Source organism: Bombina bombina, chromosome 3 (assembly GCF_027579735.1).
Source record: "Bombina bombina isolate aBomBom1 chromosome 3, aBomBom1.pri, whole genome shotgun sequence".
NCBI lineage: Eukaryota > Metazoa > Chordata > Amphibia > Anura > Bombinatoridae > Bombina > Bombina bombina.
Window position 1 is genome coordinate 736,365,881 of NC_069501.1, and position 144,179 is coordinate 736,510,059.

General features: G+C 38.9%; 2 protein-coding genes across 5 annotated transcripts; one reads left to right on the forward strand and one right to left on the reverse strand.

Annotated features, from left to right (window-relative positions):
* Nucleotides 1-18,366: 18,366 nt before the first annotated feature.
* Nucleotides 18,367-35,472, reverse strand: TRMT10C (tRNA methyltransferase 10C, mitochondrial RNase P subunit). Of its 2 annotated transcripts, none has more exons than XM_053707561.1 (2): nucleotides 35,359-35,472; nucleotides 18,367-20,030 (listed from the first exon to the last, which is right to left on the reverse strand). In XM_053707561.1, exon 2 carries the CDS (start codon nucleotides 20,005-20,007, stop codon nucleotides 18,736-18,738), a length of 1,272 nt encoding a protein of 423 aa, XP_053563536.1. In that variant the 5' UTR covers nucleotides 20,008-20,030; nucleotides 35,359-35,472; the 3' UTR covers nucleotides 18,367-18,735. The 2 variants fall into 2 exon arrangements, with proteins under 2 accessions (XP_053563536.1, XP_053563537.1); XM_053707562.1 differs by lacking the exon at nucleotides 35,359-35,472 and adding an exon at nucleotides 33,979-34,088.
* Nucleotides 35,473-35,486: 14 nt separating this feature from the next.
* TXNL4B (thioredoxin like 4B) lies at nucleotides 35,487-109,067 on the forward strand. Of its 3 annotated transcripts, XM_053707563.1 has the most exons (5): nucleotides 35,527-35,594; nucleotides 36,927-37,024; nucleotides 73,665-73,828; nucleotides 75,219-75,370; nucleotides 108,190-109,067. In XM_053707563.1, the coding sequence occupies exons 1-5, from the start codon at nucleotides 35,587-35,589 to the stop codon at nucleotides 108,353-108,355; spliced, it is 588 nt and encodes a 195-aa protein (XP_053563538.1). In that variant the 5' UTR covers nucleotides 35,527-35,586; the 3' UTR covers nucleotides 108,356-109,067. The 3 variants fall into 3 exon arrangements, with proteins under 3 accessions (XP_053563539.1, XP_053563538.1, XP_053563540.1); XM_053707564.1 differs by lacking the exon at nucleotides 36,927-37,024 and having other exon boundaries at nucleotides 35,487-35,594; XM_053707565.1 differs by lacking the exons at nucleotides 35,527-35,594; nucleotides 36,927-37,024 and adding an exon at nucleotides 40,139-40,174.
* The last annotated feature ends 35,112 nt before the right edge of the window (nucleotides 109,068-144,179 follow it).

Consider the following 144,179-nt stretch of genomic DNA (forward strand, 5'->3'; position numbering starts at 1 on the left):
ACACAATTTTGCTCATGAATGACTAGTTTTTTCAACTCCAGAGCAATATTGTATTGCTGGTCTGGAGCTCACTATAAGTATGTGCCTTAAACACATAGGTATAGGCAAGCAATAGCACAAGAACGTGCTCTAAATTCCTATTTCAGTTTATTTTATCATCAATATTACTTTGTTTTCTTGATAGCCTCTGTTGAAAAACTTACCTAGGTAGGCCCAGGAGCAGAAATGCACTTCAAGGAGCTAGCTGCTCATTAGTGGCTACACAAATATTGTCATTGGCTTACTAGATGTATTCAATACACTGCTGATCTGGAGATGATTTTAAAGGGACATTGTACACTAGATTTCACTTTGCATAAATGTTTTGTAGCTGATCTATTTGTATAGCCTATCTGGGAGTGTTTTTGTAACAATGTATAGTTTTGCTTATTTTTAAATTCCATTGTGCTGATTTTCAGACTCCTAACCAAGCCCCAACGTTTTAGATATATACTGATGTTTACAGACTCTTGCTTGCTCCTGTTTGTGTAATGGGTCTTTTCATATGCAGGGGAGGGTCTGCTCTTTCTGCTTTCTCAGCCCATTTCAGTGGGTGTCCCAGCCTAACCTCATCAACACTGCTAAATTGGGAGCTTCTAAGTACGTTTTTAAAAGTTGCATATCTTTATCTGTGCATATTCTTTATAGTAGTGTCTATTACATGCAGTTATATGAAAATTGGTGTATGCTGTCCCTTTAAGTATGGTCTAGTTTCTATTGCTGTTGTAGACTGTGTAAACCGGTGGTAACAAGTATCTTCATTAAAGTCTATGAATATAATTTATGTTCACAGCGGTTTACACAGCTTACAACAGCAATAGAAACTAAGCCTATGGGGACGATTTATCATTGTCTGGCAGACATGATCTGCTGTAGCGATTTTATGCTGTCTGCATTTATCATTGGACAAGCATTTCTTGTGAAATGCTTGTGCAATGCCGCCCCTTCAGATTCACAGCTAATCGGCCACTAGCAGGGGTGTCAATCAACCTCAGAGGTAGGCTTCTTAACTCCTGAGGCATTGGGGCCGATACGGGCCTTGGTAAATCGGCCCCTATGTGTTTATGCAAGAAAAAGTGCTATAGTACCAAATAAATGAACATAAAATAAGAATGCCATTTTGAAATGTAATTGATAAACTATTACTTCCATTTAAATTTAATTAATGTTGTTTAAAAATGAATTGTCTATCTGTGGACACAGCTGAACTTGTGCTTTTGTGGCTGTGAGAAAGTAGTAGTACTAGCCCCATAGAAATATCTGGCAAAGCAACACCATTGAAGAACTATTGGGAAAAAAAAAAAAAAGCTTTTGAAAAGGACACAACTTAAAGTGATTGTAAACTTTAATGAATTTAAGCCCAGTTTCAAATAATTTTAAAAACAGGGTCACTTTAATTCATTAAAGTTTAAAGACGCTTATTTTTTAAAATACTTACCTTTGGGTAATGGTAAACATAACGCTGCTCCTCCACCCGCAGCTCCTACTTTCTTTAGCAGATCGATGACGAATCCGGTTTCCTCGAATCGCTGTGTGCCCCCTTTGGCGTCCAGCTCATGGGGAATGCAACAATTGGAGGAAGCCAGATTTGTTATCCATATGCTAAAGAAAGCAGGAGATGGGGGCAGAGGATGTTTACCATAACGCAAAAGGTATTTTAAAAAAAAATAAGCATCTTTGTAAACTTTAATGAATTAAAGTGCTATTTTTGATACTGGGCTTTAATTCATTAACGTTTACAATCACTACTCGCCATGCTATTTTTTCCCTCCTGTGCTTGTAGCTTTCTTCAGCTGTTCTCTCTCTTTTTCTTTTTTTATTTATTGAGGGAAGGTATCATACATAAGTCATGAACAAGTACCCACGAGACAAAGCTTTGTATCTTGTCCTCCACGCAGTGGAACGCAAAGAGTATGGCTACTGTCCTTATGCTAGGCCCGGAGACTACTATTAGAATGCTAACTATCACATCTATGACAAAATTTGATATGGTCTAAGCGCTAAGAGCATTCCGCCCCAGTGCGTTAAGGAGGCAAGAAATTAGGAGATAAAAAAGGAGAAAGGGAAAAGGAGGGAGGAGGAGGGTGGTCTGTCCACTATGATATTCTTATATAACTGTTCAGTCAGTCAAGTTAGTTTATGTGTTGTAGGGTATGGAGGGAATCCTCCCACAGAAATTTGATCTCCGTGAAAGAGATATGGGAATTGTACTTCAAATGGCCATGTTCTTCTAGCTCTAGGAGTTCATTTACTCTAACATCTAACCAGGTTGTAATGGTGAGCCTTGTGGAGCTGTTCTCTTATTTTAACCTTTTATGGTGACAGCTGGTGAAACTGCATTTTTAGGGCGGGTGCTGCCATTTTTGAACTTGCATATTTTTGCACCCTGTGACAGAGGTGGTGAGCATTCAAAAGTTTAAGCTGTTTTATAGTTACACATTTATAAAAAGGCCACACAGCAATACTGCAGCCACTGCAAAAACGTACGGCTCCTGCTTTGTTTCATGCACAAAAGGCCAGCAGCATGCCTGATATGTAAATGCGCACCACTTCTGTCACAGGGTCCAAGAAGGCATTATTATATTGGGTTTGACCAGGGTGGATTTGATTTAAATCAGGATTTATATCTCTAGTCAGTAAGACCAATTTAAATTGATCAGCTTTTCTGCTGTACTTTATTGGGAGTTGAAAAAACAGAATTTATGTTTACCTAATAAATTACTTTCTCCAACGGTGTGTCCGGTCCACGGCGTCATCCTTACTTGTGGGATATTCTCTTCCCCAACAGGAAATGGCAAAGAGCCCAGCAAAGCTGGTCACATGATCCCTCCTAGGCTCCGCCTACCCCAGTCATTCGACCGACGTTAAGGAGGAATATTTGCATAGGAGAAACCATATGATACCGTGGTGACTGTAGTTAAAGAAAATAAAATATCAGACCTGATTAAAAAACCAGGGCGGGCCGTGGACCGGACACACCGTTGGAGAAAGTAATTTATCAGGTAAACATAAATTCTGTTTTCTCCAACATAGGTGTGTCCGGTCCACGGCGTCATCCTTACTTGTGGGAACCAATACCAAAGCTTTAGGACACGGATGAAGGGAGGGAGCAAATCAGGTCACCTATAAATGGAAGGCACCACGGCTTGCAAAACCTTTCTCCCAAAAATAGCCTCCGAAGAAGCAAAAGTATCAAACTTGTAAAATTTGGTAAAAGTGTGCAGTGAAGACCAAGTCGCTGCCCTACATATCTGATCAACAGAAGCCTCGTTCTTGAAGGCCCATGTGGAAGCCACAGCCCTAGTGGAATGAGCTGTGATTCTTTCAGGAGGCTGCCGTCCGGCAGTCTCGTAAGCCAATCTGATGATGCTTTTAATCCAAAAAGAGAGAGAGGTAGAAGTTGCTTTTTGACCTCTCCTTTTACCGGAATAAACAACAAACAAGGAAGATGTTTGTCTAAAATCCTTTGTAGCATCTAAATAGAATTTTAGAGCGCGAACAACATCCAAATTGTGCAACAAATGTTCCTTCTTCGAAACTGGTTTCGGACACAGAGAAGGTACGATAATCTCCTGGTTAATGTTTTTGTTAGAAACAACTTTTGGAAGAAAACCAGGTTTAGTACGTAAAACCACCTTATCTGCATGGAACACCAGATAAGGAGGAGAACACTGCAGAGCAGATAATTCTGAAACTCTTCGAGCAGAAGAAATTGCAACCAAAAACAAAACTTTCCAAGATAATAACTTAATATCAACGGAATGTAAGGGTTCAAACGGAACCCCCTGAAGAACTGAAAGAACTAAGTTGAGACTCCAAGGAGGAGTCAAAGGTTTGTAAACAGGCTTGATTCTGACCAGAGCCTGAACAAAGGCTTGAACATCTGGCACAGCTGCCAGCTTTTTGTGAAGTAACACAGACAAGGCAGAAATCTGTCCCTTCAGGGAACTTGCAGATAATCCTTTTTCCAATCCTTCTTGAAGGAAGGATAGAATCTTAGGAATTTTAACCTTGTCCCAAGGGAATCCTTTAGATTCACACCAACAGATATATTTTTTCCAAATTTTGTGGTAAATCTTTCTAGTTACAGGCTTTCTGGCCTGAACAAGAGTATCGATAACAGAATCTGAGAACCCTCGCTTCGATAAGATCAAGCGTTCAATCTCCAAGCAGTCAGCTGGAGTGAGACCAGATTCGGATGTTCGAACGGACCCTGAACAAGAAGGTCTCGTCTCAAAGGTAGCTTCCATGGTGGAGCCGATGACATATTCACCAGATCTGCATACCAAGTCCTGCGTGGCCACGCAGGAGCTATCAAGATCACCGACGCCCTCTCCTGATTGATCCTGGCTACCAGCCTGGGGATGAGAGGAAACGGCGGGAACACATAAGCTAGTTTGAAGGTCCAAGGTGCTACTAGTGCATCCACTAGAGCCGCCTTGGGATCCCTGGATCTGGACCCGTAGCAAGGAACCTTGAAGTTCTGACGAGAGGCCATCAGATCCATGTCTGGAATGCCCCACAGTTGAGTGACTTGGGCAAAGATTTCCGGATGGAGTTCCCACTCCCCCGGATGCAATGTCTGACGACTCAGAAAATCCGCTTCCCAATTTTCCACTCCTGGGATGTGGATAGCAGACAGGTGGCAGGAGTGAGACTCCGCCCATAGAATGATTTTGGTCACTTCTTCCATCGCTAGGGAACTCCTTGTTCCCCCCTGATGGTTGATGTACGCAACAGTTGTCATGTTGTCTGATTGAAACCGTATGAACTTGGCCCTCGCTAGCTGAGGCCAAGCTTTGAGAGCATTGAATATCGCTCTCAGTTCCAGAATATTTATCGGTAGAAGAGATTCTTCCCGAGACCAAAGACCCTGAGCTTTCAGGGATCCCCAGACCGCGCCCCAGCCCATCAGACTGGCGTCGGTCGTGACAATGACCCACTCTGGTCTGCGGAAGGTCATCCCTTGTGACAGGTTGTCCAGGGACAGCCACCAACGGAGTGAGTCTCTGGTCCTCTGATTTACTTGTATCTTCGGAGACAAGTCTGTATAGTCCCCATTCCACTGACTGAGCATGCACAGTTGTAATGGTCTTAGATGAATGCGCGCAAAAGGAACTATGTCCATTGCCGCTACCATCAAACCTATCACTTCCATGCACTGCGCTATGGAAGGAAGAGGAACGGAATGAAGTATCCGACAAGAGTCTAGAAGCTTTGTTTTTCTGGCTTCTGTCAGAAAAATCCTCATTTCTAAGGAGTCTATTATTGTTCCCAAGAAGGGAACCCTTGTTGACGGAGATAGAGAACTCTTTTCCACGTTCACTTTCCATCCGTGAGATCTGAGAAAGGCCAGGACAATGTCCGTGTGAGCCTTTGCTTGAGGAAGGGACGACGCTTGAATCAGAATGTCGTCCAAGTAAGGTACTACGGCAATGCCCCTTGGTCTTAGCACAGCTAGAAGGGACCCTAGTACCTTTGTGAAAATCCTTGGAGCAGTGGCTAATCCGAAAGGAAGCGCCACGAACTGGTAATGCTTGTCCAGGAATGCGAACCTTAGGAACCGATGATGTTCCTTGTGGATAGGAATATGTAGATACGCATCCTTTAAATCCACCGTGGTCATGAATTGACCTTCCTGGATGGAAGGAAGAATTGTTCGAATGGTTTCCATCTTGAACGATGGAACCTTGAGAAACTTGTTTAAGATCTTGAGATCTAAGATTGGTCTGAACGTTCCCTCTTTTTTGGGAACTATGAACAGATTGGAGTAGAACCCCATCCCTTGTTCTCCTAATGGAACAGGATGAATCACTCCCATTTTTAACAGGTCTTCTACACAATGTAAGAATGCCTGTCTTTTTATGTGGTCTGAAGACAACTGAGACCTGTGGAACCTCCCCCTTGGGGGAAGCCCCTTGAACTCCAGAAAATAACCTTGGGAGACTATTTCTAGCGCCCAAGGATCCAGAACATCTCTTGCCCAAGCCTGAGCGAAGAGAGAGAGTCTGCCCCCCACCAGATCCGGTCCCGGATCGGGGGCCAACATTTCATGCTGTCTTGGTAGCAGTGGCAGGTTTCTTGGCCTGCTTTCCCTTGTTCCAGCCTTGCATTGGTCTCCAAGCTGGCTTGGCTTGAGAAGAATTACCCTCTTGCTTAGAGGACGTAGCACTTTGGGCTGGTCCGTTTCTACGAAAGGGACGAAAATTAGGTTTATTTTTGGCCTTGAAAGGCCGATCCTGAGGAAGGGCGTGGCCCTTACCCCCAGTGATATCAGAGATAATCTCTTTCAAGTCAGGGCCAAACAGCGTTTTCCCCTTGAAAGGAATGTTAAGTAGCTTGTTCTTGGAAGACGCATCAGCTGACCAAGATTTCAACCAAAGCGCTCTGCGCGCCCACAATAGCAAACCCAGAGTTCTTAGCCGCTAACCTAGTCAATTGCAAAGTGGCGTCTAAGGTGAAAGAATTAGCCAATTTGAGAGCATTGATTCTGTCCATAATCTCCTCATAAGGAGGAGAATCACTATCGACCGCCTTTACCAGCTCATCGAACCAGAAACACGCGGCTGTAGCGACAGGGACAATGCATGAAATTGGTTGTAGAAGGTAACCCTGCTGAACAAACATCTTTTTAAGTAAACCTTCTAATTTTTTATCCATAGGATCTTTGAAAGCACAACTATCTTCTATGGGTATAGTGGTGCGTTTGTTTAAGGTGGAAACCGCTCCCTCGACCTTGGGGACTGTCTGCCATAAGTCCTTTCTGGGGTCGACCATAGGAAACAACTTTTTTAAATATGGGGGGAGGGACGAAAGGAATACCGGGCCTTTCCCATTCTTTATTTACAATGTCCGCCACCCGCTTGGGTATAGGAAAAGCTTCTGGGAGCCCCGGGACCTCTAGGAACTTGTCCATTTTACATAGTTTCTCTGGGATGACCAACTTGTCACAATCATCCAGAGTGGATAATACCTCCTTAAGCAGAATGCGGAGATGTTCCAACTTAAATTTAAACGTAATCACATCAGGTTCAGCTTGTTGAGAAATGTTCCCTGAATCAGTAATTTCTCCCTCAGACAAAACCTCCCTGGCCCCATCAGACTGGTTTAGGGGCCCTTCAGAACCATTATTATCAGCGTCGTCATGCTCTTCAGTATCTAAAACAGAGCAGTCGCGCTTACGCTGATAAGTGTTCATTTTGGCTAAAATGTTTTTGACAGAATTATCCATTACAGACGTTAATTGTTGCATAGTAAGGAGTATTGGCGCGCTAGATGTACTAGGGGCCTCCTGAGTGGGCAAGACTCGTGTAGACGAAGGAGGGAATGATGCAGTACCATGCTTACTCCCCTCACTTGAGGAATCATCTTGGGCATCATTGTCATTGTCACATAAATCACATTTATTTAAATGAGAAGGAATTCTGGCTTCCCCACATTCAGAACACAGTCTATCTGGTAGTTCAGACATGTTAAACAGGCATAAACTTGATAACAAAGTACAAAAAACGTTTTAAAATAAAACCGTTACTGTCACTTTAAATTTTAAACTGAACACACTTTATTACTGCAATTGCGAAAAAATATGAAGGAATTGTTCACCACAGTGTCTTAAAGCCTTAAAAGTATTGCACACCAAATTTGGAAGCTTTAACCCTTAAAATAACGGAACCGGAGCCGTTTTTAACTTTAACCCCTTTACAGTCCCTGGTATCTGCTTTGCTGAGACCCAACCAAGCCCAAAGGGGAATACGATACCAAATGACGCCTTCAGAAAGTCTTTTCTAAGTATCAGAGCTCCTCACACATGCGACTGCATGTCATGCCTCTCAAAAACAAGTGCGCAACACCGGCGCGAAAATGAGGCTCTGCCTATGATTTGGGAAAGCCCCTAAAGAATAAGGTGTCTAAAACAGTGCCTGCCGATATAATCTTATCAAAATACCCAGATTAAATGATTCCTCAAGGCTAAATATGTGTTAATAATGAATCGATTTAGCCCAGAAAAAGTCTACAGTCTTAATAAGCCCTTATTTACTATCTTAATAAACATGGCTTACCGGATCCCATAGGGAAAATGACAGCTTCCAGCATTACATCGTCTTGTTAGAATGTGTCATACCTCAAGCAGCAAGAGACTGCTCACTGTTCCCCCAACTGAAGTTAATTGCTCTCAACAGTCCTGTGTGGAACAGCCATGGATTTTAGTAACGGTTGCTAAAATCATTTTCCTCATACAAACAGAAATCTTCATCTCTTTTCTGTTTCTGAGTAAATAGTACATACCAGCACTATTTTAAAATAACAAACTCTTGATTGAATAATAAAAACTACAGTTAAACACTAAAAAACTCTAAGCCATCTCCGTGGAGATGTTGCCTGTACAACGGCAAAGAGAATGACTGGGGTAGGCGGAGCCTAGGAGGGATCATGTGACCAGCTTTGCTGGGCTCTTTGCCATTTCCTGTTGGGGAAGAGAATATCCCACAAGTAAGGATGACGCCGTGGACCGGACACACCTATGTTGGAGAAATAATGGTTACCTTAATAATAACAATTTAAATAGTTTTGACTAAAAAAGCAGAAATGCCAAAAATGGCCTGGCTACTAAGCTTACATTCCTGTTTTTCAAATAAAGATACTAAGAGAACGAATACAAATTGATAATAGGTAAATTAGAAAGTTGCTTAAAATTGCATGCTCTATGAATCATAAATGAAAAAAAATGCGTTTTATATCCCTTTAGTAATAATTTAAAGTTTTATTTAACTAAAACATATTTCATTTTTAATGCTTACCCCTCCCTCCTCACACTTAAGTCCTTGTGCAGATCTATTCCACTCCAAACAATCATCTATTTAATAGAGTTCTTAGTATGGGTTGATTCTGTGTACTTAGATTTGCAGGGGAGCACTGGCATTAAAACAATTCAACTTTCATGATTTTGAAAGAATTGCAGTTTTTAACAATGTTCTAATTTACTTCTCTTATCTAATTTACTTAGTACTCTTGGTATCCATTGTTAAAAATCATACATAATGCGCTACTGTGAGCTAGCTGCGCGTTACTGTCTCACGCAATGTGTTTAGCTAGGCCCTAGTAGAGCATTGCTCTCCATCAACAAAAAATACCAAGAAAATGAAGCAAATTTGAAATCAGAAGGAAATTGGAAAATTGTGTGTTCTATCTAAAACCCAACGTTTTTTTTCATGATTATGTCACTTTAAAGGGACATTATACACTAATTTTTTCTTTGCATAAATGTTTTGTAGATGATCTATTTATATAGCCCAGAGTTTGTTTTTTTTTTTTAAATAACATTGCTCTGATTTTCAGACGCCTAACTAAGCCCCAACGTTTTATGAGAATACTGACGTATACCTACTCCAGCTTGCTCCTGTTTGTGTAAAGGGTCTTTTCATATGCAAAAGAAGGGGGAGGGGGGTGTCTTATTTACCAATTGCAGTGGGCTATCCAGCTACCTTTTCAACAGAGCTAAACTGAGAGCTTCTAAGTAAGTTTTTAAACAGTTTTATACTGGATTTTTAGATCAGTATCTGTGCATCTTATTCTTTATAGCAGTGTCTATTACATGCAGTTACATGAAACTGAGTGTATACTGTCCCTTTAAGGTCTATTTCTCAACTCTGTGTGCTTATTTTATAACATTTTTATATGTGAACAAGGGGCATGTTATTGTTACAAACACACAATCACTGTGTTGAGAACTACAAAACCAAGAATATGTGAAAATATCTTCAAGATAGAAAAATTGCCCAAAATAATATGAAAGAAACCTATGGGAGAGTATGACATTGTGAATGGATTAATATACTATAATTAATTTACCAAAAAAAAAAAAAAAAAAATATGCTTGCCAGATAAATTCCTTTCTTTCCTGGATATTGAGTTTTATATCCCTTTATTAATAAAAATTTTAAGTTTTATTTAACTAAAACATTTCATTTTTAATGCTTGCCCCTCCCTCCTCACACTTAGGTCCTTGTGCAGATTTATTCCACTCCAAACAATCTTCTATTTAGTAGAGTTCTTAGTATAGGTTGATTCTGTGTACTTAGATTTGCAGGGGAGCACTGGCATTAAAACAATTCAACTTTCATGATTTAGAAAGAATTGCAGTTTTTAACAAATGTTCTAATTTACTTGTACTCTTGGTATCCACAGACGCTGTGCCTTCCTGGCACCCCAAACGGCTCCGCAGCCGGATAGACTTGCGTCCGTAATCACAATCTCCCAGGGCGGTCTCAGGAAACACGTGCTTTGGGACAGGTGATCTTGACAGAGCCACCAAGAGAGTGACTCTCTCAACAGGCTGTCCAGTATTCACTGTTGGGACAGGTCTGAATGGTCGACGTTCCATTGTCTCAGCATGTATAGTTGTAAGGGTCTGAGATGGAATCTGGCAAAGGAAATTATGCAAAACAGAATGAGAAGCAGTCTGCCAGGAACGAACAGCAGCATCAATAGCTTGTTCTATGGCCCGGTTGCCACCTGGTAGTAGCTTCATTCTGCCCAATTGTGCTTTTCACAGAGGAAAACTTTCCTGTAGTATATCAGTCTGATCCCGCCGACATAGTCAGTCCAGCCCCGAAATACCAGGCAATTCTCCTCTGAACAAGGAACATGACAACCCCAGACGATCGTTTCGGCCTCCTTTGGGCCTCGTCAGTGAGGTGCAGCCATATCCCTCTAAGCACATTGGGCAAGAAGTCCACGTCTGGTTTCCCCCATCACCCTTAGGGAGACTATCCCCAGGGTCATATTTACATATGCAAAACAGAATTAGAAGCAGTCTGCCAGGAACGAACAGCAGCATCAATAGCTTGTTCTATGGCCCGGTTGCCACCTGGTAGTAGGAAATGATGTCCATACAAGACACCATGAGGTCAATCACCTCCATACACTGGGCCACCTAAGGACTTAGGGAGGCCTGGAGGGCAAGGCAAGCTCATGTTAGCTTGCAACGACTCTGATCCGTTCATGGATACCAAGTCTATAACTGTACCCAGGAAATTCACCCTGGTTTGTGGAGTAAGATAACTTTTCTGCAAGTATATCTTCCATCCATGTGACAAAGAAGACTTAGAAGGAATTCCCAGTGCTCCCTTGCTAGACGAAAAGATGGTGCCTCTACCTAGATATCGTCCAAGTAAGGTGCTACTGCGATACCTCGTGTTCTGGCAACTGCTAGGAGAGCTCCCAGAACCTTTGTAAAGATTCTTGTAGCAGTAGCTAAGCCAAATGGAAGTTCTATGAACTGGAAGTGTTGGTCCAGAAATGCAAAACTCAGGAATTTAAAATGTTCCCTGTGTATCGGAATGTGAAAGTATGCATCCTTCGGGTCTATGGTAGTCATAAACTGTTCTTCCTGAACCAGAGGAAGGATTGATCTTATCTCCATCTTGAAGGATGGGACGCTTAGAAATTTGATTAAGCACTTCAAGTCCAGAATTGGACGAAAAGTTCCCTCCTTCTTGGGAACGAAGAGGTATAGCTAGAATCCCAGACCTCTTTCTGATGCAGGTAACAGAACAATTACTCCTAAAGACACTAGATCCCGTATGCAACCTAAAAAGGCAGTCCTCTTCACTGGTCTTGTAGACAGTCTGGAGAGAAGGAATCTTCCCCTGGATGGATGGGACTTGAATCCTATCCAGTACCCCTGAGATACGACCTCCAGAACCCAAGGGTCCTGAACATCCTGAAACCAAGCGTCTGAGAAAAGCGACAATCTGCCCTCTACTCGATCCGATACCGGATCAGAGGACGCCCCTTCATGCCGACTTATCAGGCTTCTTTGTCTATTTGGACTTGTTCCATGACTGAGCAGGCTTCCAAGTACTCTTGGGCTGCTCGGGCTTGGATGAGGATTGAGATCGTTTGGACTTGTCCGAACAAAAATTTGACGACTGTCGTCCCTTAGGTCTGTTCTTCTTATCCTGTGGCAGGATGGCTCCTTTCCCTCCGGTAATCGTGGAAATGATGGAGTCCAGACCTGGTCCGAATAAGATCTTCCCTTTGAAGGGGAGAGAAAGTAACCTGGATTTAGAAGTCATATCCGCAGACCAAGCCTTCAACCAGAGAGCCTAGCGGGCTAGAACCGCAAAGCCTGAAGCCTTTGCGTTCAGGCGAATAATAATGTGTGTTGGAACATTCTCCTCAGGAAAGTTTCCAACTTCTTGTCCATAGGCTCTCTAAATGACAAACTATCCTCTAGGGGGATAGTAGTATGCTTAGCTAGCGTTGAAATGGCGTCATTTACCTTAGGTATGGAACCCCACAATTCTATTTGAGAGTCAGGGACCGGGAACAATTTCTTAAAAGTTGCAGAGGGAGAAAAGGAAGTTCTGATTCTTTTCCATTCATTACTAATAATGTTCGCCATACGAACTGGTACAGGAAAAGTCTGTGGGACCCTCCTGTCTTCGTAGTCCCTGTCTTAGGTTCCTCAGGTAGCTTAGCCTCTGGAACCTCTAGCATAGACAGGACCTCCTTTAGGAAAAAAAACACAAAATGTTCAATTTTGAATCTAAAGGAGGGTTTCTCCGCCGAAGGAGACTTAGTAACGGACGTCTCCAACTCAGAAAGTTCACCCTCTGAATCTACAGAGGTTAACTCATCCTGAGACAGCTGAGACATACAGGCTAGATCCGATAGGAATTTAGAAGACTAACGGCTAGATTTAGAGTTTTGTCGGTAACGCTGGCTTTTTTCTGGCCGCACCTTTTAAATAACTCTGGTATTGAGAGTCCACAGAATGGCTGCGTTAGGCTCCAAAAAGGTAGCGTATAGCATATTTAACGATACCAGAGTTGCTTACGGACGCGGCCAGCCTCAAAAACGTGCTCGTGCACGATTCCCCCATAGAAAACAATGGGGCTGTTTGAGCTGAAAAAAAAACCTAACACCTGCAAAAAAGCCGCGTTCAGCTCCTAACGCAGCCCCATTGTTGTCTATGGGGAAACACTTCCTACGTCTGCACCTAACACCCTAACATGTACCCCGAGTCTAAACACCCCTAACCTTACACTTATTAACCCCTATTCTGCCGCCCCCGCTATCGCTGACCCCTGCATATTATTTAACCCCTAATCTGCCGCTCCGTAAACCGCCGCTACTTACATTATCCCTATGTACCCCTAATCTGCTGCCCCTCACACCGCCGACCCCTATATTATATTTATTAACCCCTAATCTGCCCCCCACAACGTCGCCTCCACTTATTAACCCCTAATCTGCCGAGCGGACCGCACCGCTATTATAATAAAGTTATTAACCCCTAATCCGCCTCACTAACCCTATAATAAATAGTATTAACCCCTAATCTGCCCTCCCTAACATCGCCGACACCTAACTTCAAACATTAACCCCTAATCTGCCGACTGGAGCTCACCGCTATTCTAATAAATGTATTAACCCCTAAAGCTAAGTCTAACCCTAACACTAACACCCCCCTAAGTTAAAAATAATTTAAATCTAACGAAATTAATTAACTCTTATTAAATAAATTATTCCTATTTAAAGCTAAATACTTACCTGTAAAATAAATCCTAATATAGCTACAATATAAATTATATTTATATTATAGCTATTTTAGGATTTATATTTATTTTACAGGTAACTTTGCATTTATTTTAACCAGGTACAATAGCTAAAATAATTACAAAATTACCTGTAAAATAAATCTTAACCTAAGTTACAATTAAACCTAACACTACACTATCAATAAATTAATTAAATAAAATACCTACAATTAAACCTAACACTACACTATCAATAAATTAATTAAATACAATATCTACAAATAAATACAATGAAATAAACTAACTAAAGTACAAAAAATAAAAAAATATTTACAAACATCAGAAAAATATTACAACAATTTTAAACTAATTACACCTACTCTAAGCCCCCTAATAAAATAACAAAGACCCCCAAAATAAAAAAAATGCCCTACCCTATTCTAAATTACTAAAGTTCAAAGCTCTTTTACCTTACCAGCCCTGAACAGGGCTCTTTGCGGGGCATGCCCCAAAGAATTCAGCTCTTTTGCCTGTAAAAAAAACACATACAATACCCCCCCCCCAACATTACAACCCACCACCCACATACCCCTAATCTAACCCAAACCCCCCTTAAATAAACCTAACACTAAGCCCCTGAAGATCTTCCTACCTTATCTTCACCATACCAGGTTCACCGATCGATCCAGAAGAGCTCCTCCGATGTCCTGATCCAAGCCCAAGCGGGGGGCTGAAGATGTCCATGATCCGGCTGAAGTCATCATCCAAGCGGGAGCTGAAGAGGTCCATGATCCGGCTGAAGTCTTCTATCAACGGCATCTTCAATCTTCTTTCTACCGGATCCATCTTGCAGACCTCCGACGCGGAACATCCTGCTGGCCCGACGGACTACCGACGAATGAAGGCTCCTTTAAGGGACGTCAACCAAGATGGCGTCCCTCGAATTCTGATTGGCTGATAGGATTCTATCAGCCAATCGGAATTAAGGTAGGAAAATTCTGATTGGCTGATGGAATCAGCCAATCAGAATCAAGTTCAATCCGATTGGCTGATCCGATCAGCCAATCAGATTGAGCTCGCATTCTATTGGCTGTTCCGATCAGCTGCGAGCTCAATCTGATTGGCTGATCGAATCGGCCAATCGGATTGAACTTGATTCCGATTGGCTGATTCCATCAGCCAATCAGAATTTTCCTACCTTAATTCCGATTGGCTGATAGAATCCTATCAGCCAATCTGAATTCGAGGGACGCCATCTTGGATGACGTCCCTTAAAGGAGCCTTCATTCGTCGGTAGTCCGTCGGGCCAGCAGGATGTTCCGCGTCGGAGGTCTGCAAGATGGATCCGGAAGAAAGAAGATATGATAGAAGACTCAAGCCGGATCATGGACCTCTTCAGCTCCCGCTTGGATGATGACTTCAGCCGGATCATGGACATCTTCAGCCCCCGCTTGGGCTTGGATCAGGACATCGGAGGAGCTCTTCTGGATCGATCGGTGAACCTGGTATGGTGAAGATAAGGTAGGAAGATCTTCAGGGGCTTAGTGTTAGGTTTATTTAAGGGGGGTTTGGGTTAGATTAGGGGTATATGGGTGGTGGGTTGTAATGTTGGGGGGGGGTATTGTATGTGTTTTTTTTACAGGCAAAAGAGCTGAATTCTTTGTTGCATGCCCCGCAAAGGGCCCTGTTCAGGGCTGGTAAGGTAAAAGAGCTTTGAACTTTAGTAATTTAGAATAGGGTAGGGCATTTTTTTTATTTTGGGGATCTTTGTTATTTTATTAGGGGGCTTAGAGTAGGTGTAATTAGTTTAAAATTGTTGTAATATTTTTCTGATGTTTGTAAATATTTTTTTATTTTTTGTAACTTAGTTCTTTTTTTATTTTTTGTACTTTAGTTAGTTTATTTCATTGTATTTATTTGTAGATATTGTATTTAATTTATTGATAGTGTAGTGTTAGGTTTAATTGTAACTTAGGTTAGGATTTATTTTACAGGTAATTTTGTAATTATTTTAACTATTTTAGCTATTGTACCTGGTTAAAATAAATACAAAGTTACCTGTAAAATAAATATAAATCCTAAAATAGCTATAATATAAATATAATTTATATTGTAGCTATATTAGGATTTATTTTACAGGTAAGTATTTAGCTTTAAATAGGAATAATTTATTTAATAAGAGTTAATTAATTTCGTTAGATTTAAATTATATTTAACTTAGGGGGGTGTTAGTGTTAGGGTTAGACTTTAGGGTTAGCTTTAGGGGTTAATACGTTTATTAGAATAGCGGTGAGCTCCAGTCGGCAGATTAGGGGTTAATGTTTGAAGTTAGGTGTCGGCGATGTTAGGGAGGGCAGATTAGGGGTTAATACTATTTATTATAGGGTTAGTGAGGCGGATTAGGGGTTAATAACTTTATTATAATAGCGGTGTGGTCCACTCGGCAGATTAGGGGTTAATAAGTGTAGGTAGGTGGAGGCGACGTTGTGGGGGGCAAATTTGGGGTTAATAAATATAATATAGGGGTCGGCTGTGTTAGGGGCAGCAGATTAGGGGTACATAAGGATAACGTAAATAGCGGCGCTTTGCGGTCGGCAGATTAGGGGTTAATTATTGTAGGTAGCTGGCGGCGACGTTGTGGGGGGCAGGTTAGGGGTTAATAAATATAATACAGGGGTCGGCGGTGTTAGGGGCAGCAGATTAGGGGTACATAAGGATAACGTAGGTGGCGGTCGGCAGATTAGGGGTTAAAAAAATTTAATCGAGTGGCGGCGATGTGGGGGGACCTCGGTTTAGGGGTACATAGGTAGTTTATGGGTGTTAGTGTACTTTAGAGCACAGTAGTTAAGAGCCTTATAAACTGGCGTTAGCCCAGAAAGCTCTTAACTACTGACTTTTTTCTGCGGCTGGAGTTTTGTCGTTAGATTTCTAACGCTCACTTCAGACACGACTCTAAATACCGGAGTTAGAAAGATCCCATTGAAAAGATAGGATACGCAATTGACGTAAGGGGATCTGCGGTAAAAGTTGCGACTGAAAAGTGAGCGTTAGACTCTTTCCTGACTGACTCCAAATACCGGCGGTAGCCTAAAACCAGCGTTAGGAGCCTCTAACGCTGGTTTTCACGGCTACCGCCAAACTCTAAATCTAGGCCTAAGTCAGGAAAACTATGTTTATCCTTTCTCTTCTGTTTCCCAGAGATAGGTAGGACACTCAGGGCAGACACTGCCGATTGTAGCTGCACAGTAAAGTCCGTGGGAAAAAGGCCCCCTCCAGATGGAGAATTAGCTGTGCCACGGGGAACTGCATGTAAAGTGGTTTGAGTAGACAGAGCAGAAATCTCTCGGGTCATTGAATCCTGAGATGGCTCAGAGGGACTAATTGCGCTATGGGTATTGGCAGATTTAGCTCCCTTCTTAGACTTTAAAACAGTGCTTAGGCATTTGGAACAAAATTGGGCAGGCGGGCAAACCACAGCCTCCTCACAATATAAACAGGTATTATAACATAGTATCAAAGTCCTCCATAGCTTTGGTATGTAATTCTACAGATGGGATAAAAAAAAAAGTTACAAAAAAACAAACATTTTTAATATAAACAGGCAACTTTACAATCCCAATGGCTGAGGCACTCACCACCTCCTAGACCAAGACAAATGATCAGTGAAACGCTCTCCTCAGGAGTGCTGTCTGCAGCAGGATCGCAAGGAAGTGAAAGAGGCCGCACCCGGTCACGTGGTGCGCAAGACAGGACTTCCCCTGCTATGCAAAAGAGTGTTAAGCTAAAATGAGCTGTGCGACACTCAAAAATGAAAGTGAAATCTGTCTGTTCCCAAGCCAAAAGTACACAGTCTTATGAGCTCAAAAACGTAAGTGAAACCCGTCTGTTCCCAAGCCAAAAGCACACAGTCTTATGAGCCCAAACCTAAAGCAGAACATAAAAATCCCCATAACTGTTCCCAATAATCTCCCTAAAGGAGATATTAACCCTTGATCCTATTGAGGAATAGAGAGTCCCGGCTATAACAATAAAGCGGACTTACCCTCTAGGATCCATGCTGTGGAACAGATACAGCCTCTCAAGTGTGACAGCCTTGTAGCGACGCTCTGACAGGGACCTGAGTGATTAAAAGCAAGCATTGAAACTAGTCAACACTGATTGCTCAGGAGTTGTTAGCTAACAGCCTGGATGGTTTCGCAGAAAAACTTTCTTTGCATCTCCAGGACTCTAACTTTAATCAATACTCTCACTGAGAGGTTTATATGAATACTTAAAACTCTAGTCCTCTGTTGAAGAGAACAATACCCATTACAGGACTATCCAAATAGTCTGACACTTCTCTGCCACCTCCTCTAGTGACAAAATGCAAAGAATGACTGGGAGGATATGGGAAGTAGGAGGGATATTTAAGCCTTTGGCTGGGGTGTCTTTGCCTCCTCCTGGTGGCTAGGTGTTGTATTTCCCAACAGTAAGGAATGTAGTCATGGACTCTCCCTGCCTAATGGAAAGAAATGAAAACCGTTACAGCCATGAATATACAGCATCTTGCTAGATAATTGAAAACAAATCCATATTTCAGAATGAATAAGCTTTAGATTATAATTTGTCTTAAATAAAAACTATATTTAGACATTTCTTTCCTAAAAAAAAATGCATTTTATTTAAAAAATCCTATTTAAATAATAATAAAAAATTATTTTCATCAACCCTGTGTTTGACAAGTGTCACCAGTAAGGGTTTACAAATAGGAGGGAAAACAATGGCATGGCAAGCAGAGACCATGTTATTATTAGTTGTGCTCAGCAGTTTAATGTTTCTTTAAACACAGAAATCTACAAATGGCAAGTTTAAAATGGCCATGCTTTTACATCTTCCTGAAGTTTCTCACAGAAAAGTTTTCTAGCTCAACGTAACATTTTTGTCAAATTAAATCTTGTTTATTTCAAGTTCAGTACTAGCTGTGGAAGAGACAACTATTACATTTTTAAAATGCTTGTCCCTTAAAATCAGTGTGCCTTATAAATGTTATAATTCATATGTTTACAATGGGTCCATATGTAATGTACATTTCACTTGAACCAAGAAGAAAAAAACAGTACTTAGATTCATGAATTTATTAGAAACTATGCAGTGCTATTCCTTTTCCCACCATCTATTCTGTGTTGTCTGGTGGGGGGGGGTGTTGCACCTTTTCTGAGTGATTTAAGGTTTTACCAAACTCATACATTTTACTGTGTTTGGATGTTCTTTTCTTTTGAGAATGAGATGGTCCAACAAAACCACTGTGTTTTCTGGTTGGGACATATGACAAGGCTTTTTCCCAGTCTCCTGTGTCCTTTATACACGTCAGAATACGTATCATTTGATCAAGAGTGAGATTTTTAGCACCAACATCCCACTTTAGGTATCTGTCTAGTGGTAGCCGTGCAGTGGCAAGTTTTAGACGCTTGGCATTTGCCAACGATACTCCTGTCTGTTGACACTTATCAACTAGGGAACCTACAATGTATACTTTATTGTGGTCAAATGTTTTTAGTTCATTTGGAGAATCTGCTGTTAAGTAGATAAGATGATCTCTTGGAAACAAATCTACATGGGATTTGTCAGTAGCAGTGATTAAAATATTCTCAAAAGCTCCATTGTATCGCTTCACCAGCTCTTTATGGTATGGGCCATCAGCCTGAAGATTACAAAAGTATATGTGAAAAGGATCAGCAGCTCTTCTGTTCCAACCCTCAGACTCCATGAGCTGATTCACAGTATTTTGTAATTCAATACGTGACATATAATTTTCATAAGCCATATCAAAAATTAAAGGTTGCCCAAATAGCATTGCTTGCGCAGCTCTCCAACGCTGAAGGTTATCCATAGATCTCTCCCAGAACTGCAAGAATAAAGTATTCTTAATTTCATTTTTCTCTTCCTTTTCTTCTGAATCATAGAAATCGTTTACAGTGGACTTCCTATTTTCAGATTTTTTCTCTTTCTTTTTTTTCTTTAAAATTTCCTTTAGTGAAAGAAATTTTAAGTACTTTTTCCGTGAACTTTTGGTAGAAAGCTCATTTAGGACTTTTAGCTGCTCTGCAGTTATTACCTCAGGTACAGCTCTGCCTGCCAGTCTCCACATCTCTACCAGCTCCCGCATTCCAGAGAGCGATGAATCCTCTTGGCTTTCTAACTCTTGTTCATTTTTATTGTCTTGTGGACTGGATCTCATAACAGTTTTCCACTCTTCCAGATCTAACTTTTCTTTGGGGTCTATGTTGAGACCTTCTTCTTTCCTTAGATGGTGGGACAGATTTAAAGTCCTACATTGTGAGAATGTTTTAAGATTTTTTAAGAACAATCTGGTGCATCTTTCTTGTGCCAAAGTGTGAAATGCAGGAAATCTTAAAGTTCTCAGGATTGTGTTAAAGAATGCCATTTTTGCAAAAACTTTCCAGGCATCTGTAAAAAACAAAACAAAAACAAATTGCATATCAATCTCACCCAGACTTTTGAAAACTTATAAACAGGTACATTAGGCCTTTCAGTGAATAGTTATCTCCTGCAGGTGGAAAATGGTTTACAACCAGTAGATATCTATTTTCTTTCCTATCAGAAAGACAACCAAAATACATAAAGTTAGCTTTGGACCAACAGCACATTTTGGAAGGACACCATTCCATGTAAGGTGTGCACGTCTTTTTCAAAGAGAGTGCACAGGTTAAGATTAGGAGTATTTTGTTTTTTATTATTGGAATGTTTAATTTTAAATGGTGGCATTCCGGTGGACAGAGCACTACCTGGAGTGGCTATTTAGCTCGGGAGTTAGAGTCAGGAACTTTTTTACTGCACCTGAGAGTACAGAGGGACACAGCAGTAACGTAAGTAGGCTTTTACTTTAGAGCGCAAACACCAGTTACACTTTTCTTTATTAACCAGTTTTGCACATGGTGCTTTGCTCTTACAGCACCTCTGTGTTTAGCATTAGTTCCGGTTTCATGGTTCTATCCCATATCGTTTTCACTGTGTTCTACTGGTGCTCTGAGCTCTCTCCTTAAATCATTACTACACATGTACACTGCTATCCTCTGTAAAAATAGTATAAAGCTGGCTTCCTGGGATCTCTCCACCTTGCCTCATGTCAGCTTAGACATGCAACCACTACCATCACACAAAATAACTAACCAGGGAGGACTTAGTGCAATAAAATAAAGTTGCTGATAAAGTTACGCTGTCTGCCTCCCCTTCTCCCAGTCTGACCAGATAAGACCCCCTTCCTCCTGCTAATTAGGGTCACAGAGCTTTGCAGTAACTTCCGCTGTTCAGTATTATTTTAACCCTTAGCTACCAGAGATATTTGTAACCATATACACCTGAAAAGGAATATTATGTTGTTTTTCTAGAATGATTTTCAAGGGCTGGCAGGATAAAAAATTTTTTGAAGGGGTGCAGGGGGGAGCTTGTATCAGTGTGTGATGTAATTTTTGTTTTCAATATTTAGTGTTTCTCAAGATTGTGTCTTTATAATAAATCACAGTTATTCCTATTTGTTATCATTTATGTTCCAGAACTGACCCATAACCTAGGGATTTGTTATGCTGTGAGAACTCTGTTCTGCTGACAGTTCCACTATTTTTCCTGCTCTACTTATGTTCACCTCAAACTTGACGGACTCTGCTCACTGATAGCTCAGACATGCCACTCAAACTGTGTTTTCTGATGGTCTCGGATATCACAAATTCTCTCAATATAAAGGCACTTTGTACAGTTCCTGATAATTACCCTGCCTACCTTCCTTGCTCTGACCAGAGTTGTTGTATATAATATATATAATATATAAATGTGTGTCTCCCCTCTTAGTATGAAAGGGGAGTTGATGTGAATTGTGAATATGTAAACATTTGGATCCAAGGGCGGCTCACAGAGCAGAAGTAGTAATATGCCACTATACCAGATTAGGAGAATTTAGCTTTCAGAACAAGCCTTGTTGCAACAGCCACCTGCTAATCAGTGGATGTTTTGTGAAATCCATTTACTATTTTACCTGAATGTTGAACCTTGCAACTCTAAAAGATCTTGCTTGATGTTTACAGAAAAAGAGCAGTGATAAAAAGTGAAATAAAGAAATATTAAATAAAAACATATAAAAAAAAATAAAAAAAAGGAAAAAACAAATTATGCTTACCTGATAATTTCCCTTTCTTCTGATGGTCCAAAGCTGCATTCATTACTTTTGTTAATTAAGAACCTGGCCACTAGGAGGAGGCAAAGACACCCCAGCCAAAGGGGTGTCTTTTTTCATTCGTGATTCAGATAGAGTATGCAATTTTAAGCAACTTTCGAATTTACTCCTATTATCAAATTTTCTTCATTCCTCTTGGTATCTTTATTTGAAATGCAAGAATGTAAGTTTAGATGATGGCCCATTTTGAGTTGTTGCCGATTGGTGGATAAATTCATCCACCAATAAAAAAGTGATGACCACAGTTCTGAACCAAAAAAAAAAAAAAAAAAAAAGCTTAGATGCCTTATTTTTCAAATAAAGACAGCAAGAGAATAAAGAAAAATTAATAGGAGTAAATTAGAAAGTTGCTTAAAATTGCACTCTCTATATGAATCACAAAAGAAATAAATTGGGTTCAGTGTCCCTTTAAATACTCCTCCTACTCCCCTCATCCTCCAGTCATTCTGCTGAGGAACAAGGAACAGTAGAAGAAATATCAGTGTGAAAAGGTGCCAGAAGAATATAAAGACGCCCCACATAACATTACGGATGGGGAGAAAAAGGAAATCATCAGGTAAGCATAATTTATGTTTTTCTTCTTAAATGGAGAGAGTCCACAGCTGCATTCATTACTTTTGGGAAACAATACCCAAGCTATAGAGGACACTGAATGCCAAGACGTGAGGGTACAATAGGCGGCCCATACTAAGAGCATCAGGCCTGAACCTCTACCTAAATAAAAAATCCCGCTTCATCCGAAGCAGAGAAAAAAAATTCAAAGGAAAAGCACCAGAGACACTGACTCGCAGCCAGTCCAGAGCCAAACTAGAGACCGCAAAACGGACTCTACTGAGTCAACAGTCCTCCAAGAGACTCCGTCGCCCAAAAGACGCCCCCCACTCACCCCTCACAAATGAAGGGTAAAGCAGCCGAAATCCCCAAGGGGAACAAGGCAAAGGAGGACCGAGGAAACCAAAAGGTCCCTTAATACAAAAACCTCCAAGAAAGGGCCTAGCATACGAGACCCAAATGAACCCAAACAGGGAAGGAGGCCATGCCTATACCAGGTGAAACCCGGGATAAAACTGGGCACGGAGACCAAAAGACGTCTCACCAACATTCTGCAAGCAAGGAACGCAACTAAAGAGGCAAAATCCTTCAAGCGCCTGCCCTAGAATACCAAAGTATTCGACCATAAAAGAGCGTGTAACAGACCCAGGTGAAACCTCAAGTTCAAGAACACAGAGTCCCTAACAGGATGACACACAGGAAGCTTGCAAGGAAGAAAAAGCAGTCATCAAACCGCATAAAACAGCCTCCGACAGAGGGCACGCTCCAGGCAACCTAAGCCGCCAGACCGACACACAGGTCCCTAAAAAGGGGAACACAAAGCCTCCATCAATGCCCCCCGAGGAGAGAATACCCTCAGAACCCAAAGGAAGAGGAAACCGTCTCCTGTCAAAGGAGCAAGGAAAAACCATCTCCTAGCAGACTGAGCTTTCAGAATAGACTCAGCAAGCCCACACATCCCAAAGGATACTGTGACCCATAAACCGCTCGGGCATCCTGACCTGCAGACCAAGCAAGGCCACCAATATAAGGGAACAAAAATCCTGAAACTGGAACAGGAACGAGCGGAAAGATGGCAGAGCCATCCCCCCCAGAGTACAAGTACAACCCTACTCTGAAACCAGACAAGGCCATAGACCTAAGGATCTATCAAACAGGCCCCACAGTCTGACATGGAACCAACAAAGTTCCAGGTGGAACCAAGTCCACCTTCCACTTCCCGACCAGGAGAAGCCTCAAGTAAAGACTCCGTCTCCCTAAGAAGAGAATAACCCCTAAAGAAAAAAGGGAAGAGGCCAGAAGGGCAATAACTGTCTTCAAGGCCCGAAGCCACCAGCTAAACGGGAAGAAAAAATACCCTGCAAATGTCCTAGAGAGGACCCCCTTACAAGTAGCTCGCCCAACAGAGGCACAGCCAACTCATTTGCCTGGAGAGCAGAGAATCCACTGGGACACTGGCAAACTAACAGGGGAATGCAACCCTAAGGCGCACCAGAAACTGGAATCCAGCGCCAGCAGCTGGGTAGAAACCCACATTCTTGAGGCACAAGCCACTCAGCTAACCCCAGATGACATGGGTTACACTGTGGCAAGGAGTAATATATGCTCCGATAAACCGGGCCAACCCTGACATAGGTCCAGTTCCCACCATCGTGGAACATCCCGACCAGCCCTGAGATCCAAAACAACCCATAACTGGGACAGGAGCGAAGCCCCAGAAAGAGGAAGACTCAGGAGAAAAACAGGTCAGAGTACCTAATAGTTCAGGCAACTATACCATAGAACTAAACACCCCGACTTGCCAAAAAAACAGACAAAGGGAATGGAGCATATCCAGAGAATCTGGACAGCGAAGAGAACTCAAAAGCCCCGACCAAAGGAAGGAACTACCCCTAGATAAAGTCCAACTCTCCAAGGAGCAAGGCTAGAAATCAAATGAAGGGACTTCACAAGGCCTTAGGACAACAGAAGGGATACCTCAAGTTCCCAAAACCCTACTAGCAGGGCTAGTCTCCCCATCACCTCCATACAGGCAGAGGACACAGGGGAGAGATAGGTGCTAAATCTTCCCAGCTCCAGGAAACCCTGAGCTAAACAAGTCCCTACAGGGATCAACCAACGTCCGGAACACAGATCCCCAAAAGGAGATCTAACCACCTGAAGACAATGGAAGAAAACCCTGACTCAGAACTCAGACAGATACACTAGAAACGGCTTACACACACCCACTTAAGGTGCCAAATCTGCAACAGGTTTCAAATAGAAAACCTTCCGCATGCTGTACAGCTATCCTACAAGCTGTTGGATCAGGCCCCAATAGGACCACCCAGAAGCCTAAAACTGAAGGCCAAACCACTCAACCAGTGGTACCGGGGCGCCCAAAAGGCTGCGTCATTTCCAAAGGCCTCAAAGTTCCAACCACGAGCCCATAAACATCACACATAAGCAGGTACAAACATGATTATAAACCCCCCTGTTCAATAACCCCCCTCAGGAGATATTAACCCTCGATTTTTAGACCCGCAAGGTGTTGTAGCCTCCCGGAATAAACATTCACATTACATTGACGAAAAAGTAAAAAATGAAACGATCTTACCGGAATCTACGCCGTGGCATAGGAACACAGCCTTTCAAGTGTGACGAATAGTGGCATCGCCTCCGCCATGGACTTGAGAGAAGAAAGCAGGCAGCGGAGCAACGTTAATATGAGTCAGGATGGTTTCGCTAAAAGACTCTCCCTGCATCTCCGGACTCTAACTTTCATCCAAGCCCTCACTGAGAGACTGACAGGACTACTGTCCCATGCCGAAGAGTACTACACTCCATAGGAGACAAAAAACAAAAATTAAAAATTCTGACACGTCTCTGCCAACCTCCTGGGACGAAAGGCAAAGAATGACTGGGGGATGAGGGGAGTGGGTGGAATATTAAAGCCTTTGGCTGGGGTGTCTTTGCCTCCTCCTGGTGGCCAGGTTCTTAATTCCCAAAAGTAATGAATGCAGCTGTGGACTCTTTCCATTTAAGAAGAAAAATTCCAATAAAATACTGCCATTCCTCGGCTGTGTGTGGGAAAAACTGCAGTGTGTTTGAGAGAAAGAAAGAAAGAGTAAGAACGTGTAAGAGAGTTTGTGAGTGAAAGAAAGTGTCAGAGTGAGAGTACCTGGGTATGTGTGAGAAACGTAGTATGTGAGAGTGTGTGTGTGAAAGAGTCTGATAGAGAATGTGTGTGACAAAGTGTATGTGAGTGTGTTTTTGAGTGTGCGTGTGAGAGTCTGATAGAGTGTGTGACAGAGAGAAAGAGTGTAAATCTCTGTGCGAGATTGTTACCTTAAGTGAAAGAAAATTTTTCCTTACCCAAAGACAATTAAAAGGACATGAAACCCAAAAATGTTCTTTCATGATTCAGATAGAGAATACAATTTTAAACAACTTTCTAATTTACTTCTATTATCTAATTAGTTTAATTCTCTTTGTATCATTTGCTGAAGGAGCAGCAATGCACTACTGGTTTCTAACTAAACACATGGGTGAGCCAATGACAATCTGTGTATATATATATATATATATATATATATTATATATATATATATATATATATATATATATACACATCCACCAATCAGCAGCGAGAACCTAGGTTCTTTGCTGCTCCTGAGCTTGCCTAGATAAATCTTTCAGCAAAGAATAACAAGAGAAGGAAGCAAATTAAATAATAAAAGTAAATTGGAAAGTTGTTTAAAATTGTATCATCTATCCGAATCATGGAAAAAAAAATTGTGTTTCATGTCCCTATAAGTATAGTACAACAGGCATCCATTACAGTCGCTAGCTTTATATTTTTCAAACTTGTCAAGAAATAAAATAATTTTATATTGAAAATCGCTGTTTCATCGCTTCCTCTGCCCCCTGCTCTCTTTCTGGTTTCTAACTGATAGATGTAATAGCGGTCCCACCCGCTCAATATGTCATTAGCCGTGCTCGTTCTCCTATTTTTTGGCGCATGCGCATTGATAAGAGATACACTACGATTTCCTGCAGCGGTTCAAATGCGCATGCGTCAATTGTGAACGCGCATCCGATAATGGAGTAAAATTCAAATTTACAAAAAAATCATGAATGAAAGTGCTACTGATTTAATATGGATTTATGTAAACATTGATTGCGGGCTTCTCAACTTTACTTTCACATCATCTTCAAGTTTCAATATATCTTCAAGTTTCGCTACATTAAAGAATAAAAGTGCACACACAATTTACTCACTTGGTAAAAAAAAAAAAAAATATCGCACAGGCAAACATTTGTGCGCACACTGCTCAAAATAATTGGAGGGAAAATTGCTAAACTGTGAAGCCCAAGCTTGGCAATGCATTGTCAATTCAAAGCTGAACTATAGTTATGTTAAAAGGGACAGTCTAGTCAAAATTAAACTTTCATGATTCAGGATAGGGCATGCAATTTTAAACAGCTTTCCAATTTACTTTTTTTCATCAAATTTGCTTTGTTCTCTTGGTATTCTTTGTTAAAAGCTAAACCTAGGTAGGTTCATATGCTAATTCCTAAGCCCTTGATTGCCCCCTTTTATCTAAGTGCATTTTGACAGTTTTTCACATCTAGACAGCGCTAGTTCATGTCTACCATATAGATAGCATTGTGCTCACTCCCATTGAGTTATTTATGAGTCAGCACTGATTGGCTAAATTGTAAGTTTATCAAAAGAAATTAAATAAGGGCCAATCTGCAGAGGCTTAGCTACAAGGTAATCACAGAGGTGAAAATCATATTAATATAACTTTATTGGTTATGCAACACTGGAGAATGGGATTATCTTTCTTTTTAAACAATAACAAGACTGTCATATAAGTTTTTTAAATATTGAAGATACAAGTGCAAATGTTTAGTTTCTACAAAGTCATAGATGCCATGTTTGAACCTCGGGTTTTAACTTCTATCTCTCTTTATCTGGGTACAATTAGAGATAGATATGATCTAAGCAATATAATAGAGTGTGCAAACAAGGCCCTAACAAGTCATCAGTAGGAGATAGACATAAGTGGAAAACCTAGCTTCAAACATGGTGGTACCCATTATTAATAGAAAGTCAGTGGAATTAAGAAAACCAACAATTTTCAAAGTTAAATTACAGGAAATAGGGGACAAAATAAATAATGAAACTATATGGTCAATTTTTGTTTACTAAACAATCATTTTATATTACAAACTATTTATTGACCCTTTAATTATGCATAGTATAACAACTTTGCTATATACTTTAATTAGATATTTTGCCCGCATTTCCTTTAATTTAAGTTGGAAAATTGTGTGTTTTTCACTATCAAGAATTGAAAAAGAGCACATCAGACTTTACAAGCCTAACCCTACTACACATCTGTCCCTAATGGGCCTCAGCAGTGATGATAAGAAACTGCAAAACACGGGAGAGGTTGCTAACAAAGTAACAGTGACATGTCTTGTCTACTCCAGTAATAAGTATGCATTGGGTTCTCTATATAGGACAAGCTGTAGGGGAGTTTGACAACTGAAAAACTGCTGCAAACAAGGTATTAATGCATTTTAAAAAAAATAGCACTCATCTAGTATGTGATTTTAGTTCAAGACTGCAGAACCTTGTAATTACAGTGTTTGCTGTCCATTTGTAGGTATTAAACACTTATTTAGAAAGGGGTAGTAAGGCAAAAAAATGATATGTTTTTAACATATATTCTCACAGACAAAAATTCCTAGATATTTGTGTGGAAGATAAAGCCTAGCATATAATTAGGCAAGGGAGTCATAGCAAACCATTTTTTTTTTTTACTTTTATTTATAACCAACAGAGGGTACAATAATATACAGCGTATCATCAGCACACCTCACAGGGTGTGGCAGGAAATTAAAAAAGTAGAAATTGATAAGACAATAAGAAGATGTAGCAATATACATTGTCTGATATATGAAAAATGTAATGGTTACAAATGTAATGAAAACGTTGGGATTTTTTCCACGGATTGAATAGCAGTCCAGGATACAGTTGTATGTACCACAATGTTGGGATCTTATTATTTAACCCTTTAAGGAGACAGCTTTCTGTTTGCTCAATTGTTTTATGACGGAAAAATTCCGTCTTATGTCCTTAAGAGGTTAATGTACTAACCTAAACCAGGTATAATTAAACTAAACAAATATTACAAATTATAAAAATAAAAACCCAAACAAAAACCCTAAAAGGCAAACAAAATGAAGTGATATATGATAGCCAATTTTATATGAAAATTATTCTGGGGCTGGGCATGTATGGCAGTCTGAGCATATTTTCCAAATCTTCTGTTATAAAGGGATTAGACTTATTGTGGTCATAAGGTATAGGTTAGCCAAGTGAGGTATTGGGGAGTTTTCCTGACGCCGCCAATTCATAAAATACAATGGCATGCTGTGTGTTATCCGTGTGGGTTCACACAATATTAATATTATATGCGGGCTGTACTGGAAGAATGGTTTGTAAGCTGAGGCACCTAAGAAAGTCGTGAATTCAAAAAGGTATCTAGACTAGACCCGTACTAGTACAAAGTGCCTGCTATAGATCTGCCAGGGACCACCAAGTTAGTGGATGCTGAGCGTGTATCCCCGGGAGCTATTAATCGGCCTTGTAGGGTTAAGCAATTGTGGTATGAGGGCAGTACTAAGAAAGTAATTTGTAAAATGAGGCATTTGCTATATGTTCCTTTCAGATGGAGGGCCTAAAGTCTTCTAAGATACTGTGCTACACGAAATTTCCATTAAACATGTATGAGGAGGACATTAGTCTAAAGATATTCAAAATAGCATTTACAAGTACAATGCATAAGTTATAAATCTACCCAGGCTTAAGTTTGATAGGAGTTTACATATTTTAAATAAATATTGAAACATTAGTCTAGCTCGGGGTGCGGCTATGAAAAGACAATAAAATACATGTAATGTCTAAATGAGCAAAAGTTAGAATGTTATATTACATAGACAGCATATATGCTCAGAATTAAATGATCTCTTAGCTAGAAAAGAGAACCAATGGATTTCCGGTTAATAGCATTAATCCAACACAGAAACAAAATGTTATAAATTGATGGCAGAATAATAGATTACCTAGAACATCATTCCCAGCATGAGCTGTTGCAAATAAACAAATGTAATAAACAAACAATGAATAAAAGCCAACAGGGCTAAAAACTAACAGTAAACAGTCTCTAGTATAGATCCTTCCAGATTTCTCAGAATGTCAGCTATAATATTAGATGTTAATCTACCAAGTGGCAAGGGTATTTCAATATGCAGCTCACACACGACCCTAGCAATAGATAAATGACCCGACTTCGACACAGGCTGGAGCCTGACATTTATGTCTCAGAAGAACGCAGCTTGCTTGCAGAGGACGGTAACTGTAGGAGCCTCGCACCATTGTATCATGTTGTTTTCTGTTGGAGTGTGTCTTTTTCATGCTAGGGAGCCTGTCCTTATTAAACTGGTAGAATTCACGTGTAGGCATGGCGTGGATCTGTATGTAAAATAACCATGTTGGTTTACCCTTGCATTGACAGGCAAGTGCTCTGTTTCAAAAAATTCCCACTTGGCCAGTACGAAGCAGTCTGGGTTGTGACTTCTTCTTTGCGACTTAGTCTAAAATCCAGGTCTGGGGCTGTGGACCGACAACCATATTGGCGAGCTCTCCTCTGGTGCTGTAATCGACTCCATGATGGGGTTCAGTGAGGTGATCCTCTGCGGAAACTCTAAAATGTGATCTCCCGATTTAGGCCTTGATCCATTGCATGTAGCTTCAGGGCGAGGTGGAAGTCTGCTTTGGCCTACATCAGGCTGCGTATTAGCTGTCCACGTGGTATCAAGATGGGAATCGTGTTCTGGCAGTTGTCGATATTGAGAGGCTGTTCTAACGGGACACAAGGAGGTTACCAGTAGCTGTATTTTTGTGCTGTGTACAGCATCAAGTCTTGTGGGACACTGTCTCTCAGTTGCCTGAACCGCATCACATAATCTTTCATAACTTATGAACAGCTGCTCAAACGTAGGCAGAAAAATATAGAGTGTATCTGGTTAGCAATGTCCCTTGCTGAGTCCATTACTCAATAATCCCTGGTGGATTTTAGTTTAGTAAATTGACTTTCAGGGAAGAAGAGGTTGAAAGGCTTCTATCCGCTAAAGGTTCCTGGACAGCTTATCTGTCAAGGGAGATGTAGATGGCGTAGAAAAATGGCAAATTTGCAGGTATTAGATGAGGGTTTCTGCAGAGCTAAAACGTTTTGCTGCCATCTTCTAGGTCCGCCCACCGGAAGTCTGCATCCATTTTTTTAAATTATTATTCAACATCTGTTTTTGCACAAACACCCTGAGATAAGCAACAGAGTTTATTGGTCTTAGAGAAAATAAGAATGGCTGCTACCTTTTAGTATGTTTCAAGGATGGCAAGATATTTTGGATTCCTAGAGATTTCTGGTTAAAGGGATATTACACAGTATAAGTAATATAAAATGTTTAATTATGTGTAGTTAAAAAAAACTTTGCAATATACTTTCATTATTTATGTTGTTCCTTTTTCCTGTAATTTCACTCTGAAAATTGTTGGATTTCTTAATTACACTGAGTTTCTATAAAGAAATGTGTGCCATGTTTGAACTTAAGTTGCCCCTTATCTGTTTCCTCTGCTGAAGACTATAAGAAACAGATATAAAACAGACGATAAAAAGAGACTGTCAAAAAAAAGGATTCCACACAGCTTTGTTTGAACAGAGAAATAGAAAATAAGTTCAAACATGGCGGCACCCATTACTTTATAGAATCGAAAAAGTAATTTATAGAAACTATATATACACATGCCCTTGCTTCAGGACACTACAGCAGCCTTGGCTATAAAGGTACAGCCAAGACTAGCTGTCCCTGTCTGTAATGAACATCAGTTTGTACCAGTGGGAGGTTTCAAGAGAGATGAAGGGAGACAGATGGGCAGCACAATAATAGAGGGGGGGGGGGGTCGAGTGGGAGGGAGGGGTAGCACCCTACCTACAGAAAATTAGTATAGAAGAGAGAGGGAGGGGACGTTGCACTACAGAAAAAGCAGCAGATTGGGGAGGGAGACCCCCTACACTACAGAAAAATATATTAATAAATTTTTTAAAAACAAAAAACCTTTCTGAACTGGGTACTGGCAAACAGCTGCCAGTACCTAAAATGGCGGATACCATTAGGAGGGGTAGGGTTAGAGAGCTGTTTGTGAAGGATCAGGGAGGTGGGAGGGTAAGGGGGATACTAAACTGCAAAAAATATATAAAATGAATTTATTAAAAAAAAACAGCACACACAACAAACCCAAAAACTTCATATTGGCAGACTGTCTGCCTGTACTTAAAATGGTGGTCAGGAGTGTGGGAGGTGGGAAGTGTAAGGTGGGAGTGTAATCCATGTATTAAAATACTATTACCCTTGCCAGCTAAGTAACCCCTTCAATGCCGGTATTTTCAGATATGTTGTGCACAGCTGTAATTAGCGGCGTTCTAATTACTAAAAACTAATTGCAAAGCCATGCATGTCTGCTATTTCTAAACAAGAACATTTTACAGCTATTTGTCTTATGACTGCAGTAGTTGTGTGTAAATCATTTCAGTGAGAAACCTAAAGTTTGTGAAAAAGTTAACTTTTTTTTTTTTTTAATTTGATTGCATTTGGTGACAAAACAGCGGCATAAAATATACCAAAATGGGCCTTGTTCAATACCTTGTGTTGTCTACTAAATGTATATATATATAGCAAAAATGCTAGAAATTCTTCTGTATTTTGGGCAAGGAAGGGGTTAAAGTGATGGTAAATCCAAGGATTTACCATAACTAAAAATAAAGTAGACTTTCATTGATCACTTCGTAAAAAGAACGGTGCTAAACTCACCCTTTCTGTGCTGTGGCTCCTCACCGAATTCAGTGTCTCCAGCCGCCCACGGCACATCGCTCTTCTATCAATGAGGTAACATTTTCACCTCTAAACCAATACTACTACTCATCTGACAGTGCTCTGTATGCTAGCACGGCTATTGGTTTAGAGGTGGAAACGTCACCTCAGTGGGAGAGAGCGCTGTGTCATAAGTGATCACTGAAAGTCCACTTTAATTTTTAGTGATGTAAAATGCTTGGATTTACCATCACTTTACAGTGTGTCAGAGTGCAACTCTGATTTTGAGAACCTCTAAGAAATATGAAACAGTGCTCTTTTACAGGCAAAAATATGTTACATCAAAGTAAACATAAAAAGAAAACCTATATTACAAAACAGCAACTTACTTGTATTCTTGCTAAATAACCACTACCAAATTCTCACTGTAGCCACTACTTACAGCTAGATAACAGAGCTTACATGACTTGAGTTCTATTGTCACATGATGTGTTCAGCAAAAGTCCTCTACTAAACATTGGCAATAAACGGATTACAGTTAGATTGGATGTCTCCTAACAACACTACCAATGGAAAAACTGCTACTTTGCCTTCCAGTAGAGACCCAACTTCCCTGTGGGGCTGTCACAGGAAGTAATGGACTCTACACAAATAAAGTATAACAAATAAAAAAAAAAAAAGAGACATAAAAGGTAAAATTCTTTAAAATTATGAATAATATATATTGCAAAGATTTAAGTTAAAGTGATGGTAAATCCTAGCGTTTGTGAAACATTAGGATTTACCAGTGAAACAAATAAAGGAGACTTTCAGTCATTAAGTATAAAATACATGTTGAAAGTTCTGTTATTTGTTTGAAAGGTTTGCTGCACTGAGCTCCTCAGGCAGTCCATGGCAGAATGTTGTGGGCCGGCTGGCGCCAAGCCTGCACGGCTATTTGCTAAGAGGCGGAGACGTCACCTTACAGCAAAATAACGTTCTGCCGTGGGCTACCTGAGGCACTCAGCGAGGCAAACACTTCAGTCAAATAAAGGAGCTTTCAGCATGAAGTATTTTATAGGAAAGTTAAAATTAAACTTGCATGATTCACATAGAACATGTAATTTTAAGACACTTTTAAATTCACTTCTATTTTCAAATGTGCTTCATTCTCTTAGTATCCCTTGTTACTGCTAATTGGTGCCTGCACACATTTGTCTCTTGTGATTGGATAACTAGATGTGTTCAGCTAGCTGCCAGTAATGCAATGCTGCCCCTTCAGCAATGGATACCAAGAGAATGAAGCAAATTTGATAAAAGAAGTAAATTGCTAATTTGTTTAAAATGATATGTTCTATCTGAATCATAAAAGAAAATGTTGTGGTTTACTATCCCTTTAAGTGTAACCCACTGCTTAGTTATTTTTAAAATTACAATAATGAGACAGACTGTTTTGTTTAATTTTAAGATGTTCGTGTGGCTCCAAGTGAGGGATTCCCAGAATAGAAGCAGTGGGACACCTTGTATACAATCCAGGATTTTGATTATGAATCGGAGGTTTGCACCTTGATCTTTCACTCTATTAGAGTTGCAAATGTATACTGAACAATCCATTTTAAAGTGAATGTCAATTTTCAGCAATGAGTGCCCGGTTTTCAGGGGCACTTTCATTGATGAAAATTTTCATTGCACCGGATTTGTAGAAATACTTACCTTTTACTTCTGCAAAGCCAGATCGCCGATCCCAGCCTCATTTCCTCTGTACTGACGTCAGAAATGACAAAACCAGCTTCCTCCAATTATGGCTTGCACCCCAGAGCGTCCATCTCGTGATGCCCGGCTGTGAATGGAGGAAGCCAGTTTAGTCATTGCTGTGGTTGTACAGCAGGAAGAAGGAGGGGGATCATCGATCCGGCTTTGCAGAAGTAAAAGGTAAGTATTTCTACAAATCCGATTCAATGTAAACTTTCATCAATGAAAGTGCCCCTGTTTTTAAAAGTATTTTTAAAAAACGGGCACTCATTGCTGAAAATTGACATTCACTTTAAAGGAAACCATGTTGTAGATATTTTATGAAGGCTTCAGCTTATTATCTATGGGGTGAATGACAGGCCCTGCTCTTGATTGGTTGCACAAGAACAGGGGGGTACAAGAGAGCTCTTGTGCAATCCTAAATTTTGCCGAATGATGCTGCAGCACTGCTGAAAACGTCTGCATGCAGCTTGATACATTTTTCTGTATATGTTTAGAAGTAAATGGATCCAAAAAAGAGGCGTCCTGACATTTACTTTGTCCACCTACATCTCTTTATTTCACTTTATGGTCATGTGGATTTGACTCTGGTTTTTTGTATCAAGCATATATCAAGTCTGAAGTTTATATTTTATAAATGAACACCACGCAATGATTTTTACAAGGAATTTCTCACAATGCACTGCATGTAGTTGCCTAGAGTTGTCAGGGGTAGAGAAAAAAATATAGTACAGTATTACCCAGAGTATTTAAATAAAGTAAATATTATTTTGCAAAAAAAAAAAAACTAATATATATATATATATATATATATATATCTTAGTATGCTGAAAGTTTGAAACTGTATTACTTGTTAGTATTAAAAAGATATCACATGCAAATCTCTTTTGGCAGTTTTTCTAAAGGATTTTTACTTTCTTTTAGTCAGGAATAACATCATATAAACTGTATCTCACGGTCTTTTGTGATCTGCCAATTGCTTATAAAATAAAAATAGTGAACACGCATAAAAGTAGCTACACTACAGGTCGGGGGACATTGCGTGACACGTGTTGTACCTAGGGTAGCAGTTCGGTAAATCTAGGTATCATTTATCATTTGTCGCATCTGAAAACGTAAAATACAGAGGGCAGGTAGCACAAACTACATTAGGATGTGTGTGTGTGTATCTTTTCAAACGCCTGGCTCTTGGAGTGAGCTAATATACAAGGCAGTCATCTTTAGCGGCGAAATTAAATTACAACATTGCAGGTGCCCTATACATGCCCTGCATGATGCCCACCACAGTGCAATGTTACCCTGTAGTCACTGCAGCCCTCCCCGGTACCACTGCGCACTTACACAATATCCAAATCACAAACAGGGTCACTCCTGAATCCGTCACCTAATTTTGTCACCAGAGTGACAACCATAAGCCGAGCCCTGAAACCAACGTGCCAGACCTTGCACTTCCACTTCCGGTGCGTAGTTAATTCTTGTCCCCGGGGGAAATAGGTGGTGTCATACTGCCCGGATGGGATAAGAGTAGGGTAGACATGGTGTGACGGACTGATCGTGGTGCTGCCTTGCATGGAGAGGTAAGTAACTTCCTGTCTGTAAGTAAACAGCATCTTTCTGTTAGACGGTACTATTTTCTACTTGATTGGCCATCCTGCACATTGTGAACTTGATGTTAAAGTTAAAGGGTCACTGAACCCAAAATGTTTTCTTTCGTGATTCAGATAGAGCATGCAATTTTAAGCAACTTTCAAATTTACTCATATTATCATTTTTTTCTTCGTTCTCTTGCTATCTTTATTTGTAAAAGAAGGCATCTAAGCTTTTTTTTTGTTCAGACCCTGGACAGCACTTTATTATTGGTGGATGAATTTGTCCACCAATCAGCAAGGACAACCCAGGTTGTTCAACAAAAATCGGCCGGCATCTAAACTTACATTCTTGCATTTCAAATAAAGGGACCAAGAGAATGAAGAAAATTTGATAATAGGAGTAAATTAAAAAGTTGCTTAAAAGTTCATGCTCTATCTGAATAACAAAAGAAAAAAAAATTGTGTTCAGTGTCCCTTTAACCATGGCATATACTATATTATTATATTTTAATGTTTTAAGTTGTAATTTAATTTAGGCATTAAAGAGTTAATATGTGAACACCTATGACCAGTATAAAAGAAGCCATATGTGATTTAACCTCAGTCTATGAGGAAGCGCCACTAGTGGGCGCGAAATGCATCAGTTGACCTGTCCATGTTTGTATTTTTACCAATATGTTGAAATAAATGTCTCTTCTTTTAGTTTCACTGCTGTGCTGGACTTTTTAACTCAAACACTTGTTTAATGGTGGGTGCATTTAGCCACCAATCAGCAAGCACAACCCAGGTTCTGAACCAAAAAAGGGGCGGCTTCTGAACTTACATTCTTGCTTTTCATAAATATAGCACAAGAATAAAGAAAATTTGATAATAGGAGTAAATTAGAAAGTTGCTTACAATCGCATGCTCTATCTGAATCATGAAAGAAAAAAATTGGGTTCAGTGTCCCTTTAAGATGGGTGTGACCAGTGTGGTGCACAGCTGCATTTTTTCATATAGGTGGCGAGAGTCCATGATTTGTTACTGATGGGATATACATTCCTACCAGGAGGAGGCAAAGTTTCCCAAACTTCAAAGCCCATAAATACCCCACCCACCTCACTCATATCTCAGTTTAAACTTTTGGCTCCTTTGGAGGTGGTTAAAGTATTATGTGCTTCAGTGTATATTGAAGTCTGTTTTTCCTCAGAGTGCAGTGTTTGCTAGATGGAAGTAAGGGGAGTATTGTCTAAGGTTATCATGTTTCTACCTCTGTATACACCTTAATGCGGCTTTTCTTTTAATCGGTCGCAGAGATTCATCTCCTGTCTCCCTTTACAGTTTCTACTTACTCTCATATATATATTCCTCTGCTGATAATCTCCTGCACTCGTTTGCCTGTCCGCGATCAGTGGACGAGTGTCTACCAGCATTATACAGTAAGTATTACTTTTTCTCAGACACTAGCTAAAATGTGGGCACTTTTTTTTTTTAAGTTTAATGAGCGATATATATCTATCTTTGGAAAAAAAGTAGAATGTTGCTGAAGAGTTGCGAATATCTACTTAAAGTATGCACACAAAGCACTCTGTGCCCAGACTAGTGGGCAGTTGTTACTTTTATTAACTTATATACTTAAAATAAGGGTAACACAATTAAATTCGACACACACAGCCCATCCGGGCTTTGTAAAAAAAAAATATGGATGGGCGAAACTAGTTAGGGGACTATCGTGAGTGTTTGGGCGCTCAAATTTTAACTTTCCAGATACAAACTCGTTTGTGATTTAGCCTAATATTTTTCACTCAAAACAGTTAACTTGTTGTAATGTCTGGGTTATGCCAGACTTGGCTAGAGTCACAGAGCAATATAGATTTCTCTAAGAACTAACTGATAGACTTTTTAATATACGCTACATTGTAACTAAGCGACTTGAAATGATTCATGTGACCTAAACTGAACTTGTTGATACAATAATAATATATCACTAACCAAGTTAGGGTAGCGCAGAGGAAATTTGATTCAACTCTGTATAAGTGAAAACATTACACACCACACAGAGAAGTTACTCACAACTACCTATGTTATGGTATTTTCACTTTAAATTCAAAATCCAATAGTTGGCCAATCGATCCTGCATCTATAAATACAGCTTCCAGCTGGTATATATTGCTTATTACACAGGTAGATTAGCAGCCTTATTTTTGGCAATTGTCATGCTTAATACTTTATCACTTGTTTATCTCCATATAGAATGTACAAAGAATGGATTATAACTTATATAGGAATCTAAACAATATACAAGTGAATAATTAAATATTAACGTTATGAGCAAGGAATAGACGAATAAATGCCATAAATATCCGAGTACTATTCAGCATCAGCATTTTATTATTTATTATTGTATTTAGATCAAATAACGTGTACCATCAAATTACAAAGGCCACTATGGTTGTTTTAGGTTACGCATTAGCCGTTTATGCAGCTATATAATATAATGCAGGAGGGAATCTATATGACTCAATAATAATACGCAACCTCACAACATTAGTGTGGGCAATATAACAGATAGTACATACTATGACTCAACGTACATGAGGATGTATTCAAACCCAGACCAGAGCGAATCAAACTGTTTATTTGAACCTAGATGATAATAATACAATATTGTGACAAGCAATTTGTTGAGAAAAATAATAAATAATCTACAATATACAGAACGACATGTCAGTCAAAGTGAGTTGGGGGAATCATATATAAATTCACTGAGAGGCGTAGATATATAATTAATTCCCCAATGACATATATATTGCAATATCACATGAGTCAATGTCTGTGTCGATTTTAATTGTGTGTTACCCTTATTTTAAGTATATAAGTTAATAAAATTTATATTTTAAAAAACCTTGTACCATAACAACTGCCCACTAGTCTGGGCCCAGAGTGCTTTGTGTGCATACTTTCAAGTAGGTATTCGCAGCTCTTCAGCGACATTCTACTTTTTGTACAATTTATTATTTTATGCACTAGCACCATTCCCTTTTGTTAATATGTGTGATTAGTAGATATACCACACAATATTTCACAGTAAAGAACAAAGGGAAAAGCCCTTGTAGTGCCATTGTTTGCGTGTTGTAATATAGATATATATCTATCTATCTGGCCTGGGATAGTAGTTATATTCTTTTTGCTTAAACAGAGCTTGTTTTTTGGGGAACGGTATCGCAGTATCATTAATTTCTTACCTTAAAGGGATAGTAAACCCCAAATTTTTCTTTCATAATTCAGATACAGCATGCAATTTTAAGCATCTTTCTAAGTTACTCCTATTATCAATTTTCTTCGTTATCTTGGTATCTTTATTTGAAAAAGCAGTAATGTTAAAGTGATGGTAAGTTTCAGACTATAAGAATGTTGCAATAAAACATATATTGGTTTGCAAGTAACACCACATAATAATATTTTTTTATTATATATATATATATATATATATATATATATATATATATATATATATATATATATATATATATATATATATATATATATATATATATATATATAATATATTTTATAATAAAAGGTTTATGATCCTAATTGGTTTTGTCTGTTCCTCCGACCCCCTTTATTTCCTCTTTTGGCTGGGCTGTGATGTATAGAGCATTCACAACCACTCTCTACATAGGCTTTAAAGGGGCTGGACTTCAAGATTGTCAACGGACACACATGTTGATTGGATGTTCACTGGAATTGTCATAAAAAAAAAAAAAAAGAGTTCATTCATGTGGGCCGGCATAACATTGTAATAGAAGCATTAATATATGCACTAATTTAACCCTTTCACAGATGGATTAAAAAAAAAAAAGGTACACATGTACTTTTCTAATGGCAAAGATTACATTTATGGCATTTGATTATTTAAAGTTTCCCATCACTTTATTACTGCTAGTCTGTTAAGTTGCTTACCTTGGCGCTTGGTTTTATCTATTGAGCGGTCTGCCGTGTAGCGTCTTATTTAAACCTTCCCCTTATGACGTCATGTTTTTGCTGCTAATTTTGTGCTCCTTTTTTTTTTTTTTTTTTTTTTTTTTTTTTTCCCTTTTGAATCCATTACATCTCTTAGATGCCCTCATTTAGTATAGGGTTTATAATCTATAAAGTGCTCTATATAGTGTTTTTATATACTTATTTTATTCGACAAAGACTTTTTCCAATTCTCAAAGTTCTTTTTAAGCAAGAGAGTTTTTTACAAAATTGTAATTTGTTTTACTTTTTCCTACAAATGTATTTCTATGCCATAATGGAACATTCTGCTCCTGTCCCTGAAATCACCATAGGACCTGAGTCTGTTGAACACATTTCTACCAAAGCTAAGTGTGTTTTTTGCAAAACTTCTGAAGTGCCATCTTCAGCACATTTTTGTGACTCATGTATTATATTTCTATCACGCCCTAATGATGTCTCTATGGTTTCAAATGCTTCTGTTCCAATTTCACAGATGGATGTAGATGGCGTACCCTCTGCAATGAAGAAATTTATTGCTGCTTCAATTGAGAAGGTCGTGACTTAAATTCCGCCTTCAAATAAGCGTAAGAAATCAGCCGTTTTACCTTTATCTAGTAAAGTATGTACTGATCAAACTAATACTGACGTATTTTCTCATGATGATGATTCCTCTAATACTGAGGCTCCCTCATCTGATACTTAAAGTGAAGGTAAAGTTTTCATGTTTTCAAGACATTAATGCATCATTGGCTAACATAATAAGCTGTTCGCTAAATTTATTCCATTTTATATCACTTATTTCTAATTTTTTTTACTATAGTAAGCTGCCTACCGTTAGCGTGTAAACTCCACCCCACCTCAGCTTCTGGATTTTTTAGGCTGTTACGTATAGAGCGGTCCCACCCGCTCTATGCGCATCTCCAAAGCTCGTACACGACGATCGTAAGCATTGCGCATGCGCAAACCTCAGATTTCTATGACCAATGCGCATGGCTGTTCTGAGACTGCGTTTGGTGCGAGCCGTTCAGTGTCCCTGGGGGTGTGTTTGCGATGTCCAATCAGCTCGCTGGAATTGCTGACAGGCTAAGCGAGTGATGTGCAGGATAGCCTGAGACAGAGTCAGCTGAGAGCGGAGTTACTGTTATCGGATGTGGCAACTTGTATTTGATCTTGAACGAATTTGAGCAATGCCTTCCTAGCGAGGTAAGTACTGCAGTGGTACCTCTGGAGCCGGTATGAGACCGGGTGAGTCCTTGGATGATCGCCAGGAAACAGTTATCGTGAGCTGTGCACACAGACGTTAGTTTGTAGAAGTCCGTGTAAGAATTAGTTAGTAAGGCTTCAATCTGAAGGTCTTGTGAGTAGCACAATTTCAGGATAAGTAAGGTGAAATTAAAGTACAGCACCCAACCCTGACAGCAACATAGCGCTGAAGGAACAAATATACAGTGTTCATTCAGTGCTATGTTGTGCGATTGAGGGATCAGCATTTTTTTTTTTTTGACCGGACACGTTTGTAACAATATTTGCTGTAGGTGGTCTGAATTAAAGCTACTACGCATGCGCGAACGGGAGCGCGCGCTGGAGTACAAGATGTAGAATAGGACAGTAGCGCATGCGCTTTTTGAATAGTAGGCGGGTGACGTAGATCCACGGCCGCCTAACGGCCAGAATTTCAGTTGATAGTTTGAAGAACGTGATCAAGAGGGAAAAAAACCAAAAAAAAACGGGTTGATTGTTATCATCTTAAAATATAGCTTTTATACGGCTATAACTTTATTTCTAACATCATTTCATACAGGTTGATGAATGAAACTCATATTTATTTGTGACATATAATTGAATTCTATTTCAATATATAGGTAAGTTTACCTTCACTTTAACCAGATACAAAAAAATTGTTTAAAAGTTAGCATATTTGTTCTCTTTTAAAATAAGTTTTAGTCACTTTAGAAATTGAAGAAGCTAAACCTTCTGAGGATATTCCTTTTTTAAGCCTAACATTGTTATTCCAGAGATATTTCCTGTTCCTAATGCAGTCTCTAATATTATCTCTAAGGAATGGACTAAACCTGGTACTTCTTTTAACCCTTCTTCTAGGTTTAAAAAATTGTATTCTTTACCTGTTGCCAATTTGGAGCTATGGGAAACTATACCTATAGTAGATTGAGCTATTTCTTCTCTAGCTAAACTTACTACGATTCTCTTAGAGGATAGTACTTCTTTCAAAGATCCTTTAGATAGAAAACTTGAACCTTTTTTGAGAAGAGCTATTACTGGAGGTAAGTCACTTTTTCTGCCCCAAGACTATAGATCTAAAGGGAAATTCAAGGCTCCAATATAGTTTTCGTTCTTTTCAAAACAAAGATCAGAAGCCTTCCCCCTCTCCAAAAGCCCCTGGCTCTAACTGGAGACCTTCTTCCAATTGGAATAAATCTAAAAAATTCAAGAAACCTAATCCTGTCCAGAAAAACAGCATGAAGGTGCGGCCACAACCCAGTTCTTCTGGTAGGGGGCAGAGTAAAACTTTTTTAGAAAGTTTGGTCAGAATCTGTCCAAAAATACCCTGGATTCAGAATATTATCCCTCAGGGATATCTAATTGGTTTCAAAATCAAACCCCCAAGAGGACAGTTTTATCTAACTCATGTTCCGAAACATCCGGTAAAAGCTCAGGCTTTTCTAACGTGTCTCAAATCTAGAACTTATAGGAATGATTGTCCCAGTTCCCGTACAGGAACAAGAAAAGGGTTTTTACTAAAATTTATTCATTGTACCAAAGAAGGAAAATTCCTTTAGACCAATATTGGATCTGAAAACCTTAAACAGATTTGTGAGAATTCCAGCTTTCAAGATGGAAACTATAAGGATTATTCTGCCTTTTGTTCAGCAAGGTCATATGTCCACAATAGACCTACAGGATTCTTCTTTTCACATTCCTATTCACCCAGATCATTTTCAATTTCTGAGATTCTCTTTTTTTTCTAGAAAAGCATTTTCAGTTTGTTGCTCTTCCGTTTGGCCTAGCAACAGCACCAAGGATATTTTCAAAGGTTCCCAGTGCCCTTCTATCTGTAATCAAAGAGCAGGGTATTGCAGTTTTTCCTTATTTGGACGATATCTTGGTTCCAGCTCAATCTTTTCATTTAGCAGAATCTCACACAAATCAACTATTGTTGTTTCTTCAAAATCATGGTTGGAGGATCAATTTTCTAAAGAGTTTCTTGATTCCTCAGACAAAAGTCACTTGTTTCGGTTTCCAAATAGACTCAGTGTCCATGACTCTTTCTCTAACAGAAAAGAGACAAATAAAATTAGTTTCAGCTTGTCTGAACCTTCAGTCTCTATCATACCCTTCAGTGGCTATGTGCATGGAGATTTTAGGCCTTTATGATTGCAGCATGGGATGTGATCCCCTTTGCTCATTTTCATATGAGGCCTCTTCAACTTTGCATGCTGCGCCAATGGTGCAAGGATTATAATCAAATATCACAACTGATATTCTTGGATCACAACACTTGTTTTTCTCTGACATGGTGGCTACACCACCAATTTCTTCAAGGGGCTTCCTTTGTTCGTCCTACCTGGTCTGTAATCACAACAGATGCAAGTCTTACAGGTTGGGGAGCAGCATGGGATGCTGTAATGTTAAGGAAACAAAAATTTTGATCAATATCTTAGAACTCCGTGCTCTTTTCAAAGCCCTTCAAGCTTGGCCTCTTTTAAAGAACAAACCTCATCTTTGTTTTCAGATAGACAATATCACAACAGTGGCATATGTCATCAAAGGGGAACTCAAAGTTACCTAGCCATGAAAGAAGTATCTCGGATACTTTCTTGGGCAGATACCAATTCCTGTCTCATCACTGCGATTCACATCCCAGGTGTGGAAAACTGGGAGGCAGATTATCTCAGCTGTCAGTTACTACACCCTGGAGAATGGTCTCTCCCCCAGAATGTATTCTTACAAATTGTTCAAATCTGGGGTCTTCCTCAAATAGATCTCATGGCCTCTCGTTTGAACAAGAAACTTCCCAGATACCATGCAAGGTCACGGGCAGAAATGACGGGTGCTCTAGCAGTCCCTTGGTCATTCCAATATGCTTATATATTTCCTCCACTAGTTCTGCTGTCCACCAAGGCAGAAAATACAGTGATCTGAGATGTCATTGCAGAAAATGCAGCATGTCTGCAGAAAGAACCAGGACACATGCAGGAAATGTTAGCGCTTTAACTTTGTAGTGCTGCTCCACATTAGAAAGTTCTCTTCAAATAGAGCTGTGCTCTGACTGCATTGTGTAAGTTTTCCTTAACACAGTGCATCCAGAGCAAAGTGCTGTTTAGAAGTCAACAGTCAAATATGCCGTAGCGCTGCAAAGCAGCAGCGGCATTGCTCGTTGACTGGCTCTGAGATTTTTTTTCAAACCCGCCCCATAGCCTTTCCCAGTCTTCAAAGCTGTTTATTCTGAATGCAATATGTTCGTATGAGCATTGCATCTTTTTTATTACTACATTTCTATGTTAGACCAAGAGAAAAGGGAAAAAATGTGACATTTTACAATTTCTTATTTCGTATGCAGATACATTTGCAATGCAATTTTCAACTACTACACTATATTATAAAACATTAAAAATAGCTTTTCTTCAGTTAACCAACACATTGCTGTTGATCTGGCACCTTAGTGTAATTTAATTTTATTTAAAAATGTCCTGCAGAAAAATTTTCACTAAAAGAATTATATCGCAGAAAGTGAAGAAAAAAGTTCTGCCTCAGGGTAGTGATTTCAAAAATCAAAATGGAAGTAATCATCTGCGTGGCCTCTCAGGATTTTGTATGCAGATCTAGTTTGGATGTCCAGCTACCCTCCATGGCATCTTCCTCTAAGACCAGACTCTTTGTCTCAAGGTCCTTTTCTTTCATCCAGATCAATCTCCATGTATTTAAGTTCAGAGATTTTAGAACGCCTAGTTCTCAGTCACAGAGATTTTTCAGACTCTGTTAATAATACTATGATTCAAGCAAGAACACCTGTATCCAGCAAAATTTATTATAAGGTTTGGAAAACTTATATTTCCTGGTGTTCCGATCATAATTTTTCTTGGCATTCATTTAGAATTCTTTAGTTTCTTCAAGATGGTTTAGATAAAAATTGTATCTGCCAGTACCTTGAAAGGACAAATATCTGCATTTGCTGTAACGTTTCACCGAAAGATTGCTCATCTTCCAGATATTTACTGTTTTGTTCAGTTCAGGCTTTGTCCAGAATAAAGCCTGTTATTAAAGGGACACTGAACCCAAATTTTTTATTTTGTGATTCAGATAGAGCATGCAATTTTAAGCAACTTTCTAATTTACTCCTATTATCAAATTTTCTTCATTCTCTTGGTATCTTTATTTGAAAAGCAAGAATGTAAGTCTAGATGCCGGCCCATTTTTTTGTGAACAACCTGGGTTGTTATTGCTGATTGGTGGATTAATTTAACTGACCAATAAACAAGTCCTGTCCAGTATTCTGAACCAAAAAATAGCTTAGATGTCTTCTTTTTCAAATAAAGATAGCAAGAGAACGAAGAAAAATTGATAATAGGAGTAAATTAGAAAGTTGTTTAAAATTGCATTATCTATCTGAATCATGAAAGAAAAAAATTGGGTTCAGTGTCCCTTTAAGTCTATTTTTCCTCCATGGAGTCTCAATCTAGTCTAAACAGGAATCTGTGACAATAATCACAAAGAAAGAGGGCGCCTCCTAGTGCAACACTGAGATGGTGATAAAGTGAAGCAGATCTTGCACTGAAATAATACTCACAAGGAGAGCAGCACCAAGTGTGCTAAAGTGAAGCAAGTTGGGAAATCACAGTGACCCAGCGACACTGATCCTGCAATAGGATGTTGGGATCCAGGGATTCCAGGTGATGTGGTAGATAAAACAGGCTCAGGCTTCCATATAATACAACATATATTTATTTAAAAAGATGATAATAACAAAGGGTTTTGAACTTCCCCCAATTCAATTCAAGGATACCTGAGGAAACAGCTAGTTAAGCTGAGAAACAGCTGAGCTGAGAATCTGTTACGGCATTTGTTTTTATATTCAGTTGGGTGAAGTGCAACACCCTTTGTTTTTATTATCTTTTTAAATATATGTTTCATTACCTCTACCTTTTCATTAAAAACATGCACTCAAATGTTTAATAAACAAGATTGGAAAAAAAAGTGTCCCCCCCCCCCCTAAACTCTATATATATAAAAGAAGTGGTTATACTTCTTTTTGGTATATTTATATAACATTGATTTGCACGTAGGGGCTCCCATGAGCCTCTGCTCAAATAAATTAACATTTATTCACACCAGGTGATCGATATTATTACAGTGATCACCTGGTTATTTAAAACTTATATAGGAACTTAATTTTTAAGGGGGTTATGGGCTTTAAAACAAGGGGACATGGCTTCTTTATGCCTTTTTGATCACATGTTATAGGCACATAGAGACCCCCTTCCTAAAAAAAGTGGGGTGTTTTTTTATACATTGTATGCCCCCATACCAGGTGATTACCTTTCCAACATTGTGCCTTGGGGGGATGTTGTAGTTAAAGGGACATTATACACTAGATTTTTCTTTGCATAAATGTTTTGTAGATGATCCATTTATATAGCCCATCTGGGAGTGTTTTTGCAACAATGTATAGTTTTGCTTTTTTTTTATTTTTTTATTTTTTATTTATTATATCTTTATTGAAATTTTTTTACACAGTACATATATAATTTGCGGTACATTGATTTGTTTGACAATTACATATATGTAAGTTCTTGCTGATTACATCTTTGGTTCCACAAAGAAATTGTCTAAAAATGACGGAAATTTCTATTAACCTAAAAAAGAAAACTAAACAAACTCCGAACTGAAATTAAGATAAATAAGAAATAATAATATAACAATAAACAATAAAATGAATTATGTCAGCACTTGTGTTAGTGTTATTGGTTTCTATTTTCCAATGAACAATTCCTGTTATTATTGACCTGTAATATTATTGATAACTCCATTACAAACTGTAGCCTAGGCATATGTAATATTAGTACATCTGGCTCCCTTATACGAGTCCCAAAACAGCATCATATCATAGTATATTTGCAATTTGTTATTTTTGAAAAAGAAGTATCTCTCTAGGGTAAGGAGACTTTGTACCCTCTCTCTCCATTCATCTATAGAGGGAGCTGTTCCAGTTTTCCAATGAGAGGCTATTAAAATTTTTGCAGCATTAAATAGAATCAAAGCTAACTATTTCTTTATTATGCAGTTTATCTCATTAAATGTGCTGAATAAACAAACTTTCGGTGTGTTCGTAAGGTTGCTAGATAGAACCAAATTCACTTCCCTTACAAATCTCTCCCAATAGTCTTGAATAATGTGGCATGACCACCATATGTGACCCATAGATCCCACTTCTAAGTTACATCTCCAGCACCTGTCTGAAGCTCTATTAAATATGTGTTTGAGTCTAGACGGGGTAAGATACCACCTCATCATAATCTTGTAGTTAGTTTCTATCCCTATGGTGGAGTGAGCCGAGTGGGCTATGTTGGTGAAAATAGTTGACCAATCCTTACTGAGGTGAGTATCCCCCAAGTCTCTTTCCCACTCCCTAGTGTATTTGTGTGGCTTTGGGGAGGTGGCCTTTATTACTATTTCATAGATAAGTGAGATAAGACCCCTTGCTGGATATGGAGTGTAACACATTTTTTCAAACTTGGTTAAAGGTCTTAATAGATTGTGCCTATCCCTGTGAGTGTTGATATAGTGATTCACTTGATGATATCTTAACCAGGGAGCAAGTACACCCCCTCCCCATGATTCTAATTCAGATCTAGGTTTTAGTTTGTTTTCGTGAACTAATGCGGCTATTGGCATAATTCTCTCAAGGGATAGAATTGAGTTTATGTTAGATAGATTTTCCAAATGGATTTGCAATAATAGGAGTAAGAGGGGAAAATCTACTCGATATCTCATTACTAAGAGAGCACACTAATTTCCAATCAGAGATCGTGTTATTCACTGTTTGCAACGCCTCCCCCCTCTTAAAATATGAGGTGTTAGGTAACCAACAGGCGCCCCCTAGCTGTAAATTTCCTGATATGTCATGTTCAATATGAATCCAGTGTTTAACGTTATCATTATTGAATCTACACCACTCTACAATCCTTTGCATAGATATTGCTCTTTTATATAGCAGGAGATTTGGAACCCCCAAGCCCCCCTGGCTTTTAGGTGTGTACATAGTTGATTTATTTATCCTAGAGGGTTTGTTTTTCCAAATATATTGATTTATTATTTTTTGTAGTTTAATGATGTGGACTTCAGTGTGAGGTAAAGGGATTGTCTGGAGTATATATAAAATCTTTGGTAGAAGAACCATTTTGGTAGAGTATATCCTACCTAACCATGAAGTCGTTTTGGAATGCCATGAGTCAGTCAGTTTTGCAATGTCTATAGTCAGTTTTTTATAATTTGTATTACGTAGAGAATCTATATTGGGTGTTATGCTTATGCCTAAATATTTGATAGATTTGGATTGGATATTGAAACTGCAGCTATTCCTGATTTGGGATAAAGTGTTATTGGGGATATTAAAGGGTAAAATATCTGATTTCGTCATATTTACTAGGAAATTTGAAACTTTCCCATAATCTGCTAATTCACTCTGTACAGCTACAATGGATTCCACTGGTGATAACAATGACATGAGAATGTCATCAGCAAACATGGATAGTTTATACATTTTGTCTTTAATTGTTACTCCCTGGATGGACTCATTATGTCTTATTTTGGATGCTAAGACCTCGAGTGATAAGACAAAAAGAAGAGGGGACAGCGGGCAGCCCTGTCTGGTTCCATTCCTAATTTCGAATAATTCTGACCGGGTTCCATTTATGTTAATCTGTGCAGATGGGAAAGTGTATAAGGCCATGATCTGTTTTATAAGTAAGGGGGGAAAATTAAATTTATTTAAGGTAAGTTCTAAGAAGGACCAGTCAAGCCTATCGAACGCTTTTTCAGCGTCTGTTGATAGAACTATCATCTGGGAATTATGTTTATTTTAGTGATGCACCGAAATGGAAATTCTGGACCGAATCCGAAAATCCGGGATGCACTTGGCCGAAAACCGAAACTGATACCGAAAATGAATTTTAATTATTTTCAAAAAAAATTTGTTAGCCTTTTTTTTTTTTTGCATAATTAGAGCCAATAAAAGAAAAAAGCCCACACTTTTATTGAAAGTAACACTAAAATTGGACAAAAATATCTTAAAACAATAATATGCTACACAATTTTACCAAGAAAAAAAAAAAAAAAAAAACAGGCTAAAAATACAATTTTCGGCCAAAATGTTTCTGCGACCAAAATTTTGGTGCATCCCTACTTAAAACAATTATAAATATCAATATACTGTATTATTCTTCATTTAGTTCTATGTAACAGAATCATATTTAACTGTTTTTTTTTTTACTAATTATCCAAATAAAGTATAGTCCTAGAAAACTCATATGCAGAACAGTAAGTCAAGTAATAAACTTAAACAGCAGCTCTAGGCTAGCATCAAATTTGAAACATGCTACACAATAATTTTACCGAAAATAACAGGCAAAAAAAACGAAAACCGAAATAGCCAAAAATGCCATTTTCGGCCGAAACTTTCTGCGGCCGAAATTTCGGTGCATCCCTAGTTTATTTACATGGTCTATTATGTCTATGATCTTAATCGTGTTATCTTTAGCTTCCCTTCTAGGTGCGAAGCCTACTTGGTCGGGGGATATTAATTTTGGTAAAAATTTGTTGATCCTAATGGCTAGAATTTTGGCATATATTTTTAAATCTAAGTTGAGAAGAGATATAGGTCTGAAATTTGCAGGTTTGGGTAAAACTGTGATACATGCTTGGAGCATGCTGTCTGGGAAGATACCTGTGTCTTCTATCTGATGGAATACATTTAAGATATGAGGAAGTAATATGTCTTGAAATGATTTGTAGTAGAGGCCGGAGAACCCGTCAGGGCCGGGGGCCTTATCTGTTTTGAGTGTTTTAATTGCCTCCAATACTTCTGACTGTAATATTGTGGAGTTTAGCATTTCTTTCTCTTCCTCTGATAATTGAGTTAACTGGACCTCCTCTAAATATTGGGAGCATTGTGTGAAATGTTGGGTTCGTGTTCTATTGGGATATAAATTATATAGAGAATGGAAGTAGTTTTTAAAAGTCTCCGCTATCTGTTTGCTATCCTCCACTACCCTGCCATTCGGCTGTTTTATTGAATGAATGTAATATTTCGCTTGTTTGATCTTGAGGGATCTTGCCAATAATTTACCCGGTTTGTTTGCCTCAGCATAGTATTTTTGTTTTAATTTGAGGGCAATGGATTGCGCTTTTATGTGTAAGTGAGTCTTTAATTTGTTTCTATAAAACTCTAACTGTTCTCGGATGTTGTTGTCAGTAGGTTGTAACTTATGTAAATAGTCCAACTTGGATATTTCTTTGGCTAAGTGTGTGTATTCTTCTCTGATAAGTTTATTTCTGTGTGCTCTTGCTTTTATCAATACTCCTCTTATATAGCTTTTATGGGTTTCCCAGACCGTAGAGGAAGCCATGCCCTCTTGTACATTAATATGAAAAAAATTCTTTTAACTCATTTGTGACTAGTTTGCTAGTCTCAGGATTTAATAGCAGCGTATTATCCAATCTCCAGTTAAATTCTCTAACTGGAGCAGATGGCCAAGTAATATTGCATTTCATCATGGAGTAGTCTGACCACGCCGTGTGCAAAATATTTACATCTTGAACTAGATAGAGTGTGAGGTGGTCTACTAAGATATAGTCTATTCGTGAGTATGTTTTATTTGGGGCCGAAAAGAATGTGTAATCTCTTTTTTTCTGGGTTAGATAACCTCCATGGGTCGTGTAAACCAAATGTCCTTAAAAGGGACCATACTGCCTTCAGAGATCTTTTGGAAGTGTGTACATTGCGGTTAGAACTATCTAAGTTGGGGGACAGTGGGATGTTAAAATCTCCCAGGAAAATCAACTGACCCACAAGTATATCTTGAATCAATGGGATAATAGATCTAAAGAAACTGGCTTGCTTCTGATTAGGGGCATAAATGTTAATTATGGTGGTTGGTTTGTTGTGGAGCAAACCGCTAATGGCCAGAAATCTCCCTTCCTTGTCTTTACTTTGGTTTATAAGCGTGAAAGGGATAGACCTGTGGATCAAGATGCTTACACCATTGACTTTTTTCTTTGGATGGGCACTAAAGAAGTGATGTGAATATTTATTGTGTAGTTGTCGTGGTAAATTACCTCTTTTAAAATGAGTTTCTTGCAATCCTATAACTTCACCTTTTTTGTGTATAATATCCCTAAATGCCAGGGCCCTTTTGTGAGGGCTGTTAAACCCTTTTACATTTTGTGACAAAAAGCATATTTTGGTATCACTCATAAATAATATAATTGAGCTGTGTGATGTAGAAATCATTCATCAAATAGCACATGCTGACATTTCTTACTACTATAAATAACAAACATTCATAATTAACAAAAAGAACAAATAGAACAGTTAGAGAAACTAGAACTGATCTCAAATAACTTTCTGGGGGGAATAAAACTGATAAGAATCCCATTAGGAACCCTTACCAGCCCAGTCAACGGAGGATAATGAAAAAACAAATGTGTAAAGTATGCATGTTCCGTTAAGATTATATTACAGCTGATAACAATAGCAATAATACGGTCAGTCTTGTTTGTTTACTAAACTAGGCACAATAGCCCAAAAGGATACTCCTAGGAGTCATTGCGGCAACAAACTCCATCACAGATTTAACCATGATAGTGTCTCTGTTAAGGTCTTCTATCATTTTTTCCGCTGCACCTTCTGCCATTCTGGACGTTGAGGTTTAGGGGGTGCTCCCTGTCCCTTCTTCTCTCCTTGTACCGAAGTGTTCTCTGTTTCCAATGCCACAGGAGGGATTTCTAATTTTCGACAACAGTCTAGCATTTCTGATGGGGCAGCACAGATCGCTCTCCTGTTGTTCCATGTTACCATTAATTGGAAAGGGTGGTTCCACCTGTACTTGATGTTCATGGAACGCAGGTGGGATGTCAGTGGAGCCAGTTCCTTCCTCTTTTGCAGGGTTCTGATTGAGAGGTCTGCATACATCTGGATATGGACACCCTCGAATTGTATTGGTTGTTTATTTCTAGCCTCTTTCATGAGTTGCTCCTTCACGGAGTAATTAGTGATCCTGACAATAATGTCTCTTGGTGGGGCCCCCTCTGGAGGAGAAGGACTTAGAGCTCTGTCAATCTCAACAGGTGGAGGTTCATCTTGATTGCTAATAAATGAGAAGAGAGATTGTAAATACATAGGTAAATCTGCTGCTTGGATTTTTTCAGGGACGCCTCTTATTCTTATATTCTGCCTTCTGAATCTATTTTCTAAGTCATCCAGTTTATTTTCTAATTGTTGTATGGTTTCATCTTGCATGTCTAGTTGTGTTTTCATTTCTGCGGTATTAGAATTAAATGAGCTCCAATCATCTTCAAGCTTTTCCACTCTGCTGTTCATATCTGTAATGTCTTTTTTTAAATCTGCAATCTCATCTTTAATGCATTTCTGAACTTGAACTAGTAATGAAGCAAAATCTTCTTTTGAGGGTAGAGAGGTCAATATAGATTTGGGGACACATACGGTTGCATGCTCCTCATCTGAATCAGATTCAGAGGGAGATGAAGCATGTGTGTTCTTGGGAGAAGCAGACAGAGACATGTCAGTTAATTGTGAGTTAGTTGTTTTAAAAAAATGATCCACTGATGGCGTAGATGCAGCGCTGGGTTTGGCGCGCTTTTCTTTATCTTTTGGATGTAGTTTTCTGGGTGGCATGCCTATTCAGTAATGAACCTTATATATATTGTAGGTTTGTCCCCAGGACAGATTTTTATTTATAAATGTGAGGATGATTAGTAGAGGTAGCCCTTATTTCGAGCGTGTGAGTGACCGCTGTGTTATTAATGAAATTTAGAAGTCAAACCGTCATGTTCTGCACTAAGCAATTATAGCAATCTGGTTAGGGCATAAAGTAGTCACAACAGTTCAACTCATGATGACCTCGCTATATTGTGATTAAAGGCTTTTCTCACCCTGAGTAATGTATCTCATTACCCTCTCTGACGGTTCTTTTTACATATCAGTTATGAATGCAGCTTCCCTGCTGTTTTAAGATGGTGTCAGGTATAAGCGTGTTCTGCGTGATCAAAGCCTCGTGTCTGATAATGTGCATCTCTTGGGATGTTTTGCCTATAGCGGAGTTCTGTCCTGCATGCACATGGGTCAAAGGCAGCTACGACTCACCACATATGATTAACTTAATGCTGCTCCGGCTGCTGATTACGCCATTAATGAAGGCCTTGTATTGCTGTGCCGCTTGAATCCTCCAAACTGTCAGTTTTAACGTTAGACCTTGGTCCGCTGTTGCCCTTCTGACCGGACTGTTTCCCAGTGGTCAGGACATCTGTTGTGATGGTTACTGCTGGGCTTTTTAGACCGCTAACTGGGCTGATGATCCGGAGCTCACTCAAAGTGCGGCCATCTCCTGTGAGCGCCGGCTCCGCCCCCCAGTTTTGCTTATTTTTAATAACATTTTCAGACTCCTAACCAAGCCCCAAAGTATCAGATGTAGACTGTCTACAGTCTTATGCTTACTCCTGTTTGTGTAATCTGTCTTTTCATATGCAGCGGAGGGGAGAGTGTCTGGTCTTCTAGCTTTCCCAGACCTTTTTCACTGGGTATTCCAGCCTAACCTCACCAACAGTGCTAAACTGGGAGCTTTTAAGTAATTTTTTATATATAACAGTTTGTACTTTAGAGTAACTAGATTTCTGTCGGAATATAACTATTTTGTGTTTGAGGGGGTTTATTTTCTTCAACTGAGAGGCACTGCAATGGGGCAAAATTTGCCCCCTCATATGCAAACCTCTTTATGGGGTGGCTTGAACGCAGTTTGATTTACTCAAATGACAACCCCTTCAAACAGGAAATATGTTTTTTCAGAAGATTTATAGATGATTTAATCTTCATCTGGAAGTCAGATGAAGCGTCGGCAAACTCCCTTTTTTTGTTGCGTTCCTGAATGATAATCACTTTGGGATTTCCTTCACTGCTGAATGGAAAAAGGAAAATATACATTTTCTTGACATTACTTTGTCTGGAAACTTGATGGCACAACGGATTGACACTACTGTCTATAGAAAACTCATTTCGGGTAATACCTTACTTTGTGCATCAAGTTCTCATCCAAAGCATGTGTTCAGTGGCATTGCCAAGAGTCAATTTATGAGAGCCAAAAGGATCTGTAATGATGAGGAAAAATTTAAGCAGGAGAGTGGCGCTATTGTAAGGAGACTGGAGGAAAGGTTTTAAAAAGAATGTTATAACGAAAGCATTGAACCAGGTAAAACCTTTGCGTAGGGACACTTTCCTGCTTACAAAGAAAAAACAAGAACAGTGCCCTCTTTTCATAACTCAATACTCTAGACAATTTTATACTATTTGTGACATTGTAAAAAAGTATATCCCACTAATACTAGGTGATGACATACTTAAGGGAGAAATAGAAAAGGGATGTAGATTTGTATTTTCAAAAAATATGACTCTAGGGAACATGTTATCCCAGAGTATGCTCCCAGACAAAAAAAGAATGAGCTCTTGGCTTACTTGTAATGGAACCTTCAGGTGTGGAAAAAGCCAGTGTAAAACATGTGACTACCAAAAGAGTGAGGATACCTTCCTCTCATATAGCAATGGGAAACAGTTCCGTACAAAGGGGTGCGTCAATTGCTCCTCAACTTATGTGGTCTATATTGTAGAATGTTAAGAACATAAAAAAACAATATTTAGGCATGACATCCAGAACTGTAAGGAAACACATTAAAGAACATCTGGGGTATATTAAGCATGATATCACATGTTCAGCCCTTGTGGGGCATTTCATTGAGGACCATAAAAAGGATGTAAGATGTTTTAAATGGTCAGTCATAGAACTGATGAGCTTACCTAGAGGAGGTGGTAACAAAATGAACATCCTATCTAAACAAGAAACCTATTGGATACATGGATACCGAATGGGTTTAATTCTGAATTCGACATAAACTTTTACCAATAACTGATTACATAGTCACATACTTTGTTTTACTTTATGAATAATCAGTTAGCCTTGTATTTACTACTCTCACTTTAATAAAAGTAACAAATTTGATACAATAATTGGATGTCCACTTTGCTAACGCCTCTATAGAGCACATATGGGGATAATTATGAATGGAAAAATGTTGTTAATCTCACCCAGTAGATTGGTTTATGTATCTCTCAAAATATTACATGAACATGAAACAGATATTTTCTGTGTTTTTGACAGAGAATTCCATTTCTATCCCTATGTTGCCCACATGTTAAAAACATTGCAAGTAATTTATTGTTGCTAATATTTGAATACTTAATTTGATATGTATAATGAATGTCTTATTGTACAGTTTAAATTCTATAAATTAGCATATTGTTTGTATTATTGCAAGAAGATGTTTCTTAATAACATGTGAGTTTTTTTTTCCAACTATTACTATATCCTGCTTGAGAAAACTTTTGATTCCTAACAGGAATGGGTTAATTTGACACTGAATTGGTAAGGGGTGTGTGTGTTTTGTTTTAGTTTAAACACCAATAGGCTCTTACTGCTAGCTTTTTAAATTGAAGCAGATGTGATGTGTAATTAGGATCTATGACTAAGGCTATATGCAGAAACGCGTAAGTTCTAGCTACTGGTGCACCCCACAACCTGTGTGGCATGTACAGCTGATGCTGCCTTTTAATTTGGATAAATAAAGATGGGACTTTTTATTTTTTGAGCACCACGTCTTACTCTGTACTTTTCTGTTCATATACATACACACACACACACACACACACACACACACACACACACACACACACACACACACACACACACATATACTGGATGTTTAGATAAGTATCTGTGCATATTCTTCTTTATAATAGTGTCTTATTACATGCAGTTCTATGAAAATTGGTGTACGCTGTCCCTTTAAGGGAGCTGGGATTGGGGGGATTTTATAAGCAACCCCCCCCCCCCCCCATACAGCTCCCTTCTACTATTTAGTAAGGCTGATACTGTCTGGACATCCTGGAAGTGACATCACCATGCCCAAACGTGGTGACGTCACTGACATCCCAGGAATTTCACAACTGAGGTCTTACCCGACACCACCTCATAAGCCGCCTAAGACTGCTGAGGGGCTGCTATCGGCTCTGAAAGCGCGGATGAAGACCACATGTCGTCTATGGTTAAAAGTGATATGAAACCCATTTTTTTTTTCATTCATGATTTTAAACAACTTTCCAATTTACTTCTATTGTCTAATTTGCCTCCTTGTATTGGTATGCTTTGTTAAAAAGTATAACTAGGTAGGCTTAGGAGCATCAATGCCCTACCTTGATCAAGTTGCTGATTGGTAGCTGCACATATTTGCCTCTTGTCATTGGTTCACCAGATGTGCTCAGCTAGCTAATATGCCTACCTTAGTATACTTTTAACAAAGGATACTAAGGGAAGGAAGCAAATTAGATAATAGAAGTAAATTGGAATTTTTTAAAAAGTTTGTATGCTCTATCTGAATCATGAAAGAGAAATTGGGTTCCATTTCCCTTTAATGTTGTTCCTAACTATACATAGTAGATCTTTTTATTTTTATTGAAAGACTGTGCAGCTAATAATAAAGGTAGCTCCTGCCCTATTCAAATCTATATCCACTGCTACTGTTCAGTTCAAGGGCATTAGTGCAGTTTGCAGTCAAAGCCCTAGAGCAGAATAGCAATAGCGCAGGAGTGAGCTTTATGGATTTGAACAGGTCATTCGGTACATTTGCCACTTCCTACATCACCCCTTGTCAAACAGCTGCAGCCATATGTGCGTAATGTACTTAATAATTTACTTTATAGTAACACGAGTATTGCATTGAGCAATGATACTTTTTTATTGGACTAACTATGCATTTATAAGTTGACAAGCAATATTTAGACATCAGACTTGAAAAAGGAAGTAATACTTCCGAAAGCTTGTCAACTTATAAATGCATAGTTAGTCCAATAAAAAAGTATCATTGCTCAATGCAATACTGGCATAATTGAAGTAGCTCGGTGGGGACATTATAATATGTTCTAATATATATCATTTTCTGTTATCCAAAGCAAAAATTAAGTGCATAATTTAACATACATTTTTATTACAAAGATTGTTAAAAACATTTAACATTTTTAACTAGTTAGAAGTTGGTAACAGGCCCAATGCACATGTGTCTTTTCAGTGCAGCTGGTATACACATCTTGTCATGCTAGGTTATTAAACCGTGGTTCTGGACATATACTATTTCACTAAGTAACTATGTATGTGCTAGCATGATGATACCACAATCAGTTTAACTACTCTACTCTGAATTTGGGTTTTTCCTGATTCAGAAAACTGCACTTGCTCTCTTAGCTTCCAATAGCAGCTTTAGATCCAGTTATATTATACACAGCGCCCTAACACTAATAGTTTCCATTATACAGTTGTGCTCATAAGTTTACATACCCTGGCAGAATTTATGATTTCTTGGCTATTATTCAGAGAATATGAATGATAAAACACAAACTTTTCTTTTACTCATGGTTAGCGTTTGGCTGAAGCCATTTATTATCAATCAACTGTGTTTACTCTTTTTAAATCATGACAACAGAAACTACCCAAATGACCCTTATCAAAAGTTTACATACCCTGGTGATTTTGGCCTGATAACATGCACACAAGTTGACACAAAGGGGTTTGAATGGCTATTAAAGGTAACCATCCTCACCTGTGATCTGTTTGCTTGTAATTATTGTGTGTGTATAAAAGGTCAATGAGTTTCTGGACTCCGGACAGACCCATGCATCTTTCATTCAGTGCTGCACTGACGTTTCTGGATTCTGAGTTATGGGGAAAGCAAAAGAATTGTCAAAGGATCTGCGGGAAAAGGTAGTTGCACTGTATAAAACAGGAAAGGGATATAAAAGATATCCAAGTAATTGAGAATGCCAATCAGCAGTGTTCAAACTCTAATCAAGAAGTGGAAAATGAGGGGTTCTGTTGAAACCAAATCACGGTCAGGTAGACCAACTAAAATTTCAACCACAACTGCCAGGAAAATTGTTCGGGATGCAAAGAAAAACCCACAAATAACTTCAGGTGAAATACAGGAGTCTCTGAAAACATGTGGTGTGGCTGTTTCAAGATGCACAATAAGGAGGCACTTGAAGAAAGAGATGGGATGCATGGTCGAGTCGCCAGAAGAAAGCCATTACTACACAAATGCCACAAAGTATCCCGCTTACAATACGCCAAACAGCACAGAGACAAGCCTCAAACCTTCTTTCACAAAGTCATTTGGAGTGGTGAGACCAAAATTGAGCTTTTTGGCCACAACCATAAACTCTACATTTGGAGAGGAATCAACAAGGCCTATGATGAAAGGTACACTATTCCTACTGTGGAACACGGAGGTGGATCGCTAATGTTTTGGGGATGTATGAGCTACAAAGGCACAGGAAATTTGGTCAGAATTGATGGCATGATGAATGCAGTATGTTATCAAAAAATACTGGAGGAAAATTTGCATTCATCAGCCCGGAAGCTGCTCATGGGACGTACTTGGACATTTCAACATGACAATGATCCTAAACACAAGGCCAAGTCGACCTGTCATTGGTTACAGCAGAATAAAGTGAAGGTTCTGGAGTGGCCATCTCAGTCTCCTGACCTCAATATCATTGAGCCACTCTGGGGAGATCTCAAACGTGCAGTTCATGCAAGACAGCCCAAGAATTTACAGGAACTGAAGGCTTTTTTGTCAGGAAGAATTGGCAGCTTTACCATCTTAGAAGATAAAGAGCCTCATCCACAAATACCACAAAAGACTTCAAGCTGTCATTGATGTTAAAGGGAGCAATACACGGTATTAAGAACTGGGGTATGTAAACTTTTGATCAGGGTCATTTGGGTAGTTTCTGTTGTCATTATGATTTAAAAAGAGTAAACACAGTTGATTGATAATAAATGGCTTCAGCCAAACACTAACCATGAGTGAAAGAAAAGTTTTTGTGTTATCATTCATATTCTCTGAAAAATGGCCAAGAAATCATAAATTCTGCCAGGGTATGTAAACTTATAAGCACAACTGTATAACTTTAGAAGGTTCATGTATTTCTATAGTTTACTCATTCACCCAATTTGGTGAATTTCTTAGTGGTTATAATCTGCTACCTTGCACCTATACATATAAGGCTATAAAAATGTGTTACATCTCATAAACAATAGTCTGTTATGGCTTATAAAGGGCCATTATAATGTATTACTCTAATAGGCAGCAACCCATGTACCCGCTGATTTGTCGTCGCTGAAACAAGTTGTTACAATTAAGATATTCATATTTGAGTCCTTTAACATTCTTAAGCACAGCTAATAATATTGCTAGAGGTTGTACCTTGAGTAACAAAAGATGTACCACTACTTTAAGTATAATGTAATCAGGTTGAGTAACTATATATCTTTGACTAATGACTCATATTGCATAAATACAAGCTAGATACAACTTGTTATCTATTCCCTATTTAACATACAAATGTCGTCCCTAATGTATCATAAGACTAGTAAGGTATCACTCTACAAGGCAATTTAAGTCACCAGGGAGTAATAATAAGCTTCATAATTATAAAAAAATGAGGTATCATTATGTTCTTCACATGTCTGGATAGACATTGCCTTTGGAGAAAATATATCATGTTATTTTATGTGAATTGCATGGGTCGTTTCTAGACATTAAAACATTTAAGGATACTAGTGATCAATGAATCTCATCCTATATCACTATACGCATATAAAGCTCATGTGAGACTCAATCCTCAACAATATTTATTTGTGTACCATAACCTGTGTTCATGATGATACATGTCAAATATGTTTTGTTGCATTACCTCAATAAAAATCTTTGATTTAAAAAATTTTTTTAGCTTAAAGGGATATGAAACCCAATTTTTTTTCTTTGTGGTTTAGAAATAGCATGCCATTTTAAGCAACTTTCTAATTCAATACTAGTATCTAATTTGCTTCATTCACTTTATATAATTTGCTGAAAATCATATCTAGATAGGCTCAGTAGCTGCTGATTGGTTGCTGCACGTAGATGCCTCGTGTGATTGGCTCACCCTTGTGCATTGCTATTTCTTTAACTAAGGATATCTAAAGAATTAAGCTAATTTGATAACAGAAGTAAATTGGAAGGTTGTTTAAAATTGTATTCTCTACCTGAATCATGAAAGAAAATTTTTGGGTTTAGTGTCCCTTTAATAATGGCTAAAAAATGTTGCTAAAAATGTCCTGGTGTTTGTGTATGTGTATATGCATATATGTGATATATTATATACACTCCTCCAAACAAATGCACTCACAGGACTTCTTAAAAAGTGAACAAAGTTTGTTTTTATTGGAACGTTTTCGGGGAGAGGTTCCCCTTCATTAGCATAACCAAAGTGTCAAACATACACACCTGTGAATTATCAAATAATGAATACCTGTGTACACTCAGTGAAAAGTGCCAATCTGCTGTGTTGGAACGCACGCCATGCGTTCCAAATCAAGTGAACCGGAAGTGGTTCAAACGCCATGCGTTCCAAATCAAGTGAACCGGAAGTGGTTCAATGTGGGTCACTTCCGGTATACACAATCAAAACATTAAGTTATTAAAATATAAACCTATATATATTGAATCAAACTAAATATATTTCACCCAAGGTTTATTCCCAATGCTAATACATCGTTTGTGACCGTGTATTTAATGTGAGCCAAATACCTAATGTGTATCATACCGTGACGTATCTTGCACCAAGTAATTATGTTTACCTAATATGTGATGTGTATCTCTTCTAACACCAACCGTCTACACATAGCATCCTCATAGTGCCGCACTCCAGTTTGACAGTCACTATTGCTACGGTTCTATTCCGGAAGTGATGTATGATCCGTGCCGCTTATTACCAAACCCGTGTGTATACGTGTGAAATCAATCACTTAAGTGTAAGCTCCCATAAATGTATCTCCCTATAAGTGAAACATCACATACTTACACTAAACAACTAATAACTTAACATATATTTACAAGTAATGAAAATAGACATTGGCTGCCTGCCTGTATATATCCTATATTCAAAGATACATCAAATTTAAAAATTCTGATGTCAGTACTAACCGGCATTCATTCTACAGCTAGATATACCAAAGGAACTATATTCAACCAAGTTACCTATATCACAGTGCTTCCATTTGTTATGTTATTGCATCCTTCAATAGCCATACCACATTATATTTTAGCTTACTTGCACAACACATCGCAGCTAGATATACCAAAGGAGCTATATTTAACCAAGTTACTTGTAAGCGCTGTGATATATTTGTTTTGTTATTACCAAGTTATTTATATCACAGCGCTTACATTTGTTTTGTTATTACATCCTTCAATAGCCATACCACATTGTATTTTAGCTTACTTGCACCACAGATCACTCATTCAGGTTGTCATACATGTCATGTACAATAGACACATCATTCACGTTGTCATACGTGTCATGAACTACATATACCACACTATGTTAGAGCTATATTCTCCTTCCAAGATATTAACATATCTATCATGTGTATAAGGACCCTAAGTTAGTATGTCCTCGTTAGGGTATCCAGGAGTCGCAGCATATTAGAGGCCCAGCAGTCTATTAAGACCTATCAATCCCCCATTAGGGACACATCATTACAGGGTCATTCAAAGGATTCAACCTCCTTATTAGGGTGCTTGAGCAGGCATCACACATCCTTAGATTCTGGAGAAGAATATTGGTAACCCACCTGGTGTGTGACTCACCCACTGAATGGCATGTAGCCCATATGGGTCCCACTCCTATTCAGGACAATGGTATATAGTAGAGGATCCACCTCAGGCGAGGCGAGACCCCCAACACATCCTGGGGTGGATCCTCTACTATATACCATTGTCCTGAATAGGAGTGGGACCCATATGGGCACATCCTTAACAATAAAATAGCATATCAATCATAATTATCCTAACCTAATCATAAATTGAGTAACATAGAAATCAAAATTATTCTAAATAGAGAGTAAGATTTAATTATCGGATGCCAGTCTAATAGGAAGCTTTTTATCTTAGTTTCAACTGAAAATTTCATATGATAGGATTCAAAAAGAATCTGAAATTTAATTTCTTTCAAAAAAAGTGAGAAACAAGGGGCTGAATGGTCTTTCCAGCTTTTAGCTATTAGATGTCTTGCAGTTAAAATAATAGTGTTTAAGACTTTAACAATCATATTTGGGCTAAGCTCATAACTAGTTAAAAAAAAAATCTCTTCTGCTGTAAACAATCTCAGATCCTTATAGTGTTTACTATACCAATAAGATATTTTCTGCCAAAATTGCCAAATTTTGGGGCATGACCAAAACTAATGGAGTATATCAGCCTTAATAAATTAACAACGTGGGCAGCCGAATGATTGTGATGGATAGAATCTCGACATTTTATCTGGAGATAAATAATAATTGTTAATTAGTTTTAAGTGTGATTCTTTCCATGTCATGGAGATCTGAAGTTTATCTAGGGCCAAGGAACTTTTTGTTTAATCCTCTCCTCCTCTATGGAGGGGAAAAAAAACTCCAAAAATTACATAATTTATTTACATATAATACCCCTTGTTTGGCCAACATAATATCATAAATAATTGATATTGATATATTACCGGCCTCAAATATATGAGTGACACTCTTTATAATGGACCAACCGACCAGTGCTTCATAATCCCACTTCCTGGAGAAAACAAAATGCCGCAACTGGAAATAAGCATATAAATTAGACCTGAGAAGATTAAACTTTTGAAGAAAAGATTCTGAGGTCAAAATTTGAGTTGGATAAAAAAATTGATGAACATAGATCAGGCCTTGATCAATCCAGTGCCTGAATACTTCTTGATATATACCCACTATCGGTAAAAACTCAGAAAATGCTGGAGACAGCTCCAATATACCACAAATTTTATGCCCGGCTATAATAATTTTTTTTATAGAAATCAGCTTTGAGACGTTAGATGGTAACTTTTTCGCTGAACAATGTAAAATCGCTTTTAACGAGAAAGGTGCCACCAAAAAAGATTCAAGCTCCAAGGAAACAAATCGATTCAGATCTGTAATCCAGTCAAAAGTGATTTTAACCAATGATGCCCAATTATATAATCTCAAATCAGGTAATGCCAGACCAGCTATTAATTTCTTTTGCGTTAATCTTTTTAACGAAATCCGCGGCTTCTTATTACCCCAAATAAATTTAGACTGCCAATAATTTAAATCTTGAATATCTCTATTTGATAATAGTAATGGAAGATTTTGTAAAAGATAAAGTATCCGGGGAAAAATAATTTTTATCAAATTAACATGAGACAAGATAGAAATGGAAGAGAGGACCAAGATTCAAAGTCATATTTACCTTTCTTTAACAATGGATACAAATTCAACTTGTACCAATTTCCGGGATTTCTATGCAATACTATTAAATAACGAAATTAATCTACTACTTTAAATGGGTGATCCGCAAAATTAGTTCTATCTTTAATAAGCCATAATAGTTCACTTTTGTCAAAATGTATTTTGTAGCCAGAAATTGACGAGAAAACATGGAATAACCGTAAAAGTAACGGAATCGTCTGCTGAGCATTATCAAGAAATACAAGTAAATCCTCTGCATAGAGCAGAATCTTTAAACTGTGGATACCCATAAGAATGCCTGGTAAACTATCCCTCCACCATATAGCATCCCTGCCTTGTACCTCTCCTGAGATGTATCTTTGGTGACAATGTGCCATTAATACATAAATATGAAATTGGATTTTTATAGTTTCTGAATGAATTCCCCAAATTGATTTCTAAATCCAAATTTCTCTATTGCTACAAATAGATAGTTCCAATTAATTGCATCAAACGCTTTTTCCGCATCCACGGTAGGAATAGCTGAACCTTTATGTTGTCTATACTCCACTTTCTTTGGATCTAGATTCCAGACCTAGTCTAAAAAGGATGAGACTTTCCGAATATTTTTTAACAAATTTCTTGCTTTCATAAATCCTGTCTGATCTGGATGAATAATTTTATCCAACAGAACTGCTAGTCTAGCTGCGATGATGGCAGTCAATAATTTATAATCAACATTAAGAACTGATATAGGTCTATAGGCCGCTGGATCCTCCGGATCCTTACCTTTCTTTAATATAAGCGAAATACGTGTGGCAGAGAAATAATTCGACATTACATTGCTAGACTGGTAATAATAATTAAATAAACTCCTTAGTGTTTCTTTCATTTCATCTTTTAAGATTTTATAGTATTCTATCGGCAGGAGAACGGGACCGGGTGCCTTATTAATACTGGCTGCTTGAATAGCATCCAGAATCTCATTGTCCGTAATAGGATGATTCAACGCTAGCAGTTCTTCCTCGGATATCATAGGGAGTTTAATCTTGGTCCAAAAATTAGTAAAATTATCCGGGTCTACCACAGGCTCTGCATAGTTTTCTGGAAAAACTCCAAAAAAGCTTTATTAACATCATCAGGGTTGGAATATCTCATATTATCCACTTTAATAGTTGGGATGAGATTTTTATTTTTTCTAATTTTTACTAATTTAGCCAGATACTTCGCAGAATTCCAGTAGAATCCTCTATAGTGAAAATTAATTTTTAATTCTTCTTCCTGGGATCTCTGTTTTAAAAAGATATCTCTTTCCCTTCTTGCCTTACAATATTTATCCCAACTACAAGCAGATCTGTCATTGTAATATCGTCTCACTGCGTTTCCAACTTGTAAAGCTAATTGCGATTCCGTAGCCATACCTTTTTTTTTTTTTTTCTCCAACTGCAAAGATAGGATTTAATTTCCCCACATATAAAGGCCTTGGAAGCTTCCCAGTAAGTCTCAATCTTATTGAAACAGGCAATATTAAATGTAGTGTAATCCTTCCACTTCTGTTTTAGCCAGCTGACAAATCTTCGATTGTTTACCAGGAAACCCGGGAAAGTGATAAGAATAAGTTTTATTTTTGGGACCCGCTGCATTTAGAAAAGCAACTAATATTATTGCATGGTCCGATATCGTAATGTCACCAATATTTGCTTCAGATTTAAGAATTACCAAAGGTTTAGAAATTAAGAGTATATCTATTCTTGAAAAGGTCTTATGAACTTTTGACTCACATGTAAAGCTTCGCGCATCCGGGTTTTTAAGTCTCCATATATCTACCAGGCTTAATTGATAACAACATTTTTTTTAAAATAGTTTGCGATTTTTTGATATTCTCTCACATTTTTTGTTGAGAGTCTATCCAGCTCTGGGCAAAGGGACATATTAAAATCCCCTCCTATAACTAAATTCCCACCAATAAAAGGGAATAGTTTAGATCTAATGTTATCCCAAAGTTCAAGGGAGAATGAATTAGGGCCATATACATTGCACATCGTATATTTACAACCATTAATCAGGATTTGTAAAATAATATATCTTCCTTCTGCTTCTACTCTTATGATCTTGTAATCCAAATTTTCGTGTAATAAAATAGCTACCCCTGACCTCCTTTTAGCTGCTGGGGCGGCCACTATCTCCCCAACCCATTTACATTTCAATTTAGGAATCTCTGACTCTTAAAGATGTGTTTCATGTAGCATTACTAGAACCGGATTAAATTTGGACAAATATTTAATAATAAGTTTACGCTTCTTGGGGGAAGTTATACCCTCTATATTCCAAGAAAAAATACTAAATTTTTCTACAACCATGTCCTTACTATCTCATACATACAGACATAATCTTCCCTGTAGTATAACTAAAAAAAACAAGGAGGGCCTGAAGGGATAGGGAGAGGCAAGGGGAGGCAGGGAAAAAAAACAAAACAGGATTAACAAACCAATTAAAAATACCACAGCACCATAACCTAATATCTAAGGGACAGCTCCTTTGCTTATGTAAAATACTAAAAAAAAACAACAAAAAACATTCCTCATAATTACTACTAAGGCCACCAAAATATAAAATCATGAATTTAAACCTTGTACCTGGCTTTAAAATATATATATATCTCCACATTTGGATTATCTAGTAGCAAGAAATTCCTGAGGTTCCTGCGGGTTATTAAGAACTTGTCTAGTACCATTTTCCTCAACAATAATCTTTGCCGGTTAATTCAACCAGGCTTTTAGGCCTTTATCATAAAGTTTTGTACAATACGGGGTCATTTTGCTTCCTCTTAGCAGAGGTTTCCAATGAAAAATCTTGGAATAATAAAAGCTTATTTTTATCGAATATAAATGACTCAGTTTTCCTATATAGTTTTCAGTAGTTCTAGTTTATCTTGATATCTAAGTAATTTGAAAATACACATTCTACTTCTGCCATGCTGATTAGGGTTAACTTTTCTAGGCCCAATTCTATGCTCTCTTTCTATTGCTAATGGGAGCTGCTTATCAGTCATCAATCTCGCTGCTCTTGGGCTTTTTCCCAGCTTTATTGATAACCCTGTCACTAAGCACCCACACTATACTGTACTGTTTTTCCCCCTATACCGCTGCCTCCGGACCCCTCCGCAACTATAATAAATATATTAACCCCTAAACTGCTGCTCCCGGACCCCGCCTCCACCTACATTATACCTATTAACCCCTAATCTGCCGCCCCTATACCGCCGCCACCTATATTAAAGTTATTAACCCCTATCCTGCGGATCCGGGACCCCGCCGCAACTAAATTAAATGTTTAACCCCTAAACCGCCGCTCCCAGACCCCGCCGCCACCTATATTAAACTTATTAACCCCTAAACCTAAGTCTAACACTAACACCCCCTAATTTAAATATTATTTAAATAAATCTAAATACATATTACAATTATTAACTAAATTATTCCTATTTAAAACTAAATACTTACCTGTAAAATAAACCCTAAAATAGCTACAATATAACTAATAATTATATTGTAGCTATTTTAGGATTTATTTCTCCTACATTGGTGTATCCGGTCCACGGCTTCATCCTTACTTGTGGGATATTCTCATTCCCTACAGGAAGTGGCAAAGAGAGCACACAGCAGAGCTGTCCATATAGCTCCCCCTCTGGCTCCGCCCCCCAGTCATTCTCTTTGCCGCTCTGAACAAGTAGCATCACGGGGGTGGTAAAGAGTATGTGGTGTTAGTTGTAGTTTTTTATTTCTTCTATCAAGAGTTTGTCATTTTAAAATAGTGCCGGTTTGTACTATTTACTCTACAACAGAAAATGAAGAAGATTTCTGTTAAGAGGAGTATGATTTTAGCACCAGTAACTAAAATACATTGCTGTTCCCACGCAGGACTGTTGAAACCAGAGAACATCAGTTGGGGGGAACAGTTCAGGCTTATCTGCTTCAGGTATGATCTGGGATAGGTAAGCCATTTTTTCTTAGACTCTGTATAAAATGATGGCTTATATTTAGGGCTCTATGCTGGTTTACACTATTGTGGGCTTTAAAATCGATTGCTTTTTAGCATGTTTTTCTCTATAAATAAGGTGTTTTTTCAGACTTTAAAACACTTTTGGGGTTTAATTTCGGCCTGGCACTTATTTGGACACCTAAATTTAGTCAGAAAGGACCCTCCACTCTGGAATGAAGAGGGAGGAGGCCTCATCTTTAGGCCTAAATTGTGCAGTTGTTTTTGCCTAGGCAGTCCATGCAGCTTCATGTGGGGCATCACAAAAGACTCCAGAGAGGCTTATTTCCTACTTAAATAATCCCTAAGGAAGGTAATAGGCTACAGAGGAAGCTGTGGCTAGTACTGTAGTGTGTTAACCGGTTAATAACTGTTATTAGCTCCGGTTTGGGCATTAAGGGGTTAATTGGTCTGAAAATGTATGTGCAATCTTTTCAAAGCATTAAGGCTCTGTGGTGAAAATTTCATTAAAATCGGATGTTTATTTCATGTTTTTTTTGATGTTTCAGTAATAAAGTGTGCACTTTTATTATTTAAAGCTCCGGTTTGGGCATTAAGGGGTTAATTGGTCTGAAAATTTGTGTGCAATCTTTTCTAAGCATTAAGGCTCTGTGGTGAAAATTTCATTAAAATCGGATGTTTATTTCATGGTTTTTTGATGTTTCAGTAATAAAGTGTGCTCTTTTATTATTTAAAGAGACAGTAACGTTTTTGTCAAAAATAATTTTTATTGCATTGTAGTTCTGTTTAAGTCTGTCAAACATGTCTGAATCTTCAGATAGCCTATGTTCTGTGTGTCCAAAGGCCAAGGTGGTTCCCCCATTAAATTTATGTGTGAAGTGTGCCATAGCGTCCAAACAGCTTAAGGACAGTACAATCACACTTAAAAATATAGCCCAAGATGATTCTTTAGCTGAAGGTAGTGAAGATAGCTTGTTTTCCTCTTCTGTGTCAACACCAGCTATGCCCGCGCAGGCGATGCCCAGTATATCTAGCGCACCAATTGCAATTACTATGCAACAATAAGCATTTTTTTATCCAAACTGCCAGTTTTTCCTAGGAAGCGTGATTGCTCAGTTTTAAACACAGACAATAAGCAAGCAGACACAGAGGATAATTTATCTGTAGTGCCCTCACATCAATCGGACTTGGCGGTGAGGGAGGGCCTGTCTGAGGGAGAAATTTCTGGAAAAGTTTCTCAGCAGGCAGAGCCTGATACCATAACATTTAAATTTAAGCTAGAACACCTCCGCGCCCTACTTAAGGAGGTTCTAGCTGCACTTGATTATTGTGATCCTTTGGGGATCCCAGAAAAATTGTGTTAAATGGACAAATTCCTAGAGGTCCCAGTACACACTGATGCGTTTCTGATACCTAAGATGGCGGATATCGTGTCTAAGGAGTGGGAGAAGCTAGGTGTACCTTTTGTTCCCCTTCCTATATTTTAGAAAATGTTCCCAATTGTTAACACTAGAAGGGACGTGTGGCAGACGGTCCCCAAGGTAGAGGGGGCAGTTTCAACGCTAACTAAGCGCACGACTATACCATTAGAAGACAGTTGCGCTTTCAAAGAATAAAAAAATTAGGTTTACTTAAGAGAATATTTGTTCTACAAGGTTTCCTTCTTCGACCAATTTCCTGCATTATTCCTGTAACTACTGCAGCGGCTTTTAGTTTGAGGAACTGGAAAACTCGCTCCAGAAGGAGACTGCTTATGTCGAAGTCATGGATAGAATTCACGCCCTAAAACTGGCTAATTCTTTCATCACAGATGCCGCTTTGCAAGTAGCTAAACTAGCGGCAAAAAATTCTGGTTTTGCCATCGTGGCGCGCAGAGCGCTTTGGCTAAAATCATGGTCGGCTGATGTGCTGTCCAAAACAAAATTGCTTAATATTCCTTTCAAGGGTAAGTCCCTATTAGGGCCAGAGTTGAAAGAGATTATTTCAGATATCACTGGGAAAGGGCCATGCCCTTCCACAAGGTAGAGCCTTCAAGGCTAAAAAACAAGGCCAATTTTCGTTCCTTTCGCAACTTCAGGAACGGACCTGCTTCAACCTCTACAGCTACTAAGCAAGAGGGTAAAGCTTACCAGCCCTAGCCAACATGGAAACCTTTGCAGGGCTGGAACAAGGGTAAACAGGCCAAGAAGCCTGCTGCTGCTGCCAAGACAGCATGAAAGGGTAGCCCCCGATCCGGGACCGGATCTAGTAGGGGGCAGACTTTCAAGGTTCCTGTTCCACGGCCCGCCCTGGCATTTGGTCAGGTTTAAATTTTTATTTTTGTACACTACAGTCACCACTGCACCCTATGGTTCTCCTTTTTCTCCTAAACGTCGGTCGAATGACTGGGGGGCGGAGCCAGAGGGGGAGCTATATGGACTGTGTGCTCTTTTTGCCACTTCCTGTAGGGAATGAGAATATCCCACAAGTAAGGATGAAGCCGTGGACCGGATACACCGTAGGAGAAAGAAATTTATCAGGTAAACATAAATTCTGTTTTTTATTTTACAGGCAACTTTGTATTTATTTTAACTAGGTACAATAGCTATTAAATAGTTATTAACTATTTAATAGCTACCTAGTTAAAATAACTACAAAATTACCTGTAAAATAAAACCTAACCTAAGTTACAAATACACCTAACACTACACTATCATTAAATTAATTTAAAAATTAACTACAATTACCTAAAATTAAATACAATTAAATAAACTAAACTATAGTACAAAAACAAACACTAAATTACAGAAAATATTTTTTTTTTACAAGAAGTTTAAACTAATTACACCTAATCTAAGCCCCTAATAAAATAAAAAAGCCCCCCAAAATAATAAAATGCCCTACCCTATACTAAATTACAAAGTAATCGGCTCTTTTACCAGCCCTTAAAAGGGCTTTTTGCGGGGCATTGCCCCAAAGTAATCAGCTCTTTTACCTGTAAAAAAAAATATACAACCCCCCCAACATTACAACCCACCACCCACACACCCCTACTCTAAAACCCACCCAAACCCCCCTTAAAAAAAACTAACATTAACCCCCTGAAGATCACCCTACCTTGAGCCGTGTTCACCCAGCTGGGCCGAATTCTTCATCCAAGCGGGGCAGAAGAGGTCCTCCATCCGGCCAAAGTCTTCATCCAAGCGGCGTCTTCTATCTTCAATCATCCGGAGCGGAGCCATCTTCCATCCAGCCGACGCGGAGCCATCTTCTTCCAACGACGACCTAACACCGAATGCCTGGTCCTTTTAAATGACGTCATCCAAGATGGCGTCCCTCGAATTCCGATTGGCTGATAGGATTCTATCAGCCAATCGGAATTAAGGTAGGAAAAATCCGATTGGTTGATTTAAGCAGCCAATCGTATTGAAGTTCAATCCGATTGGCTGATTGGATCAGCCAATAGAATGCGACGTCAATTCTATTGGCTGATCCAATCAGATTAGGGGTTAATAGGTATAATGTAGGTGGCGGCGGGGTCCGGGGGCGGCGGTTTAGAGGTTAATAACTATTATATAGGTGGCGGCGTTGTAGGGGGGCAGATTAGGCGTGTTTAGACTCAGGGTACATGTTAGGGTGTTAGGTGCAGACATCTCCCATAGAAATCAATGGGATATCGGGCAGCAGCGAACATGAGCTTTCACTGCTGTCAGACTCCCATTGATTCCTATGGGATCTGCCGCCTCCAGGGCGGCGGATTGAAAACCAGGTACGTTGGGCCGGAATAGTGCGGAGCGTACCTGCTAGTTATTTGATAACTAGCAAAAGTAGTCAGATTGTGCCAAACTTGCGTTCGGCACATCTGGAGGGACGTAAGAATCGATCTGTGTCGGACTGAGACCGGCGGATCATAGCTTACGTCACTAGATTCTACTTTTCCCGGTCTCTAGCCTTTGATATCTATGGCGAATCAGCCTCTCCACAAATACGCTGCGGAATTCCAGCATATTTGCGATTGACGGTTTGATAACTAGAGGCCTGAGTGTCGACTGAGGGTATAACTGAATCTACCAAGGGTTCTAAAGTGATATCTGCACTCATATTTTTCCTGTCCTTCTCTTTAGAAGGCATTATAGGTGAATTTTGTTTCATCTGAGTGATATATCTTTCCATAAGAATTGTGTATGAAAAAAAAAATCCAACAAATCAGAAAACACAATTGTGCGAATAAAGTGACTCAAAGAGGAACAAAAAAAAACCTTAGAGTACCTAAAGAACACTATTAGAGGTACTTCCAGTGAAAAACATCTATATTAGTGAGAGCCTATATTTTCTGTGAAAAAAAAACCTGAAGGACAGGCTACGATAATGAATAAAGGCACTAAATATAGCTTGTGCAGAGCCACAATACCCTCAATCAGCCTAAACCAATGCAGGATTACCCGACTCCTTAGCCTTAGCTAATGGCCTGTATATTTAGACAGGCTCACTTATAAACCACAAGCAACAAATATATTACATCAAAAAACACACACACAAAAATAAAAAATTAACCCAATAGTCCATATTCTTCTATGAATCTTCTTCTTTTCTTTTTTTACTCCTTTCCTCTAATACTATTGATGGAATATGAGCAAGTCAAGGCCTGCCTGTGATCCTGGAGGCAAAGTAACAACCAAAACAATCCCAGTAAAGAACAATTTCCTTCCACCGGCTCTTTAAACCTAGCAATAACTGGCAAACTTCCAGGATTTAAACAAACGTGAGGCTTGAATATTGTAGCTGTCTCTCAACCCTTATTATACAAAGCCCACGAGGAGTATTTAGGATCACTAAAGGTAAGGGCCGTAACTCCAAACTGAGACATAAAGGATCATTCACCTTTGTAAATACTGCACACAGTCCCCATAACACTTTGACCCGTAATTAATAAGGAAAATGATACTTGCAAGGTTTGTAGCAGCCAGACTAGGCGATACCTTAACACACCTCCGAAGTTTCAGCTGTGCGGCAGAAATAGGAAGATTTTGATCGCAACCAGACTTTTAGATTTCCACAACACACAAGTGGACCACAGCCAGATAATGTATGCTGTGGTTATAGTAAGCCAGATAGCTGTCTCCTTAAAACACCACCACACCTGATGGGCGTTCGGCAACACAGCAGGGACCTAATCCAGAGGATGAACCATGTTTCCTGTTTCACTCGCCGTGCGATGATCTCCACCGCACGGTAGAGGCGCCGCCCACGGATCACTCCGCGAGCTACAAGCCTCGACCTGCCCGGGGCTGCATCGACCAGAAGACAAGGGGAGTCACCGCTGCTTCTTCCCTCCCACGGCTTCTCTGCGGCTCTCGTTACCCTGGAGTGGTACCTTGTCAGTGTCCTCAGGTGGGGAAATGTGGTATTTACCACTGGGTACAAACTGCCATAGGTAACTTCCATAGCTTAGGCAACAGCCTCAAATCCCGTTAAACCTTGATCCAAGCAGGGCACAACGGATAGCAGCAGTGGGACAGATTTCTACGGCACGTGATCTCCTAGGCCCGTTTAAAACTGTGCAGCATGTCTGTCGGCTCCGCCCCAACGGAAGTCTATATGTGTGTGTGTGTGTGTGTATATGTGTGTATGTATGTGTAGATATATAATATAATATAATATATATATATATATATATATATATATATATAAGAACGTGGAGAGAAACAGCACACACCATCCAGTGAATACCCTGGTGCTCTGCTATATAATGTATACAGACAGTCTCAAGGAACCTCACGCTCTGCAACTGCGTATAGAGATCCCCAAAGCAGGCAAACCAAACAGATTTTTATCTAAAAAAGCTTTTATTGAACAAATAGAAAGCCTTGTCCAAACGTTTTGGCTCCCACTGGAGCCTTTCTCAATCAAGGCCGTGCAGAATGGCCGCTTGTCGTGGATTATCCTTCTAACTGTGCGGCACTTACCTCATGAGATTGGGGATAAGGAAAGTAAGTAGGAACCCCGATGAGGTTGGCCATTCTTTTCCCTCTTACTCTTGAATAATTTGAAGAACTGTGTTGCTAATACCAACCTTATTATATGTACTAAGATAAGACTTTTGTTTCTTCTTGTATTTGAAAAAATCTGTGAAGATATTTAAGGAACTTCTACCCATCATACAAAATATTTTTTTCATTTTTATTTATTTCATTTATATTTGTATATTTATACTTTTATATTGGTACATTTATATTTGTATTTATGTACATGTTTTTAATGTTTTAATTACATTATATTGTAGTGTGTCACTTAATGGTGACATATAATTAATATATGCACAGTTTTGTGTATCATATATTCATATACTCTTAAAACAAGGGAACTTACACTTGTACTAATATATATATATATATACACACGCACTAAATATTATGACTTCTTTAATGTATATTCAATTTGTTTTCAGAAGCTGAAATCTTGAATGGCAAATTGGTGACAATGAGTTTTTTTCTGCCTAAGTTAAGCAACAAAAAGGATGTAGACCAAGCAATAAAATTAACAGCTGAGAAGGTCTTGGTTCTCAGATTTGGAAGAGATGACGATGCTGTCTGTCTGCAGCTTGATGACATAGTAAGTTTTTGAAAAATCATAATGCTCTAATGTGTAAGAGCATTTTCTTATTGCAGTATTGCATATGACTATGTATTTAAAGGGATATGATACAATACCCCTTTAGAAACAGCAACTTATTTGTTTTTTTTTGCAAAATTCTAAATGTAACCACTGCCTCTAACAAGATGAGGGCAACAATTATAAAACTTAAAGGGGCATTAAACACTAGATAGAATGATTCATTCAAAGAAAAGATTAGTCTTAGAATAACATGTAGATGTATTTTGTAAAATGGGAGCTGCCATGTTGTAACTTAGGTTACCTTCTCTGTTGTGGCCAATTAGGGACAGTTATAAATAGGTCATTAGAGTGTGTAGCCAATGGCAGTGTGGACTATAACAGTGTTCTGCACTTCCATTTCTATCAGGAACTGAAAAGCTCACAATTTCAGAATGGAATTGCAGGAAAAGAGGGGAAAAATAATGAAAGTTTATGGCAAAGTATATATATATATATATATATATATATATATATATATATATATATATATATATATATATATCAGTTTATATTACTAATTTATACTGACACATGCTTTTTGATCAAGTCCTCTAATGAACATGGTTAAGAAATGGACTGGAACTAGTGCAGGTGTCTCCTAGCAACCACTTCAAAGGCAAAGCTGCTCCTTTGCCTTTATGTAGAGACCACAGCCCCTTTGTGAGGCTGTGACTTTAAAGGGACAGTCAACCCAAAAATTACTGTAACTTATTTAGATTAGTTAATTAACGATCTTTACAGTAAACTGTAGCACAATTTTCATCTAAATAAACTTTGGCAGAAAACAAACTTGCTGATCTCATCTAGCCCTTTTGAAATGGCCGCCTGACCCCTCCTTCTCTGACGTACATGAGATCAGTAAGTTTATTTTCTGCCAAAGTTTATTTAGATGAAAATTGTGCTACAGTTTACTATAAAGATCGTTAATTAACTAATCTAAATAAGTTACAGTAATTTTTGGGTTGACTGTCCCTTTAAGTAACAGACCCTGTAAAAATTCAGTTCATTTTTTTTTAATTATTAAATATAACCCACTGCTTAGTGATTTTTTTCTTACAACAATGAAACAGACTGTTTTATATCTCTTTAACTCATGCAGAGGGCTTAAACACATAGTTATAGTCAGTCAGCTCCAGAGCAGCTTGTACCTAGCTGAACACATCTGGCTAGCCCACGACAAGAGTCATGTGTGTGTATAGTCACCAATAACCAGCTAGCTCCAAACAAAAGATACCCAGTAAACAAAATACATTGTGTATATATAATCTTTTTAAAATTGCATGCTTAGCTTAACCACAGAAATGAATTTTTGAATTTCACGTTCCTTAATATGTTTTTGTCTTTTCAGCTTTCAAAGACATCCCATGACTTAAGCAAAATGGCAACAATCTACCTTGTAGATGTGGATAAGGTGTCGGTCTACACACAGTATTTTGACATCAGCTATATTCCTTCCACTGTTTTTTTCTTTAATGGACAACATATGAAAGTGGATTATGGGTAAAAAAAGCTTTTTGTAGACTAATTTGTTCTTGGACACATTTTTCTTCTAGGGCATCTTCCATAATTACAATTTTTATCATTTGTATTATTCATATTTGGTCACTGGGTAATGATCAATTACTGATTGTAGAATATTGAATATTTTAACCCTTTATTGTGACATTTAAACATCTTGTGTTAAGCAGTGTGTGATCTGAATTAAACAGTGATTTAACCTCTAGAAGACGGAGGGAGACTTTTTGTCATCCTCTTCATTCTGTACCCTTTTCATAGAGGGATCTCTAATTATTCTAGGTAGTAGGTGAATGCCATATAAATTACAATCATTTGTTTACCAGATAACTTTTAAGAAGCTCAGAAGTCTAAAAAGGTGCCTGGCACCGCAGTACAAGCACTAAATTGGGGCAAGTAGCGAATGAGGGGGTCACATTTCAAAGTGGATCTCTGGTGATCACAATGGCAGCAGTAATGTCTGCTAGAAACATAGGCATGTGAAACCACAGTAGGGGTTCAACCCAATTAATAGAGTTACAGGAGATCCCTTATCTGTAACCAGCAATACTCCTATTTTAATTAGTCATATGTCAACCCAGCTGCCAAGTGATTGACAGAACAATGACAAATACCTCACAGCTTTGATTCTTTGACTTTAAATATGTATTTATTACCTATAGAAATCTATAAGGGAGTGTCCCACCATTTGAACAAGGGGCTTTATATCCTTACAACTGTTAAGTGATAAACAAAACAAAAAAATCAGTTTACTTATGTTATTACATTTAATTTGTTCTCTTGGCATCCTTTGTTGAAAAACATACCTAGGTAGAATAAGGATTTTGCATGTGTCTTCAGCACTATATACTAAAAAATAAAAAAAACCTTAGAGTGAGCGCTAAGAAATATCAGCTAAAGGTTAATATGGAATAATTGACATGAACACTACTTGGTAAATTCAACAGTATTTAATTGGTTCTTTTAAAACTTATTTACTAAAAAATGGCAGTATTTAAAACACAAGTTATTTTTATCTCCTAAAAATACAATCATAAAATCACAATTCATATAGGATAACAATATAAAGTGCGCACTTTTAAAACATGTAAAACTAAAAAAAAGTCTCTTCCCTTTGTAGTTTTAATAAAGTGGGGCTGTAGCCACAAATAAGTAATGTTGTTATTGATCCTTATTTCGAGGATCGCAAAAAGATATGGTTCGCACCTTCTGCAGTGAAGGCTCACTGAAATGCAGTTTAGTGGTCACGTGACTATTTAAGCCAATCGGTACAAAGATTGTTATGTAGCAATATTCAAAAGTTAGTATTAGTGTTTCAAGTATTTTTTCAATCTTGAGACACATTACTCACGGATTTTAGGATCGGCTTGAACAAATCCTGTGTTCTCAGATTTTTAGATATGGCAATTTAGCGTTGTTTCTGTCGTTATTGTGTGTTTATACTTGCACTGTGTGTTAGCATCCAACACTTTAAACTCTCCTGTATACAGCGGGTTGTCTGTGTTTGTATGTTACCTCTTTCCCCAGGTTTCTTTATGCAGTCAGAATCTCCTTAGGATTGAAAGGTTACTGTATTAGCAGCTTTTTTCATGCGGTCCCTAATTGTGTAGGTGATCCGGTCTGCAATCAAAGCTTAGGGGTCATTCCAGAAAAACACGATGGATTTCTTTAAGCAGTATTTTTTCCTTTTTGCAGTCTTGGAGTCTCTAGCACTGTTAAACTAGTGCCTGAAAGGAGTTCAATCATGATGTTGTAATTCTTTTTATTTTTTTTAGCTAGTTGTTTTTACTTGTGCCAAGATTTTTTTTTTTTTTGCATATTGACATAACATTAAAGGGTTATGTCTGTTACTCAAAAATGGAATCACTTGAAGGTGATGCAGCATATATGTAAAACTCTGACTTGAAAATACAATACCACATAAACAGCTGTATGTAAAAAATAAGGTTATGTTACCTTACAATTTCCTTAGTAGCCACATCCCATCATAGAAGAACTTTTTTTTTAAAATATTTTTTATTGAATTTTTCAAATAGAACCTAAGAAATAGTTAGCAAATGGAATTGTTATACAGCATATATGTGTTTTTAAAAATACAAGTTTTTCCAGTTAAATTATATCATATCAAGATATAAGAGAATACACAGAGATGTACACCTTGCATGAGAATATAAGTAAACGCTATAGCAAGGCATATCGGCATACACAGAAACATAGATATCGTATAAGAATACTAATGAGCTTCAGCCTGAGTGATATATATGCCAATCAATGTGTAATCACTGTAACAACATTTAAAGTGTGTTTCCATTCATTTTCTGTTAATCATCTCTTTGGGTTCAAGTTTAATATATTGGTAGTAATTATTATTGTTATGGTAATTTCAAGGGATACCACGTTGAAAGATTCTGGGCTAATCAAATTAACCCAGAGTACTATATTATGGGGAGGGGTGTGGCAGCGGAGGTCATAACATGGACTTAACAGGAGCTCCTCTTTCTGTAAGCACTTATAAACTTTTACCAATAGTACAATTTGCTTAAGCGCATAACTATAAAAAAGAGAAAAAGCAACAAAGATGTTAATTATATCTTGCCCAGTGATTGTGATATGTGGTCTGCACCCTATAGTTAAAGTCATCTCAATTTACTTAACAGTGACGATTATACAGTTAGTTCTCATATAATAGAGCTGTAAAGACTAAAATAAGGGTCTGCAATGATTAAAAACTGAAATGCAGGTGTTCCAAAACAATAGTAGATGAGGATTTGTGTTCTACCATCTTATATAACTGGACCCTATCACTCGGGCATGGGCCCTATACCCAGTGACAGGTGAATCAACCACATCAGAAATTAGGTAGACTCTAGTGTTAAACTATTAAAAGCAGGATCCTCTGAAGGCACTGAATAAATTATCTTTTGGTAGTGAAGTTCTGTATTGGAGTTGGGTTTAGGAGTAGATCTATTATCAAATCCATTACAAATGAAAGCATTATATAAAACATAGGGTTATAGCATTACATACAATACAAACTCAAACCAGCTTTAACCTCTAAAGTCAAGCCAATGCACAATTAAACAAAAAATGTTTCCCTAACTATCACAACTGGAGTAGGAATTAAGCTTGATGACATTCTGCTGAGAGAATAAGGAGCTTAAATATATTAATAAACTAAATTATAGGGCTCGTAAAAAAAAAAAAAAAAAAAACCTGTTTTGTAACTAGTCAATATCAAGTGTCTGTTAGTGAGAATAACAATTATTGGTCTCATAGCTCACAAAATAAACTAGAATACTACAAAACATATTTTATGCTGGACTATAGAGCTTCAGCTGTAGAGATTTCCTTCAGAGGAAGCACTTATTTAACAAGAGTGCTTAGCAAGTAATAATGCAATATTATAACCAGGCCATTTGATCATGTGTTTTTGAACAACTAAACATTAAGATAATTCTTATATGGTATATAAAGACACAGATTTGCAGAACAATCAAATATAAAATTTATAAAGGAGAACAGTGTAACGTGCAAAAAGAGAGTGATTCAAACTAAAACCATATTCAAAATAGTTAACTTTATGAACTGACTAGCCTAACAGTAGTAATGCTATGCGTTTTTAGAGATTCAGCCTACACCTGACCGTCTCTGTGCTTGTTGAAATCTCATCATAGTTCATATGGCCTTAAAGGCAGTTCATCTGACACAGTACATCAGAAACTTGGTGTAAAGGCCTTTTGCTATAGATCTTGCATTCCCTCGGTTGTATATATCGAATCTCTGGATCCCACAGAGGACTCGACACACTATAGGCAAACCTCCAGGGTCCCAGCTCAAACTCGATAGATCTGCATAACAGTATTCTCTGAGTGGTTGGGAATGTGATTGTTCGTTTAAAGCCGATGGCCAGATGAGTCTTTAGTGCTGGGTGTAGATGTTCACTAGGGTCTTCACGGGAGAGAGAATATATCTGACTCGGCACAGATAATGATTGGTGGGTGGAAGTGGCTCTCTCTTCAAACTTAGTTGCCGTTTCACTGTTCTGTAGTTTAGGCTCCAAGTCTGAATCACTCCGGGATCTTGAGGAGGTGAGTGGCGAGTGCCGTGGTCCCGTAACGCCACCATTCTTACACTCCATCAAAACAGGACTAAGATGGGTGGTTTGCTTAGTAGCCTGGGTGTCCTCTGATTTGAGTGTCTTGCATACTGTTTCCGATAATGCAACGTGATGTCTGCCCAGCAGGTAGCGCAACTCTGCCTCAAATAGTGTACAAGCCGAAATTTCTCACGCAAATACTAGTGTCTGCCCCAATGTGATCACACCCGTCAAGTTACAGCAAAAAAGTGGCTTGAGTGTGTCTTCTTCGCTAGACCTATGTGTGTTTTCAGTTACTTATGGTCCCTTAAAAGTCCCAGCGTGAATAAAGGTATCCTTTATGCGACCTTATCCCATAAATCTGTCTCCTCAAGCTCTGTTTTAGGAAGAGAATGATAGGTGAAGCCTTTACTGGTTATACTAGGAGTCCTTTGTGGCAATAGTGTGGTGGCTAGAAGATTATGTAAACTTCACATATGGTAGCTGTGTTAATGTTCACCAGCCTTTGTCTCTGTATCAGTGCTGCGCCACATGTGCTTTTCTGCCTTACCGGATTTCATTCTGTTCCATCATCGCATGCCTCCTTAAACACTCACTGCTCCGGACTGTATGGCCATCCCTTTGCCGAGCTTGTTAAGTAGGTGTGAGCTGCCGGCGGTTCTTGATAACCTTAGTTGCAAAGCAGGCTCTGTCACTGCCGTCTAGGCCCCAATGGCGGCGGAACTGGGTGAGCTTTATCTGCTGAGTTTGACATGCTTTCCTTTAAATTTTCGTTCTCCCAGCTCCTTAGTCAGTAACCGCTTCTGTAGGTGGAATTTATTTGCACTAATTGCTGCAGTAATGCCTACTTTAAGCTTTGAACTGCACGGAGCTCCTAGCTCAAGCTGCCATCTTTGAGCTTGGTCAGGCTCCGCCCCTTAATTTAGTTTTTTTTTTTTCTCCTTGTAGATCCTTATAACAAACAGTGTTTGTGCTCCAAAAGGAAAACAGACCAGCAGCAGCTAATCAATTTCAACTAGTTTCAGCCTTGTGCAGGCCTTTCTCAAGATGCTGCTCTGACATTTTTCCTGGCTATTTAAAGTCAAAATATTAACTGTTTGTCTGCTGGACTTAATTTGGATAACTTCAAATGTGAATCATAGCTCAATTAGTGCATGTGAAATTGCCACTTTATGTTACTAAATTGCTTTTCTTTGTCTTCAATTTTTTACCAACATATTGAAAAGACCACTCACCGGGTCTTTAAACATAAGAATCAATAATTCTTTATTATACCATAAGGTGACGTTTTGGGGACTTCAACCCCGTCCTCAGACCATACAAACATGTATACATGCCTTGCTTCTTAAATACCCGACAGCAACTATCCACGCCGCAGAATCGGAAGTCAACCGGCGTCCTGGCCTCACAACTGCGCATGCTCAGTACATCGTCATGGCAACTGGACGCGGCGTAACTGAAAAACACCACAAATCAATAATCTAAGTACAATACAATATGGAGAGTGTCAGTTAATATATATATGGCATATAACTAGTCTATATTCCTAGGTAATATACATTCTTTCTGGCAATGATAATCCGATTATCACTAAGGCAGTTCATAAGAAATAAGATAGCAAATATTATTGGTACTGTATTACAAACTAATGCGCTACATATATGTTTAACATTAGTGAACAGTATATACTATACAACAGCAAGACAATTTTCATAAACAAACCCTAATCTAGCAATTTATCAGTCAATTTAGACACTGTACATATTCCCAATCTATGCTAATTAGAGAAAACAGTGCCAGTCCAGGTGGGTATTCAACCCCCCGGGCAACAATTTTCCCCTATCTCCCCCTCTCACCATGGGCGGATGTGATCTATAATCGCATATCGTAAATCGGCTACTGTATGGCCAGAAAGTGCAAAATGCCGAGCTACGGGTTAATCGGAACCCCTTTTATTTATGGCAGCTCTAATGGCAGCACGATGATTGGTAATATGGGTGCGGAGATCATCTATGGTTTTACCGACATAGAATAACCCACTCGGACAGTGCAACAAATATACAATATATGTTGTTGTGCAGGTTACCCTATGTCTGATTTGTATATCTCTGATTTAGTACTTTGGATGGGTAAAGAACTTATCATTCAGTAGGTCATTACATGTAGTGCACCCAGCACATTTGTAACAGCCAGGTTTGGTAGTCTGTAACCAAGTGGTAGTAGCATAGCTCTGGATCAGATCCACTTTTACCAAGATGTCACGTAAGGATCTGGATCTCCTAAATCCCACTTGTGGATATGAGGTTCCCTGGAATGGTAAAGTCTTATCAGTTTCCAGGATGTTCCAATTCTTCTTTATCAATTGCTGAAGTTCTCGTTTGTCAGAGGTATAGGTTGTAGTGAAGATCATTCTGTTAGAATTTTCTTGTGTGGACCTAGATTGTAAAGCTGTATCTTGGTCCTCAAATCTCCAAAAGTGTTGGTCTATCCGTTTGCCTTGATAACCCCTTCGGAGGAATCTCATTCTCATCTCATTCAACTGCTGTTGGGCATAGCCTTGTCTACTATTATTTCTTATTACCCTTTTGAATTGTGAGATTGGAAGGGCATTTTTTAGAGATGGTGGATGGCAGCTAGTAGCCTGCAGCAGGGAGTTGCAGTCTGTTTCCTACCTAAACAAAGTCGTATGAATCCTTCCATCTTCTAGGAATATTCTTAAGTCTAAGAAATCGACCGTGTGAGGATTATAAATCATCTTATATTGTAAATTAGGAACAACTGCATTGAGGTCTTGAAACCAATTGTTGAGTTCTGATTCAGTGCCTGTCCACAGGAGCAACATCATCTATGTATTGTTTGAAATACATGATGTGATGGTGTTTAAAGAGGTCAGTGTCCCTTTCTTCAAATTCCGCCATATAAAGATTGGGGTATGACGGGACCATATTCGACCCCATCGCCGTCCCCATTAGCTGTAAAAAGAATGACCTTTCAAATTTGAAATAATTTCTGGTAAGGCATATTTCCAAAAGTTCAAGAGCCAATTCCACAGTAGGACCCACACAGGGATAGAGGTTAAGCTGTTTTTGTATTTTTGTATTAGGTGGTGTATTCTAAATAAATGCTCCTTGGACCTGATGCTCCTGGTGATCGAGGAGGTGAGAGTATAAATGAACAAAGTGGATATGGAAATACAACAATTTGAAGAAATGCATAAACCAACCCTGGAGGCTGACCAGGAGAATAACTGGATTGATAAACTCACCAAACAAATACAGGAGTTTGAATCGGAGCTGCTTATTTTTAAGAACCGTAAATGGGACACTGTGGCATCTGATTATAAAGATAAGAGGGTCTACAGATGGTTACTGTCTGCTGAAGAACGCCAGATGTCGTTTGACAATCGACCCAGAAGACCTCGCTATTATAAGCCTAGAAATATAACCACGGTTGACTCATCAGGCAATAGCTCAGACTCAGATGCTATTGTGAACCCAGATATGTCACAAAGGACCAACGGAGGTGGAGTCACTACCAGGTCAAAAAACCAGGACGGCACCGGACACACATCAGTAGGGGGGTGGTACGTGGAAGACCACCCAGAGCAAGACACTGAATGTAACCCCTGATATAGTGATCAACCTGAGCTCCTACCAATTGTCTCCTTTGGAAATCAAGATATTAAATAAAGGTTTATCATTTATTTTGTCATTTTATAAACCTTTCGATATTGTGAGGCTCGTGGGATACTCCTCTATCAGACCGAACTCGGCCAGTAGTCTTGTTATCCCGACGTTGAGTCGGAAAGATAGGGAATATCCCAGAGCAGAGAATATCAGGAAAACGAGGAGAGCGGCACTCGCCACAGGCAGGACAGCACAAGGCAAATAGGCAGACAGGATACAGCAACAGAAAAGCAGACCAGCAATTCAGGGGTTAACCAGGTAATGTAGTAAGACAGGCAAGGTTTCGGCAACAAGGTATCAGTCCAGCAGATTAGGGGTTAACCGGGTAGCGTAGTGAGACAGGCAGGGTTCAGTAACAAGTATCAGTCCAGCAATTAGGGGTTAATCAGTTAGCGTAGTGAGACAGGCAGTGTTCAGTAACAAGTATCAGTCCAGCATATTAGGGGTTAACCAGTTAGCGTAGTGAGACAGGCAGGGTTCAGCAACAAAGCATAATCCAGCAAACGATCTGTCACTCCCAGGAGCACACAAAGTAGCACCTATACTTGGGCAGTGACAGGTTGTTTGCTGCCCGTTTAAATACCTTTGGCAAGGCGCCAAGAGTGCGTACAAAAAATTGATAGGAATCTCAGGCTAAAAGAACATTTTGGCAAAATCCAAAGGGATCCTACAAACAGGGATCTGAACACATCCAGTAAATTGAAACCTAAGAGTACATATGACCCCACCAGTGTAAATCCCAGTATAAAAACCTATTCTAGACTTCTGATGGATGAAACAAGAGAAATGTGTACAAAGGCTAAACCTGAGTGCAGAAACAATCTATTGAGACAAGAAAGACTTACTTTGGATCACCTAGGTAATAATAAAAATGTAATCTTCAGAGAGACCAACAAGGGGGGTGCCTTGGTGATATTGGACTACACTTAATACCAACACAAAATCTTGTCACAATTGGAGGATGCTTCTACTTATAAATGATTAACTTGTAACTCTACATAGCTCTTCAAGACACAGATTGATCAGGTCTTGGATTGAGCATTCGAGAGTGGATGCCCGGATAAACAAGACATGGGATTTATGAGGTTGGAATACCCTCGTATTCCAGTGTTTTATACTCTGCCTAAAGTCTATAAGCACCCTACTAGACCAACAGGAAGACCTATAGTTTCCTCTATTGGGTCCCTTCTGCAGCCTATTGCAGTTTTATCTTGATTCCATCCTACAGCCATTGGTATATAACATGCCCTCATTCCTTTTGGATTCTATCAGTTTAATCAAGGAAATTAAGACGTTACCCATAATTGAAGAACCGATAATACTGGTAACATTAGATGTGGTGAGCTTATATACCATAATTCCTCATCAACAGGGACTCACGGCTATCCAAAAACAGCTTAACCGCTATCCCTATGCGGGTCATCCTGTGGAATTGGTTCTTGAACTTTTGGAACTATGCCTTACCAGAAATTATTTCAAGTTTGAAAGGTCATTGTTTTTACAGCTAATGGGGACGGCGATGGGGTCGAATATGGCCCCATCACACGCCAATCTTTATATAGCGGAATTTGAAGAAAGGGACACTGACCTCTTTAAACACCATCACATCATGTATTTCAAGCGATACATAGATGATGTTGCTCCTGTGCTGAATCAGAACTCAACAATTGGTTTCAAGACCTCAATGCAGTTGTTCCTAATTTACAATTTAAGATTTATAATCCTCACACTGTCGATTTCTTAGACCTAAGAATATTCCTAGTAGATGGAAGGATTCATACGACTTTGTTTAGGAAGGAAACGGACCGCAACTCCCTGCTGCAGGCTACTAGCTGCCATCCACCTTCTCTAAAAAATGCCCTTCCAATCTCATAATTCAAAAGGGTAATACGAAATAATAGTAGACAAGGCTATGCCCAACAGCAGTTGAATGGGATGAGAATGAGAGAGATTCCTCCAAAGGGGTTATCGAGGCAAACGTATAGACCAACACTTTCGGAGATTTGGGATGATGGACTAAGATACAGCTTTACAATCTAGGTCCGCACAAGAAAATTCTAACAGAATGATCTTCACTACAACCTATACCTCTGACAAACGAGAACTTCAGCAATTGATAAAGAAGAATTGGAACATCCTGGAAACTGATAAGACTTTACCATTCCAGGGAACCTCATATCCACAAGTGGGATTTAGGAGATCCAGATCCTTACGTGACATCTTGGTAAAAGTGGATCCGATCCAGAGCTATGCTACTACCACTTGGTTACAGACTGCCAAACCTGGCTGTTACAAATGTGCTGGGTGCACTACATGTAATGACCTATTGAATGCTAAGTTCTTTACCCATCCAAGTACTAAATCAGAGATATACAATCAGACATAGGGTAACCTGCACAACAACATATATTGTATATTTGTTGCACTGTCCGAGTGGGTTATTCTATGTCAATAAAACCATAGATGATCTCCGCACCCATATGACCAATCATTGTGCTGCCATTAGAGCTGCCATAAATAAAAGGGGTTCTGATTAACCCGCAGCTCGGCATTTTGCACTTTCTGGCCATACAGTAGCCGATTTACGATATGTGATTATAGATCACATTCCGCCCATGGTGAGAGGGGGAGATAGGGGAAAATTATTGCTACAGTGCGAGTCCAGATAGATCTTCAACCTGGGCACCATTGTGCCCGGGGGGTTAAATACCCATCTGGACTTGCACTGTTTTCTCTAATTAGCATAGATTGGGAATATGTAACTAATGTTAAACATATATGTAGTGCATTAGGTTGTAATACAGTACCAATAATATTTACTGTCTTATTTCCTATTAATTGCGTTTGCGATAATCACTGTTTTCTCTAATTAGCATAGATTGGGAATATGTAACTAATGTTAAACATATATGTAGCGCATTAGGTTGTAATACAGTACCAATAATATTTACTGTCTTATTTCCTATTAATTGCGTTCGCGATAATCAGATTATCATTGCCAGCAAGAATGTATATTACCTAGGAATATAGACTAGCTGTATGCCATATATATATATATATATATATATATATATATATATATATTAACTGATACTCTCCATATTGTATTGCACTTAGATTATTGATTTGTGGTGTTTTTCAGTTACGCCGCGTCCGGTTGCCATGATGACGGACTGAGCATGCGCAGTTGTGAGGCCAGGACGCTGGTTGACTTCCGGTTCTGCGACGTGGATAGTTGGTGTCGGGTATTTAAGAAGCGAGGTATGTATACATGGTTTTTATGGTCTGAGGACGGGGTTGAAGTCCCCGAAACGTCACCTTATGGTATAATTAATACACACACACACAATATTTTATCTTATATTTTCTTTAAATCTCATCGAACTTGCCTTTATGACTATACGCATATTTTAAAGATGTAAAGTACATACAAAGAGTATTAGTGAAATCAGATTGTCATAATGATAATAGTTCCCCCTTAATATAAGCTTCCCTGACCTTAAAAGTCTTAGAATGTACAAATCATACATTATAAGGTGAGTTATTTTCATATAAGGAAGTTAGCTTGAGGATATATTTTTAGAATTAATTGTGGGTAAATGGATTTAGGTCTAACTCTGCATTCAGACCTTGTAGTTCTAGGGTTTTGAAATTGTATATCAGTTGTGCTTCATTATATAGTAATTTACGCTTGTGGTTTCCCCCTCTCTAGTCTCTAGCAATACATTTTATAACCCAGTATTGGAAACCTTTTGTGCTTTTATTGGTGTCTGGATAATAAGTGGCCTTCAAAGCCATTCCTTATATTGCATAGATGTTCGCAAATGTGGTCTTTCAGGGGTCATACTCGTTTGGCCAAAATATTGTTTGGCACATGGGCATTGTATTAAATAAACTACACCTTTTATCTTTACACCTGATGGTCTGATTGATACGGAACTCTCTTGCAGTGACTGTAGATTTTACCCCCTTAGTTTTTGTGCTGTGTTTGCAAGCTGTACATTTGTGACAGGGAAAAAAACCTGAGATTTTATTTCCTTTTAAATCTGCCTGTGTTTTGTTCCTTTTTAGAGGTATTTTTAACTCACTAGGTGCTAAAATTTGTTTCATATTCTTCGCTTTTTTTATACACAATTTGTGGGTTTTCACTTAGTGCATTACCTAATACTCAATCCATTCTTAGAATGTGCCAATGCCTGTTTAATATATTCCTTCATTTCTTATGTTGTGTATTGTATGTAGTTATAAAGGGAATAAACATATTTTTATCTCTTTCAGGTGGTTGTTTGGCTTTCTCCTGTGTGTCATTATTCTTATTTTTATATAGGAGATCCTTTTGATTAATAGCCCTTACTTATAATTTTGCAATTTCAATTTGTTTTTGTCATACCCCCTTTTCACAAATCTCTCTTCTATAATTGTTGCCTGTACATCATAGTCTTCTGATCTAGTGCAATTCTTTTTAATTCTGGTGAATTGTCCTTTTTGGAATATTCGTTTTCCGTTTCACATAGTGGCAGCTTTGTGTGTAGATATAGTTATTAGAATCCATGGGTTTAAAGTGATTTTTTGTTACTATTTGCTGATCTTTAATTTGTATATTGATATCTAGGAAGTTTTAAACGTTTACTGCTAAATTTGTGTGTACATTTCAAACCCATATTTGTGGCTAGATCTTCAATGAACAATGATAATAGTTCTACCTCACCCTTCCATATAAAGAACATATCATATATTTACCTTCTATAGAGCCCTAGGTTTGCCTCCCAGTATGTACCAAAGATATGCGTCTCTTCAAACATTCCCATGAAGAGATTCGCATAACTGGGGGCAAACCTAGTGCCCATAGCTGTACCTTTTTGTTGTAAGTAGATTCTGCCTAAGAAGGAGAAGTTATTCTTTAGTATAAATTCTATACATCTTATTAAGAAGCTTGCTTGTAAACATGACATTTTTTTGTCTTTTTTTTTTTTTTTTTTTTTTTTTTTTAAATGTGATACTGCATTCAAACCCAAATGGTGATCAATGACAGTATATAAAGAAGATACATCACAATTTACTAAAATATAATTTGGTTTCCACTCTATTTCATCTAATATTTGTAGTAGTTCTGTTGTCTTTAAGGTATGCAGGGAGTTGAGTAACATACTTTTGTAAAAAGGAATCAACATATTGGGATAGATTTGCTGATACTGAGTCTATCCCTGAAATTATGGGCCTACCGGGGGGGGGAATCCTATTTCCTTTGCTTCTATCAGGTTATTTTTCAAAATGTTATAGGTGTCTGTGTCTCCTAAAAGTTTCTCTGCTTCAGTTATATAGTCTTTCTTATGTAAAATAACTATCTAGTTAGAAAGTGGGGGTAAGGGCGCTAGGGAAGCTGAAGGTATCCTAGTAAATAAATAGTGTTATAATTACACTAGAAATCTAGATTGTGAAATCAGATATACTCAAAATCTCTCTACTATGGGTGATCACACTAAAAATATAGTGAGTGGATAAGAGTTATGTAAGTGTCGCAAGTTATAATAATGTGTAATAAAAAATTATCACAGCAGTGAATGTTTCAAAATGTTAGTGTACAAAAGTGACAGAAAAAAATATATTTGGTGAAAAATAAGAACTACATTTATTAAAATCACAATGTCATCAATTGAGCAAATAACAAATGGTAAAATAAAATATTCAAAATTTTTCTAAATTAGGGGACGTCTCCCCAAATATAAAAATACAATTGACAATTAAGGCCTATGAAATCCGGATATTTACCAGCCTGACATAGAGTATGAATATAATGCAGAAATTTTCAGACTTATGGACACGTTAGAACAAAAATAGGTGTACACCTTAAAATCACCTAAAAACAGATTTTCATTAAAAAAAATTTGAGTATCTTAATAGATGTCGGAGAACTCCGTTATCAAATATGAGATATGAAATGTCCAGAGGGCAGAAAAAAAAAGACAATGACTAGTGCTTGTTAACTCAGTTCCTGGATAGGAAGTAAAGCCGTAAACAGAGTTCGTTGTGACTTTAAATAATATTGTGCCTACATAGCACGTAGCATTCTGAGGTTAACTTATGGAGACACAAAAGATAAAAGTTACCTTGACTTCTTAATGTTTCACCTAGAGCCGATACAAATCACTCGTATCTGATCTTACACAGTGACTCGAGTGCGCCGCATGTATCTTGGCATCTGACATCACCTGCGGGGTTCCGAGTGCTCGTTCTAACTCCCGGCTCAGGGGAGAAACCTTGCAGGTACACTTGCGATCTGTATAACACTTTTGTTCAAAAAGGTACATCTGTATTGTCCTGCACTTAGTGCTATGCACGCAGGGGATGTAGAGACTTGACGGAATGATGAAATAATAACCCGGATTCTAAGGTAACTCATACATGTGTCAGTCAGAAATGTCTATTCGCTCAGAGGCAAGAGTTTTTTAAGGTGGAATCTTCCTCTTTGTTCCCGGATATATTCATTGGTCTTTTTTGCCCATATAATAAAGTGTTTATATTCTGCTCCGCTCATCTTGATTAGTATTATACATTATAACTTAAAAATATATATAATAACAAAAGAAAACATATTTTATAAGAATAAAATGAAAATAAATATACAGTAAATAATCCTATCACTTATCATTTATATTCTCAAATTCCATTAAAAAAATATAGTTAGAAGTCTTGTTCATCGTATCAGTATCCTCTGCATAAGTGTCCATTAATATATTAAATATATAAACTGTTAAGGAAGAACAACCCATCTTTTAGTTCATTTGTTTCCTAATGCTCACGAAAAAGTGGTTATGCAAATGTTTTTAAGAAAGTTCAGATGTCATTATAAGTGGAAATCTTATTACTTGATATTTAGAAGGCGTGAACTGGTATATGAAGAATAAATCGTAACAATACAAATAAAAATAAAAAAATGAAAAAAATCTGAACTCTTTGATATAGCTTTATTCAAAGAGAAAAGGGGAAAGGTCCAAGTTCCTTAGAATCCACATTTACCTGGATCAATTAAGGCATAACCAATCAGGATCTTCAGACACCTTTAAAAGGATACACAGCCCAAGTCACACTTATCTTGATAAAGCTCATTACAGAGCGAAACGCGTTGATCATTGTGACTGGTAATTGTGGAAATTGTACATATTTACCATTGGAATAACTGAACTCTGCTTTTGATAACCCGGGTTATTATTTCATAATTCCGTCTAGTCTCTACATCCCCTGAGTGCATAGCACTAAGTGCAGGACAATGCAGATGTACCTTTTCGAACAAAAGTATTATACAGATCGCAAGTGAACCTGCAAGGTTTCTCCCCTGAGCCGGAAGTTAGAACGAGCACTCGGAACCCTGCAAGTGACGTCAGACGCCAAGATACATGTGGCGCACTCAAGTCACTGTGTAAGATCAGATACGAGTGATTTGTATCGGCTCTAGATGAAACATTAAGAAGTCAAGGTAACTTTTATCTTTTGTGTCTCCATAAGTTAACCTCAGAATGCTACGTGCTATGTAGACACAATATTATTTAAAGTCACAACGAACTCTATTTATGACTTTACTTCCTATCCAGGAACTGTGTTAACAAGCACTAGTCATTGTCCTTTTTTTTTTTTTCTGCCCTCTGGACATTTCATATCTCATATTTGATAAATTTAGAATATTTTATTTTACCATTTATTATTTGCTCATTTGATGACATTGTGATTTAAATAAATTTAAAGTTCTTATTTTTCACCAAATATATTTTTTTTCTGTCACTTTTTGTACACTAACATTTTGAAATATTCACTGCTGTGATAATTTTTTTTTTTTTTAAAGTACATTTTTATTGATAAGAACATTGTGAAAACCACATAACAATGCATTTTCTCCAACATAGGTGTGTCCGGTCCACGGCGTCATCCTTACTTGTGGGATATTCTCTTCCCCAACAGGAAATGGCAAAGAGCCCAGCAAAGCTGGTCACATGATCCCTCCTAGGCTCCGCCTTCCCCAGTCATTCTCTTTGCCGTTGTACAGGCAACATCTCCACGGAGATGGCTTAGAGTTTTTTAGTGTTTAACTGTAGTTTTTATTATTCAATCAAGAGTTTGTTATTTTAAAATAGTGCTGGTATGTACTATTTACTCTGAAACAGAAAAGAGATGAAGATTTCTGTTTGTAAGAGGAAAATGATTTTAGCAACCGTTACTAAAATCGATGGCTGTTTCCACACAGGACTGTTGAGAGGAATTAACTTCAGTTGGGGGAAACAGTGAGCAGACTTTTGCTGCTTGAGGTATGACACATTTCTAACAAGACGATGTAATGCTGGAAGCTGTCATTTTCCCTATGGGATCCGGTAAGCCATTTTTATTACATAAAGAAAAAAAGGGCTTCACAAGGGCTTTTAAGACTGTAGACATTTTCTGGGCTAAAACGATTTATATTTTATACCCCATAGCCTTGAGGAATTATTTTAATCTTGGGAACTATGTAAAATAACCGGCAGGCACCTTATTCTCTAGGGGCTTTCCCTAATCATAGGCAGAGTCTCATTTTCGCGCCTCTATTGCGCACTTGTTTTTGGGAAGCATGACATGCAGATGCATGTGTGAGGAGCTCTGATACATAGAAAAGACTTTCTGAAGGCGTCATTTGGTATCGTATTCCCCTTTGGGCTTGGTTGGGTCTCAGCAAAGCAGATACCAGGGACTGTAAAGGGGTTAAATATAAAAACGGCTCCGGTTCCGTTATTTTAAGGGTTAAAGTTTCCAAATTTGGTGTGCAATACTCTTAAGGCTTTAAGACACTGTGGTGAAATTTTGGTGAATTTTGAACAATTCCTTCATACTTTTTCACATTTGCAGTAATAAAGTGTGTTCAGTTTAAAATTTAAAGTGACAGTAACGGTTTTATTTTAAAACGTTTTTTGTACTTTGTTATCAAGTTTATGCCTGTTTAACATGTCTGAACTACCAGATAGACTGTGTTCTGTATGTGGGGAAGCCAAGGTTCCTTCTCATTTAAATAGATGTGATTTATGTGACACAAAATTTAGAGAAAATGATGCCCAAGATGATTCCTCAAGTGAGGGGAGTAAGCATGGTACTGCATCATCTCCTCCTTCGTCTACACCAGTCTTGCCCACACAGGAGGCCCCTAGTACATCTAGTGCGCCAATACTCCTTACTATGCAACAATTAACGGCTGTAATGGATAATTCTATCAAAAACATTTTAGCCAAAATGCCCACTTATCAGCGAAAGCGCGACTGCTCTGTTTTAGAAAATACTGAAGAGCATGAGGACGCTGATGATATTGGTTCTGAAGTGCCCCTACACCAGTCTGAGGGGGCCAGGGAGGTTTTGTCTGAGGGAGAAATTTCAGATTCAGGGAAAATTTCTCAACAAGCTGAACCTGATGTGATTACATTTAAATTTAAATTGGAACATCTCTGCGCTCTGCTTAAGGAGGTGTTATCTACTCTGGATGATTGTGAGAATTTGGTCATTCCAGAGAAATTATGTAAAATGGACAAGTTCCTAGAGGTCCCGGGGCCCCCCGAAGCTTTTCCTATACCCAAGCGGGTGGCGGACATTGTAAATAAAGAATGGGAAAGGCCCGGTATACCTTTCGTCCCTCCCCCCATATTTAAAAAATTGTTTCCTATGGTCGACCCCAGAAAGGACTTATGGCAGACAGTCCCCAAGGTCGAGGGGGCGGTTTCTACTCTAAACAAACGCACCACTATACCCATAGAAGATAGTTGTGCTTTCAAAGATCCTATGGATAAAAAATTAGAAGGTTTGCTTAAAAAGATGTTTGTTCAGCAAGGTTACCTTCTACAACCAATTTCATGCATTGTTCCTGTCACTACAGCAGCGTGTTTCTGGTTCGATGAACTAGAAAAGGCGCTCAATAATAATTCTTCTTCTTATGAGGAGATTATGGACAGAATTCATGCTCTCAAATTGGCTAATTCTTTCACCCTAGACGCCACTTTGCAATTGGCTAGGTTAGCGGCGAAAAATTCTGGTTTTGCTATTGTGGCGCGCAGAGCGCTTTGGCTAAAATCTTGGTCAGCGGATGCGTCTTCCAAGAACAAATTGCTTAACATTCCTTTCAAGGGGAAAACACTGTTTGGCCCTGACTTGAAAGAGATTATCTCTGATATCACTGGGGGCAAGGGCCACGCCCTTCCTCAGGATAGGTCTTTCAAAGCCAAAAATAAACCTAATTTTCGTCCCTTTCGCAGAAACGGACCAGCCCCAAGTGCTACGTCCTCTAAGCAAGAGGGTAATACTTCTCAAGCCAAGCCAGCCTGGAGGCCAATGCAAGGCTGGAACAAAGGAAAGCAGGCCAAGAAACCTGCCACTGCTACCAAGACAGCATGAGATGTTGGCCCCCGATCCGGGACCGGATCTGGTGGGGGGCAGACTCTCTCTCTTCGCTCAGGCTTGGGCAAGAGATGTTCTGGATCCTTGGGCACTAGAAATAGTCTCCCAAGGTTATCTTCTGGAATTCAAGGGGCTTCCCCCAAGGGGGAGGTTCCACAGGTCTCAATTGTCTTCAGACCACATAAAAAAACAGGCATTCTTACATTGTGTAGAAGACCTGTTAAAAATGGGAGTGATTCATCCTGTTCCATTAGGAGAACAAGGGATGGGGTTCTACTCCAATCTGTTCGTAGTTCCCAAAAAAGAGGGAACATTCAGACCAATCTTAGATCTCAAGATCCTAAACAAGTTTCTCAAGGTTCCATCGTTCAAAATGGAAACCATTCGAACAATTCTTCCTTCCATCCAGGAAGGTCAATTCATGACCACGGTGGATTTAAAGGATGCGTATCTACATATTCCTATCCACAAGGAACATCATCGGTTCCTAAGGTTCGCATTCCTGGACAAGCATTACCAGTTTGTGGCACTTCCATTCGGATTAGCCACTGCTCCAAGAATTTTCACAAAGGTACTAGGGTCCCTTCTAGCGGCGCTAAGACCAAGGGGCATTGCAGTAGTACCTTACTTGGACGACATTCTGATTCAAGCGTCGTCCCTTCCACAAGCAAAGGCTCACACGGACATTGTCCTGGCCTTTCTCAGATCTCACGGGTGGAAAGTGAACGTAGAATTTCTGACAGAGGCCAGAAAATCAAAACTTCTAAACTCTTGTCAAATACTTCATTCTGTTCCTCTTCCTTCCATAGCGCAGTGCATGGAAGTAATAGGTTTGATGGTAGCGGCAATGGACATAGTTCCTTTTGCGCGAATTCATCTAAGACCATTACAACTGTGCATGCTCAGTCAGTGGAATGGGGACTATACAGACTTGTCTCCGACGATACAAGTAGATCAGAGGACCAGAGATTCACTCCGTTGGTGGCTGTCCCTGGACAACCTGTCACAGGGGATGAGCTTCCGCAGACCAGAGTGGGTCATTGTCACGACCGACGCCAGTCTGGTGGGCTGGGGCGCGGTCTGGGGACCCCTGAAAGCTCAGGGTCTTTGGTCTCGGGAAGAATCTCTTCTCCCGATAAATATTCTGGAACTGAGAGCGATATTCAATGCTCTCAAGGCTTGGCCTCAGCTAGCAAAGGCCAAGTTCATACGGTTTCAATCAGACAACATGACGACTGTTGCGTACATCAACCATCAGGGGGGAACAAGGAGTTCCCTGGCGATGGAAGAAGTGACCAAAATCATTCAATGGGCGGAGACTCACTCCTGCCACTTGTCTGCAATCCACATCCCAGGAGTGGAAAATTGGGAAGCGGATTTTCTGAGTCGTCAGACATTTCATCCGGGGGAGTGGGAACTCCATCCGGAAATCTTTGCCCAAATTACTCAATTGTGGGGCATTCCAGACATGGATCTGATGGCCTCTCGTCAGAACTTCAAGGTTCCTTGCTACGGGTCCAGATCCAGGGATCCCAAGGCGACTCTAGTAGATGCACTAGTAGCACCTTGGACCTTCAAACTAGCTTATGTATTCCCGCCGTTTCCTCTCATCCCCAGGCTGGTAGCCAGGATCAATCAGGAGAGGGCATCGGTGATCTTGATAGCTCCTGCGTGGCCACGCAGGACTTGGTATGCAGACCTGGTGAATATGTCATCGGCTCCACCATGGAAGCTACCTTTGAGACGAGACCTTCTTGTTCAAGGTCCGTTCGAACATCCGAATCTGGTCTCACTCCAACTGACTGCTTGGAGATTGAACGCTTGATCTTATCAAAGCGAGGGTTCTCAGATTCTGTCATTGATACTCTTGTTCAGGCCAGAAAGCCTGTAACTAGAAAAATCTACCACAAAATATGGAAAAAATATATCTGTTGGTGTGAATCTAAAGGATTCCCTTGGGACAAGGTAAAAATTCCTAAGATTCTATCCTTTCTTCAAGAAGGTTTGGAGAAAGGATTATCTGCAAGTTCTTTGAAGGGACAGATTTCTGCTTTATCTGTGTTACTTCACAAAAAGCTGGCAGCTGTGCCAGATGTTCAAGCCTTTGTTCAGGCTCTGGTTAGAATCAAGCCTGTTTACAAACCTTTGACTCCTCCTTGGAGTCTCAATTTAGTTCTTTCAGTTCTTCAGGGGGTTCCGTTTGAACCCTTACATTCCGTTGATATTAAGTTATTATCTTGGAAAGTTTTGTTTTTGGTTGCAATTTCTTCTGCTAGAAGAGTTTCAGAGTTATCTGCTCTGCAGTGTTCTCCTCCTTATCTGGTGTTCCATGCAGATAAGGTGGTTTTACGTACTAAACCTGGTTTTCTTCCGAAAGTTGTTTCTAACAAAAACATTAACCAGGAGATAGTCGTGCCTTCTTTGTGTCCGAATCCAATTTCAAAGAAGGAACGTTTGTTGCACAATTTGGATGTAGTTCGTGCTCTAAAATTCTATTTAGATGCTACAAAGGATTTTAGACAAACATCTTCTTTGTTTGTTGTTTATTCTGGTAAAAGGAGAGGTCAAAAAGCAACTTCTACCTCTCTCTCTTTTTGGATTAAAAGCATCATCAGATTGGCTTACGAGACTGCCGGACGGCAGCCTCCTGAAAGAATCACAGCTCATTCCACTAGGGCTGTGGCTTCCACATGGGCCTTCAAGAACGAGGCTTCTGTTGATCAGATATGTAAGGCAGCGACTTGGTCTTCACTGCACACTTTTACTAAATTTTACAAATTTGATACTTTTGCTTCTTCTGAGGCTATTTTTGGGAGAAAGGTTTTGCAAGCCGTGGTGCCTTCCATCTAGGTGACCTGATTTGCTCCCTCCCTTCATCCGTGTCCTAAAGCTTTGGTATTGGTTCCCACAAGTAAGGATGACGCCGTGGACCGGACACACCTATGTTGGAGAAAACAGAATTTATGTTTACCTGATAAATTACTTTCTCCAACGGTGTGTCCGGTCCACGGCCCGCCCTGGTTTTTTAATCAGGTCTGATAATTTATTTTCTTTAACTACAGTCACCACGGTATCATATGATTTCTCCTATGCAAATATTCCTCCTTTACGTCGGTCGAATGACTGGGGAAGGCGGAGCCTAGGAGGGATCATGTGACCAGCTTTGCTGGGCTCTTTGCCATTTCCTGTTGGGGAAGAGAATATCCCACAAGTAAGGATGACGCCGTGGACCGGACACACCGTTGGAGAAAGTAATTTATCAGGTAAACATAAATTCTGTTTTTTGTACATAATTGGTAGCGGTAGTACACACGATAATACAGGAGATAAATGACATCAAGAGGGAATCAGCGAGCGCTGCAGGGGGGTCATTTATAACATTGAAAAGCTATCTGGTGCGCACATGTACAGTTATCTTGTTATGTATTGGTAAAATTTTAAGTTTTTATAATTAAGTCCATAAATGGCAAATGATGCCATATTCAGTAGTCCTGACAGTTAAAGAACACAAATCATATGGTATATGTAGTGTATAAGGGTTGATATAGCTTTGTTGGGTTTAATCACCCAAGACCCATTAAGGGAGGGTGTAGTGGGGGGGAAGGTACAGGGGGAAGAAAGGGGATAGGGGTAGGGGGAAGGAAAATATCAGGTGGGGGGGGAGGGTGCTAATGGAAGGGGAAATCCCCGTCAGTAAATGAGGGGCACCTTGGGACAATCACAGTGAGGTGCACCCTCGGTGACTAGGGAAGAAACGTTACCAGAAGTGGGCTACTAGTGTTCTAAAGAGAAAAGCCTAATTATGGGGTTTGTTTCAGGTAAGTCTCCCAGGATTCCCAGATTAGGCTAGATGTTCCTGACTGATTTCTCATCCGAAAGACATAGTCTTCCATGGATTTGATGTATTGTAGGTAGTCAACCACAGCCTGCCATCTTGGAGGCTGCGGTTTCTTCCAGTTCCTGGCTATCAGCATTTCAACCGAGGTCAGCAAGTAGACAAATAGGTATCTCTTATGGATCGGCAATTTTTTTATTCCAATATGAAGAAGGGCTAGGCTTGGGGTGTCCGGTGTCGGGAGTTCTAAGGCCGTGCATAATCTAGACCAGAGCGGTCAAGTGTGTCACATGACCACCACACATGGAGCGGAGTGCCTATTTCTCCACAGTCTCTCCAACATAGGGGTGAGTGCCCAGGGTACAGAGTCCGAAGTTTAGCCGGTACTAGGTGCCATCTGGTAATGATCTTGAAATAGAGTTCATACATTGTGACACAGTGTAGTGCAGATTTAGTCACCAGTATAGCCTTGGACCAGTCAAGTGTCGTGTAGGTAAGTCTCAGTTCAGTTTCCCAGGAAATCATGTGCCTTGTTTTTACGAGGATGGGAGGCCCTAAGTGGGATTTGTAGTGAGTGGTGAGGGGCTTATATAATTGTAGGCCCGCTTTCCACCTAATCTCCCAGATGGTGGGTGCCCTGATCTTGTCAGTCAGGAATCCCCACGCCCTCATAAGGGATCTGAGTCTCATAAAATCAAACTCCAAGTGGCGAGGAATATCGAATCTTGCGACCATGTCTCGGGGCGAGAGGAGGTTATCGTTTAGGTAGAAGTCACCTAATGAGGTGACCCCTAGGTTCTTCCAAGCGGTAAGCCTGACATTAGGTAGTCTCTGTAGGAGCGCAATAACAGGATGGATGGGCGAAGGGTGCGGGGCTATCAGTAAATTGTGTCTCAACTGGAACCAAGCCGACTGGCAGTCTTTAATCAGGTGGTTAGAGATAGTTATTCACAAAGCTAAGTGCGGGAGAACCCACAGCAGGTCTGAGAGTTCGATATATGCTGGGAGAGATGCTTGTTCTAGCTCTCTCCACCTCGCGGGTGGGAGGTTTTGCCCCCAGGCTGAGGCATGAGATATCAATGCTGCTTGGTGATAGAGTTGGACATTAGGCAGGCCTAGCCCACCCCGTTCAACCGGCACCTGAAGAGTGGCTGCCGCAACTCTCGGTCTCTTATTATCCCAGATATATGAATTGAATATTGTTTGGAAGCTGCGCAGGCTGTGATAATTTTTTATTACACATTATTATAACTTGCGACACTTACATAACTCTTATCCACTCACTATATTGATCACACATAGTAGACAGATATTTTGAGTATATCTGATTTCACAATCTAGATTTTCTAGTGTAATTATAACACTATTTATTTACTAGGATACCTTCAGCTTCCCTAGCGCCCTTACCCCCACTTTCTAACTAGCTTTATCCCCTTGAAAAGAACAAAGGATCTTTTCTATCTTTAAGGTGTTTCGGTATTCATCATATCCAGCGCTCTACTATATCTCCCTATAGACTTAAAATAACTATCCCCCATCATTGTCCGCTGATTTGTTAGTCAGATTTTTAGTAATACTTAGTTGCTTCAGAATTTCATGTTCTTTTTTAGTAAGATTTTAGTTGGTTTTCTTCACTGTGTTTAATTCTTCTAAATCTTTTTTTAACAATTGTTGAAACATCTGCACGTGTACTCCTTTATCTGATGTGGGGGGAAATTTTGTCTTTGGTTTTAAATCTGTTTGTTGAAATATATTCAACTTTTTTTGTATCATTTTAGTTCTAGACTCTAAGGTGCCTTCCATAAAATGTCTTTTGAGAGTCAACTCTCTTTTAAATTGGTTCACGTTAATTAAAGTTTCAAATGTATTTATTTTATTAGTTGGTGCAAAACTTAACCCCTTCTGTAGAACTTTAATTTGATTTTCCGGCAGTTCCATGCTGCTTAGATTGAAAATACCTTCCCTGTTTGTTTTTTTGTTTTTTTTGTTTCCCCCTGTCCTCTGCATCCTTTATATTTCTTTTTTTTTTTGTTTCTTTTCTTGCTCTCTTGTGGATTTTCTATTGGCTGATTGTTAAATACAGTATTCTCTAAAAAAGACTCGCTATTCTTTTCTTCTAGTGGTTCAAATCTATTCTGGAGATTCACCTGCCATTTATTAGTTGGTTCTTTTCTAAATGAGGTGGCAGATAGAGAAGTATAGTTATGCCATCTTGGGGCAAATCTATTATTATTATTAGGTGGCCATGCAACGAAGTTGCAGGACAACCTATTGTTATTGTCAGGATTATTATTATTATTATTATTATTATTTTTATTATTATTATTATTCCGCCAAGCTTATTCAAATGCATATAAAAACAACAGCATAACTCAAAAACTAATGAAACTTGGCTCAATGCTAGAGATCTATGCTGTGCATAATGCTGTGCAACATAAATCTTATATGTCATGTGATCTAGCAGCCATTTTGCTTTTTGCAACAAATTTCGACAAGGACTTGAAAAATCTTCTTCCCCGGAACCGCTTATGTTACAGCTGTGAAACTTGGTGTGTACTACTGTACTGACCTAGAATAAAGTTTGTTCAAGGGAAGTGATTTAGTCACATGATCTAGCTACCATTTTGAAATGTGCGAAAATCTTTAAACATCTTCTTCTCTGCAACCGCTAAGTGCAAAGAAGCGTAATTTTGCACATGTATGTATGTATGTATGTATGTATGTATGTATATGTATATATGTATGTATGTATATGTATATATGTATGTATGTATATATATATATGTTTATATGTATGTATATATATATATGTTTATATGTATGTATGTATGTATGTATGTATGTATATGTATATATATATGTATGTATATGTATATATATATGTATGTATATATATATATATATATATATATATATATATATATATATATATATATATATATATATATATATATATATATATACACACACACACCACAATTAAAATTATGGGGAGGCGAAAAGTGAGTTTAAAATTCTCCACTAAATACAAAATGTAGAGAAGATAACTCATTGTGTAACCCATTTACAAATCTAGACAAGTCAGAATACTTGCTTTTCCCACAGAAACTCTCTGAATACATTGTTTCCAATGCAGCAAAGGATTCTGGGTAAGATATGCAAATAAGGTTCACAATGCCTCACTTTTTTTACTTTTAGCCTGCTTTTTAAGGCAGACTTCCCTTTACGCCATAGCATCGCCATATTACACAGCTTTTAAGCTTAGCTAGGGTTAGTACAGTGATTCAGACCAAGGCTAAAAGTAAAAAAGTGAGTCATTGTGAACCTAATTTGCATATCTTACTCAGGATCCTTTGCTGCAATGGAAACGATGTATTCAGAGAGTTTCTGTGGGAAAAGCAAGTCTTTGGACTTGTCTAGATTTGTAAATGGGTTACACAATGAGTTAATTCTCTCTTTCTCTTTTTTTCTCTCTTTCTCTTTTTTTTCCTCTCTTTCTCTTTTTTTTCCTCTCTTTTTTTCTCTTTTTCTCTTTCTCTCTCTTTCTCTCCAGACACGGGAGTGAGCACGCAATTTCATGCTGTCAGAGTAAGAAGGGGAATGCTGACTGGCACGCTAGCAGAGCAACTGGTTTCCCTGCTAACGTGTAAGTTTCACCAATGTGCTGTTGCACGATGAAAAGAATAGATTGTATAACTGTTTAACCCTCATTATCAACTTAAAATGAGGGTTAAACAGTTATATGATCTAGTTTTCTTTTCATCTTGCAACAGCACATTGGTGAAACCGACATGCTAGCAGAGCTGGTATATACATTGCCAAGGGAAATCGGTTCCTCTGCTAGCGTGCCAGTCAGCATTTCCCTTCTTACACTGTGCTTGCAATTATGTCGGCAGGCAGTCTTAAATTATCTGCAGTCCAATTTACTAAGTAAACAAGGCAGCTTAGGCAGGTAATAAAACTCCTTTCTTTCTTAAGACACGGTGAGTCCACGGATCAGCAATTACTGTTGGGAATATCACTCCTGGCCAGCAGGAGGAGACAAAAAGCACCACAGCAAAGCTGCTAAGTGTCACTTCCCTTCCCACAACCCCCAGTCATTCCCTTTGCCTTCAGTGCAAGGAGGAGGTGAAGTTTAGGTGTAAGATTCTTCTATCAAGATTTTATTATTTTGAAGCCAGAGCAGGCTTGCTCTGATCTTCTCTATCATGCTGGGTTTAGCTGTACTCCACGTTAGTCTCTTCAGTAGGGCTGTGGTAGCTTTTAAGCAGTCAGAAACTTGTGGGGTGGGCCTCGCTGTGTTTTCCTGACGATTTGCTGCCCTCTAACAATGCCAGAGTAGGCTTACTCTGTCCCTTCTTCTACCCATAGGTCTCTGTGAGGAGTGGCTTCCTCTCATGCTGGTGAGACGTCCTCCTATCAGACAGTCAGAGGTGCAGGTAAGTGCCATTTTAGTTTTGAAGAGACAGTTATTCAGAAACCCTGGCACTTGAGTAATTTTAACTCAGGATACATTTGACAGGTTGCAGGACACTGCTACGGTGTGAGAGAAAGTAAAAAAAAATTATATTGTGAATTTTTTTTAATTTATTGGTGGCTCAGTGTTTTAAACTTCTGATAACAGTCGTTGTTACTTCAGGAGGGGGGCAGTCTTTCTACAGGCCGTGAGTTTTAGTTAAGAGTTTGCGGTCCGTTAAACGGCTCAGAACATGACGTCACAGGGGCGGAGCTCCTTCCGGCTGCAGAGCGTGCTGTAACTTCGCTCCTTTCCCTGCTATCGACTTATGGCGGTTGCATACTCAGTAGCTTAGCGTGTTTTATCCAGAGCTGTGCCAGTCAAGGTTCCGGTAGGCAGAGGGGCCAGACGTTTTTTTCTAATTGTATTAAAAAAAGAGAACGACTTGTTATAATAAAAGTTTTCTGTAGGTCCTTTTTTTTGTTTTAAGCATTACAAAAAAGAGAACTGCTTGTTAAAAAAGGGACTATCTGGTTTAGCTGCAGTTCTTGTAACTGATGTCCTGCTGTGTTTTTTTTTCTAACATTACCAGTTAAAGGGACAGTACATAATTGAAAATATTTTTTCAATATGCCTGATATAGAGTGCAAGATTTGTTTGAGTGCCCATGTTGAACTTCCTTTGCCTTTTTGTGGTTCTTGTATTGAAAGAACCCTGATGTATAAAGACAGGCTTTTTGCTTCGGAGCCACCTTTCTCTCAGGTGGATTCTGTTAAGGCAATGCCACAGTCTCCTCCTCAAGTACCCCAAGTATCATTACAGTCTCAGGTAGTGCCCTGCGGTTCCTCGCAGACTCTTGATGGAGTCTTTTTGAAGGCAGAAATTGCTGCACAGGTGTCCTCAGCGCTATTTAAGGCGCTAGCTTCCATTCCCTTGCTTCAGGGGAAACGTAAGAGAAAGTCTAGAGATTCAGATAGTAAGGTATCAGATCCAGTACAGGCTAACCAAGTTGCTCTTTCCCATAAGTCGGAAGAGGAGGATACTTCAGTAGCCTCTGAGGGTTAAATCTCAGATTTGGATAGTGTAATTCCTTCTTCTGATGCTGAAGTGGTTTCCTTCAGATTCAAGCTTAAACACCTTTGTGTTTTGTTAAAGGAGGTTTTAGCTACCTTGGATGACTCAGATGCGCTAGTAAATTAAATAGATACTTTGATGTTCCCCTGGGGACCATGCCACAGATATTTTTTACCCAGGAATGGGAAAGACCAGGAATTCCTTTTTCCCCCTCCCCTGTCTTTAGGAAGATGTTCCCAGTGGCTGACTCCATAAAGGTGGAAGGGGTGATCTCCACTTTGGCCAAGAGAACTACTATTCCTATTGAGGATAGTTGCTCTTTCAAAGATCCTATGAATAAAAAGCTGGAGGCCTTTTTAAAGAAAATGTATATTCATCAGGGGTTACAATGGCAACCGGTGGTGTGCATTGCTACAGTAACCAGCGCGGCAGCCTATTGGTTTGACGCCTTGTCTGAATCCCTTCAGGCTGAAACTCCTTTGGAGGAGATTTAAGATAGGATAAAGGCTAAATAAAGTTAGCTAATTCCTTTATCACTGATGCCTCTTTGCAGGTCATTAAGTTGGGGGCCAAAATATCTGGCTTTGCAATCTTAGCGCGTAAATCGCTATGGCTTAAATCTTGGTCTGCTGATGTTTCTTCTTAATCTAAGCTTTTGGCAATCCCTTACAAGGGAAAGACCTTGCTCGGACCGGCTTTGGCAGAAATGTTTTCCGATATCACGGGTGGTAAAGGATTTTCTGCCTCAAGACAAGAAGAACAAAATGAAGGGACGTCAGACTAATTTTCGTTCCGTTCGTAAGTTCAGAGGTAAGTCTTCCCCTGCCTTTACCAAACAGGAACAATCCAAGCCCTGAGAATATACTGTGCGGGCTCTTAAATTCTATCTGCAGGCTACAAAGGACTTTCGTCAATCTTTTGCATTGTTTGTTTGCTTTTCTGGAAAACGTAAAGGCCAGAAAGCTACTGCCACTTCTCTTTCTCTCAGGTTATTCGTATGGCTTATTAGACTGCTGGACAGCAGCCTCCTGAGAGAATTACAGCTCATTCCACTAGGGCGGTGTCTTCTTCTTGGGCCTTCAAGAATGAGGCCTCTGTAGAACAGATTTGTAAGGCTGTGACTTGGTCTTCTTTTTCTAAATTCTATAAATTTGATACTTTTGCTTCGGCTGAGGCTTCCTTTGGGAGAAAGGTGTCCTGCAAGCAGTGGTGCCTTCTGTTTAGGTTACCTGTCTTGTCCCTTCCTTATCATCTGTGTCCTCTAGCTTGGGTATTGATTACCAACAGTTGCTGATTCGTGGACTCACTGTGTCGTAAGAAAAAAAAAAAAAAATTATGATTACCTGCTAAATTTAATTTCATTCTTGACACAGTGAGTCCACGGCCCTCCCTGTTTTTCAGACAGTTTTGTTATTTCCTTTCTCTTCTTTTCCTTCGGTCGAATGACTGGGGGTTATGGGAACGGAAGTAATACTTAACAGCTTTGCTGTGGTGCTCTTTGCCTCTTCCTGCTGGCCAGGAGTGATATTCCCAACAGTAATTGCTGATCCGTGGACTCGCCATGTCAAAGAAATAAAATTGATCAGGTAAGCATAAATTTCGTTATTATTATGCAGTTCCTTATCAGCTCTGCTGTCGGACGCTTCAGAGGTTGCTATAGCAACCATTGCCGATCCTCTCATTCGTGAGCTCGCACAGAGGGACTGGATCGGCTTTTGAGTGACACTTTGCAGCCTGCACTTCTTTGCAGAAGCTGTGAGGAGGTAGAGGAATAGAGGAAGGCTGTAATGCTCAGGCTCAGACTTCCATATCGGTCGTACGACCTGGAGCTCAATATGAAGCAGAATCAATGATTTTAATGGGCAGTGGAAGTGATATAAATATCTTTAAAACAATGAAATACATGTAATAGATATATATTGATTATATTTGATGCACACACTAAACTTTTTATTAACCCTTTCTTTAAAAATGACTATAATGGCCCTTTAATATTTTACATTATTTAATACACTAATTATGGGGGGAAATAGAGAAATTTAGAAAAATAGAGAAACAGCGCACAACAAAAGTTACTGTATACAGAGGAACTAAGCTGTATAATTTTGTATTTGTTATCATTGCTGGGATGCGTGAACGTATCACCCCTAATAATGGAGTGACAGCTCATTCACCCCATGCAGGGGAAACAACCTGTTCTTTTCTGTGTAAGGTAAGTTTGTTTTAACCCCTTCTTTAGTCCTACATCTGATTTAACCAAATGGTTTCTGAGATTCCTTACTGTATGATATACCATTAGTGGGCTCTCCTGAAAGTCACTGATTTGTGGATTACAGTCTTTTAAAATGTGCCATTGCTTTTTGAGTATCCTTGTAATCTTATCGCTGTGTGCGCCATTCTGGTTCATTTGTCAATATGTTTCTCTTTTCTGTATGTTTTTATTGTGTGTTATATCCTCTGCACATTTTTGTATTAACTGAGAAAAGTGACCTCTACTTACAAATTGTTGCTGCATTTCTTGAAGCCACTCTTTTTGTTGGGACTTTTCACTAACAATACGTTGAACTATTAAAAGCGTGGCAGTGATTCTACTAATTTTCTAGGAGGAAAACTGTAATAGGAGAGAAGAGTGTTCCTATCAGTATCTTTAAAGGGACAGTCTACACCAGGATTTTTATTGTTTAAAAAGATAGATAATCCCTTTATTACCTATACCCTAGTTTTGCATAACTAACACAGTTATATAAATACACTTTTTACCTCAGTGATTATCTAAGCCTTCACAAACTGCCCCATTATTTCAGTTCTTTTGACAGACATCCATTTTAGCCAATCAAAACTGTCTCTCTGGAACTTCACGTGCTTGAGCACAGTGTTATCTATATGACACACATGAACTAACACCCTCTAGTGGTGAAAAACTGTCAAAATGCCCTGGGTGAAGAGGCGGCCTTCAAAGTTGGTGATAAAAGTAAATTGGAAAATTGTTTAAAATTACATTCTCTATCTGAATCATGAAAGTTTATTTTGGACTAGACTGTCCCTTTAACATATAAGTAAACATTTTATTGATTTCCTTGTTTGTAAACCCTAGTATGTAAGAACACTGCCATCTCTTCGCTGTATGTAAGGGAAAACTCCAATACAGTAACAGCAGAATTGAGGACAATTATAAAAATTAAGTGAAATTGCATCACCCCACCATATTCCAAACATGTCATCTATGTATATCACATCGCACACTGAAGAAACAAAATGTTTTCATAGACATATTTCTCTTCAATATATCTCATATAGAGGTTGGCATATGATGGGGCAACGTTTGATCCCATGGCAGTCCCTTTGAAACATACCAGCTGTCCTGAAATAAAAAATAATTCCAAAATGATATTAAACTCAGCAAGTTCTCTACAAACTCAATCTGAGCAGGGGAATAACAACATTCAACAGCCAATATTTTTAATTATACCTATACCCATCTCAAGGCAAATAGATGTCTACAAACGTTTGAAATTTAATGTAAGAAGTATAAACTTTTTCAATCAAACCATTCTGCAATGCCCCAGTAAGAATATGTTGTATCTCTCCCTGGTATTTTAATGATAGTGTTTGATTTCCTTTTAGGTTTTGACATTGTCATGGAGGCCTTGTGGTTTTAGGCGCAAGGGGTTAACTTTTTATCTGTGTGCTGAAAGTTTTTGTTTCATTAAAGGATGTGTGTCCCTGTGTGTTTTTTTTTTTTCTTAAAAAAACAGAGCTTGGCATAAATAGCCTTCTACTTTATTGCCTAAGGTCAGTTTTACAGCCCCAACTTAACACAGAGAGTGATTTTTAGATGCAGAGATGTCAGCAGAGATATGATAAGAACCAGTGCCCTCTATCCAGCAAGAGCTGAGGTAGATCAGAGGTGACAACCCTAGAATATCTTATGACATCATTTTTATCACACTTGCGTGATTGGGTGACGAAACGTGATAGACATGTTCAGGTGGCAGTGTTCTTAGATTTAGGGATTACAAACAAGGAAATCAATCAATGTTTGACCTAGATACTGAAAGGAACACTCTTTCCTTCTATAACCGTTTTCATCATAGAAAATTAGTAGAATCACTGCCACGCAGTCAGCTTTTAATAGTCCATCGTATTGTTAGTGAAGAGTCCCTACAAAAAGAGTGGCTTCTAGAAATGCAGCAACAATTTGTAAGTAGGGGTTATCCTTCTCAGTAAATACAACAAAATGTGTAGGCTTAGATACAAGGTAACACAGAGGTACAAAGTATATTAATGTAACAGTGTTGGTTATGCAAAACTGGGGAAGGGGTAATAAAGGGATTATCTTTCTTTTTAAGCAAGATCAATCCCTTTAAATCAGATGTAGGACCAAATAAGGTGTTTAAACAATCTTACCTTATACAGAAAAGAACAGGTTGTTTCCCCTGCTTAAGGTGCATGAGCTGTAACTCCATTATTAGGGGTGATACGTTTACGCATCCCAGCAATGATACAAAATACAAAATTAGAGAGGTTTTTTTTTTACTTGCGGGTCCACATATGTGGTTTACCTTATAAAGTGCCCGTGTTTCCTTGTCTTTATGGACAAAACTGCAAAAAAAGGTCAGAGATCGCATGAGCCAACATAGGTCTATTAGATGTGGCGATAAACAGGCCCCAGTATCGTTTTTTTTGGGGGGGGGGTTTACACCAGATTAGCCAATTCCACTGGCGTGTGATAGACCAAGTGAAGACTGTAGAAGTGAGGTAGACCAGGAGAAATGCTTAAAGCAGGGTGAGTTTTATTGGATACATGAGTTAGATACAATGATACCAAGGGGATTAAACAGAGACTTTGTTCTGTATTTATGTAGGTTTTTTTTTTATAAATAAGTTTTTAAATTTGATATACAGCTTAGGTCCTCTGTATACAGTAACTTTTGTTGTGCACTATTTCTCTATTTTTCTAAAATAAAATCTTTGGGTATTAAATAATGTAAAATATTAAGCTGATGGTTTTATAATATGAATGTATAGAAGTTGTAATATAAATGTAATGTTATGTCATTTTTAACTTGACCACTTGATGGCGCCAAATGATAGGAAATTAATATCTGTGCACATGTGTGATTGAAAAAGATCTGTTCCTTCCTGTATAAAAAGGCAACTGGGGTAGTAACTAGTATTGGGAGCACCTGAAACACTCCGGTATAAATACAGTGTGCAGCTTACAAACTCACTGTTGCTAATTAATATGTTTTGTTTCAGATCTCCAGATCACACAAAATTTGTTGGAAGTTTCAAGACAAAGCAGGATTTTATTGATCTTATAGAAGTAATCTACAGAGGAGCAATGCGTGGGAAACTCATAGTACGAAGTCCAATAGATCCCAGGAATATTCCTAAATATGATCTGCTGTATCAAGGGGTTTAGGACTCAGATTGGGCAACAAAACGCACTACATCTTGCCTTTAGAGAGATGAATGATGCTTGGTTTTCCACCCAGACTTCTATCATTTGCAGGTTCACAGCTGTTGCTTGGAAAGCGCTCATCTAAACAATTACATTTTTGTAAATAAAGTAACTTATAGATATATTGGCTATGTAATGTCCATCTGGTTTTTATTTGAATATACATTTAGGCTCTGGAGCAGTGACTGGGCAACTGACTGTGGCAGGACCATAAACAATGCAATAGCACTTAGTCTGAATTTCAAATGAGAAGCAGATTTTTTTTTCTGTTAAATTTCAATGTTATGACTATTTCCACTCCCCTCGTATCATGTGACAGCCATCAGCCAATCACAAATGTATATAAGTATATTCTGTGAATTCTTGCTCAAGCTCAGTAGGAGCCAGTGAGTTAAACATTTTGTTAAAGTTTTAATTTTGACTTGAGTGTCCCTTTAAGTATATACAAGGGAATACGAAATTAAGTGTAGTTCCACATTATTACATTTTATAAGTTTGCTATAATGTATTGTTTTATGCTGATAATTCTTCATTTACTTTGTTCATCAGGAATGATTCTGTTTGTTTCAAGTTGTTACCAAAAAAAAATCTTTGAAGGATGACTAAGATCATTCATTAAAAAATATTTGTTACTCTTTGAATAAATGAGATTAATAAAAAATAAATGACTTGACTCTCCCGATTGCCCTGTATTATTTCTGTATGGAATTGTATTTGTCCCAAAATGTGTGCAAGTGTTACTGCTCTATGTTCAAAACTGAAGATATTTCAGGGGCCAATGTCATGGGAAAATACTTTTGAAGAGGTTTTATGAGAACAGTGCATTTGACCAACTTAGAATCTGCAGTAAGCGCGACTTCAATAAAACGCCCAATGAACTGCAAACACTACATGCAGTACAACATTTGTGATGAATGCAGTCTTGGAGGCCCATTTATCAAGCTCTGTATGGAGCTTGTGGGCACGTGTTTCTGGCGAGTGTAATGAGTCTTTTCATATGCAGGAGAGGGTCTGCTCTTCCTGCTTTCTCAGCCCCTTTCACTGGGTGTCCCAGCCTAACCTCATCAACAGTGCTAAACTGGGAGCTTCTAAGTACGTTATTAAAAGGTTTTATACTGGATTATTAGATCAGTATCTGTGCACATTCTTCTTTATAGTAGTGTCTATTACACGCAGTTACATGAAACTTGGCGTACACTGTCCCTTTAACTATTAAGCCATAGCAACAGTGATGCACCTTAAATCATGCTAGCTCATCCATTAACTTCTTGATGACATCACATTTTGTATAAAATGGAAATCATAAAAACGTTTGTATTAATGAAATCAATAGTTATGTTCACAAACAATAGTCTGTTACTGTTAACAATTTAAAGCCGCACATCTTTAACTCTGCCCAGGTCATGTAGGGACTATTAAAGGGACAGTCAATTAAAAATTAAACTTTCATGATTCAGATAGGGAATGCAATTTTAAACAACTTTCCTTTTCACTTTTATAATCAAATTTGCTTTGTTCTCTTGGTATTCTTTGAAAGCTTAACCTAGGTAGGCTCATATGCTAATTTCTAAAACCTTGAAGCCACCCCTTTATTTCAATGCATTTGGCAGTTTTTCACAGCTAGAGGGCGTAAGTTCATGTGTGCCATACAGATAACATTGTGACCATGCCCATGGATTTACAAGTGAGATGGCACTGATTGGCTAAAGGCAAATCTGTCAAAATAACTGAAATAAGGGGCAGTCTTCAAAGGCTTAGATACAAGGTAATCACAGAGGTAAAAAGTGTATTAATATTAGGGCTGGGCGATATGGGGGGGGGGGGGAATTGCGATTGCAATTTAATCACGATTTTAATGTCAGCACCCCCTGTAACCCTCATAGGCCCCCTCTGTAACCTACATAAGCCCCATCAGCTCCCACTGTAACCCCGCACCCACTGTAACCTCCATAAGCCCCATCAGCTCCCACTGTAACCCTGCACCCCCTGTAACCTACATAAGTCCCACTGTAACCCCCAATAAGCACTGCCTTTAATCTCCATCAGCCCCCAACCCACATAAGTCCCTGCACACCCCCCTCCCTGTAACCCGCCTCAGCCACAGCGCACCCCCTCCATGTAACCCGCATCAGCCACAGTGCTCCCCCAGTAAGTCGGCCCCCCTCCCTGTAACCCGCATCAGCCACAGCGCACCACTGTAAGTCGGCCCCCCTCCCTGTAACCCGCATCAGCCACAGTGCACCCCCTCCCTGTAACCCGCATCAGCCACAGCGCTCCCCAGTAAGTCGACCCCCCTCCCTGTAACCCGCATCAGCCACAGCGCACCCTTGTAAGTCGGCCCCCCTCCCTGTAACCCGCATCAGCCACAGCGCACCCCCCTCCCTGTAACCCACATCAGCCACAGCGCTCCCCGGTAAGTCGCCCCCCATCCCTGTAACCTGCATCAGCCACAGCGCTCTCCAGTAAGTCAGCCCCCCTCCCTGTAACCCGTATCAGTCACAGCGCACCCCCCTCCCTGTAACTCGCATCAGTCACATCGCTCTCCGGTAAGTCAGCCCCCCTCCCTGTAACCCGCATCAGTCACAGCGCACCCCCCTCCCTGTAACCCGCATCAGTCACAGCGCTCCCCGGTAAGTCGGCTCAATGTCGCAAGGCGGGCACAGCAAGTCGGCGGCCCTCCTGTATGTCATAGGTGATGTCAAATGGGACGGGGCTAAAATCGCATACAAATCGCATACTCTCGCGGTTTTAAAACCACGGCGATTAATCGCGGTTTAAAATCGCATCCTGCGATTAATCGCGCAGCCCTAATGAATACAACTGTGTTGGTTATGCAAAACAGGGGAATGGGTAATAAAGGGATTATCTATCTTTTTAAACAATAACAATTCTGGAGTAGACTGTTCCTTTAAGTCATTTGTTTTCTTTAGGCATTTGAAAGACGGTATTCTCAGTTGTATATCATTTTTAGAGTACAAAACATGAACATTTGAACTGTTCACCAGACAGAGATAGAAATCTTTCTCTGTGCCTGCACAGAATTCTGCAGTCTCCCCTGAAATTCCCCTCTCTCAGAAAGTCCAGCTGTAGTACATGAGTATTGAGTAAAACATTTTCTTTTCAACAACTGTAACATTGTGTCAAGGATAATGGGTGTGCTCCTTTTAGTCATGGCAGATATAGAGATGGTAAGCACCTTTTATATTTTTATATAAAATGTTTTGTTATGAGAAGTAAAACAACTTTGCATTATACTTGTATTATTTATTTTGCCCCATTTTCATGTCATTTAAGTCTGCAAATTGTGGATTTTCTTATTCTCAGAGCTGAAAATGCACACTGCTGCCTTTTCAATGTTAACCCTGCAAACAACTGCAAAACAATGCACTTTATGTTAACATAGTGGGGACTATCCTTGTTATCTGTAGAGACAAGCATAGGATTGGCTCCGCTAAGTATGCAAGTGGTAGTGTAGATGACTTTTGGATATTGAATAACAATTGCATCAAACAGGATGTTCATTTGTTTTAAGAATGATTTTGCTTAGTTGATGAGCTATTCTATAGCAAGACACAAATATTTATTGTAATTATAAGATGCTTAGGCTACAACTTTAGAGTAGTTTCTTATAAAACTTTTATAATAATAAGACATTCATGCTCTTAGGTTGTTTGGCCATGGTCAATAAAATTACTGTAGTAACCTTGGCTGGGTCAATTTTTAACCTTTCAGAAGAAATTATATAACCCAGGAAGAAGTTTTGCAGTATCCTATAACCCAAAACAAGGTTTTTGATATCTTAAAGGGACAGTCTACTCCAGAATGTTTTTTTTTATTACCTATTCTCCAGTTTTGCACAGCCAACTTGGTTCTATTAATATACTTTCAACCTCTTTGATTACCTTGTTTCTAAGCCTCTGCTGAATGCCCCCTTATCTCAGTTCTTTTGACAGAATAGCATTTTAGCTAATTAGTGCTGATTCTTAAATAACTCCACATGCATGAGCACAATGGTATCTATATGACACACATGAACTAGAACTGTCTAGCTGTAAAAAAAATGCACTGAGATAAGAGGCAGCCTTCAAGTGCTTAGAAATTAGCATGTGAGCCTACCTAGGTTTAGCTTTCTTCAAAGAATACCAAGAGAACAAAGCAAATTTCACAATAAAAGTAAATTGGAAAGTTGTATCTGAATTATGAAAGTTTAATTTTGACTGGACTGTCCCTTTAATATAAGTTGGCATAGAGAAGATGCTGTAACACATAGCAAACATGACTGATAATATTCTCCAGAACAAATTAAGAAGTCATTCAAATATACGAGGAATGAGTCTATCACATCTCAAAGTTGATTTTAAAGAGCTAAAACACAGTAGGAGCAATGCAAAGGCCATATAGTATTGCTCTGTATTCAAATTGGCAATACAATATCTAAGGCAGCTTTCCATTTAACCCTGGTTGATATACTGTATGTAATAAGTTATATGCCCCTCTGAGAGTTTACTGAATAGGTAAGTTTTAGCCAGACATTTCCAGAGCCCGGTATATACTGTATGTAAAATAAATATATATATATATATATATATATATATATATATATATATATATACACGTGTAGATACATATGTATATACTATGTTTGAGTATGTATGTATGCGTGTGTATGTATGTATGTATATATATATATATATATATATATATATATATATGTTACAGAAAAAGTACTGGGAGAGGATTGCTGGGACCTTCCTGATTGAACAGGATAGGGAGCTTTCCACAGCAAAAATATTTGTTTAAAGATCTTGGCGGTAATTAACCGTTTCAAGATCAGGTGCAGACCCCCAAAAACAATTATGACTTCAAAACTTGTTAGAAAAGATAAGGTGCCACAGTAGTGCTATATGAGTTACTGTGTAAAGAAGGGGGATTTCAGCACTCAATAGAACTTCATTTTACCCAATTAGGTGTTTGGCTGGAAGCTATCAAGAGACACATACACGGATGCACATAAGTTCAGATAGCACGACACATTTATTTACAAAGTAACAAACATACTGAAAAGACATTAGCATCTTGTCTAGGTACTAGAAAATATATTACTACCACTGCAGTGGGAAATTATAAACAAAATACCAATCATAATATATTGCTAGAGCAGCAACAATGTAACAACATTCTATCGATTCATGCAAGGCAGGGAGTAATAGCTATTAACTAAACAGATTGACTTATGATCATATATACAACCTGTTTTAAAGTCCTCCTTATGGTTCAAGGATAGGAAAAAACCACAGGTTCATAAGGAGTCCGTTTCTGCCTGGGCCCAGGCTCCAAATGAAGGAAAGAGTCCTGATGAGGCCCTAGCTTTCGCTCAGCATTGTGGGGCGAAACACGCGTCGACAGAGACCTACTTACAGTCTACTCAAGTTCGGAAGATTTTTATGGAGGCTACTACCTGCTATCCGATGCAGTCGAGATCCCTATGAGCAAAGGTGACACGACTTTGAAAAGTGGAAGCAGAAAGCAGTTTGACGTCGGAAGTACCTGTCCCGACTTTGCACGTAACCTCATTACCTATACCCGAACCAGAGACTGAAGTTTTCAATTGCGGTTATAAATAGGACCCGGAGGTGAGCATTAATACAGACACCCGGACCGCTATTCACCGCAAAGATCCGGAGGAGAGCATTAGTGCAGATACCCGGACCGCTACTCACCGCAGTTTCCTGGAAAGCTGCGCTTGTCTTGGGCTATAAGCAACAACAGAATTTGATCTGTAACCAAGTATCGTATATCCAAGCTAGCAAGAGAGGACGTCTTTACCTCGGAGCCCTAGCATACGAGTCTTGTTTCAAAGGTCTTGATTATAAGCAAGGAAAAAGCTTTTGAAAACATTTTCCTTTAAACACTCTTTCCTTCATTTGGAGCCTGGGCCCAGGCAGAAAAGGACTCCTTATGAACCTGTGGTTTTTTCCTATCCTTGAACCATAAGGAGGACTTTAAAACAGGTTGCATATATGATCATAAGTCAATCTGTTTAGTTAATAGCTATTACTCCCTGCCTTGCATGAATCGATAGAATGTTGTTACATTGTTGCTGGTCTAGCAATATATTACGATGGAGTCTATCTTTATTTGAAAAAGAAGGCAGCTAAGCTTTTTTGGGTTCAGTACTCTGGACAGCACTTTTTTTATTGGTGGATGAATTTATCCACCAATCAGCAAGGACAACCCAGGTTGTTCTCCAAAATTGGGCTGGCATCTAAACTTACATTCTTGCATTTAAAATAAAGATACCAAGAGAATGAAGAAAATTTGATAATAGGAGTAAATTAGAAAGTTGCTTAAAATGTCATGCTCTATCTGAATCAGTGTCCCTTTAAGTAACTATACATAATGCATGAATTCACCGCAAAAAAGGGAGCATTTAAAGCATTTATTGGAGCAGACAAAAGGGCAGTTAATTAGAAGTATTAATTTCAGGCAATTCAACTCCTATCATAGTGCACTATGAAAACTAAAATATGTTATTTACAAGGATATTGGAAAATATTAGTGATATAGATTCCAATAAGAAAAAATTATATAGTGATATATGAGAGCTCTCAAAAAAATTACGAACTTTAAATTAAAAATGTCCCAGAATTCTGTTTTAGTCACAGGATTATAGCGACAGTTTCCCAGCACTAATATGGAGGAATTGAGTCCCGTAAATTGAATACAGCAATACCAAATTGCAATTGTGTAGTCGATGGTCAGAGTATGTCAGGGTTATAATTCAACCAGCAAAAGCACTCAAAACTGAGCTCAGGCTATCAATGCTGTGTAGAAAGTCATGGTAGCAGTCCCACAATTCAACAAATACTTTCATGGATACCATTTTATTACTGCTTCTGTGTTCAGAAAATCTGTCATAGCGGTTATACTTGCGGTCTGAGGGAGTCCCACTGTTGCGGTGCCACACCTCCTAGGTACACAGAAGCGGTAATTAAATGGTATCCATTAAAGTATTTGTTGAATTGTGGGACTGCTACCGTGACTTTCTACACAACATTGATAGCCTGAGCTCAGTTTTGAGTGCATTTGCTAAAGTAAAGGGCGGTTGCTGGTTGAATTATAACCCTGACATACTCTGACCATCGACTACACAATTGCAATTTGGTATTGCTGTATTCAATTTACGGGACTCAATTCCTCCATATTAGTGCTGGGAAATTGTCGCTATAATCCTGTGACTAGAACAGAATTCTGGGACATTTTTAATTTTAAGTTTGTCATTTTTTTGAGAGCTCTCATATATCACTATATATTTTTTTCTTATTGGAATCTATATCACTAATATTTTCCAATATCCTTGTATATAACATATATTAGTTTTCATAGTGCACTATGAAGGAGTTGAATTGCCTGAAATTAATGCTTCTAATTAACTGCCTTGTAGTCTGCTCCCCTTTTTTGTGGTGAATTCATGCATTATGTATAGTTACTTAACATTGCTATGTTGAGGGTTCTTAGTCCTGGGGGAATGTATCCAATTATTTTGTGGGATTAGTTAGTGCTGGATAGGACTAGCTTGTAATTCTTTAGTTTTTTATTTTACCTTAACACTTTTCCTCTTGCACCAATGGTCTGCGAATACTTTAAATACAGGATATTGTTACTAGCCCTTGTATAGACAGTACTGGTATTTGCTGACAACACCCTTTAATAATATATATATATATATATATATATATATATATATATATATATATATATATACAGTATATATGTGTGTGTGTGTGTGTATCTAAATGCATTGGTGTCAGTGGGGGAAGAAAATATATACTTTCATTGGTGTCAGTGGGTTGGTATCACTTACCTGCATTGTCTAGGTCCAGTCCTGTTTACTCCTTATCCCGCTCTGTCCCCCCACTGAACTGCTGCTAAATACGCACATGTACAATGGCACTCTGACAGACCTGTCCAGTATTCCTTACGTGTGGAGCAGCGGTTTTTGGCACGACTGTTGAGAAGCAAGGCCCTATAGTCAATACAAGGATGAAGACATCCCTTATTGCATTAATATGTAAATATGTATTATTTTTACAATTTAGATAGCTTTGATTTTGATGGTTATAACCAAATCCATTATGCATATACTTACAAGCACATCATGAGCCATGAGAAACCTTTAACTAAAGCCCTTTGGGTGTTTTTTTAGATCACTGGACTTTTTATTAGCTCATTTGCTACATTTTTAAAGACCTTAAAAGGCAGCAAAATTAACACAAAATAGAACATTTCTGCAAAGAAGGTGTTTTAAAAGGGCTTTATGAAATTAAATGTTAGAAAAGAACAAAGGCATATTCAATGTATTACTCCCAGTGATGTGCGGTGAGGTCAGAGGCTGGTGAGGCACTGGATATGATACGCCCAAGAAACATGCATATATACATACATATCATTAAATTACAGGCACAAATAAGTATTTAGCACCTGAAAAGATTTAGTTATGTCAACATCTAGCACATTAGACAAGTACTGGACAGAGACAGACAGACTCCCCCCCCCCCCACACACACACACACAGACAGACCCACACACACACATAGACATACACACAGACAGACCCACACACAGACAGACCCCCCTACACACGCCTAGACAGACCCACACACACACAGACCCACACACACACCTAGACAGACCCATAGACATACAGACCCCCAACACACACATAGACAAACCCACACACACAGACAGACCCACACACAAACACAGACCTACAGACAGACCCCCCACCACACACACACAGACAGACCTTGGGATTGGCAATATTTCCAGGACATAATACCCCTAATATACCATTTCTATGTGTCTCTGTTATTATATATCATTTTTATATATATATATATATATATATATATATATATATATATATATATATATATATATATACAAAAAATAGCCAGATATGAGTGGTACCAATGCACAAATAGAGAAGCAATTAAAAAAATCTTATGTCACTATCTAGGAGAGACAGACAGAGCAAATGGGTTTCAGTGTCTGGGTTCATGTAGAACTGCAAAAGCTTTTTCTCCAAACCAACCTCCCAGCCTGGCCCCAGCTTTGAGCACTGAAAAGGTAAGCTGCTGCACTGCAAACCATCCACCAGCTCACATTTCTCTCCTCTAACCTATAATTTAAATACATAATATGTTTAATGTTATGTTTAAAAAAAAAAATCAGGCCTTTTATCCTTTTTTTTTCTTCTTAAAAATTCATCCCCTTCAGAAAAATGCTGCACCACAGTTTTATTACCTTTTACAAGTTATTGTGGCCAAGAGGCATATATACTGTATATATATATATATTGTATATATATATATATATATATATATATATATATTCAGATATGCCTTATCTGGTAACTACTACTTGCCCCCTCTTCTCTCACTGACTCACTGAGGTACACAGCAGCAGCTACAGGCCAGAACATAGTGTGTGCGGTTGGGGCCCGCTCTGCAGGTTCTTTGCTTCCTGTCCTGAAGTTCTGCTTTTCCTCTGGTCTCCTGAGCCAGACTTAACCCATCCAGGACCCTCAGGCAGCAGAGAAGAATGTACTTAGTGCAGATTCCTGTTCCCTCTCTGCCTGCGAAGGCCGGTCCCTACTCACCCTGGCCTTTCTCAGTGTGAGAGAGGGAGAGTAGGGACCCGCAGGCAAATGAAACAGGAAGATTGATGGATACATACTTAATCTGGGCCCACTGACGCAGTAATCAGCCACAATGTGCAGCACAAACACTTTGGGATTGTATTTCACTATGTAATCTCATTCACTACTCACATGCAGTAATTGACTGCAATCCTATAGCTTAAAGCATCCCATTTTTGATACCTGGGTACAGTTAGAGTTTTAAAAAAAAAAAAAAAAAAATTTTTGTACTAAAGGCTGCCAAGAATCAGCTTCTCTGATCATACTCCACCTCATATTCAGTGTTGGTCTTTCATAGTTATAATGATACCCAAGATATACCCAAGTTAAGTTTTAGGTCTAGTTGGTTATGTTAAACTTTCTATTTATAGAGGCAAAGGAGCCTGGGTATTTGTATATATGATTTACAGTTGGCTTTTCAATCAATACCTTTTGTTGCATTACTCATTGTTAGTTTTTGGCTGTAAGGTGACATACACTAAGTCATTTTTGTGCTGTTTACACTTATTTATAGAGAGAGCTTGTGCCTTATTTTTTATTTTTTTTAGCTGATCACTAAATATCCCTCTATTTGAGAGCCCAAGATATACTATGGCGTCCATAAAAGGATATTGAGATACTAGAATATTTTTTTAATTTTATGCTCTATAGACAGCTTGCTTAATATATTCTCTTTCTACAATTGTTTACCTGTAGGTTATACCATAGATTACAACTGTGAGTATCAGCTAAGTTATTTATTTTACAAATGGTTTATTGTAATTATTTTCTAATTATCATTCATTAGAATTTAAGAATTAACAATTACTAGGAAAAAGTATATTGTTACCCTTTAGCTAATTCTATTACTCCCAATGTGTCATATCTACATTATTAGAAGTACAAGCTTTTTTCCCCCTAGTATATAGCCTATTTTTAATATTGGTCCAAAAGTGGCCAATATATGATTAATGAGTAAAGGGGATATTCCCTGCACCCTACTATTACCCGCTCATTCTATTCTTATATTTTGTGGTCCAAGAGCGTCCATTTTCTTTTAATGTGGGGTACGTCTTTTGTGTTTTTATGTGTGTATACTCACAGGGGCTATCAATATTATTTAAAAATCAATGAGGTAATCTGTTAATGATAATGTGCACAATTGTTTATTACATGTAACATGAGTTGGTTGGTTCTTTGAATCTCCCTGTTGTATGTGCTGTGCTTATTCTGTTTTTCATGTGTACATTGTGTATTGCCTTTTACCTTACCCCAATAAAAAATAATAATATATATATTATATATATAAAAAAATCCCTAAGAAAGCAGGAACACAGCACTAGCACTAATAACCATACCGTATTTACCAATTTCCTGGCCAGTAACCATATGCCTTAGTTTCAGGTATTGATGTAGATCTGGCAAAAAAAGCAAACCTCCTAATGAGGAAAATAAATAAAATATGATTGCAATGTATTTCAGCTCTGATATATAGGAAATATTAAAAATAAAAAATAATCATCTGTGGCCATTACAAAAATGTTGCAGCAATAGGTTGAAAAAAGAACTGTTTTGTTTCAATCATGTGCCTGAAAATTATTCCTTGAATGTTAGTAATTGATGCCTATATTTTTTTTTATTTTTTTTTTAATAAATTTTTATTGAGGTTAGGAAAGTGTGATAACAAGCATATTGAAGTACAAAAATCACATACATAAAAATAAGGAAGTAGCATAGAAATTGTATAACCATAATGCACAATCAAATCTGTTACTTCACAGGTATGCAGATGGTACTAAAGATAAACCTCACATTTTCTGTTTAATTATATAGAGAATGAATGCACCTCCATAGTTTAAAGGGGCCACTCATGGGCCCATGCAGATTGAAAGATTCAAGAAGATGCTCTAATGTTCAACATGGTCACTCTTGGACCTGAATAAGTAAAAATAATAAAACAAAGAAACAAGGCATACATAAAACTCTGTGCTAATACAGAATATACAGAGATAACATGGCATATAGACAATAGTAGGAAAGAATATACAGTGCAATATTGTCTAACATACTATACAGATATAGGACTGTACACTATACTAGAGGCATGAGACTATTAGAAATTTAATGTAGGAGTTATTAGAGTATTCAATGAATTTAATAAGTAGAGTTTCCTCCTCTGTAGTGGTATATTTAAACCATGGTCAGGCTCTATAATACATCAGTCTCAATACAATACAGGGATGAGAACAAATTCAAGTGTAAATTAGACCTTAAACAACCTTTCTGTAGGAGCGAGTTACAAGCTTTGTGTTTCAACTGTTAACATAACCACAATCAGAAAGACCTCATGAGCATTATGATTTATGGAAAGACGTCAGAACTGTACTTATGTTATCAGGGATATTGCTTAGCTGCCGTAGCTGGTTGCTATTGTGCTTACGATCTTAACGTTCCCAACACTGCAACATAAGTAAAAGTCTACTCCTTTCTGTCATCCCACTCCATGTCTCACGTCTAGAAGGGAACTGTTAAGGGTATGGGTCTCCAAATAAGGTTGGCGCCGTTTCAAACAAATGAATGCTTGCTGAAGACTGGAGTTCACGTAATTTGTAAGTGAAAGGCATATATCTCTAACTGCGGAGCCTCCGCACCCAGACATGGTTACAAGGGAACTGTCAAAAGCATGCTCACCCCGCAGTGTAGTGAAATCGGAGGCTGCAGTGCCGGCAAATGTCTGGGGTATGTAAGATAAGAAAGACAGGCAGGGCTGCACATTCTCATCTCACGCTGGAAAAAGTAGGATAAATTATCCGATGCCAAGTCTGCGAGATAATATCCCCCACAGCGCTACACATGGGACCTCCATATATATGTCACTTTCTCTCAGAGCCTGTGGTGCAACCGGATAAGTATATCGCTGCAATGTATAGGTGGCGGCCGATACTATGTACCTGCAATCTAGCTATATTCTCAGCATTTTCTCCTCCAGCTCAATCTCCCATCCACAACATGAGGGCACATCTCCCGGCCGGGAAATGTGCGCTGCAGGGTCCGGATATACTGCAGCAGGCGACAAAGTCACTATCAAGTAGGGAGCAGACACCGGGAGCTGTTGTCTCTCAAGGGTAAGTCCGGATCTCTCAACTGCTGCGTTATTGAACTGACTACTCTGACTCTCCAGTATGCAGCTTGCGTTCTGTAGTTGCCACAACACAGCCCCTGATTCTGTCATTCCGGTTCCAGGGTTTAGGATAGCGCAATGCTGGGTCTCGACATTGCGGCACTCAGGTCCTTCACCCTTAGTGCTAGTCAGGTTGCCGGGGTCCTGCTGTTCAGGGGAAGTGACTACTTTCATGGACTGGATGTCCGTTTCGTTAGCAACCCAGTTAGCTACTTTCCATGCTGTTGGGGGGTCTGATTTGTCGGCCGAGTCTCCTTCTACACCAGGGACCAAGGTGTCCGCCTTTTGCTGGTCTTGCGGAGCAGAGGGGAAGGTAACAGCAAATCTCTCCTCTAGCTTCTGTGCATGTTCCTGCAATAGTAATTGCAGTTGTAGGATCAGGTAGGTGTCATCCATGTTCAGAGCTGCCGTTCGCATGTAGAGATTGATGCGGATACGGAGTATCAAGGCTCAGGTCTATGTGTGAATTTAGCCCACTAAATAGCAGGTGTGGTGCCTCATAGAAAAATACTGCAGAATTGACTGGTGTGGGTAACACAGATTCAGGAGTGCTCCTCAAATTTTAGAACTGCGCACTTAAGGCACAGCGAGTTGTGGGGACAGGCTGAGGCTTCTATTGTAGGGGAAGGCCTCAAAATGAAAAGTCTGGTACTGAGGGCTGTAGGGCCCAGTCGCCATTCCAAAACCCTATATCCTGAATGTTGACCTCTTCAGACAAGCCTCCCCACTATTTTTAAGCAGGGTATTAAGAAGAATGGAATAGTAAACACTCTGCAGCTGGTATCACAAGTCATTGAAAATACATTAATATAAAAACAATTTTACATTGTACTGTCCCTTTAAGAGTCATATACTTTAAATTATAATGATTAATTACATACCTCATATAGGTCCAGAATACAAGTGGAGCAATAATTAACACTCCAGCTCAAGCGCCAACTGTGCTAGAATTTCGGCTTTTTGTGCTCGTCAGGTTGTGTTTGTATTATGAGTGAAAAGTAAATTGTTTTCGCTTGCGTGCTAATCCGACGAGAGCAAAAAGCCAAACTTAGACTATTGCATGCTCATTCACATTTTCCCCCATAGAATTTAATAGAACACCCTTTTCATATATTACATATTCTCAAGTGCGCTAACCCGACATGAAAATATGAATATTTCACATTCCAATGCGCTTCACATTGCATAATATGTTCTATATATTCATAAATAAATATTTCTATATATGTATCTGATGGTTTTTTGGTACAATCTATATCTATACCTATATATATATATATATATATATATATATATATATATATATAGAGAGAGAGAGAGAGAGAGAGAGATGTGGAGTCATAGGAGGCAGGTGAGGCAGTGCCTCACCTGTCCTTTGTGTGTAAGTACAGTTTATTAATAATGTTTTTTTTTTAAATATATATATTTTAAAGTTTTTAATAAATATTTTTTGGGGTATCCCAAGGTACCAACCCCCACCCACCATTGCCACCATGGCAAAACAGTACACTTTGATTGAGAAGACAAGATTCAATTTCCATACATATCCATATTGCGCAAAGAAGGAGAGGCTATGAGCCGTTCAGCTTCCCCTCCTTTGCACAATATGGATATGTGTTAGAGCATTGAGCAAGTGAGCCGCAAGGAGACTGCCACCCAATGGCGCTTTTTGCGCAGCCCATATGCTCGACAGAGGCTATGTGTGTAAGCAGCCTCTGCAGGAGCAGCAAAGCCAATCAGCGCCCACTATCAAGTTTTTCATAGAGGTTGGGTGGCGTCAGGCAGGAAAGAGCCGACAGACAGAGGAGGAGGAGGAGTCAGTAAACTAGACTAGTGAGTAAAGAAGTTCTCTGTGGTTTCTGTCTCAATGCCAGCCGTTAGCCAAGCTAACTAACTTACACTTACAGTCACAGCGTGTTGTCCTGTAAACAACTAAGCTGACCACTACACAGTCTGTCTTCTTGTGCACATGTACCTCCAGTGAGCTGGCTCTGCAATTTTTCTTGGCTTCCTGCTAGAAGCTTGCCATTTCCTTGCCTAAGTCCCAGGAACTTTCAGAAAGGCCTTCTCTGCACAGTGCACACAGAGTCAGACAGGACACAATGACAGGAGAGAAAAACTCAGTGAATGAACAAGGTAAGGGGGGAAGTGTCAAAAATGTCTGATTATATTTAATGATTTTATATAAAACTGAGAAAATAGAACTATAACTTTCGGGGGAAATAGTTGTCTTAAAGATAGGCAATACATAAATTTCTTAAATTTCATCTGTAAAAAAAAAAAAAAGTACAGGCAGACAAAGGTACTCGCTGGATTTAAATCACTCAAAACTTTATTCCAGTCATGTTTTGGGTTTGTCACCCCTTCCTCAGAAAAAAATTGTAATTTAACTTTGGGTGGACTAATAACTTTTTTTTCTGGGTTTGAAACATATTTCCCTGCATCTAAGACTGGTAGAGGGGAAGCTCTATAAAAAGAGTGAGAGTGATGAGAGGTGCTGAAGGGAAGGTAGAGGGAGTGATCAGCTCTTATGACCAGTTCTCACAACCCCTTTGCAATTCCCTGGGACCACGTGAACCCTTACTGTGGGATATACACAAACAGAAGATTTTTGTTAAAGGGACACTCAAGTCAAAATTAAACTTTTATGATTCAGACAGAGCAGCAATTTTAAACAACTTTCCAATTTACTTCCATTAACAAAATGTGCACAGTCTTTTTATATTTACACTTTTTGAGTCACTAGCTCCTACTGAGCATGTGCAAGAATTCACAGTATATAAGTATATGCATTTGTGATTGACTGATGGCTGTCACATGATACAAGAGGAATGGAAATAGACATAACAGACATAACAGAAATTTGTCATAAAAAAATCTACTACTTATTTGAAGTTCAGACTAAGTGCTAGTGCGTTGTCGATTATGCTGTATTTACTGTTCATTTAACTTCTCCTTAGACTTGTCTGGCAGATAAGAGGTTACTTAGTGACACTTCTCAGATAATGTTCCTCTCTAAAATGTAAGAATTTTGACATTTTTGTTTTATATTTTCTAGTTTATCTAGCAATTTATTTAAGTCTTTAGTGAGAAATGTTTTTGTGTGTCTGAGTGTTTCTGCAGAGATTTAAAGAGACATTCCGGTCAAAATTTAAATGCACATGAATTACATCTTTAAATAGAAACACTTTTGCAATATACATGTATTAGCAAAAATGTTTCTAGTAAAAATCATCACTGCTTTAATTGTAACATTTCTCTGCACGTGCATGTGAAGCATTACTAGATATTCTCTGTACACCAGCATTTTAAATACCATAGCTACTCAGAGCACCAGTGGGGTTTGTATCATGTCAACATCTAACAAATTGAGAATTGCCAGATGCTACAAGCACCTTAGGCCCTCTCAGCAAGTGCTGTGCTTAAAATGCTGGTGCATGGTGCATACTTAAATACATGCTTAAAACAGCTATAGCTTTTATTAGAAGCATTTTTGCTAATACATGTTTGTTTATTATAAAAATGCTTGTATTCAAAACTGAAATGCATCTATGTGGATTGGGCTTCAGAATGCTTAGAAGTGCTTATCATAGAAGAAATCATAAAAAACAAGCACAAACTTACTTCACCACCTCCATAGGAGGCAAAGTTTGTAAAACTGAATTGTGGGTGTGGTGAGGGGTGTATTTATAGGCATTTTGAGGTTTGGGAAACGTTGCCCCCTCCTGGTGGGAATGTATGTCCCATACGTCACTAGCTCATGGACTCTTGCCAATTACATGAAAGAAAAGACATGCCCACAAAATGCCGGGCGCAGTGTGAGGGAGAGAGACAAGTTGTCAGGTGGAGCAGAGAAGAGCACAAAGACAGCACTACAAGCAAGTAAGAAAGAAACAGAGAGGAAAGAGAGGCGTGAGGTAAGCTAAAGTGAAAACAAATGTAAGAAAAAAGGAAAAGAAACAAAAAGATAAATTAAATATGAATGACACCGAAAAGTGAAATTAAAATAAAATAGGAGGTTGTTTTTCTATATAACTCAATAAAGATTGATTTAAAATAAAATAAAAATAGGAGAATTTAAAAAATGGAAGATAGAAAAAAAAAAAGAATTCACACTATATATATATAAATATCACAAGATAAAATATTTCTAACTTATCTGGCCAGAACACGCAAGAAGAGGAAGTCCTGCTGCTGTTTGGTCAGTATATTGAAAGCCTGATGTCCTCATTGGTTGTTTTCTCCAGCAACAAACTTATATGTCATGTCATTTACTTTGTGTCATTTCTGTTTTTTTCCTTCTGTATCTCTGGTCTTGTAATAAAACTACATCCTCTATCAGAATCATGAAAGTTTCATTTTGACTTTGCTGTCGCTTTAATGGCTTCTGATCATTCCACAAGAAAAGTGTAGAACGCTACTTAAAAAGTCTGTAGTGATTTCTATAAAAGTTTTCATTTCATGAACCTTCTTTAAATGTCAATCACTCTCCTTTTCTTTTTCTCAAAGGGGTCAATTTATTATTGTGCGGATGGACATGATACGATGTAGCGTATCATGTGCGATGCACATCGATAAATGCCGACAGCATACGCTGTCAGCATTTATCCTTGCAGCAGCAGTTCTTGTGAACTGCTGGTGCAATGCCGCCCCTGCTGATTCGCGGCCGCTAGCAGGGGGTGTCAATCAGAGGTGGCGGATGAGTTAAGGATCAGCGGTCTTAGGACCGCTGCTTCTTAACTTCTGCTTCAGGCGGAACTAAAGCGGAGTGGGTTGGAAGCAGCATCCGCTGCTTCATAAATTGACCATATAGTCTTATATGGAAGGACAAGTATTTGTGTATTCAATATAAAGAAGGGAGGTTATACAGCAACCGCAATTAGATTGCTATAAAAATAGACAGGGATTTCAGCACATATTTTTTATTTATTTATAAATGGCTCAGCAAAATTCTGAGCTCCGCTAAATAGCGGTAAGTGTGATCTAAACTCGTTCACCACATTCCCATCTGTCACCCAGAGTCTATATAAGTCAGAAAAATACCAACCAATGAAAAAACACATGAACCAATGAACCAGGAAACGTGAATGGACAAATGCATTAGCACAGATTCCACTGTGCAGTTTTATTGTAGATCACACAGAGCAAAACAAGAAAGCTATAAAGGAATGAGCTGTCTATACTGACAACACCTCCACTAGTGGGTGGTTACGTGTGAGCGTAAAATCAGCCACCATAGTGATCATTGAGGATCTATGTCAGGACAGCTCATGTATAAATTAGACAACAAGTAAATAACACTTAAAAGACTGAATAAAGTGTTAGATGTTATGCTTAAATAATGTGCACCTTACCTAAATTTGGCCAAATTGTGCAATAAACCTCCTCTAAATAATTTGGAAGAGAACAGTATAGTCTGTAGGGGGCCAATGAAACAACTCCAGTAACAGCGGGCACCACCAACTATATGAGAGGTATCAGGTGTCATGTTATAATAAATCAGGATCTATGTTTCTTAACCCCAATGTATACAGACTAACTGTAAAGATAAACATTGAGCAATATACATATGCTAATTTATACAATAATTTCCAAAGACAAGAAAAAGTTATGGGGATAGAAGATAACAACTCCAGTATTCAGCGGGCACCACCAATGATTAAAGGTATCAGGTGTCATGAATAATTGCTTTCTGGATCTATGTTAGGACTACCACAAAACAAATCTTTTTTCGTCTTTCACAGTTGCATATATACTGATGATAAATAAAGAGCATTTAAAACCCATTATACTTGATGCATAAAATGCCAGATGGAAAAAAAGAAATTGTACACAAGTGGTTAATGTAGCGGTGTAGGTAGATCACCCTTTAAACAGCTTAAGTATGTCCCATAACTTGGAGCCGTGTGTACAAATGGTGCATCAAAACACCCTCTGATATCCAAAACTTTAACGGGCTGAAAAGTCAGATGATAAGTGCTCAGTTAGTTATACAACCGTGTGTTAGTTTCCTGTGATAGGATTTCCAATTGGTTTCTGTGTGAGAATAGGCTTCTATTCGCCATCATGCTAGATTTAGCACAGCGTGGACGCCACAGCGATCTGTCCTTCATGCACGTCCATCTCCACTTCCTACGTCACTGCCTGTGCTGAAATCCCTGTCTATTTTTATAGCAATCTAATTGTGGTTGCTGTATAACCTCCCTTCTTTATATTGAATACCTAAATAATTTCTGCACGTTTGCTATTTTTCCTTCATGTAAGGTTTTGTAACACCTGGGCGTTGCCATATAGTCCAAGGTAAAGAATTAATTTTTGGCTTTACTAGCCTCCCTTTCCCTATCTTATCTTTACAAGTATTTGTGTGTTCCATACCTACTGGGTGTTTTACAGAATGGATCCACCACTTAGCAATAGCAATAAGTAGAAGAATAGGCAAATGCAAATACCCTGAAAAGTTCCTATATTAACAAACTAACCAGCACTTAAAATGACAGTCTTTACTGTAACAAAAGGGTCAATACAAGTAAAGTTTCAGGCACTATATCCTCCTTATGCATGTCAAGAATAAGGACACATTGCCTGTATTGTTGCCTGTTTAATTCTGCTGTTGTAATAAAGAGTTATTTTCAAATGTTAGGGAGGTTTTTATACTATATGATAATCTTAATCTATGGTCATTAGAATTAGACACAAGGAGAATTCCAAAACTTCAGAAAGCAGAATAGTGCTTAATTCTTATGCCATACCATTATATAAAACTAGGCGATAAGCCTGCTCAGAGATGTTTAAACAATTACAAACCTCCAAGCTAATGTTACAACAAAATAAAAAATGTAAAATTACAGAAAAAAATAAACAAAGCTATCCAAAATAAAAAAATATAAACCTAAACTAATACCTCTATAAAATAAAAACACCCCTTAATCTAATACTAAACTAAGAATAGCCCTTAAAATGGCCTTTTGTAGGGCATTGGCCTAAGTTAAACAGCTTTTTTTTTTACTTAAAAAAAATACCAGTTACCCCCTAACAGTAAAACCCCTTACTCAGGGCCGGCGCTTGTGTAAGGCAGTATAGGCAGCTGCCTTAGTGCACCCCCAGCAGAGGGGCGCGCCAAGAGCGGTGCTGACTGCCGAGGTGGATGATGATCATTCATCTGCCGTCCTGTGAAGCGTGATGATGAGACAGTGAGGGAGCGGGACTAAATGTAATGTTAAAATTACTTTTACTTATCAATCATTATAGTTTTACTTTTTATTCATTTTATTATTGCCACGCCTGGCTGGCTAAGGGGCTCGCAACACTGCAACAGTGCAAGTTCAACTTACTTCCATTCCTACAGTAACAGACCTGTCTGTTGATAGATGATTTGATCATCTAGATCATGGGCCGGCCTGGCTATACTATAGCCTATGGGAATGTGGGCCCGCGTGTAGTGACAGGCAGAGGAAGGCGGAGCACACTTGTGCAGCCTGAACTGCCTAAGCCTACTGACTGAGAGGGAAATCTGGCCTGGCTCCACGTTATTGAAAACAAGGAGGGGGGGAGAACCCAACCTATATTGTCACTAATCCAATATATATGTAATATTAAATGCCAGATAATAAAGCTTAGTATATCTTGCAGGGGCAAATGTCCATTGTGTTTGAAGATTTGTACTTCAGTCAATCATTTAAATAACTTTGCAACACCCCGCAATCCTGGAGAATAGTAGACAGACCAATGTAACATGTTAGGTAAAGTTACCGGATAGTATAGGTACAACAGTCCTGAGAAAGTATCACTCATAAATGGAGCCCTCTCGCTCATAAACAGTCCTAATACCCGGTACATAAGTTACAGATGCAGAGAGGTAGTATTTCAGAGGCAGGTACACAGAAAACAAACAGTCTCAAAATATTCAAGGCTAATTTCACTCACCGGCTGCCGTGTTACACCGGGAACCAACCCGTCCACTAACCGCGGAAATGAGAAATTTCTCCGGCAGCCTGGGAGTCTTTCGTGTGCGCTTCACCGGGTCCCAGCCCGTCCACCATTAGCGGAGCGAACGCCGTCTGTGTCCCAGCCCTGGGTGTATCCCACAACTCCTCACCGATTGGTCCTTGTGGGGAGTCGAGCCTCTGACGTAGTACGGTAGAATCGGAGGAACAGTCTCCGCAATCCAATATGAAAATCCTGTGTATCAAAGGTAAGCTGTACCGGGTATAGGGAAACTTGTATGTCTATGTAGCGGGATACTATATCTTTAATCAGCTTGAGTCTTTGGTCTTTGGTCCGCGTCTCCAGCCGGCAAAAGCAGCTAGGTGCCTGGTAGTGGCAAAGAGAAGTCCAAACAGAAAAATAAATATTTACCAGGCACCTTGTATAATTAAAAATAGTAAACTTTATTAAGTCAAATTAAAACATAGTGAGAGAGGGGATAGAACACCCCTGAAGTTAAGCAGACTGACATGTTTCGGCACAAAACGCCGTAATCATAGTCCCTAAAAAACTTTTAAAACAAACCGCCTTTTCAATCCAATGCTCGCATATCATTGGTGAATTACTAATTAGAATTTAAAGGCATACAGGGGGTGGAGCATTAATAAATAACTTTAGATTAATGGATATGCTGCCTGTGCATAGATCTGTATACATGCAAATTCACCTGCCAGTTTAATCAAACAGCACACACACCATCTCTTTATGCAGTTTAAACACTTAGTGAGTAGTAAATTCACATTTATATTCATAAGATTCACATAAGTCTGTTTAGACCCCCTATACAAGAAAGCCAGCCATTAAAGGAATTGATATGCATCCCCCAAAATTTGGGAAAGGACACATATATGTCTAAACTGCTAGATGCGAGTTATACATCCCAAAACCCACCATTTAAAGGAGTTGATGTTCAACTACCAAAATTTTGGGAAGGATATATACATATCCAAAATATAAATGCAAATCATACATCTTAAATAGTTGGCTCTGAGTTAGTGGGGTTATAGTGTGGAATAAAATAAGAGACACATATTGTGGGGCAAAATCTGGTAACCACAAAACATATACCACCAAGGACCAAACATTAATTTATATCCAATATATGTGAGTTATGTATATGATGGTACCCATGTACAAAGAACTTATTTGTCTATACAATTATAAAATAGTTAGATCACTATCTAATCTATTTGTTAGTGTGTTTAGAATAAAGCAATGGAACTTCCCTATCCTAGTGTCCCTCTATCTCCTAGACCTCATGTGTAAATTTGAATATAATATATAATATAGATATATTATATATTAGAGGTGGATAGGATCTAATTCCAATGATTAATAAAATCATATTCGGAATTTAGGCCCAAAGGTTTTTTGGTTTGTAGTCTGAAAATCCAATACATTTCCTGTCTAGATAGGATCTTAAATAGGTTCCCCCCTCTCTTTTGAGGTTGGACCTTTTCCACAATCGTCCATTTCAACGAACGACAATCTTTGTCATGTTGCTGGACAAAATGGGACACCAGGGGTGTGCTGCTTTTACCCACCCGTATGGTCGACAGATGTTCTCTGATCCTAGATCTGACATCCCTGGTGGTCAAACCTATGTACTGAAGTTCACATGCTGAGCACCAGAGTAAATATATACAATTAGTCGATCTGCAATTAAGACAAGAGGTAATTTCAAAATTTTCCCCGGTTACCACCGAAGAAAAGCTGTTACCCACCTGTACATATTCACAGGCCTTACACTGTGAATAGCCACACCTGTAGGTACCTCTGTGTCTAAGCCAAGAGGAGGATGGTATCACTGTTGAGTCTGGTTTCCTAAGCATAGATGGCGAAACTGAATTGCCAATAGTTTTATTTCTCCTGTAGGAGAACCTACAGCCTTTCCTAGCAGTCACGGCAAGAGCATCATCTGCCACCAACAGGTGGAAATGGTTTCTGACTATTTCACAGATTTCCCCATATTGGGCTGAGTAGTCCGTGACAAAGGTCAGTTTATTCTCTTGATCCTCCCTATAAGGTTGTTTATCCTTTAAAAGTTGTTCTCTAGACAGGGAATTAACCTCATACCGAGCCTTTTTAATGATCTTTTTACTGTACCCTCTTTGCAGTAAACGTTGTTCTAATTCGTCTGCATGTCTCTTGTAGCTGAGGGGTAGAGTGCAATTGCGTTTCAATCGCACAAACTGTCCCTTAGCTACCGAATAGGGCATTTGTTTCGGATGACAGCTCTTAGCATGTAGGAGACTGTTGCCTGATATAGGTTTCTTATAGACTTCAGAGGTGACTATACCTGTTGGCCATCCCTTCAATTCCAAATCAAGATAATGCACTATGTTCTTGTTGAACTCAAGTGTAAACCGTAGGTTCACATAATTTGTTCTCAGATAATCCACAAAACATTCCGCCTGTTCTTTCTCACCCTGCCAGACAAACAGCAGGTCGTCTATGTAGCGTAGGTATAGCAGGATTGCAGGTCTGAAGGGGTTTCCATCTGCATAGATGCTGGACCGCTCCAACCAACCCATGAACAAGTTAGCATAGGTTGGCGCAAACTTGGCACCCATGGCGGTCCCGCATCTCTGCAAATAGAACTCCCCTTCAAACTGGAAATAGTTGTGTGATAGCAAAAACTGTGTCACCTCCAAAACAAAGTTTCTGAATGGTTCACTGTGTGTTGTCCCATTCTCTAAAAAATAAGCAACTGCTTTCAAACCCCAAGCATGGGGTATAGAGGAGTATAATGAGACAACATCCACAGTGAGCCAACCACAGTCCGAAGACCATCTCAAGCCCTCAACCTTATTCAACACCTGTTTGGAATCCCTAGTATAACTAGGGAGGGATTTGACAAGGGGTTGAAGCACCCCATCCAGCCACTCAGAAAGGTGTTCCAACATAGAACCTATCCAATTGACTATAGGTCTACCCTGTACATTCACTAGAGTTTTATGCACCTTCGGTAGATGGTGAAATAGTGGGATAACCGGGTGTTCCACATAAAGGTATTTAGATGTTTCAAAATCAATAAGCCCATCCTCCACTGCTCCATCCAGAAGGTGCATAAGCTCACGTTGAAACCTATTGGTAGGGTTCTGTCTGAGGTGTTCGTAACTATCTGTATCTTGCAGTTGTCTCAATGCCTCCTTAATGTAATCATCCCTGTCCATTATGACCACTGAGCCTCCCTTATCAGCTTGCTTAATCACCAGACTAGGGTTCTGTTCCAATGATTTAAGAGCAAAGCGTTCATTCCTAGTTAGGTTATTACCACCTGTCGTCCGTGTCAATGAAAGCTGTCTTAAATCATTTTCCACTCGTTTGTAAAAGGTTTCAATGATGTTACCTCTGCTCTGTATTGGGTAGAAAGTGGAGGGGTTACGATACCTTTTAACAATATCCTTATTATTAGTCCCATTCATTGAAGTGGACCCCTCCACTTCCAACTCCCCCAGAGCTATCAGGTCACATGTTTCCATAAACCCCAAGTCTCTGGGCCAGAAATTGTGGTTCTCATTGCCAGGTGTTGTGGATATCTGGTCTTGGTTAGTGTCCCCAAAGTGTTTACGCAGAGTAATATTGCGTACAAATTTATTTAGATCGAGCATAGTTTTAAAAAGGTTAAAATTAACTGTGGGTACAAAACCAAGGCCATATGACAACACTTTCTTTTCTTCCTTAGTTAGTTCATAACTGGACAAGTTTAGGACGGTACATACTTGGACGGGGCACGAGTCTGCCTCTGTGGGTATCTCCCTTGCTGAGGTGTGCTCGTGCCCCCCCCATCTCTCGGATGTTGACCTATCCGAAAAACCTGTTCCAGTTGTAACAATTCCTCATCCCTGACCTGTCCACCAGTGGCACCCTGATGAGTGGAATGGTAGTTACTGGTCCCTTGCTGAATAGATGGATGATGATGGCTATCAGTACCAAAGTGTGTTGAAACATAATTATGGTTACCACCACGTTGCTGTGTAGAGGGGTAGTGATGATCAAACTGATCAGCAGTGGATGCTTGATATCTATTATACTGATTCTGTCTGCCTCTGGTATAACCTGCATAATGTGAGGCTCTAGTTCTACCGAAACCTGGCCTATTGCCTCTTCCTCTTGGAGGAAGATTATAGCCCCCTGTCCTATTGTAGTTGGTGTTCATTTCTACTAAATCTTGGGGAAAACTCCCTTCATTATCTGACTAGGAGCTCTCTCCTCCTGAGTCAGCCTCACTTTCAGAAAAAGACACCACTCTATTGCCTCTACCCCTGCGTCTTCTGCCCCTCCCACGTCTTCCTACTCTAGATTGATTCTGAGACCTTCTAGTTTGTGACCTCTGACTTTTGTTCCATATGTAAACCTTGTTATTATCATAATCAGCCCTGTCCCGAATGAATTTGGTGTGTTTAATACCCACCAGCTCATTCTTGATCTCAATCAGAGTGTGTTGTAAAACATTATCAAACTTAGGATAATCCACATCTTTGCAAAACTTATTTAAAAGTAATTGTACATCATCAATCTCAGACCTAATAATGACCAAAAGATTTGTTTTAAAGGTAATCAAAAGCTTCATCAACCTCACAGAACAGTCACTGAGTATATTATTCCACATCTCTATAAATTCCTGATCTTCTGTCTCAAAAGTGGGAAATTTATTCATTCTGAGACCTCTTGGTATCATGTTCTGTGCTAAATATTTTTCCAAAGTCCAAATGTCCCATTTGAGCTTTTTTTCTTTGGTCAATAAATATTCCATATCATCAAACAACATGGGTAAATTGTAATTATTACGATCTTGTGAAAAGACATGCTCCAACTCTCTGTTATCCCCATCTCTCTCTTCCACTTTCTTAAGTGAAAAGTATGAGACTACTGCAGTCTCTTCCTGTGTATGCTGCATAGTGACAATAATAGATTTAGGCTAGCGGTCAGCCACAAACCACTAATATTATTGAAAACAAGGAGGGGGGGAGAACCCAACCTATATTGTCACTAATCCAATATATATGTAATATTAAATGCCAGATAATAAAGCTTAGTATATCTTGCAAGGGCAAATGTCCATTGTGTTTGAAGATTTGTACTTCAGTCAATCATTTAAATAACTTTGCAACACCCCGCAATCCTGGAGAATAGTAGGCAGACCAATGTAACATGTTAGGTAAAGTTACCGGATAGTATAGGTACAACAGTCCTGAGCAAGTATCACTCATAAATGGAGCCCTCTCGCTCATAAACAGCCCTAATACCCGGTACATAAGTTACAGATGCAGAGAGGTAGTATTTCAGAGGCAGGTACACAGAAAACAAACAGTCTCAAAATATTCAAGGCTAATTTCACTCACCGGCTGCCGTGTTACACCGGGAACCAACCCGTCCACTAACCGCGGAAATGAGAAATTTCTCCGGCAGCCTGGGAGTCTTTCGTGTGCGCTTCACCGGGTCCCAGCCCGTCCACCATTAGCGGAGCGAACGCCGTCTGTGTCCCAGCCCTGGGTGTGTCCCACAACTCCTCACCGATTGGTCCTTGTGGGGAGTCGAGCCTCTGACGTAGTACGGTAGAATCGGAGGAACAGTCTCCGCAATCCAATACGAAAATCCTGTGTATCAAAGGTAAGCTGTACCGGGTATAGGGAAACTTGTATGTCTATGTAGCGGGATACTATATCTTTAATCAGCTTGAGTCTTTGGTCTTTGGTCCGCGTCTCCAGCCGGCAAAAGCAGCTAGGTGCCTGGTAGTGGCAAAGAGAAGTCCAAACAGAAAAATAAATATTATCCAGGCACCTTGTATAATTAAAAATAGTAAACTTTATTAAGTCAAATTAAAACATAGTGAGAGAGGGGATAGAACACCCCTGAAGTTAAGCAGACTGACATGTTTCGGCACAAAACGCCGTAATCATAGTCCCTAAAAAACTTTTAAAACAAACCGCCTTTTCAATCCAATGCTCGCATATCATTGGTGAATTACTAATTAGAATTTAAAGGCATACAGGGGGTGGAGCATTAATAAATAACTTTAGATTAATGGATATGCTGCCTGTGCATAGATCTGTATACATGCAAATTCACCTGCCAGTTTAATCAAACAGCACACACACCATCTCTTTATGCAGTTTAAACACTTAGTGAGTAGTAAATTCACATTTATATTCATAAGATTCACATAAGTCTGTTTAGACCCCCTATACAAGAAAGCCAGCCATTAAAGGAATTGATATGCATCCCCCAAAATTTGGGAAAGGACACATATATGTCTAAACTGCTAGATGCGAGTTATACATCCCAAAACCCACCATTTAAAGGAGTTGATGTTCAACTACCAAAATTTTGGGAAGGATATATACATATCCAAAATATAAATGCAAATCATACATCTTAAATAGTTGGCTCTGAGTTAGTGGGGTTATAGTGTGGAATAAAATAAGAGACACATATTGTGGGGCAAAATCTGGTAACCACAAAACATATACCACCAAGGACCAAACATTAATTTATATCCAATATATGTGAGTTATGTATATGATGGTACCCATGTACAAAGAACTTATTTGTCTATACAATTATAAAATAGTTAGATAGATCACTATCTAACCTATTTGTTAGTGTGTTTAGAATAAAGCAATGGAACTTCCCTATCCTAGTGTCCCTCTATCTCCTAGACCTCATGTGTAAATTTGAATATAATATATAATATAGATATATTATATATTAGAGGTGGATAGGATCTAATTCCAATGATTAATAAAATCATATTCGGAATTTAGGCCCAAAGGTTTTTTGGTTTGTAGTCTGAAAATCCAATACATTTCCTGTCTAGATAGGATCTTAAATAGGTTCCCCCCTCTCTTTTGAGGTTGGACCTTTTCCACAATCGTCCATTTCAACGAACGACAATCTTTGTCATGTTGCTGGACAAAATGGGACACCAGGGGTGTGCTGCTTTTACCCACCCGTATGGTCGACAGATGTTCTCTGATCCTAGATCTGACATCCCTGGTGGTCAAACCTATGTACTGAAGTTCACATGCTGAGCACCAGAGTAAATATATACAATTAGTCGATCTGCAATTAAGACAAGAGGTAATTTCAAAATTTTCCCCGGTTACCACCGAAGAAAAGCTGTTACCCACCTGTACATATTCACAGGCCTTACACTGTGAATAGCCACACCTGTAGGTACCTCTGTGTCTAAGCCAGGAGGAGGATGGTATCACTGTTGAGTCTGGCTCCACGTTACTCACACTGCTGCAGCACCTGACCGAGTGAGGTAGGAAGGAATGGTGGTTTCGGTGGCGTGGGCAGTCTCGAGAGCAGCTTCAACAGTCAGTTGTGTTGTGAGTGAGGGCAGCTGAGGTGGACCGTGGAGCCGAGGGGATAACTTCAGTCTCTGGACTCTATTTGACAGTTACACAGCCAGGGTGGGCCGGCTAACGGCCAGTGTGAATGATTGCGAGACTGAGTGACTGGTGTGGGACAGTGGGACCATGGCGCTAGGTCACTGGGTCTGGGTGGTCAGAGAGTCAGACAGTAGACTGAGTGACTGGTGGGACCGTGGCTGGGTCAGTGGGTGGTGAGATTGGTGACTGATTGTGATTTGTTGTCATGTCACTCACTTTTAACCTCTCTGACTGAGTCTGACTCTGAAGTTAGACAGACTGCAGTACAGACGTTATATGCAAATAATGCAATCATTCATTTAATAATTTGTTATGGGGTTTGAATTTGATTTATTTTATACATCCTGACAGTCATGCTGACATTACTGTATTATTTTTTTAAACATATGATCACAACAATGTGAGCGACTGGTGGGGACTGGGGTGGTGGTGATTGGTAAAGAATGATGTCACTTTTAACCTCTCTTAGTCTGAAGTTAGACTGACTGCAGTTATATGCAATCAGATGATTCATTAATAATACATTTATTGTGGGATTTTATTTCTTTTATACACGGTGCTGCCTGTCATGCTGCTGACATTACTGTATGTTTTTTTTTAAATGTATGTGGGTGGTCTGGAGGAGGGAAGGGAGGTTGGTGATATTGTCGGGGTTTTATGGTGTTGTGGTGGGGGGTGTCAAACTGCACCTTCGCCTGTGTACACAAAAATCCTTGCACCAGCCCTGCCCCCACTCAACTCCCCCAAAATAAAAAAAAAACTAAGCTACCCATTGCCCCTAAAGGGGCATTTGTATAGGCATTTGTATAGGCATTGCCTATACAGCCCAATAAATCCCTAATCTTAAAAAAAAATAAAAAAATCCTAAAACTAAGCCCCAAATAGGTACTCATCGTTCCTGAAGTCCGGCGGAGAAGGTCTTCTACCAGGCGGCTCCTTCATCTTCTATCTTCATCCTAAGCGAAGGTGGCGCAGAGCGGTCTACCCCGATGCGCTGATCCGGAGCGCCAATGATCCTCAGTGGCGTGGAGGCTCCTCCCGCGTACACTAAAAATTGAATGCACGTACAGTTAGGAGTTTTTGACTTCAAATTGAGGGAGGAGCGAACAAGGTGCTGCAGCTCTGTGTCTCTCCGTGATTGAGACCTATACCAACTCCCGGCATTGAAGAGTCCCTTGGCCATTTTACTTGTACCGGCCTGGATGTCAGATCCACGGATCTGCGATGTGGAAGTCCTACCTTGGCAGCAACGAGCTTTGTGGCTGAAGCAATCCCAGTGTAAGCAGTCTACCCTAAACCTACAGCAGGTTTAGAGTAGCTAAACCTAGATAGTAGCTATACCTAGATGCGCTCCTGCTAAAATGTGCTTTGGAGGCGCTGGATTACATTGCAGCCTGGCATACCAGCACTTGTCTATCTCGTATCAATTGTGTGGTCTAGCAAGGGGACAGGCAAATCCCGCGGCCCCTTGGCGTTCCAATCCGCGGCTCTGTGGTAACTGGTTGGATTTCTTGGGATCCTTTTGCCGCCAAAAGGATCCCAAGAAATCCAACTGCTGCTACACACTGGTTCAGCTAAAGGATCCAAAAGTCCATACTGACAGAGAGTATTGGGACACTGCAACTTCCAAAGAACTTTCTCCTTCATTTGCGAACTGAAGTCCATACTGACAGAGAGTATTGGGACACCGCAATTTACAGGAAATCCCACAGGACCTTAAACAAAGAAAACTCCATTTGGAACCAGATACCTGCTATCAGACCGGAGTCCATACTGATAAATAGTATTGAGACAACCGCCATCCACAAAAGAACCCTTTTTTAGCTATTACTAATAGCTTATCCATATGAATGTCTTTCAACGTATCCCACTAAACCACTAAGTAGTTTTGAGAACCACTACTTTCTAAGGTACTTTTATAAGGCGTTTATAAGGCACTGTTCTAACAATCAACCGCTCTTATCAAAACTACCCCAACTTTGGTTGTTTTATACAATTTTTATTAGACCTTTTTTATCCATTTTTATCCACTGCAGTGAGATACACATACGACACATATATATTGTGCAAATATGTATTTTATGTCTTTTTAATTTGCCTCTTTTTTAATCTGCATATTTTTCAATATATACCATTTTGTATTAAAATTGCATTTGTTCCTTTCCTGCTCATATTTGTTACAACTTGTATTTGTTACAACTTGTATTCGCTACATTGTTCAATATATAAAAATTGTCACATTTTGTACAATACCTAATTCTTTCTTTTTATTATTTATATTAACTTCCACAATCTTATTTATTTATCACCACACAAACTAGTTAACACATACAAATTCTGTATTTTTAATATCTGTTCACCCACCACGATGCAATACGATTAAAAGCACTCTGTTAATATTTTTCAAATACTTAGCTCCCCTTCACTTGTCCATTCTAACTTTTACATCGATAACAATTTGGAGGAATTGCTATCTCTTAGAAGGGTTGTAGAGCATATTATTAACCACTCAAAAATTATTTAACTCACTATTATCTAATTATTTTTAAAGGTGCACTCGCTCCATCCTGCTACTTAAATAAACTCTGAGATCCATACCTGGAGAGTTGGCTGACACTCTGGGAGACGTTCGCCGGTGCCGGAGCGGTGGATATCGGGAGGGCAGAAAGCTGGGTTACGGCTTCATACGTCAGGTGTACCTGTGCCAGTGCCATCTGATCCATTGGTGGTGATGTAAGGAAAGTGCGTCGGAAGCTGCCACATACGGAGGATCGTCTGACCAGTGAGTGACAGGCAAGCCCGTGGAGGGACAGGGGCCCCACGGAGGCTCCAACTGCTGGTAATATCAATGTCTGGGGCTGGGCTAAACTGACAGTACATATGGGAGCCTGAAAGAATCACAGCAGGCTGTAAGACACTATTGGGCAACTTATGCTGTGTAATTGCTGCCCCCTTTGCATACAGTGAGTGTATCTGCTGAGACTAAGGGGAATAACATTACATGTATATATATATTCCCTAAGTGTCCTAAATACCTACCTCAAAATTCACTTACCTTGCCTTTAATACTGGATCTATATTGGTGTTTGAACCAGTTGGTGATATTTTGACTATATAGACTAGCAAGCTCATTGTGACTGTTTAAATGAACGTTAGAAGGCTTAAAGTACCATATGCATATTCACTGCTCTTTATATATAAGTATTAATTTAGTGGAAGGCCCATTTGAGATCATATTAGAAGGGCTCCCTTCATTGCTTATGTGCTTATGCTTATATTTTCTAATTGTTATTTGGGACTCACTGAATATATTTTATAATTTTATTCTACAGGACATAAGGGTAATGGAAACAACAAAAAGGGCTATTATCCTATTTATTCTAACCTAGATTTAACCAACGAATAGTAGATGTCCCAACCTGGACCCTATAATATGGTTTAATTGGTACACATGTATATCTGTTTCACCTCTGTGTAGACACAAATTAAGATTATAGTCTAAAAAGTAATATAGACAGGTGGCTAAGATAATTATGGTATGGGAACATGGTGTTTATATGAATGTTTATTACTGAAAGGCGAAGTTAATAAGTAGGTAAACCCTATTTAAATTTGTTGTCATATTTAAGTTGAATCTGAGAAACCCATAAATAGTGGATAAATAAGTGGATAGGTGTTTGTACTGGCATAAATCAGATTGTGGATATTTGAACACTTAAAGTCTAGAGACTAACGGATTAGGTCACCTTTGTTTTTCCTCACTTTAGAGCTCACAGTGGCTCCATAATCACAAGCACCCCCCCCCCTTTTTTTTTTTTTTTCTTCTCTTCTTTCCACTCCTCTCACAGTAGAGGAGGAATAAACTGCATATCTTAATAGGCAGGAATACATGCACAGTAGTTATATATTCACTTAAGCATAGGCACGTAGAGATTGTATATATGCACAAGGGCATATGTAAGTAGTGTTGTGTCACTTGCACATGTGGCCTATTAGTGTTCTCTGAACTTATATGTACATGGATAAGTTTATATTACAAAGCAGAAATTGTTCTCCTAACATGCCAGTTAAACAGAAGGACAACAAAATGCCTAAACGATCTGAGCAGGCATTAGAAATATCACAAGTGCATAATGAGGTAAATATGGACATGCAGGAACTTATTACACAGATTACTAAGGCATTTACACCACAACTTGAGAGTATGAAGTCAGAGATAAAACATGATATTCATAGCCTCACGAGCGAGGTTAGACAATTCTCCATTAGACTATTGGAAGCAGAGACTAGAATCTCAGAGACAGAGGATCAATTAAATTTATATGAACAAATTAATACTGAACACAACATTCTGCTTAAAGGGACAGTCTACACCAGAATTTGTATTGCTTAAAAAGATAGATAATCCATTTATTACCCATTCCCCAGTTTTGCATAACCAACACAGTTATATAAATACACTTTTTACCTCTGTGATTACCTTGTATCTAAGCCTCTGCAAACTGCCCCCTTATTTCAGTTCTTTTGACAGACATCCATTTTAGCCAAACAGAGCTGGCTAACTGGAACTCCACGTGTGTGAGCTCAGTTTTATCTATATGACACACATGAACTAACACCCTCTAGTGGTTAAAAACTGTAAAAATGCCCTGAGAGAAGAGGCGGACTTCAAGGGCTTAGAAATTAACACATGAACCTCCTAGGTTTAGCTTTCAACTAAGAATACCAAGAGAACAAAGCAAAACTGGTGATAAAAGTAAATTGGAAAATTGTTTAAAATTACATTCTCTATCTCAATCATGAAAGTTTATTTTGGACTAGACTGTCCCTTTAATAAGCTACAAGCCAGAGTAGAGGATTTGGAAGACCGATCAAGGCGCAATAACCTCAGAATTATCGGCCTTCCAGAAAATAGTAATTATCAAGACCTTATGCACTTTGCTACGGTCACCCTCCCTCAGATCCTTGGAATTAAAACTGATTTGCAGCCTGTACATATAGAAAGGATACACAGGACAGGCGCATCACGAGTTACTAGAAAGGATACTATTAGCACTAGGCCTATAGTCTTAAAATGTCTAAACTTTCAAGATAAAGTGAATTTTCTCAGACATTATAGGAAGGCATATCCACTTATGATAGATCAGCACAGAGTATTAATTTTTCAGGATTTTCCCAGTGAAACGGCAGCAAGACGGAAAGAGATGTCCCCGTTTTGTTTGAAGCTCCTAAAAGCAAATTTTAATGTTAAGATGATATATCCGGCCAAGTTAATTTTAACAATTGATGGGATGCAGAAAGTAGTGAACACTATTAAAGAGGCACAGGTTTTCTGTAAAGAGCAGGGTATTGAATAAGTATCTATAGAGGCAGCTAAATTATGGACATACTCAAAGATTCTTTTTGGTTTTTCTGTTATGGAATGGTTTTACTATGTGGGTTTTTTTTTTCCCTTGGTGTATTGTTGAGATATTATCTCTCTCCTATTTATTATACTTTCATAAGCAGGAATGGGTCTTGATTCAGTGAATTTTTTCGTGGAATGTAGATTATTAGAATTCATAGGACAAAATTTAATAACTGCTGGGCACTTTAACTGAACTCCCTATCCCAATTTAGATAGAGCAGGGAAGAAAGAGCCAGTCAGGAGGGATAGAAAGACGCGTATCTTTAAAAAATTCTGCAACCAATTTGGGCTTAGAGACATATGGAGGATCCAGCACCCAGATCTTAAAACATATACCTGTATGTCACAAAGTCACCAAAGTTTATCCAGAATAAATATGTTTTTAATAGCAGATGGTCTGATGGGATTTGATGGGATTTGAATGTAAGGCCGATATCAAAGACATTATTCTGTCAGATAATGCAATTATCTCTCTGGAGTTCAGAATCAACTCTATTAAAATGAAGGTTAATAATAGTATTTTTTCCCCCAAATATCTATTATCTAATAGCAATTTTCAGAATTTTTTAAAGATTAAATGGGCAGAATACCAAAATTATAATTGGAATTATGTGGAGAAAACCGAAATTTATTGGGAGGCCGCGAAGGCGGTACTCAGAGGGAATATTAAGGCATATCTCTGTAGAGCTAAAAAGAAATCTAAACAGAAAGAGTTACAACTTTCAAACACAGTGAGGTATTGTTATAATATGCATATTTCGCCTCTAGAAACAATGAAACATGGGGGAAATATATTAATGCTAAAACCCAGAGGGATATATTTTTAAAGCAGGAGACCACTCAGGAAGGATTAAGACAAAAAACATTGTACAGAGGGTTTGCTGGGAGAGCGGCAAAATATTTGGCTAGAATTTCTAAACCCAAACGGCTAGATTACGAGTTTTTGTCGGTAATGGTGTGCGGTGCTAACGAACCTTTTTTTCTCACCGCTCACTTAAGACAACGCTGGTATTACGAGTTTGCTGCAAGCCGGCGTTAGCCTCAGAAAAGTGAGCATTGAGCAAAATTTAGCTCCACATCTCACCTCAATACCAGCGTTGCTTAAGTCAGAGGTGAGCTGACTGAACGTGCTCGTGCACGATTTCCCCATAGGAAACAATGGGACTGAGCTGGCTGAAAAAAAACTAACACCTGTAAAAAAGCAGCGTTCAGCTCCTAATGCAGCCCCATTGTTTCCTATGGGGAAATAAAAGTTATGTCTACACCTAACACCCTAACATGAACCCTGAGTCTAAACACCCCTAATCTTACACTTATTAACCCCTAATCTGCCGCCCCCGACATCGTTGCCACCTACATTATATTATTAACCCCTAATCTGCCGCTCCGGACACCGCCGCCACCTACATTATACTTATGAACCCCTAATCTGATGCCCCCAACATCGCCGAACCCTACATTTTGTTTATTAACCCCTAATCTGTCCCCCCAATGTCGACGCAACTATATTAAATTTATTAACCCCTAATCTGCCGCCGCCAATGTCGCCGCCACTATAATAAATTTATTAACCCCTAACCCTAACACCCCCCTAACTTAAATATAATTTAAATACATCTAAATAAATTTACTATAATTAACTAAATTATTCCTATTTAAAACTAAATACTTACCTGTAAAATAAACCCTAAGCTAACTAATAATTACATTGTAGCCATTTTAGGATTTATTTTTATTTTACAGGCAACTTTGTATTTATTTTAACTAGGTAGAATAGTTATTAAATAGTTATTAACTATTTAATAGCTACCTAGTTAAAATAAGTACAAATTTACCTAACACTACACTATCATTAAATTAATTACATAAACTAACTACAATTAAATTAAATAAACTAAAGTACAAAAACAAACAAACACTAAATTACAGAAAATAAAAAAATAATTAAAAAAATTTTAAGCTAATTACACCTACTCTAATCCCCCTAATAAAATAAAAAAGTCCCCCAAAATAATAAAATTCCCTACCCTATACTAAATTACAAATAGCCCTTAAAAGGGCCTTTTGCGGGGCATTGCCCCAAAGTATTTAGCTCTTTTACCTGTAAATAAAAATACAATACCCCCCCAACA

Bases quoted from the DNA above. Each gene is read 5' to 3' on its own strand.
- TRMT10C (XM_053707561.1), bottom strand. From the start codon at position 20,007: ATGGCATTCTTTAACACAATCCTGAGAACTTTAAGATTTCCTGCATTT.
- TXNL4B (XM_053707563.1), top strand. The intron at 37,025-73,664 runs GTAAGTATTACT...ATTTGTTTTCAG, and splicing joins GTGTCTACCAGCATTATACA to AAGCTGAAATCTTGAATGGC. The intron at 73,829-75,218 runs GTAAGTTTTTGA...TTGTCTTTTCAG, and splicing joins GTCTGCAGCTTGATGACATA to CTTTCAAAGACATCCCATGA.